The sequence below is a fragment of the Ursus arctos genome, unplaced genomic scaffold (assembly GCF_023065955.2).
Source record: "Ursus arctos isolate Adak ecotype North America unplaced genomic scaffold, UrsArc2.0 scaffold_9, whole genome shotgun sequence".
In the NCBI taxonomy this organism is placed as follows: domain Eukaryota; kingdom Metazoa; phylum Chordata; class Mammalia; order Carnivora; family Ursidae; genus Ursus; species Ursus arctos.
In genome coordinates this window covers 68,557,025-68,701,203 of record NW_026623111.1, presented here as the reverse complement: position 1 = coordinate 68,701,203, position 144,179 = coordinate 68,557,025, and the positions used below count along the sequence as shown (strand labels likewise).

At 37.5% G+C, this 144,179-nt stretch overlaps 1 long non-coding RNA gene across 6 annotated transcripts; it reads left to right on the top strand.

Moving 5' to 3' along the window:
- The first annotated feature begins 30,168 nt into the window (after positions 1-30,168).
- On the top strand, positions 30,169-136,954 carry LOC123001631 (uncharacterized). Of its 6 annotated transcripts, XR_008958500.1 has the most exons (7): positions 30,169-30,258; positions 31,022-31,180; positions 63,374-63,658; positions 64,414-64,453; positions 104,078-104,194; positions 105,621-105,735; positions 120,475-136,954. It is a non-coding gene; the product is annotated as an uncharacterized LOC123001631 (long non-coding RNA). The 6 variants fall into 6 exon arrangements; XR_008958499.1 differs by having other exon boundaries at positions 63,374-64,453; XR_008958495.1 differs by lacking the exon at positions 104,078-104,194 and having other exon boundaries at positions 30,170-30,258; positions 63,374-63,439.
- Positions 136,955-144,179: the final 7,225 nt, after the last annotated feature.

Below are 144,179 nucleotides of genomic sequence, written 5' to 3'. Positions count from 1 at the left end.
GGACTCCTATGATATGAATATTATTATGCCTTATAGAGTTGCTGAATTCCCTAAGTCTATATTTGTGACCCAATATTTTTCTTTCAGCTTCATTATTTTCCATAGTTTTATTTTCTATCTCACTAATTTGTTCCTCTGCTTCTTCCATCCTTGTGGTCTTTACATCCAGTTGGTTTTGCATCTTGGTTATAGCATTTTTCTTTCAGCCTGACTAGTTTTAGGCCTTTTATCTCTGTGGTGAGGGAGTCCCTGGTGTCTTCAATGCTTTTCTCAAGCCCAGGTAGTATCCTTATGATTGTTGTTTTAAATTCTGGTTCAGGCATATTACTTATATCTGTTTTGATTAGATCCTTGGCCGTGATCTCTTCTTGCTCTTTCTTTTGGGATGAATTCCTCTATCTTGGCAATCTTGGCATTTTATCTAGGTCTCTGTCTTCTGTGTGTTATGAAAGCCTGTTATGTTTCCTGCTCCTGAGAGTAATGGTTATATAAAGAAGAGGTCCTATATGGTCCAGGGCCCGGTGCCTCAGGAAGTGTTTCTGGTGTATGCTGTGAACACTCTGCTATTGTGTTCTGGCTGCTCTTTCCCTCAGATCAGTCCTCTGCAGCGTTTCTCCTTGTCTGCAGTGGGGAGCGTTTGGGCCTTGTCAGCAGTGTGTGGCAAGTTTTAACTAGGTGCATTTTGGTCTGCTTATTAAAAGAGGCTAGATCCTCTTTCATAGAGCTTAAGCTTTGCAGCACTCTATGTCAGTAGACTTGGTGCATATGGGGGGAAGGGGGGGATGTTTGTGCTCGTCTTCTGAGGGAGGGGCCCACTGCTGCTGACTCTCAGGCACATTTGCCCTAGTTCAGAAGCACCTGCAGAGCACATAGGGGTGAGGCTTGATCTAAGTGGCTCAAGCCTCCACTGTGGGGTGCTGTGCTGCTCATTGGAGTCAGAAGGTGCTGATGGGTGGAAGGTGGGGAATGGCATCAGCCTGCTTTCTCATCCCTAGGGAGGGGAGTTCATGCCCACCAATTCTGGAAGCCCTCACAGAAGAGTGAATAATTTCCCCTCATTTGTCCCAGACATCCCTTAGATCCCCGCCTTCACCCTGTCTATGTCCGACACACAGTGTTATAGTGTTCCTGTGTTTTATCTCAGGTGTGCCAGCTGGGTTTCCAAACCCAAATTTTAGGAACCTGGCATGGTGTGGACCCACACTGATCCTTTGGGGGAAGGTCTCGCTGCATTGTGCCAGGTGCCGGTTTTTCACAGAAGGGCAGTTGCATGAATGTGCAGGGCTTGGTTTATGGTAAAGCACAGCATAAAGCAGGTGTCCAGGTTAGCTGCCCTCTGCAGGAGTCTCTGCTCATATGCTAATGAATGGGACAGCTTAATGGTGTCCACTGGCTCTTTTGTCCCTGGAGAGGCAGTGCCACCTCTCCTAAATCCATGCCAAGATGGAGAGCTGTCTCTCCAAGGGTGATTCAGGGGATCCTTAGACAATACTGTCTGCTCCTGGACCTCTGCCCTTTTTCTCCACAGAAGCACCTCTATGCCCACCAAGTTCCACCTGGCAATGGTGTGGACTTCTAAAACTTCAGACTTTCAGATCTACTCCTTGAAAAACTTACCATAATCAGCCCCTCTTATTTTTCCCATCAATTGTCTTGGGGAAGTGTTTGTTTGTTTGTTTGGTTTGTTTGGTTTTTTGTGCAATGCCCTGTGCTGTGTTTTCTCTCTCTCTCTTTCCTCTCTCCCTGATTAGGGCTCTCTTCCCTCTGCAGCCTGGTGGTTCTCTTCTCCCTCAATTCACATCTCTATATCTTCTGCCTTCCACAACGTGGCTTCTTTTCTTCCTCTGATTGTGCAGTCTGTTTTCTCAGTCCTCAGATCAATTTCCTAGGTGTCCAGATTGATTTGGTATTGATCTAGCTGTCTTAGAGGGATGAGGCAAGCATAAGATCCTCCTACTACTCTGCCATCTTAACTCCTCTCCTCAAGTTAATTTCAGAAATTCTGGATACCAAGTGCTATAATTATTCATTGCTTGCACTGAACATTTTATAAGAAATAGTAGAGTTAGATAACATGTTAAACTCCATGTGACAATTTTTTTTTAAAGATTTTATTTATTTATTCGACAGAGAGAGAGACAGCCAGTGAGAGAGGGAACACAAGCAAGGGGAGTGGAAGAGGAAGAAGCAGGCTCATAGCGGAAGAGCTATGATCCATAACGCTGGGATCCATAACGCTGGGATCACACCCTGAGCCGAATGCAGACACTTAACCGCTGTGCCACCCAGGCGCCCCGCCATGTGACAATTTTTATGCCTCAAGCAGTTTGGATAAAAGAAGTTACTTTCTGAACAAAATGTTTTCCTGTGAATAGTTCTTCCTGTAATTATTATCCCAAGTATAAGAGTAGGCTGGCCTAGAAATATTAGTTAAATACCCTTTTCATTGGCTTGGTTCTTTAACAGAACTTCCATAAGGAAAGTTCAACAGAGCAAGGAAAACTATTTCCTGAACATTTATCAGTTAGTGTGAAAAGTCTAGTTTCTCCATATTTCCACTTATTTTTAGGTTGTATGATCATAGAAGTAAAAAATATGTATAATAGTGTCCACAGCAAATAAAGTTAAGGGGAAACCATAGCTAATTCCAATGCTCAGGAAACGGAGGCTTTTGAAAAATGATTTTGTCATTTTGAATACTTCTGTAATTATCAATACACCTGCCTATAGTTGAAGAAAGTAATGACATTGAGGGGATTAATTAATAATACATAATATTTCTGCACTGGATTTTATTAAAACAAAACAGAATAAATATATTCTGGGGAAGACTTCTGGGGAAGATGGCAGAATAGGAGAATCCTAAACTCACCTCATCTCATGGATATGCATAGATAGCACCCACATCATATAAACACCCACCACTGTAAATAACCCAGAAAATGACCCCAAGATTGGCAGAACAGACTCCACAGCTACATGTAGAGAAGAGGTCACATTGAAGAGAGTAGGAAGGGCGGAGACACAGTGGAAACCAAAGTGACCCTTGAGACTGTCCACTGGAAGGAGGGACACCATAAGCACCAAGAAGGGAAAGGAGCAGACCCCACACCAGGCACTCCAGGCATGGGGGACCTGCACTGGGAAGACGGATCCCCATACCATTTGGCTTTGAAAACCATAGGGCTTAACTTTGTGAGGTTTTTGAAATTAGTGGGACTTAATACCTGGAACTGTAAAAATCAGTGGCTCAGCTCTGTGATAGAAAACTGAGTCCCTAATCTTTTTTTTTTAATGTTTTTTTATTATATTATGTTAGTCACCATACAGTACATCCCTGGTTTCTGATGTAAAGTTCAATGATTCATTAGTTGTGTATAACACCCAGTGCACCATGCAATACGTGCCCTCCTTACTACCCATCACCAGTCTATCCCATTCCCCCACCCCCCTCCCCTCTGAAGCCCTCAGTTTGTTTCTCAGAGTCCATAGTCTCTCATGCTTCATTCCCCCTTCTGATTATCCCCCCTTTCTGAGTCCCTAATCTTAAAGAGACAGCATGGCAAACAACCCCACTGAGATACAACATAGAAACAGGAGTTTGAAAAATGTCTGGGGTATGAGGCAAGATTTACTTACTAATCTCAGAATGTGTACTGAAGGGGCAGGGATGTTTGGGAGACTTCTCCAAAAGAGCTGGTGGGCAGCATTTCCCGCCCCCACACCCCAAACTAGATATGCAGACACCTGCAGGAAACAGTGCAGCATGAACACTCTCCACCTAGTTTGCTAACAGTGTACTCCACCTCCACATTCTCCTGCAGACCTGTCCCCTCCAACTCGGCTTCTACAGAAGTCCATCAAAAGTGACACCACACTCATGGCAGTGTGCAAGCAGTCCCAATAGGGGTCAGTAACAATGTAACAAAAAGACAACCTACTGAATGGGAGAAGATGTTTGCAAATGATAAATCAAGTAAGGGGTTACTATCCAACATATATAAAGAACTTATACAAATCAACACTATAAAAACAAATAATCCAATTGAAAATGGGCAGTACATGAACAGGCATTTCTCCAAAGAAGACATACAGATGGCCAACAGACACATAAAATGATGCTCCACATCACTCATCATCAGGGAAATGCAAAGCAAAACCTCACACCTGCCAGAACGGTTAAAATAAAAAAATACAAGAAATAACAAGTGTTGGCGAGGATATGGAGAAAAAAGAACCCTCATGCACTGTTGGTGGGAATGCAAACTCGTGCTGCCACTATGGAAAACCATATGGAGGTTCCTCAAAAAGTTAGAATTACCATATGGTCCAGTAATTCCACTACTGGGTATTTACCCAAAGAGTGGGAAAACATTAGTTAGAAAAGATATATGCATCCCTATGTTTACTGCAGCATTATTTACAATAGTCAAGATATGGAAGCAACCCAAGTATCCATCAATAGATGAATGGATAAAGAAGATGGGAGATATATATATATATATATCTCCTCAAAGAAGTGTTGTTGTTCTGTGTTGCAGATTGTATTTTCCGGAGATGGCAACAATATTTCATATCCTGTGTGTTCTTTTTACAGTGTGACCTTGATATGCCTCCCATCAGAAGGGGGGGGGGTCTAAGTTGCCTTTCCTCAAAGCTGGAGGACCTCTACAACTACTTTGATCAAGAGAGTATGAGAGAAGTGATGCTATTTGACCAATGAGACTAGGTCATAGAAATGCCTCATACTTCTGTCATATTCTCTTGGCAGATTTGCTCTGAAGGAAGTCAGCTGCCATATAAACAATCCCTCTGGCCTGAGGCACCATACTGTAAAGAAGCCCAAACTAGCTCAGGTAAAGAAAACAAAGAGACCTTGAAGCCAAATGAAGAGAGAGAAAGAGTGAGAAAGAGAGGGAGGAATGGAGAGAGGGAGGAAGGGTCATAGAAGGAGAGAGAGATGCTTGACCATCATCCAGCTGCTCTATTTCCCATTAATCATACCAGCTGCAGTCACTGTTTGCCTGCTACTACTTAAAAGCCCCCAAGGCAGAGCTACTCAATTGAGCCCTTCTGAATTCATTACACAGAAGTTCTAGTTTTAATAGTAATTATTTTTCTAGTAATTATTTTTCAGTAATTATTTTTATTTAATAGTAATTATTTGTTTTTCAGTAATAGTAATGAAACATTCTGCTTTTATCACTTGAGCCTTCCTAATGGGAGAGAGGTGTTCTCTCATACTGAACAAATCTTAAGTTTACTTGCAGAAAAAAAACACTAAAATGTGAAATGTTCTTAGTTTTGGAAGGAGTTAGGGGTCTCAAAAGCATGGGCCTTCCACTGAACGCCCCTATCACCTATATATCAAAGTACAGTTACTCATGGTTTGATACTGTTCTTCAGCTAACTTTTCTCTTCGGAAGGGAACAATTATTATATTTCTATTATATGGAGAAGTTTGAAGTCTATGGGCTAATTACTACTGAACACTTAAAAGTCTTCAAAAATTAATAACTGTTACACTAAAGGAGAATTTATTTTTAAAGATTTATGTATTTGAGAGAGAGTGTGCACACACGCACACACTTGAAAGTGTGAGTGGGGGGAGCGGCAGAGGGCGAGAATCTCAAGCACACTCTCAGCTGAGTGCAGTGGATGTAGGGCTGGATGCAATGACCCATGAGATCATGACGTGAGCTGAAATCACCAACCAGGTGCTTAATCAACTGAGCCACCCAGGTGCCCCACTAAATCGGAATTTAAAATGTAGGTCTGAGCGTGTCACCACCTGGCTCAACATCCTTCTAAGTCTTTCCATACAATTTACCACTTAAATTTATAGTTGGATGAGTGTTATATGTCCTCTTTCTCATAGCTTCCCTCCCTAGTAGTATATTGGGAATGTTCAGAAAAATTCTGCCACATGTATAAACAATTATTCGCAAACAGGTGTAAAAGCAGTTATTTAATCTCATTTAGTTTTTAGACTTTTGTCACATCACAAGATTCACTTTAAGGCAGCCATGTTACTATTCCAATGTAGGATGAGCCAAACTACTAATAGGATCAAGCAACAGATTCCTTGTTAGGTTTCTGTGTGTGTATGTGTGCCCATGGCAGTGGGAAGGGTTGGGGAGACACAGGACCTTATGGAACTCCAGGTCAAAAGCCCTGCCTTGTAAATCTCATATGTCTTGGGCTTGCCAGATTTTTATACTTTTTTCAAGCAAGGACAATAGTGCTTATACAGATTTTCTGGTTAAATACATTTATTAAATATTACCAATCATGAGATGAACAGCATCCTTAATGCTGTTTTAGAACACTTTTAGTAGAGATTCAGATAATGATATTTGAAGCACTTGCTGAAACAACTCTGGAATGTGGACTCCTGATTATGGTCTTCCAAACACTTAAAGCATCTGAGTGTGAATTACGGCGCAGAGTATTATAAATATTAATTAACTGCCCCCGGAGTGTGGATTAAAGTTCACACATGCGCGCGCACACACACACACACACACACACACACACACAATTTAGGTGAAGTATCTTAAAGTGTATTCCTGACAACTGAATGGCATCATATGCACAATGTAATACTATTCCTTGACCTGTAGGTCCTTATATTATCTACCTTATGTTATCTTGTTTATATTCTCCTCTTGCTCACTCCACTCCAGGCGTACTCACCTCTGTGCCATTTCTCCAACATGCTCTGACTAATTTTGCACAGCACCTTTGCATCTGTAGTTTGTTTGCCTGGAATGTTTCCTCCAATATTCATATGGCTAGCTCCTTCACTTCACTCAAGTACCTTGAACAGATGTTACTTCCTCAAGAGAGCTTTGCTGATCACCCTAGCACTTCTCACTCTTTATCATCTTCCCCCTTTTTCTTTTTCGTAGAACTTACCCTCACTTGAAATCTTGTTCTACATTAATTAATTAATTTGTTTGTTGTCTGTCTCCTTCACCTGAAATAAGGTCTATAAGAGTAGGAAATTTCCCCTTTTGTTCACTATTTTATCAATAGTGCTTGGAAGATGGTAGTGCTTAAGAAAATCTTTGCCAAATGAATAAATGACTCTGTATTCATTCAAACTGTAGTATCTTTACTTATATTCTCTCATGCTATTGTAGATTCTTAATTCATTGAAAATCTGTTAGATGATGCTTAACTGATTCTTTGAAATGGGATCCAAATCACAGGGTAGGCTAGTGGCAGCTGGTGCTGAAAGTGGCCCAGCGTGGTACTTGTGGCATTCATTTCTCCATTTTGTTTCTTTTTTTTTCTTCTCTATTTTGTTTCTTTATACAATACATATTTCTAGAGCATTATGTGGCAGGCACCATGATAGCTCATCAGCAAGTCAGGAGTCTGTCTTTATCAGGTAAAAAGTCTATGAGGGAAGACAGACAATTAAACAAGCAATTAAAATCAACAATGGTAGGTGCTATTATAAGACAAATTCAGGATGCTGTGTACAGTGGTATGTTGTCACTAGTTCTTATCTGTTCAGGAGAGCTGATTATTAAATTTCTAGGGACTTTGCAAGCTGTTATTAAATATAGCCGTTATTAAAAATTGAAATATGTAAACTTGCAATCAGATAATTTATATTAATAGCAAAGGTAATAAATGCTCAAAATTTGTCATTTCTTAATTATCTGGCTCTTGAAGTTATTTACATCTATTGTATCTGTTTGGTGGAATCATTGTATAATGATGTGTTACTGTGCATCTTTCCCCAACTCTGAATTCAGTGATTTCACATTAGTAGTTTGAAATTAACTATGGTGTATCTATACCAATGAAATTGCTGCAAGTCCAATTTTTCCCCTCAGAGAGCCAGCTAAAAACATTTATCAGCACACTATTGCTATAAAAGCACATAGGAAGGGCAGCTAACCTTGCTTGGTGACATCAGGCAAGGGACCTGAAAGGGGAAGCAGGAGTTAACCAGTTCAAAGTTGCATGAATGGTGGAGAGCATTCCTACCAATATCAAGGCCAAATAGGTGAGATAGCGCTTATCCTCATTAATATACACCATGCCGTTCTAGAATCATAACCTTCTCCTAACTCAAAAACCAGGTATACAATGCATGGTCTTGGGAAGTTCACTGTGTGGTTACAGAAAGAGGACTATCTCTTGCATTCTTGCTCCCTTTCTCTGTCCTCTGACTCTGTTTGTGTCTGTCTTTGTTATTGGACAATCTTCTGAAATGGTTGCTTCCTGTAATGGCATCATAATCTGCTACCTGATTAACATTGCCTGGTGTTTAATAAGAGCTAGTTTGCAGAATTCTCATGTGCTTGGCTTAGCCTGGGAGAGGAGACGAGGAGGAGACGAGGAGTCAAGGCTTAGGAACTGTGCAGTCAAGTAAGGTCCTATGCTTGGAAGGGCACTGCCACATTTGGTTTAATATTCTGTTGTTACATTGAAATTCTTAATACTCTTTCAGCAGGGGACCCCCACATAATTATTCTGTACCGAACGCTGCAAATTATATGGCCAGTCCCACTGGAGTTCAAATAGGGATGGCACATGGGTTTCTAATAAAAATAAAATCCTTATGAGCAACTTGGTATGTCAGGCATGGACTGACAAAATATAATCCTTTAAAAAAATTTTTTTTAAAGATTTTATTTATTTATTCTACAGAGATAGAGACAGCTAGCGAGAGAGGGAACACAAGCCGGGGGAGTGGGAGAGGAAGAAGCAGGCTCATAGCGGAGGAGCCTGATGTGGGGCTCGATCCCATAATGCCGGGATCACGCCCTGAGCTGAAGGCAGACGCTTAACCGCTGTGCCACCCAGGCGCCCCAATCCTTTAAAAATTTTAATGAATGTACAATTTAGTCATGAACTACAATAAAATTGATATGATAAAAGAACACTTTTTAGAAAAGATTTATTTATTTGACAGAGAGAGCAAGAGAGAGAGAGAGAGAGCACAAGCAGAGGGAGCAGCAGGCAGAAGGAGAAGAAAAAGACGCTCCCTGCTGAGCAGGGAGCCCCATGCGGGACTCCATCCCAGGACCCTGGGATCATGACCAGAGCTGAAGGCAGACACTTAACTGACTGAGCCACCCAGGCGCCCAGATAAAGAACACTTAAAACAAATCAGGTTTAAAGTTTTAAATGGGAATTTTTGTTTCATAAGATTAACAAGACTGCCCATTTCAACATATTTCATGAATTTGTCATGATGTGAAATGTGTTTCTTTTGACAAGAAAAGTTTTGGCAATATTAGGTTGATCAAAAACATCATCAAAAGAGAAACCACAAAGCTTTTTCAAGCACAAAATGCCTTAGGCTACAAAAACTAAATTCATAGATGATGCAACACCAGTAAATGTCATTAAGATAAATGTCAAAGGAGCCATGTGCAATGTTACTACATGATCTAGTAGCATCTAGTAATTTTCAAAACTTTGTATTAACTAAGTTCTTATTCCTTTAGAATTGCATTATATATTTTTCATTGATTTCATCTTTTTTCTAAACTTGTTTTTATTTTTTATTTTTATTTTATTTTATTTATTTTTTAAATTAACATATGTATTATTTGTTTCAGGGGTACAGATCTGTGATTCATCAGTCTTACACAACACCCAGCGCTCACCACAACACATTACCCGCAATGTCCATCACCCAGTCGTCCCCCTCTCCTTCACCCCCCTCTCCTTCAGCAAACTTCAGTTTGTTTCCTAAGATTAAGAGTCTCTTACGGTTTGTCTTCCTCTCTGGTTTCATCTTGTTTCATTTTTTCCTCTCTTCCCCTATGATCCTTGGCCTTATTTATTAAATTCTGCATATCAGTGAGATCATATGATAATTGTCTTTCTCTGGTTGACTTATTTTGCTTAGCATAATACCCTCTTCTTTGATTTCAGATTCTTGAAACAAATCCAAAGCAATAACTAACATGACTGAAAAATTTTTAACAATCTGAAAATTATTTTACTTGTTTTGCTATTAAGCCCTCCTCTGGGAGAACTTCTGGTAGTACTGGGGACTAAGCTGAGGAGAAGAGTCCCCTCTCACTATAGACACAGAAATGTTGGATAAAACCTAACAACAAAACAAACAAAAAAACAGAGCTAGACTTGAGATCAGGAAAGGAAAATCCTGTGATAACTAGAAACCAAGAAGGAACTCAAACACAGAGTGGTAAACAGTAGATAAGGCAAATACCTCCTCAGGCCTTTCTGAGGCGAACTGTGGAAGACTAGCTTACAAGAAAAATTTGCAAATCCTGTCAGGAAATGATAAACATAGAATGAAAACATTCAATAGTTAAGAGAATTAACCCTTCAAACCTGAGAAAATAAAATAACGAGATAACAAAATGAATGATAACAAAACTACAGAGATGATAAATTATATGATTTACCTGAGTGAAGAGATCAAAGGAAGGCTAGAAATCTGTAGTGAATGCAACATTGTGCTGCCCAGAATCCCCCTCCTACCCCTCCTCATGCCCCCTTTGGAAGTGAAGTGCTCAATCCCCTCCAGCTGGAAGTGTTGGCAATTGATAGCTCTCAGCTGGGCCCTTCTCTGAGCACGGGCAGTGACTGGGGAGAGCTCCAACATCCAAGGTCATTTCCCCTTCCTGGGGGCAGCCCACATCCAATAACTGGCTCTACGTGACATTTTAAAGGCCCAACTCTATTAGTCCAATTCAGGACAGTTCTGAGGGGGCATCCCAGCCAGACTTCCCAGTAGGATTGAAGTGAAATGTTGGGGTCTGGGAGCAAACGGTCAAGAAAGAATTCTTGTGATGTCTTTGGTGCAAAATGGTGGATTTATTAAAGCACAAGGACAGGACCCGTGGGCAGAAAGAGCTGCACTGGGGTTGTAAGGAGTGACTGATTATATACTTTCAAGTTGGGAGGGATTTAGCGATAGCATAAGTCTCTAAGGAATTTGGAAGCAAGCTTTCCAAGACCTTGAGGGGCTAGCTGCCGTTAGGATAAGGTCATTTACTACTGTCTAGTAAAATGTTAGTCATGAGACCCTTCAGATATGTATCAGTGGGCAGTATGCTTGGGGGATGATTGCCAACATATATCTTGGGAGGCAGAGATAAAGGAAGTTTCCAAAGGGATTTTCATATGTTAAAGAAGACAGAGGAGGTCGGGCTAATGTCACGAGAAGGTAGCCTCTTGCCTTTAGCGAAGTATTAAGATTGAGGCAGTTGAGTTCCTGGAGAAAAGTTACCCTGTCTTAAGTACTTGTCAATGGGCTGTAAGTTATAAGGAAGTTTAATTTTTTTTCCCTTTGTCATTGTTCTCCGCATTGGGATCAGTCCGGTCTTTGTTGTCACTTCACTATAGATCAACTTCTCTGTCTGCCCAATCCTGCTTCCTTCCCTCCCCTCACAGATGCTGAGCCATGAGAACTTTTCCAACAACTTCCTGCATGAACATCTTCATCTCTGGGTTTGATCCTCTGATTTTCTTATCTTTTCTTCATATTGTCCATTACTCGCCTTTTCTTATTAATCCCAATACCTTCACTAATTCCTCTAACAATTTAATTATAGTTTCTTTGACCTTTTCTTCTTTGAGCTATCTCTGTTTATTCCACATTCTCTTTTTAAAAAGTATTTTTTGGTCTTAGTCTTTCAAATTGGAGGACTCACTGAGACTGCGAGGTGATTTTTGGCCATTGATTCTTATTTAGGAGTGAGGTATCAAAAGGATATTAGACAGCACTTACTATATATCAAACATAGTAAGCCCTTTGCATAATTAACATATTTAATCTTGTTATGGGCTGAATTGTGTCCTCTCAAAATTTGTTTGTTGAAGTTCTATTTCTCAGTACCTCAGAATGTGAATATATTTGGAGCTAGGATTTTTAAAAGGGTAATTAAATTAAAATGAGGGAATATGGGTGGGCCCTATTCCAATATGACTGATGTAAGAAGAGGAGATTAGGACATGGACATATACAGAAGGAAGACCATGTGAAGATACAGAGTGAAGGCAGCCATCTACAAGCCAAGGAGCTAGGCCTCAAAGGGAATAAATCCTGCTGATTGCTTGACTTTGGACTTCAAGTCTCCAGAACTGAGAGATAATAAATTTCTGGTGTTTAAGCCATCCAGTGTATGGTACTTTGTTATGGTAGCCCTAGCAAAATAATACATATCCCAACAATAGCCATGAAGAAGAAACTGTTATTATCCCCATTTCATACATGAATAAAAATGAAGTATTAGCCCAAGGCCAAACAGAGGCATGGGTAAAGCCTGGATTTGAATCTAGATAGTTGTGTCCAGAGTCTGAGCTCTTAACCAACACCTCCCCTGTCTCTCTGATTGAACACTCTCAGTCTTTGGGGGAGTCTTATTTTCTAATGGATATTCTCACTGTAAATTGGCCCAGGGTTGAGCTTCCTTTTTTTCTTTAGGACACTCCTCAGGGTCTGTGTCTCCACCTCTTCTCTTTACGGCCAGTTAATGTCTCCAGAGAGGAGTCCTCCAGTCTCTTACATGATGGTAAGGGGAGGAGGCAATGAAGTCCTACAATTCACTATACAAACTTCACTTAATCTCATTTTCAGCCTCAAGTTTCTCCATACTCGTTCCAGCCAATGTTTCCAGATCTGGAGCTTTTCTGATTGAGTGCCTTCAGGAACTATGTCTGTGGTCCATACGGTGGCCACATAGGTGGTGAGGAGAATGAGGGTTAGTTGCCATGATTAACAAAGTGGAGGAAACTACCTGGTTTCTTCAATATAGGCTTTCAAATAATCTGTTGGATTCAGACTCACACCTTGAGCCCACCATAAAAATTACCTAATGCTTCAAATCCTCAGCCCTTCTAATCTTCTGTAGGAGTATCACATTTCCTCCTCTGTGCCCTGGGGTTGCTACTCCCTGTATCAGCCATCTCAATTACTATCACTCCTACTTCCCATCTTCCAATGTGCTGACATCTTTTGGTCCACTGTTGTTTCCTTTTCTGCTTTCTCTCTCTGATTTATAAGCTTTGGTATTGTTCTATGGCCATGTTACTGAGTTTGGGAAGAGAAAGAAGCTAAGCTTTTAATCTGAACTATTTTCCCAGATCTTCTCATACCACCTGTTCCATGAAGTTGCTCAAGTACTGGTCTTTGTACTTCCTTCTGCTATTGGCTTGATTAAAATGGTTATATTAGATGGGAAGAACACAGTAAGAGGACATGTTTTGATTTAATTTAGACTTGCTTTGCCAATATTGAAAGTAGGATGGGTCATATGTGTCTGTTCTTAGAACCACACAGACATGATTCTAAGAGAGTAACAGAGCTCTTTCTCAAAAGAGTGCTGCTCTAGTTGAAGTAGATTGCCTACACACACCAGGCTTCCCCAAAACATAATATTATCTGACTTTGGAAAAATATTTTATTTTCCTTTTGGTAAGTCTTTTATAGTAAACCAAACAATCCAACCAATCAACCAACCAACTGACACTTGTCAGGTTGCCTATAGACTGGTAGGAAGAAGCACATCCTCCACTTTTACCCTCCCTTCCCCCACCAGACAGACATACTGTTGAGTTTGATTACAGTTCTTTCTTAACAGGAATGAGAAACTTAACGAGAGTGATGTGGCTAGAGATGAAGAATGGAAGTGAGCAAGTTAGCATTCCTTAGGACAGTAACAGCTGGTTTGTATAATCCCTTTTGTGGAGGGATTGCAGGGATCAGGGATTGCAGGCTCTTGTCAGTGATACTGACAAGACCACAACCAAGGAGAATGGTTGTGCTGACATTGAGAAACTGAAATTTTGTGTCTGCTTTTTTTTTCCTCTTAAATTTCACAGCATTACATCACCCATTCAGAAAAAATAAAATAAAATTTGTATGATTTCATTTAAATCATAAAATATTTGCTAACTTGGGGTTATTTGTGGGTCTTACATCAACTTGAATCAACATTATTATTCATGGAGAGAAAACAGAAAACTCCCTAAAACACTAATCAACTACTACCATCATCACTAAAATCTTTTTCCTTTGCAAAGACACTGTTTAAAAACCTGCAACGTACTATATTTACTAAAAAGAGTACTACAGAGAAGATAAATATTTAAAAGAAAGAAGTAGCCTGTATCCATCTGCCAAAGGTACATTTTATATTGTTAGCACCAAAGTAAACTTTGATGATCTCATTTTTTGGCTAACAAGCCAGGGGTGATGATGCATCAGGTGTTGGTTCTAATACATTTCACTAATTTAAGTTGATTTAGGTTGATTTTTAATTAAAAAAAATCATAGAAGAGCCATAACAGGTCATATTTTACCTGTTTACTCAGTTCCCTTATTGGTAGTAGATTCAAAAGCTCCTCTACCAATGATTTCCATTGTGCTATTTTTAGTGGTAATTTTTCTTTTATAAGACTTAAGGGCTATAAAATCCTTCAAATTCTGGCTGAAAAAAAATTTTAAACACTGACTTTGGGTCCTAGGAGAAATAATGCATGGACCTGCTTATGTGCAGCTCTGATGCACTGGTGTCCTGGATGAGACAACTTGGCTATTTATTGAGTGCTTATAAAACCTGTAAATGTATTAAAAGACAAACCCCTCTTAGAGGTATCAAGGACTGGACCTCTCGCATTTTTGGAAAACATCCTAGAAAACGCTATTTCTAGGTGTTTTGAACATTTAAGATCTACAGAAGTCACCAGAGTATAATATTCTAAGAGTTTAAATTTTTTTCTTAATTTTTGAAAATCGCAAACCTTGGAAAAACCTGTCATTTTGATGAATGATGTATCCAGAGTCTATTACATCATTATTAGGCCACAAGTGGAAAAGTGAAAACAAATGGGAGTAAATGAAAGAAACTGTGTTTACAAAAGTTATTTTGGCATTTCCACTCTCTCCTTTTTCCTTTAAACCTCTGAACCTCCCAGCATGTGCCATGTAATGACATTGATGCCAGATTTTCGGATGTTTGTGAAAGGCATGGCTCTTGAATAGTTTGTGGCCATGGCTTAAATGTCCTTGGATTCCCATGAATATCTTGCAGTATGACTTTAAAAATACTTTTTATAGAATTGTTTTTTGGGAAGTTCTGCATTTTTTAATATGCTTGTGCTAAGTGTTCATTGGCCTAGAGCAAGAAAAATTCTCCAGGGATTTGTATCATTTCAACTCAGACAAGAGTGTGGACAGGCAAATGGACTTCCGGTGTTAACATTTATTGAGTTAAATAGGGTGCCATTTCAAGGTTATCATTCAGATTTGAAGGAGAGATAAAGAGTTTCCCAGATTAACAAAAGATAAAGGAGTCTATCATCACTAAATCAGCCTTATAAGAAATGTTAAAAAGGAAATCTTTAAGTGGAAAAGATACGGCCATAATCAGACATAAGAAAAATATGAATTAAAAAATTTAAAATATAACAACATATACATAAAATGTGGAGAAGGGAGCAAAAAAGGGAAGAGGTGAGGGAAAAGAAGGTGAAAGATTTTTTTTTCTTTTTTCTTTTCTATTTTTAGAATGAGTTTGAACTTCACTGACCATCAAATTAATATGGACTGCTATTTATGTAGGGTGTTATATATGAGCTTCATGGTAACCACAAACCCAAAGTCTATGATAGAGCCACAAAAAATAAAGTGAAATAAAGCCAAACAAAACACTGTAGATACTCATCAATCACAAAGAAAGAGAACAAGAGAAGAAGGAGCAAAAGAAAAACTACAAAAACAACCAGAAAACAAATTTTAAAAATGGCAATAAATACAAAGCTATAATTATTGCATTAAATGTAAATGGCCTAAATGGTCCAATCAAAAGAGATGGAGTGGCAGAATGGATAAACAAGACCCATCCATATGCTGTGTATAACAAACTCACCTCAGACATATGGACTGAAAGTGAAAGAATGGGAAAATATTCAATAAGTGAATGGAAGTGAAAAAGAAGCCAGGAGAGCAATACTTATATCAGACAAAATAGACTTTAAAACAAAGATTGTAACAAGAGACAAAGAAGGGTATTACAATGATAAAGGGATCAATCCAACAAGATAATATAACAATTGTAAATATTTACTTACCCAACACTGTAGCATTTAAATACATAAAGCAAATATTAATAGACATAAAGAGAGAACTTGATGGCAATACAACAACAAGAGACTTTGACACTCCAATTACATCAATAGATAGATCATTCAAACAGAAAATCAATAAGGAATTAATGTCTTTGAATGACACATTGGACCAGATGAACATAACAGATATATACAGAACATTGCATCCAAAAACAACAGAATACACATTCTTTTCAAGCGCACATGGAACATTCTCCAGAACAGATCACTTATTAGGCCATAAAACAAACCTCAATAAATTCAAGAAGATTGAAATCATACCATGCATCTTTCCAACCACATGGTATGAAACTAGAAATAAATTACAAGAAAAAAACTGGAAAAAACTCCACAAACATGTGGAAACTAAACAACATGATACTAAACAACTAAAAGGTTAGTTAAGCAATCAAAGAAGAAATGAAAAAATACATGGAGACAAATGAATATGAAAACACAATGGTCCAAAACCTCTGGGACACAATGAAAGCAGTTCTAAGAGGGAAGTATATATACCAATACAGGCCTGTCTCAAAAACAAAAAATTCAAATAAACAATCTAACTTTATGCTTGAAGGAACTAGAGAAAGAAGAACAAAGCACAAGATGAGTAGAAGAAAGGAAGTAATAAATATCAGAGCAGAAATAAATGACATAGAAAAAGAAGAAGGAGAAGAAGAAGAAGAAGGAGAAGAGGGAGAAGAAGAAGAAAGGGAAGGGGAAGAGGAAGAAGAAGGGGAAGGGGAAGAAGGAAAAGAAGAAGAAGAGGAAGAAGAAGAAGAGGAAGAAGCAGCAGCAGCAGCAGTGGAGGAGGAAGAAGAAGGGGAGGAGGAGGAAGAGTAGGGGAAGGAAGAAGGGAAAAAAAGAAAAAAATCAATGAAACCAAGAGCTGGTTCTTTGAAAAGTTAAACAAAATCGACAAATCCTTAGCCAGATTCATCAAGAAAAAAAGAGAAAAGACCCAAATAAATAGAATTAGAAATGAGAGAGAAGTAACGACTGATACCACAAAAATACAAAGGATTATAAGAGAATACAATGAAAAATTATATCCGAACAAACTGGACAACCTAGAAGAAATGGACAAATTCCTAAAACATGCAATCTTCCAAAACTGAACCAGGAAGAAATAGGAAATATGAATAGACTTATTATAAGTAAACAGATTGAACTGGTAATAAAAAAAACTACCAAAAAATAAAAGGTCTGGATCAGATAGATTCACAAATGAATTCTACCAGTCATTTAAAGAAGAGTTGGGGTGCTTGGGTGGCTCACTCAGTTAAGCATCTGACTCTTGATTCTGATTCAGGTCATGATCTTAGGGTCATAAGATTGAGCCCCATGTCAGGCTCCATGATAGGCATGAAGCCTGCTCGAGATTCTTTCTCTCCCTCTTCCTCTGCCCCTTCCTCTCTGTTCTCTCTCTCTCTCTCAAAAAAAAAAAAAAAGAGTTAATATGTATTTTCCTCAAACTATTAAAAAAAACTTGAAGAAGGAAGGCCTCTGAGTACATTCTACAAGGCCAGCATTACCCTGATACCAAAACCAGACAAAGACACCACAAAGGAAAGAAAACCACAGGCCAAGATCCCTGATGAACATAGATACAAAAATTATTAATGAAATGTTAGCAAACTTTATACAACAATACATTAAAAAGATCATTCACCATAATCAGGTGGGATTTATTGCTGGGATGCAAGGATGGTTCAATATTCACAAATCAGTCAAGGTCATATACCACATCAACAAAACAAATGATGAAAATAAATGATCATCTCAATAGATGCAGAAAAAGCATTTGACAAGATTCTGTATTCATGATAAAAACTCTCAACAAAATGGGGTTACAGAGAACATACCTCAACATAGTAAAGGCCACATATGAAAAACCCATAGCTAACATCATCCTCAATGGTGAAAAACTGAGAACTTTCCCTCTAGGGTCAGGAACAAGACAAAGATGTCCATTCTCACCAGTTTTATTCAACATAGTACTAGAAGTCCTAGTCACAACAATCAGACAAGAAAAAGAAATAAGAGGCATCCAAATTGGTAAAGAAGTTAAACTGTCACCAATCACAGATGACATTATACTATGCATGGAAAATCCTGAAGATTCCACCAAAAAGCTATTAGAAGTAATAAAGGAATTCAGTGAAGTGGCAGGATACAAAATTAATACCCAGAAATCAGTAGCATTTCTTTTTTTTTTTTTTTTTTTTTTTATATTTTATTTATTTATTCGTCAGAGATAGAGACAGCCAGTGAGAGAGGGAACACAAGCAGGGGGAGTGGGAGAGGAAGAAGCAGGCTCACAGCGGAGGAGCCTGATGTGGGGCTCGATCCCGTAACGCCGGGATCACGCCCTGAGCCGAAGGCAGACGCTTAACCGCTATGCCACCCAGGCGCCCCATCAGTAGCATTTCTATACACTAACCATGAAGTTGCAGAAAGAGAAATTTAAAAAAATACACCATTTACAATTGCATCAAAAATAATAAAATCCCTAGGAATAAACTTAACCGAAGAGGTGAAAGAACTGTGCTTTGAAAACTATAAAGCACTAATGAAAGAAATTGAAGATGACACAAACAAATGGAAAATATGCTATCCATGCTCATAGATTAGAATAATTAATAGTGTCAGAATGTCCATATTATCCAAGCAATCTACAGATTCAATGCAATCCCTATCAAAACACAAACATTTTTGGTAAAACTAGAACAAATGATATGAAAATTTGTTCACAAAAGACCGGAAGTGGCCAAAGTGATCCTGAGAAAGAACAAAGCTAGAGGTATCACAATTCCAGATTTCAAGATATATTACAAAGCTGTAGTAATCAAAACTGCATGATACAGGCACAAAAATAGGCACATAGATCAGTGGAACAGAATAGAGACCTCACATTTCTATGGTCAATTAATCTATGACAAAGGAGGCAAGAATATACAATGGGGGGAATGCCTGGGTGGCTCAGTCAGTTAAGCGTCTGCCTTTGGCTCAGGTCCTGATCCCAGGGTCCTGGGATCAAGTCTTGCATCAGGCTCCTTGCTCAGCAGGGAGCCTGCTTCTCCCTCTGCCTGCCACTCCCTTGTGCGCTCTCTCTCTCTCTCTCTGACAAATAAATAAATAAAATCTTGGAAAAAAAAAGAATATACAATGGGGCAAAGCAGTCTTTTCAATAAATGATGCTAGGAACACTGAACAGCTACAGGTAGAAGAATGAAACTGGACTACTTTCTAACACCATATACAAAAACAACTCAAAATGGATTAAAGACCTAAATGTGAGACCTGAAGCCATAAAAATCTCAGAAGAGAACACAGGCAGTGATTTCTCTGACATCAGCCATTGCAACATTTTTCTAGGTAGTATGTCTCCTAAGGCAGGGGCAACAAAAACAAAAATAAACTATTGGGACTACATCAAAATAAAAAGCTTTTGCATAGCAAAAGGAAACCATCAACAAACGAAAGACAACATGCTGAATGGGAGATATTTGCAAATGATATATCCAATAAGGGATTAATATCCAAAATACATAAAGAACTCACACAACTTAACACCAAAAGAGACCAAACAATATGATTTAAAAAATCTGTTTAAAACGATACTCAGATCAGAGGCTTGGAACAGACATTTTCCCAAAGAAGACATACAGGTGGCCAAGAGACACATGAAAAGATGCTCAACATCACTAATCATTATGAAAATGCAAATCAAAACCACAATGAGCTATCAACTCACACCTATTAGATTGGATCAAATCAAGAAGACAAGAAACAAGTGTTAGCAAGGATGTGGAGCAAAAGGAACCTTTGTACACTGTTGACGGGAATGTAAATTGGTACAGCCATTGTGGAAAACAATATGAAATTTACTCAAAACGTTAAAAACAGAAATACCATATGATCCAATAATTCTATTATTGGGTATTCACCAAGGCAAAATGAAAATACTGACTCGAAAAGATAAATGCGTCCCTATGTTTATGCAGCATTCCTTACAATAGCCAAGACATGGAAGCAACCTAAATGTCCATCAGGGAATGAATGGATAAGGAAAATGTGGTGTATATACATAATGGAATATTACACAGCCATAAAAAAGGATGAGGTTGTTCCCATTTGAGAAAACATGCAATCACTTAGAGGGTATTATGCTGAGTGAAATAAGTCAGACAGAAATACAAATACCATATGATTCTACTCATTTATGGAATCTAAACAAATGAATAAACAAAAAGCAGAATCAAACCTATAAATCCAGGGAACAAACAGATGGTTGCCAGAGGGGCAGGGGTGGGGTGGAGTGTGGCTGGGCAAAATGGGTGAAGGGGAGAGGGAAATTCAGGCTTCTAGTTATGGACTGAGTAAGTCATGGGACTAAGAAGCCGAGCATAAGGAGTACAGTCAGTGATATTATAATAGGGATGTAATGGGACAGATGGTAGCTATACTTGTAGTGAGCATAGCATAATGTCTAAACTTATCAAATCACTAAGTTGTACACCTGAAACTAATGTAACATTGTATGTCAACTACAGTCAAATTTAAAAATAAAAAAAATTATATAAGGTGCCATTGATTTTGCTAATTAGAGAAAAACTATTGACTTCGTTAAAAATACATAATGCTTAGGTGTTTTAAAGTTTGTTTTAAAAATTCAGTGAAACATAACTTCCAACTTCAGGCTGAAGACAATTTTCTTTATAGTTTTTTTAGCGATTATGCAACTGGGAAAGGCAAGCAGAGAATGCTTTCTTTGTGTCATGCTAGAATAATGGAGAAAGCCACAGACCTTGGGCAAATTACTCCTGTAAGTGTGTTGAGAAGTCTGCATTTAATTAAGAGTTGATGGAATGAGCAGCATTTTTCGCATAGCAAGGATGATTTTAAAAATTGTCTTGTGAGAACATTTCATGGAAGAAAAATCTTCATTTCAGTTTTTGTTAAAGTAAAATTTTGTTGACTTTCTTTCAGAAGGATGCAAGAAAGCAGGGCAGCAAATTCTCCTTTGAATAGTCTTCCAATAGTGATGCCTTTTTAACAATATTTAAAACTTGGTATGTTGACATACTGTTAAGACTACTATAAAAACACTTGTGAGGAAGCAGCACGAAAGCAAGAGCGACAGACTTACACAGAGGGAAGTGAAGTGTAGTCCCTTATTAGAAGCTCATTTCTGCATTAGCCTCAACAGACTTGCATCATTGTTAGAACATGGTTAGGCTGCTGCTTTCTGTGTACTTTTACACCCAGGCTTCAGTGGGCTTTATAAATATACACACCGGAACAAAAGTACCTTTAAGAATCTAGCTAAATAAATGTAATTTGTCTTACCTGCCTGAATAATGGGACATCCAAATCCAATAATTTCTCATGGACTTTTCTTTCTTCTTTCCTAGGATTGTGCAAGAACTGGCTTCTGGCTCGGGTCCACCCTCGTCGCCATGGAAGTGCTAACTGTGCAAGCTCTTAAGAACATTTTCAGGCGGGTAACTGCACTGGCTCCTTTGTGCCAAACTTGGCCATCAGCACCTTCACTGTGTGAGGTAAGGGTACTTAGTGGCTCTATCCCAGATCCATGCTGCTACTCCATTCAGAGGCCTGGCAATTTCCAAGGGTGCTGCCCTGGATAGGCCACTGAACCCTGCTTCTTATGGGAACTGCTACCTATTCATCCTTCTAAACAGAGTTTAAATTTAATTTTAAATGAAGTTTAATTTAAATTTAATTAAATTTCAAAGGAATCCAAATCTCTCCTGGTGTAAGACCACACCTCCCTCTGACCTCAAATCTCAACATTTCCCCACCAACCACAAATAGGACAATTTACTTTATTCCTATTGTAGCCCCGAAATCCAAAAACTATTAACACTTCATTGGGCAAGAGAACCCGGCATTCAGGAAAGAGAGGCCAGGTATTATTTCTATTTGAGGAGATGAATTTTTCATTCTTTTGCTAATGAATCCACTTAGCAGTGGAAGAAATTCATTAAGATTTATTTATTTGTTTTTTTGTTACTATTTATCAAGGGCAGATTTTCACAGACGTAAAAAGATGGTAACGGTTGTAGTTGCAGATCTGGATGTGACATCTTCACCAAAGCAGCAAATAAACATAGCCCCCAGCCTGGTGTATACCTCTTCATCTGGTAAATGTTTTTTGACACCTCTATCAGCTAAATAACGAGATGCAGTTTGCTTTCAAGTTAGGAATAGCGGAAGACTGACCCGCCTGCTATCTATGTCAACTCATTTCATCTCTGTTTAATGTGGTTGAGAGGGAACTCGGTCATCTTGATGCTCTACAGCACATTGTTCGACTGCATTACTTTAACGAAATTATACTAACGGACCTAGTCAGCAGGAACTATCTAGGAACTACGTGGCTTCCTAAGACATGCATGTGCCAAAGGGTAAGAGATTTCAAGGATCTGTCACTAGGTGAAGTGTCTAGGTAGCCAGGCTTCTTAGGTATATTGGGAATATCCCTTCTAAACTGAGAAATAAGTTTCTGCATCTTACACACCTGCCGCAAAGAATGAGCACAACATTTTGTGAGTCTCTTTGGAGGTGGGAGGCTGCATGTATAACATACAGGGATACTGGTGCTACCATTTGTTTGAAGACCTATAAGGGTGCCAGTTTTGGAGCTTGGAGCAAAAAAACCCAACAAAGGCTAAAGGCTCTTTGGCAAGTCTACACTGTTCACACTAATGACCTATTAGATCCAATGGTGTTAGGCGTTTGTTTCAGAGATATTGTACAGAACTGCTGGCAAGCTCACAGTGTAGGCCCTTAGGTGTTTGGAAACCTTCTGACAGCTATTCTCCACTTGAAAAACACCTTTTAGCTTACGATTTAGCCTGGCAAAAACTGCACATCCAACCTTTGAATATAAGTGAATATGTGACCCAAACTGCTCATTATGAACTGGATATTATATAATTGCTTGCATCATAAATTTAGACATTTGCACACCATTCCAGTATAAAATGAAAATGGTATATATGAGACAGGGTCTAGGAGAGTCAGAAGGCAAAATAAACCACATAAACAAGTGGCTGAGTCCATGCACAGACTCCCATGGCAGCTGCGCTTACTGCTTTCCTGCATTTTCCACAGACTATACCTGCAGTCTCATGGGAGACTTCTCTATGATCAGCTGATGAAAGAGGAAAAGGAATGGGACTGGTTTATGAACAGATAGCATGTGGGCATTAAAAAGAAATGGATAGCTTTAACGTATCACTTAGGGGTAGCACTGAGAGACAATGATGAGAGAAAATTTTCTCAGTGGGCAAAACTTTGAGCAGTCATCTGGTTATCTACTTAAGGTAGAAGAAGAGATAGTCTGAAGAATTAATTTACATAAACTGCATAGGCCAGCAGTTAAGGCTTTGGAATGGAAAAATAGGAAGATTGATGGCAAGGTCTGGGGGAGAGGTATGTGGATGGGCCTCGCAGAATGGGCACAGGGTGAAAAGATATGTGTGTTCCATGTAGATGTCCACTAGACGGTATCCCAATGGTGAAGAAATGCTTTCAATAATTAAATGGATAAGATTATTCCTTCTAGGGATGTCTATCAGCCTCTTCTCCTAGCCATTCATATGGTTGGTCAATGGAGGTATATAAAGTGGGCATGGTGGCAGGAATGGAGGCTATGCATGGACTCACCAACACGGCACACTCTCATCAAGGCTAATTCATCTACACTATCACTGTGGATGCAGTCTGCCTATAGCCATTGCTGAGCTCTCAATACGACACCATTCACGATATTCAGGTCAGTCTCCTAGAACTATGGAATGGCATCTGAAGGCTCACTTTTGGATTTATCTCCACCAGGAGATAAATCCTATGAGGACAGAGTGTTATCTACAGGATGGAGGGCCAGTATAAGGAACCATCTTCTCTAGTACTGGAAACCACTTATGCAGGAGCCAAGGGCTAGAAGTGAGAATGGACTTTCCAACTATTATACCAAGTATGTATTTGGGGGATTTTTTTTTCCATCCATGCAACCTTGGTCTCAGTGAATCTATAGTACTGGAGGGTGGAAACCATCCATTAGGGAATTCAATAAAAGTTCTATTGCATTAGAAACAGAAACTGCCCACTGGCAGTTTTAGGCTAATGAAGCAGTAGACAGAGAAGAGCTTATTGTACTGGCTGGAATGATGATCTTGATTACCCAGGGGAAATGGAGTTACTGCTGTACAGAACACAAGTGGGACTCAGCTACTGAGGACTTTATTATTCCAATGGAAAACGCTGGCAACACAGTAAAGATAGGGCCATCAAAGGACTCAGCTCCTACAAGACTACAAGTTTGACTCAGGTAACTAGGTTGAGAAGTTATGCAGCTAATGTGCTTTGGGAGAACAAGGAAAATATGGAATGAGAATTGGAAGAAAGTCACTATGGTGACAACTTAGGCCTATTAACCACCTACAGAAGCAGAGATTATAGCAGCTTTGTCTTATGACAATTGCTTCTTTTCCCCATGTCTCCTCCCACTCCTTTTATGAAGAACACTGCTGGTGGTTAACGCTTTAGGTTGCAAATGGTGATATGACCAAACTGACTGCGATGATATGGTAGCTGATTGGGACAGAAATTTTTTACCTAGGCAAAGAATGAGAGTGGATGCTGAGAGGCAAAATTTAAGTGTGCTGGATCCTTTCTGCTGCTCCTCTGTCTCCCTTCTCCGCTCTTCCTATTATTCTCTGTGCAGATCTTCATCAATGGACTTCTTTCCTCCTGATTGGGTTCAGCCAATGGGGTTGCAGAGGAGAATGACTTGTGCCTCCTCCCCTTCATAGGGCTGCAGGTTGTCTGTATCAATTTCCTGAATTTCAGTAGGCATTCTCCACATAATTACTTTCTCTGAGTTTGGATAGCTACTCCCTTCAGGTTTAGACTGTATAGCGTTCCCTTTTTTGGTAGCCCATGGGTACTAAACTTTTTCTGGTTTGTTTCCTAAAACCTACTTTTGGCAAATAGTTTCTTTAAAAAATTCTCAAATTTCCTGGTCTGAGTGCGGTCTGATTCATATACAACACTTCCTTTAATCTTTACAACTATTCTGTGATATAAATTGGGTAGATCTTGTTGCTTCCATGTTTGGAATGTTCCAGTGGCTTTTTATTATACTTGTAATAAAACCCACATAGTATGGTTCACAAAGCCCTACTTGATCTGGTTTCTGCCTCTTTCTCCAAGCTGATCTCTTATCTCTACCCTGAATCCCCACCCGTTGCACTCAGCCACTTTAAGACCCCTCTCTGTTCTTTCTCCTGAGATCTCATCCCAAAGATCTGCCTGCCTATAATTCCATTTTCAGTTTAAATGTCACCTTTTCAGAGAATCTCTCCCTAGTCTTTCCCATTCGATAAAAGTAGTCATCCAAATACTATCACATCATCCTATATTAACTCTTCTCATAGAACTTATCACTTACTGGTATTTTCTTGTTTATTTTTATACTTATAAAATCTTTCTCTCCCTACCTCCCTCTGTTCTTCCCTCCCTCCTTCCTAGAATGTAAATTTTCTGAGAACTGGCTTTTAATATTTGTTGATATTGAGTAAAAAGCAGGATTAACTCCACTGTATCAATAACGTAACAGAAGCTCAGATTTTAAATTCCTCAAGGTCTCACAGAAATTATGGACAGAATCACCATCTGTGACTTCTGATATTTATATACCAGGGTCCGTTCTCCATCTGGTTTACTGAATATTAATGGGGCACATGGCTGGCTCAGTAAGTAGAGCATGTGACTCAATCTCGAGGTTGTAAGTTTGAGCTCCCTGTTGGGTATAGAGATAACTTAAAAATAAAATCTAAAAAAAAACAACAACAACACAAATAACAAATAAAATGTCATGGGAGATAGAATGGCATGGGGACGGGTAGTAAGTACAGCTTGAATTTATGTCAGACCCAAAGCTCCTGGAAAAATAATGCTGGGCCTACTAACTTCTTAACCCATTTCTGGTTTGGAAATTAATTATTTCCTCTTATTACATTACCATTTCCTCCCCCAAATTCCACTGGACAATTCAGTAAGATGTTGGAAGTGTTTCATGATTTAGTGGCCAAAATAACTTTGTTAAATGCTGAGTTGAGCATGTCTCTTTACTGTGGGAGTTCCCAGAGCACTTGATATATACATTGTGAGTTTCCAGGAGGCAGATGTACTATGTGAAGCTACCTAACCTGATTAGGATAGAATTCTATTAACATCTCATAGAACATGTATTTCCTGGTACACAGTGGGTAAATATTTAATTAAGTCTTTTGTAATAGGCATCATGTTAACAGAACAATTTTATTACAATGATAAATTTATTAATGGATTATTTTGTGTGTGGGAAAGGAAGAGTAAGTGTGTTGGTATTGGCATCTTCTGAATTTGTTCTTATGTATGGCTTATTCAGTTTTGTGAAAGTCTTATTCTTTTTTTCAAGTATGAGGCTGCCGATTTTTTATTTCTCTGGTCAAACCATGTAGTATTTCTGACAGTCTCACTATTCTGGCAGAAGTGTTGAAACAATTTAAGCCTATTACAGTGTCTTCTGTCCAGGTCCAGACAATTTTTAAAGGAATCTGATAGTCGTAACTTCCCCTACAGTGCACTGCTGTAGTGTGTAGCCCATTCTGCTATAATAAGAGTAATATAAAAAATTGAGTAATACAGATGTTTCAATGAGAAAAAGGAACTTAGCACTAGGATATAGAAGAGTAGCAATAATAAAGTTATTTTTTCCACAGAAATTTTAATAATAAAGTGTTTTCCAAACTATAACACGATTTTATTATATGCTAAAATAAGTTAGCTTATCAAAACTGACAGAAACAGACTTAGCAACATCTTCCTTATCTTTTCATTAATATAGTTAGCAGCCGCTCAGGTTCCCCTCTTACCTCTAGCTTTGCCTTGTTCTCGTGCTTGTGCTTGCAGCACAGTTTACAGTCACCACCAACTCTAAACAAAAAAAAAACAAAAAAAAAAATCCATGAGTAAAGAACAGGTGAGGAACTGAGTAGCCTGACACTTGCATAGTTCTTTGTATTTGAACCCCATTGCCTTCCAGAGGTCCCTGTTGCCTTCAATACTTAAGAAAGACTGCCCTGAGAACACTTGCTGTGATGAGCACTGAGTAATGTATAGAATTGGATCATTATATTGTACGCCTGAAACTCATACAACACTCCATGTTAATTATACTTCAATTGAAGAAAAGCTTTCTAAAAACCTGCCCTGAGGATATGCAAAACGCTCCCGAAGATCTCTGTGAGTTCTCAGGGCCTCTGCTGTTTCTGCATGCTCTGCACCACAATGACGCATCCTTTTGTCAACGTATACTACTGTCCTCCATATACACCCACATCATCCATGAGGATAGCAGATTTTACTACCAAAATGCAGGAGAGAGGAATCACATAATCTTCAAACCATGTAACTTAAACTGCATATTAGGTATTTCTATCTATAACTATATAATCTATATCTGTATCTATATTTATATCTATTTATCTAATCCAAGAAACTTCTACTTCTGGAAATGGCAGAATAATTCATTTGGATCAATTCGTCCACTGAGAACAAATAGGTTATCTGAACAAAATCTTAAAAAAAAAATAGCAGCTTGCAGGCATCAGATAGCTATAATAGCAGTGAAGAACTAAAATACTGTTTAGAGATTCTTCTTCTAGGGAGAGTTGTTGATTCCTTAAGAGGCAATTGAGAAGCAAAGATTCTGAACAGCACTTTTGGCACCATTACAAAGCTAAGGGGTACAAAATTAAAGCTAGCTCCTGCTAAATGAGAGGAGGGGACATTACTAAAACTCATGCTTTTTTGATGAGATTCAGTTAGAATCTACTCAACTGTTTTGTAATTAAGAAACTAACTTTGAAAGTACTTATGAGCAGAGAAGGAATCACAATTGAAATTAGAGACCATTTTGACTGAATGACAATAAAAAAACTATGCATGAGAACTTGCGAGATGCCTAAACCTAAACCTAAGACCTAAAACTATAAAACTCCTAGAAGAAACCATAGAAGAAAAGCTTTATAGCATTGGTCTTGGCAATGATTTCTTGGCTATGGCACCAAAAGCACAGGCGACAAAAGCAAAAGCAGATAATGAGACTACATCAAACTGAAAAGCTACTGCACAGAGAAAGAAATGATCAGCAGATTGAAAGGCAAGCTGTGGAATGGGAGAAAGTATTTGCAAACCATATATCTGATGAAGAGTTAATATTGAGAATATGTAAAGAACTCCTAAACTCAACAACAAAAAAATCAAATGACCTGATTAAAAATGCATATAAGACTTGAGTGGACATTTCCCCAAAGCAGATATACAAATGGGCATTTGAGCATGAAAAGATGCTCAATATCACTAATTACTAGGGAAGTGCAAACTAAAACCACAATGAGACATCACCTTATACCCATTAGGAAGGCCACTATTAAAACACACACACACACACACACACACACACACACACACACACACACACCAAAAAATAAGTGCTGGTAAGGATGAGGAGAGATTGGAACCCATGTGCACGGATGATAAGACCGTAAAATGGACAGCTGCTATGGAAAACAATATAGAGGTGCTGAAAAAATAAAATAGAATTACCATATGATCCAGCAATCTTACTTCTAGGTGTATATATAAAAGAATTAAAAAACAGGATCTCAAGATAATTTCACATTTGTGTTCATTGCAGCATTATTCGCAATAGCCAAGAGGTAGAAGCAACTTAAATGGCCATTAATGGATGAATGGATAAAGAAAATGTGGTACATACACACACACTGAAATATTATGCAGCCTTAAAAAAGGAAATCCTGTCACACATTACAACATGGATGGACCTTGAGGACATTATGCTAACTAAAATAAACCAGTCACAAAAACTCAAATACTTTATGATTCTACTTTAGGGGTATCTAAGGTAGTCAAACTCATAGAAATAAAAAGTAGACAGTGGTTATCATTTCACAATACATACATACAACAAATCATTATATTGTATACCTTAAATTTATACAGTGTTATATGTCAGTTATATCTCAATAGAACTGGGGAAAAAAGAAATTTTACTCTTAAAAAAGAGATTATGGTTACCAGAGGCAAGAGGGGGAAAAGGTGAGTTGTTGTTTAATAGGTACAGATTTTCAGTTTTGCAAGATGAAAAGTTTCTAGAAATCTGTTGCACAACAAAATGCATATAGCTAACACTACTGTGCTGTACACATAAACATGGTTAGCATGGTAAATTCAGTGTTATGTGCTTTTTACCAAAGTTGAAAAAAAATCCTGTGGGATGCAGCTAAAGCTATGGTTTAAATAGAAATTTACAGCATGAAATGCATACATTAAAAAAGAATAAAGACTGAAATTTAATAACCTAAGCATCCATCTCAAGAAATTAGAAAAGAGACAGTAAAAACAAAACAAAAACAGTATAAAATCCCAAGTAAAATAAAAGAAAATAATGATAAGAGCATGAATTAATGAAATTATTTAGAAAACCATAAAGAGGTGTCACAAAGGCCAACATTTTGGAGAAGGCTAATAAAATTAATGAAACGTAAGAAAGACTGGCTAAAAAAAGATAATATAAATAACCAATATAGGAACAAAAAAGAATAAAATAGGAATAAAAAAGAATAAAAATGTGAATAAAATACACAAACTTGCAAAAACGCACGTATAAAAACAAATACAAGAGACAGAAAATATGAATAGTTTTGTAACTATCAAAGTTATTAACGTAACTATTAAAATTATGTATTAAATCCATAAATAGAAATTATTGGGAGACAATTCTTCAGGGAATTTGTGTACCATGGTTATATTTTCAAGGATGTTTGTGCAACAAATAACTTTGGAATCTAGGGGTAGTCTTTCTTTCTCGGTCAGAGGGCAGGTTTATTTACTCATTAGAAAAATAAAGATAATACCTCCCTGCAGAGCAAAGGTTGGTCAGGTTCACTGGCAGCCCCTTTAAAAGACTGGGGGAAAAAAAAAAGACTGGGAGCTCTCAAAGCTCAGCTGTGACAGGAAGCATTGTGTGTGCGTGGTGGCAACTTGGTAAGTTGTTTCAAAGACCCTATAACAAACATCAAACTATCTCTAAAGGATATACTCTTTAAACATAACCACAATAGCATGTTCTTACCTAGAAAATGAACAATGTTTCTTTATATCATCAAATATCCTACCAGTATTCAAATTTCTCAAATGTTTCATGAACTATTTTCTTTGTTTATTAGTTAACATGCAGTGTTATATTAGTTTCGGGTGTACAATATAGTGATTCAATAATTCCATACATCACCTGGTGCTCATCACAAGTGCAGTCCTTACTCCCCACCACCTATTTAATTCATGCCCTGTTCCCTCTTCCTTCTGGTAACCATCAGTTCATTCTTTATAATTGAGTCTGTTTCTTGATTTCTCTCTCTTTTTTCTCCCTTTGTTTGTTTTGTTTCTTAAATTCCATGGAAGTGAAATCAAATGGTATTTGTCTTTCTCTGACTTATTTCACTTAACATTATACTCTCTAGCTCCATCCATGTCATCGAAAATGGTAAGATTTCATTCTTTTTAATTAGTGAATAATATTCTAGTTTTATATATATATATCTTCTTATCCATATATCAATCAGTGGGCACTAGGGCTGCTTCCAAATCTTGGCTGTTGCAAATAATTCTGCTATAAACATAGGGGTGCATGTATCCCCTTTGAATTACTGTTTTTGTATTCTTTGGGTAAATACCCAGTAGTGCAATTGCTGGATCATAGGGTAGTTCTATTTTTAACTTTTTGCGGAACCTCCATACTGTTTTCCAGAGTGACTAGACCAGCTTGCATTCCCACCAACAGTGCAAGAGGGTTCTTTTTTCTCCATGTCCTCGCCAACAACTGCTGTTTCTTGTGTTGCTGATTTTAGCCATTCTGACAGATATGAGGTGATGTCTCATTGAAGTTTTGATTTGAATTTCCCTGATGGTAAGTGATGATGAACATCTTTTCATGTATCTGTTGGCCACCTGTATGTCTTCTTTAGAAGTGTCTGTTCATGTCTTCTGCCCATTTTTAAGTTAGATTATTTGTTCTTTGGGTGTTGAGTTGTGTAAGTTTATTGCTTATTATATATTTTGGATACTAATCCTTTATCGGATATGTCATTTGCAAATATCTTCTGCCATTCCGAAGGCTGGCTTTTAGTTTTGTTATTTCCTTCACTGTGCAGCTTTTTATTTTGATGTAGTCCCAATAATTTATTTTTGCTTTTGTTTCCCTTGCCTCAGGAAACATACCTGGAAAAAAGTTACTTTGGCTGATATCAAGGAAGTTACTGCCTATGTTCTCTTCTAGGATTTTTGTAGTTTCAGGTCTCACATTTAGGTCTTTCATCCATTTTGAATTTATTCTTGTTAAGAAAGTGGTTCGGTTTCATTCTTTTGCATGTTGTTGTCCAGTTTTCCCAGCACCATTTGTGAAGAGACTTCTTTCCATTGGATATTCTTTCTTGCTTTGTTGAAGATTAGTTGACCATGTAGTTGTGGGTTTATTTCTGGGTTTTCTATTCTGTTCCATTGCACTATGTGTCAGTTTTTGTGCCAGTACCATACTGTTCTGATTACTACAGCTTTGTAATATAATTTGAAGTCCAGAATTGTGATGCCTCCAGCTTTGCTTTTCTTTCTCAAGATTGCTTGGGCTATTCCGGGTCTTTTGTGGTTCCATACAAATTTTAGGATTGTTCGTTCTTATTCTGTGAAAAATGCTATTGGTATTTTTATAGGGCTTGCATGAAATGTGTAGCTTGCTTTGGGTAGTATGGACATTTTAACAATATTTGGTCATCCAATCCATGTGCATGAATTGTCTTTCCATTTCTTTGTGTCATCTTCAATTCTCTCAGCAGTGTTTTATAGTTTTCAGAGTCCAGGTCTTTCACCTCCTTGGTTAGATTTATTCCTAGATATCTTATGGTTCTTGGTGCAATTTATAAATGGGATTATTTTCTTAATTTCTCTTTCTGCTGCTTCTTTATTAGTGTATAGAAATGCAATAGATTTCTGTACATTGATTTTGTGTTGTGTGAGTTTACTGAATTCATGTGTCAGTTCTAACAGGTTTTTGGTGGAGTCTTTTGGATTTTCTGTATATGGTATCATGTCACCTGAAAATAATGAAAGTTTAACTTTTTCCTTACTGATTTGGATGCCTTTTACTTCTTTTGTTGTCTGATTGCTGAGGCTAGGACTTCCAGTACTATGTTGAATAAAAGTGGTGAGAGTGTACATCCTTGTCTTGTTCCTGACCTTAGGGGGAAAGCTCTCAGGTTTTCCTCATTAAGGGTAATGTTATCTGTGGGTTTTTCATATATGGCCTTTATTATATTGAGGTATGTTCCTTCTAAGCCTCCTCTGTTAAGGGCTTTTACAGTGAACAGATGTCAAAATTTGTTAAATGCTTTTTCTGTGTCTATTGAATGATCATATGATTTTTATCTTTCATTTTGTTAATGTGGTGTATTATGTTGATTGATTTGTGAATACAGTATTATGTTGATTGTTTTGTGAATACTCCTTGCAGCCCAGGAGTATATCCCACTTGATCGTGATGAATGATTTTTTTCTTTTTTGATGTATCATTGAATACAGTTTGCTAGTATTTTGTTCAGGATTTTTGCATCTCTGTTCATCAGGAATATTGGCCTATAGTTCTCTTTTTTTAGTGGTGTCTTTACCTGATTTTGGTATCAGGCTAATGCTGGCCTCATAGAATGAATTTGGACATGTTCATTCTTCTATTTTTGGGAATAGTTTGAGAAAGATAGGTGTTAATTCTTCCTTAAATGTTTAGTAGAATTCACCTGTGAAGCCATCTGGCCCTGTTTCATTTGTTGGGAGTTTTTAGGTTACGAATTTAATTTTGTTACTAGGAATTGGTCTCTTCAAATTTTCTATTTCTTCCTGATTCAGTTTTAGAAGTTTGTATATTCCTAGGAATTTATCCTTTTTTCCAGGTTGTCCAATTTATTGGCATATAATTTTTCTTAGTATTCTCTTATAAACCTTTGTATTTCTATGCAGTTCGTTGTTACTTCTCTTTCATTTTTGATTTTACTTATTTGGGTCTTCTATCTTTTTCCTTGATGAGTCTACCTAAAGGTTTACCAATTTTGTTTATCTTCTGAAAGAACCAGCTCTCACTTTCATTGATCTTTTCTAATTTTTTTCACCTCCATTTCATTTATTTTAAGTATCTTTTGATATATAGGTTCTCCTAACTCTTTTGCCCCTCCCCATGCACCCCTGGTAACCCTAGCCCTGCAACTTATTTGTTGAAAAAACTGGTCCAATAGGTTGTTAACAACCTGGATTTTGCTAATTGAATCCCTGTGGTGTCTTTTATTAGTCCTCCGCCTCTGAATTTCCTATAGATTGAAAGTTAAAGCCTTGATCAGTTTCTGTTGTTTAAGGCACCCAGTGTGTGGTATTTTGTTACAGCAAACCTACGAAACTAGTACAGTGGGTATATGAGTGCTCTATAGGAAATGTTAGGGGGATTAGTGCTTTCAGCCTCAAGTGAAGAGTGTAAGACCAAAATGACTTAAAAATTAGGACTGGATATAAGTAGTTCCAAGGTTGTTTCAGGGTCTTGATGATGTCATGAAGGATCCAGCCTCTTTTCCTGCTTTCTTTAACTGTCTGCCGTGTGATAGCAATGAGTCTCTTCATGGTTATAAAATGGCAGCAGTTGCTCCAAGTGTTATATCCTTATGTGACAAAGTGCAGAAGTAGAAAAGGATGGCATGGTGTTCTACTTAGGGCTATCTCGGCAAAGTCTTCCTTTAGTTATTTGTTAGAACCAGGTCACGGGGCCATTGTCAGCTGCAAGGAAGGCTGGGAGAGTGCGTACAGTTTGTTCTCTACAACACCCATTTCCAGGAAATGAAATAGTGCATACACATTGGTAAGTAGGAGAATAATGTCAGTACAATGTGGAAGTTGTGATGGTATAGCAAAGGAGTAGTATATAGCAACATAGCAGGAGAAAGTTAATAACCTTCAACAGGAAAGGTAAAGGTCTTTAGTTGTGTAGACAGGAACCCTTTCAACTTTTTAAAAAGAAAATTGAAAATAAGTGCCTGCACTGAGGGATTACTCCCCCAGAGAGGCATCCCCTCCCCTCCAGCTTTATACAGCTCTAAGCTTGTGGCAGTTTCCAATGCTACCTTCATTTTATCAGCAGTCTCACTGGCTCAGAACTCCACAATGTTTCTCATATTGTTTTTTCTTTTTTATAGTAATTTTTTATTGCAGTATAACATACATAGAGAAAATGCATGAACCATAAGTGAGTAGTACATGTTGTTCTAATGCATTTTTATTATATCCTGAGTAGCCCCAGTTATGCTGAGCACCCTGTTACTAGGGTCTAATCTTGCAGAAAACGAGGATTTCTGGTAATGATGTTATAGCAAAAATAACTGAATCTGACATTTCCGGCCTCTGTCACAGAAACAGGGCTCTGCCAGCTGAAAGAAAGGGGAGGCAGTGATTTTTGGGTAGGAGACAGCAATATCTGTTCCATAGCACATAGGAACCTAATTAACTTTGCTGCCACAGGTTTAATGTTTAACATGATGAGAACAATTTAGAAAAAAGTATAAATTACTACACCAAAATGTGGAGACAATAAAAGTTAATTGGTATGAGATTGTCTTTCAGGTGCAATTTGTATTGTGACTAATAGGTTCATATAAGAGGCTTGTGGAGGCTTTGTGTTTCCTCCTTGACATCATGTGGGTATGTGAGAGAGGAATGAGTGGCTGGTCAACCAGGATGGCAAAGCATTTTTGCACATAGATGCAGATCTTTGAGCAGCCCCAGATTACAGAAGCTGTTTGGAAGTGTGGACGTGGGTATCCATTGGCCAATGATAATACATTCTAGGGCAATTTTTAGAGTGGGGGATTACTGCTAATATCCAGGCAGGCTACAAAATTCCAGAAGTAGTTGTCTTTGCAACATATTGATGAACTGGGCCAGCCTGGGAAACATGCATCACACAGTCCCCTTCATCTGACCTGCTCCTATGCACTAGTATCCACACTGCTGGGACCATGGAGGAATAATTGTTAAGTTCATCACAGAGCACTTCTCCACATACAGCCTACTGGGAGGATGATAGAAAGATGGTCAATCATCTTTCAAACAGCAAAATACCTTTCACATCTTCCTAATTAGGAGTCACCTAGATTCTTCTTATATATCACCAATGACAGGTAATGCACTCTCTATAGAATCTATAGCATGTAGTTAAGAGAATCGATTCTGGAGTCAGACTGCCTGGGTCCAAATCTCAGTTATTCTACTCAACCAAATATCTGAACTTGACCAGATTATTCAGTTCCTTCATTAGTAAAATGGATGTAATAGTAATACACAGCATAAGGTTATTGAGAAGAAGATATCTATCTGTATCTATCTATTGATCGATCGATCGATCGATCTATCATCTATCACCACACAAGTGTTAGGCATATATTGTTATTACTATTACTGTAATTATTATTGTTATTAAGAGCTGGATTCTTACCTTCCTAGTCTCTCTTGTCCTAGGATATGTGTGTTCTTTAGCTCTGTCAATCGGACCCACTCTTGCCAGACTTTTATTCAGAAGCCAGTGAGGCAAGGAAAAGGACTCCGTTCTTAGAAGGCACTGGTAACTTTATCCTATCTGTAGAAGCACCAGTGGCAGTGGTTCTAGCAAGAGTTCCCAGTGCTTGAGATTAGAACTCTTGCATCCTGTTGTGCTGGCAGGGGTGTCTCCAGTGGGCTGAGTCTTAATATGATTTGGGGCTGTGTTTCTGACTACAAGTCTCCAAATCTGGTTCTCAAGTCTTTCTGAAAATGTGGTGAACTAGCTAAAATCCCTTAATAAATTAATGTTTCTGCTTAAACTAGCCACAGTTGGTTTCTGTTGTTTGCAATTGAAGACTTTGAGTGATAGAATTAAAAATGAAGAAGAGCAAATTTAGGAGTTGGAAAGAGACTGGGTGTTTGTGATATCATGCAGACTCTTAGATCTAGCTACAATCGGAATCCAAAACTCCCCTTGATTTTTCAGTTGTATGAACCAATGAATTCTCCTTTTCTTTAAGCCAATTTGGGCTGAGTTTTTGAAATCCCAACTGTTACACAATTGTATTCTTTTTCTCTATTCTGATGTGCTTTATCTTATTATGCGTTCGTGACAAAACTTAAAATAAATAATACTTTTATTTATTAAAATAAATAATACTTAAAAAAAAAAAAACCCTGATCCATATAATCCTCATGGACACTGTTCATTACTGTGATCCAAAGTTCTACTAACAGGGCCAGGCACCTGTTTTCTCTTTAATATCAGTTGAAGTTAGAACAGAATTTGACACTGTTACTTCCATTTTTCTTTCCTATAAATTTTTCAGTTGTTTTAGATTTTCATTTTCTTTGTAAAATTAACTCATGGGAAGTGAAATAAAATGTATGATTTTTCTATCTGATTTCTAAGTTCTATTAACTTAAAAACACTCTTGACACGTTGATGTTTAAACATTAAAAAACTCACACAGCTGCACACGCTTTTATAATAATCTGCCTACATTGCATTGTAAAAACAGAAAGTACACATCCACTCAAATTGATGGTCTCCTCCCAGTGAAAGTGTTTCTAGAGTACAGAGTATAATTTGCTGAAATGTTTGACATCAGGCTTCTTTTTTTGTCATTATAACTTCTGGCACATGCATTTTACACAAATGTTGGTCAAGGGATGTTGCTCCCCTTTTCCCAAAGTTATTGCTTCTCAAATGTTTGTGAAACACAAATACACAAATTTAAAAAGCTTTTACGGAACAGGATCATGTGGGACAATGAGTTTACTCACTGGCATGTGATTTGGATTTTCATCAAACCAGTCAATCAAGATGAAACCAAAATGAAAATGTCAACTTATTTGAGTGGATACAACTGTGTTATTTAGAAAAATTTAAGAGCATGTGGACATTACATACAAACACAAACATAATATTAGACTTCTTTTTATTCTTTAGGTTTAAAAATTGTAGTCGATTCTTATGATTACAAAAAAGTAAATATATGAACTTTGTTAAACTTCAGGCTAACAACTTCAGGAAAACTTAAAAGGAAAAAAGTATCCATAATGTCACCATCAGATATAACTAATATTTTGGAGTAGGGTCTTTAAATCTTCTAACTGGGTATATATATTTTTTTAAATATATCTTTTTCTTTTTTTTGAGATAATTACTTTCATATAATTTGGTATAATGTTTTTTTATTAACTTCATTACAAAATAATTTAAAAACATTGATTTTGCATCATCTGCAATTTTGATAAAATTATTGCTTTGCCTGACACTGTTACTTTGCTTTCAAATATGGGAATGTACAAAATTATGGAACTATAATCCTCATTTACAATCATTACAGATACAGAATAAAGTCTTAGTTTTTATAGTCTTATTATGTTTTTGGAATTGTCAGGTTTAAAAAATATAAATAATCTTATATAATCCTCTAAATTACCTTGAATGGTATATAAAAGAAGTAGCATTAGCTTAATCGAGGTGGGGAGCTGGGGCCAAGGGGGTAGGATTGAATATGTACTATAGGAAGTCAGGAGACCTGACTAGCCAAATGAATCAATTCTGTGACTGTGATAATTATTTTTTTGTGTCAACTTTGCTAGACTGTGGTGCCTAGTTGTTTGGTCAAATGCCAGTCTAGATGTTGCTGTAAAGGTATTTTTTTAGATGTAATTAACATTTACAGGGTGCCTAGGTGGCTCAGTCAGTTAAGCATCTGCCTTTGGCTCAGGCCATGATCCCAGGACTGGGATTGAGCCCTGCATGGGCTTCTGCTCAGTGGGGAGCCCGTTTTCCCCTCTCCCTCTGCCTGCCAATCCCCCTGCTTGTGCAGTCTCTGTCTCTCTCTCTCTCTCTGTGTCAAATAAATAAAATTAAAATTAAAATCTTAAAAAAAACATTTACAATCAGTTGACTGTAAGTAAATCAGATTATCCTCTGCTTGTATATGGGTGGACTTTATTCAATCAGTTGAAGGCTTTAAGAGCAAAGGCTAATATTTCCTGAAGAAGGAGAAATTCTTTTTTTATAATAATTTTTTATTATATTATGTTAGTCACCATACAGTATATCCTTAGTTTTTGATGTAATGTCCCATGATTCATTATTTGCATATAACACCCAGTGCACCATGCAATATGTCCCCTTCTTTTTTTAATAATAATTTTTTATTATATTATGTTAGTCCCCATACAGTACATGCCTAGTTTTTGATGTAAAGTTCCATGATTCATTACTTGCATATAACACCCAGTGCACCATGCAATACGTGCCCTCCTTACTACCCATCACCAGCCTATCCCATTCCCCCAACCGCCTCCCCTCTGAAGCCCTCAGTTTGTTTCCCTGAGTCCATTCTCTCATGGTTCATTCCCCCTTCTGTTTACCCCCCTTCCTTCTTCCCTTTCTTCTCCCACCGCTCTTCCTACTTCTTATGTTCCATAAATGAGTGAAACCATATGATAATTGTCTTTCTCTGCTTGACTTATTTCACTTAGCATTATCTCCTCCACTGCCGTCCATGTTGCAGCAAATGTTGAGAACTCGTTCTTTCTGATAGCTGAGTAATATTCCGTTGTATATATGGACCACAACTTCTTAATCCAGTCATCTGTTGAAGGGCATCTCGGCTCCTTCCACGATTTAGCTTTTGTGGACAATGCTGCTATGAACATTGGGGTGCATATGGCCCTTCTCTTCACTACATCTGTATCTTTGGGGTAAATACCCAGTAGTGCAATTGCTGAATCATAGGGTAGCTCAATTTTTAACTTTTTAAGGGACCTCCACACTGTTTTCCAGAGTGGCTGTACCAACTTGCATTCCTACCAACAATGTAGGAGGGAACCCCTTTCTCCACATCCTCTCCAACAATTGTTGTTTCTTGCCTTGTCAATTTTTGCCATTCTAACTGGTGTAAGGTGGTATCTTAGTGTGGTTTTGATTTGAATTTCCCTGATGGCTAATGATTTTGAACATTTTTTCATGTGTCTGTTAGCCATTTGTATGTCATCATTGGAAAAGTGTCTGTTCATATCTTCTGCCCATTTTATGATTTATTTGTTTCTTACATATTGAGTTTGAGAAGTTCTTTGTAGATCTTCGATACCAGTCTTTCATCTGTAGCATCATTTGCAAATATATTCTCCCATTCCGTGGGCTGCCTCCTTGTTGACTGTTTCCTTGGCTGTGCAGAAGCTTTTTATCTTGATGAAGTCCCACAAGTTCATTTTTTCTTTTGTTTCTCTTGCCTTTGGAGATGTGTCATGAAAAAATTGCTGTGGCCGATGTCAAAGAGGTTGCAGCCTATGTTCTCCTCTATGATTTTGATAGATTCCTGTCTCACATTGAGGTCTTTCATCCATTGGGAGTTTATCTTTGTGTATGGTGTGAGAGAGTGGTCAAGTTTCATTCTTTTGCATATAGCTGTCCAATTTTCCCAGCACCATTTATTGAAGAGACTGTCTTTTTTCCACTGGATGTTTTTTCCTGCTTTGTCAAAGATTAGTTGCCCAAAGAGCCAAGGGTCCATTTCTGGGTTCTCTATTCTGTTCCATTGGTCTATGTGTCTGTTTTTGTGCCAGTACCATGCTGTCTTTGTGATCACAGCTTTGTAGTACAGCTTAAAATCCGACAACGTGATGCCCCCAGCTTTGTTTTTGCTTTTCAACAATTCCTTGGCGATTCGGGGCCTTTTCTGGTTCCACACAAATTTAAGGGCTGTTTGTTTCAGTTCTTTGAAAAATGTCATTGGTATTTTGATCGGAATGGCATTGAAAGTGTAGATTGCTCTGGGTAGCATGGACATTTTAACTATGTTAATTCTTCCGATCCATGAGCATGGAATATTTTTCCATCTTTTTGTGTCTTCTTCAATGTCTTTCAAGAGTGATTTGTAGTTTCTAGAATATAGATCCTTTATATCTCTGGTTAAGTTAATTCCGAGATAACGTATGATTTTTGGTGCTATTGTAAATGGAATGGATTCCTTAATTTCTCTTTCTTCAGTCTCATTGTTCATGTATAGAAATGCACCTGATTTCTGAGCATTGATTTTGTATTCCGCCACATTACTGAATTGCTCTATAACTTCTAGTAGTTTTGGGGTGGAGTCTTCTGGGTTTTCCATATAGAGTATCATGTCATCTGCAAAGAGAGACAGTTTGACTTCTTCTTTGCCGATTTGGATACCTTTTATCCCTTTTTGTTTCTGTTGCAAGGACTTCTAGTACTATGTTGAATAATAATGGCAGAGTGGGCATCCTTGTCGTGTTCCTGATCTTAAGCGAAAGGCTTTCAGCTTTTCCCTGTTGAGAATGATATTTGCTGTAGGCTTTTCATAGATGGTTTTTATGAAATTGAGGAATGTATCCTCTATACCTATACTTTGAAGGGTTTTAATCAGGAAAGGATGCTGTATCAAATGCTTTTTCTGCATCAATTGAGAGGATCATATGGTTCTTGATCTTTTCTTGTCGATTTGATCTATCACACTGATCGATTTGCAAATGTTGAACCACCCTCACATTCCGGGGATGAATCCCACTTGGTCATGATGCATAATCCTTTTCATGTACTGTTGGATTCTATTAGCTAGGATCTTTTGAGAATTTTGGCGCCCGTATTCATCAGAGATATCAGTCTGTAATTCTCCTTTTTGATGGGGTCTTTGCCTTGTTTGGGGATTAAGGTAATACTGGCCTCATAGAATGAGTGTGGTAGTTTTCCTTCTGATTCTATTTTTTGAAACAGCTTCAGGAGAATAGGTATTATTTCTTCTTTGAATGTTTGTTAGAATTCCCTGGGGAATCCATCAAGCCCTGGAGTCTTGTTTTTCGGGAGGTTTTGATCACTGCTTCAATCTCTTCATAATTAATCGGCCTGTTTAAAAAATCAATTTCTTCCTGTTTCAGTCTTGGTAGTTTATAGGTTTCCAGGAAGGCATCCATTTCTTCCAGGTTGTTTAATTTATTGGCATAAAGCTGTTGATAAAAGTTTCTAATGATCCTTCCTATTTCATTGGTGTTGGTCGTGATCTCTCCCCTTTCATTTATAATTTTATTAATTTGGGTCCTTTCTCTATTCTTTTGAATAAGTCTAGCCAGAGGCTTATCGATCTTATTTATTCTTTCAAAGAACCAGCTTCTAGTTCTGTTGATCTGCTCTACTGTGCTCCTGGTTTCTAATGCATTGATCTCTACTCTAATCTTGATCACCTGCCTTCTCATGTGTGGGTTAGGCCTGTTCTTCTGTTCCAGCTTCAGCTTCTTGAGGTGAGAATATAAAAACTGCATTTTAGACTTTTCTATTCTTTTGAGTGAGGCTTGAATGGCTATGTATTTTCCCCTTAGGACTGCCTTTGCAGTGTCCCATAGGTTTTAGACCGATGTGTTTTCATTTTCATTGGTCTCCAAAAATTGTTTAATCTCCTTCTTAATTACCTAGTTTACGCAGTCAATCTTGAGCAGGATGGTTCTTAGTTTCCAAGGGTTTGAGTTTCTTCCAAATTTTTCCTTGTGATTGAGTTCCAGTTTCAAGGCGTTGTGGTCTGAGAATATGCAGGGAATAATCTCAGTATCAGTTGAGACCTGTTTTGTGACCCAGTATATGGTCTATTCTGGAGAAAGTTCCATGTGCATTCAAAAAGAATGAGTATTCTGTTGTTCTGGGGTGTAGTGTTCTGTATATATCTATGAGGTCCATCTGGTCCAGTATGTCATTCAAAGCTCTTCTTTGTTGATTTTCTGCTTAGGTGATCTGTCTATTGCTGATAGTGGAGTGTTGCGGTCCCCTACTATTAACATATTATTATCTATATGTCTCTTTATTCTGGTTAAGAGTTGGCTTGTGTATCTAGCGGCTCCCCTGTTGGGGGCATAGATATTTATAATTATCATATCCACTTGTTGGATACATTCTTTAAGAATAATATAGTATCAAGAAGGAGAAAATTCTGCCTCAAGACTGCTACATGGAAATTTCACCTGAGTTTTATTTATTTTATTATGTTCAGTTAGCCAGTGTATAGTACATCATTAGTTTTTGATGGAGTGTTCAATGATTCATTAGTTGCGTATACCACCCAGTGCTTTTACCTGAGTGTTAAACCTTTGACTCAAATCTGCTGGCCTATCCTATAGATTTTGGATTTGCCATTCCCTACAATCATATGAGCCAATTTCTTAAATCTCTCTCTGTGTCTCAGTTTATACACACACACACACACACACACACACACACACACACAGAGTAGTTGTTTGTTCTGTCTTGTTTTTTAGTGTATCAGACAAATATAAAGTTGGCACTTTATTTATTTATTTATTTATTTATTTATTTATTTATTTTTTAAAGATTGCTATTTATTTGCCAGAGAGAGAGAAAGCACAAGCAGGGAGAGTGGTAGGCAGAGGGAGAAGCAGGCTCCCAGCTGAGCAAGGAGCCCGATGTGGGACTCAATCCCAGGACCCTGGGATCATGACCTAAGCCAAAGGCAGATGCTTAACCGACTGTGCCACCCAGGCATCCCTAAAGTTGGCAACTTTAAACCAGTTATCCAATTTGGGAAATTTTTACTAGTGACCATAATTTAAAAATCAGAGGGCCATCACCTTAGATGATCCCTTCCAGTTCTAAAATCCTAAAGCTCTAAGATAAGATATTAGGGATTCACCAAGTTAGAAAGAAATCAAAACAATAAAAAGAGAGCACAAAACATTATAAAGACAAGGAAAGAAATTATTTGTTGATTTTTAACCATTTCGGATTCTCTATGTCACCCCATATTCTGTACATGGTAGAGGCCAGTGACCGTGAATTCATAAAATGCAGCTTCCCTGTCTACTGGTGAACATTGCAGCCTCAATTCCTGGTAGAAGTTAATATTTACTGTGACCTTAGTTGAGCTTTCCAATTTTTTCATGGTTAGATAAAAGAGATTATCTGAACCAGCTTCACTAATGTCAATTTTTTATTTTAGTCTGATGGAGCAAGGTCACCAGGAAGCCAGGCCCTATGAAAAGGAAAGAAGAGACGTGTCCTTTTCCTTTCCAGTAAATGTCCTCATATATGGACAGCACAAACAGCTAAGAAAAGCTGGTTTTCTCTATATAACTGGTTTTAAATTCAGGCGTTGCAGCTCACTAGGTAGTGAAAACCAATCAGTAGTCCTTTGACAGGCGACTCTTCAGTGGGTGTAAAGGTGAAATTATAAGTAGAGTAATTTACTTGTAAGCGAGTAATGGGTGTGCCTAAAGAGCTATGCCGCCAGGATTCAAATTGGGACTACAGTGGCTGCATTTGGGTAGATCAGTCATTTGTTCACTCTAACTCTTACGGATTATCCCTGTTCAGGGAGAATTCAAATTAATCCATTTAGACATAATATTCTTCAGGAAAATCATTAAAATCCCCCCATAATACATTAAAGAAAAGATTTGTAAACCTTAAATAGAGTTTAAGATATTTTTTAAACTAAAATATATCTAATTATAACTACAGTGTTATATTTTGGGGTCTTCCAAATATTTCCCTCTAATTGCATTTGTGCTGAATTCTTCAATTTTGTTGATTTGATTCAATTCTATATAAAAGGCATTGATTATCATTATAGATCTAGATATATATTGAAAAAATAGAGTTGATTTTCATTTAAAAGTTCCAAGTTTCATTTTCTTTCTTGTGTTTTTTTTTTAAGATTTTATTTCTTTATTTGGCAGAGAAAGACAGCAAGAGAGGGAACACAAGCAAGGTTAGTGTGAGAGGGAGAAGCAGGCTTCCCACTGAGCAGGGAGCCCGATGTGAGGTTCAATCCCAGGACCCTGGATCATGACCTGAGCCAAGGCAGATGCTTAACGGCTGAGCCACCCAGGTGCCCCGAAGTTTCATTTTCTCATTCATCAGGAATACCTCATCTTCCTACACAGCTTCTGTTTTTGCATGTGTGCTACATAAATAGGTTGTGATTTTCTACTTTCTTTTTAAAAAATATGGGCAATTGGGGGCACCTAGGTGGTGCAGTTGGTTAAGCATCTGACACTTAGTTTCAGCTCAGGTCATGATCTCAGGGTCATGGGATCAAGCCCCGCATTGGGCTCCATGCTAAGTAAGGGAGTCTGCTTGAGGATTCTCTCCCTCTTCCTCTGCACCTCCTGCTCATGCTCTCTCCCTCTCCCCCACCCCTCACTAAAATAAATACATCTTAAAAAAATATATGGGATATTGAATATGGGTTTTTAATTCTTTCTTGTCCCCATTTCCTTACTCTGTCCAGGGTTTCCAGCTATATTGTTGTTCACAAGCATTTAGACATATTTAGTGTCAGGGTATAAATGTATTCACTACTCAGCAACGGAAATGACTTCTCTTTCAACAGGGACAGTAGAATCAATGGCTCTGGCTAAATGATGTCTTTGTCTGAATCTTCCTTTTAAATGTTTATGTCAGTTACATATCCATTAACTCTAGCTAAGTTGCAGGGCACCTTTTACCAAGAGCACTTAAGTAGAGGTAAACAAAGTTGGCTGGAGGTAACTAAGAGAAGTGATATCGTAGTGAGTCACATGTCTGGTGCTCCAACTGCTGTGACATTCATGATGTAAATTCCCGGAATGGTTCAGTTTTATCAGCATTTGAGAGAGTAAAGAAATGTTTTAAGATGCACAGAAAATCTGTCTTCAGTCTGCTTTGTTTATGGCAAGGGGCATTCAAGAAACAGGCAAGACAAGCAAGCGGTGAAGCAATTAGCTATAAATAGTAGAGCCTGTGTTTGTTTGAAGACAGTACGTTCTGTAAAGAACTGTGGATATTTGGATTCTTGCAGAGTTAACCTAAAATTTGCAAGTGCAGATGCGAAAAGAAAAGAAAAAAATTCCCGAGAGAACATAGCGCATCATCCTGGTGTTTAGGGTTCTGTTTTGGTTTTGTTCTAGTCACAAGATGGAAAATTCCTGTTTTGCCTCCATTGTCTGCTTTTGCAGGGCAGCTCTACAAACTCCATTAATATCCATTCATTTATGGAGTAGTGGAAAGTGTAAAGAAGCCCTCCACCTCCAGGCTTACTGAGTACAACAAACTCCTTTTATTTCTTCTATGAGCGGAAAAGGTGGCTTGGGATAAGCATGATGAGAGGATTAGAAAGCAGGCATATGTGCACATGCATTTTCCCCCCATCAAGGTTGAGTGAGCTCACCAAAGAAGAGAAGGAGATGACTGAGTGCCACTGATGTTGTAAAACCTCTAGTCCTGGGTCCTGCCCGGGGGCTTCCATAGATGTCACAGCATTCTGAGGCATCTGCCTATTCAGCATTCTGGTCAGCAGTCTGCTTTCATAGACTGGACAGTGTGTTCATTTCCATGCCGGGCCAGCAGCAACAGCACTTGTAGTCCTGCCCTGTGGGAGAGCACAGGTGAGTACCTCAGAGCCTACAGGCCTAGTGCGATGTAGTGGATGCATCTGTTTCTATGACCTTATTGAAGCCCTCACATGTGGTCCAGTCTCAGAGTTGCATTCTATTCAAGAAGCAGAGTTCTCACCCAAACATTTTTTAAAGGTATTTGATGTATTAATTGCGTATCTTGAAAAGCATGGAAGTGCATACAACATATGGTCTGTTTAGGGTATTTCTTGGATCCCCATTCTTTCACATCTCATACTCTTTGACACTCTAGATTCTCACTTGCCCACTCCAATTTCCTCTCTTGCTAGGTCTTTCCTGTCCTCTTGCCTCTTGGGTTCTGTAGTAAGTCTCCATTTTCCAATTCCGCATTCCCCAAAACTCGAAGAGTTTGCGAGAGATAGACTGACTTCAGAGGAAGTGGATTGAAATTGGCCTGATAAATTAGGAGTCAGTTAAGAATCTGAATACTCCCATATAAATATCTGTAATCATATTTAGTTTATAATGCTAATACTTCCTATCACTAGTTCTAGTGTTTGTGCTGCTTTCCCTGTGTTGTTTGATATTTCTATCCATTTTCCATTTCCCACACTATCCTAGTCATCCATCCATTGCCAGAGTATTTTTTGGTTGTGGTGGTTGTTAAGATAACCTTTTTTTAGTTCTCCCATATCTCTGACTTCTCTCTATTTCACTTCACTGTCTTCTTGCTCATTTAGAATACCTCCTCAGATTCAGGCCATGTATCCTCTCCCCCTATCCTAAATTTCCTGAACCCTAGGGAAGGAACTAATGGGTAAGGCAAGACAGAACAGAGGCTAGGGACAGAATAAGGGAAGGTGTACCAGTGTGGGCAGGAAAAATTCAGCATGCAAGGTGAGGCACATGTAGATGCAGAGAGCAGGAGGAAGAGTAGAGGGTTTGCCTCTGGAAAAGAAGATCATTTAAAAACTTCGTCACAGGCTCCTGGAACAATTCAAAGAGAAGGGTTCTAAAAATGACTTGAAGAATGGAAGCATCATTGGAATAATCACACAGCCTTTCAAGGGCATTACTTTGAAGGTGACAAAACCATCTGAAGTTTTACCTTATACTGTGTTTAGAAAAGAATCAGTCCCTTGACTTCATAGCCATGTCTCCTACATTCTGTGCTATTGTCCTTAGCATCTCTGAACTATCTCTGAAATAAAGATGGGCCATCACCACTAATCAGGCAGATGTGGCCACCTTTCTTTTCTTTCTTTTTTTTTCTTTTTTAAACAGAGTGCACCTGAAAGACTAGACAAGGGAGTAAGGCACTAATACACTTCCAAAATGTACATCATCTAGTAACTATCTGGGAAGACTAAATGCTCTGTCATTTTGCTTTCTCATGTAGGCCACTGAGAGCTGTTTGTTGCCCTAAGGAAAAACTATGGGGATCCACCAGCAAGAGTAAAAAGGTTAGATGTAATGAGCACTGAATGTTATATACAACTGATGAATCACTGAACTCTATCTCTGAAACAAATAATACACTATATGTTAATTAATTGAATTTAAATAAATTTTTTAAAAAGAAAAAAGTAAAGAGGTTAAAATGGGCAGCAAAAGGGCTTTCAGAGAAGGTTCTCAAGAATCTGAACAAAGGAGCCTTCATCTCTTCAGCCTTGCCTCTTACTGTTTTTCTGATACAATAAGTCTATTTCTTGCCCTTTGCTTTCACATCTGGAGCTAATGTCTTTCAGCTTCCATTTAGCCATCCCTACCCCTCCATTGTTTAAGGATGAGATCGAGTCCAGACTCTCCCAAGACTCTGTTTGCCCCCGGATCACATTAATATTTATGTTCTCCAATTCTTATTGAAAATTTTGGTTCTTGCATCGTTTAGAACTCACTAGTCTTGTAATGTTGCTACAGATGTTAGTTTTATCTCTGTACCATACAACAAAGCTTTCTGAAGACTAGAATTATTATGCATCTTTTGTTTTTCCTACTGATCTAAACATACACAATGCATACTCAATCTTCGGTAAATATTAACTTAGTTAATCAACAAGTAAATACCCAAAAGTTCAGGATAAAAGACTGTTCTCTGGTAATAAAGAGTTAATAAAGGTCAAAGTCTTGGGAGAACTGTTTAAAATCTGGACTAGAGAAAGTTAAATATTTTGTGGAATCCACTCAAAGTATACATAGGTCAGGATATATTAATTATGGTTATTTTTTACAAAGATGTTTTTCACACAAGCTACATGCTGAGAAATTGTTATACCAAATTATTGGTTAACTTGTTGTTCAACAAGAAAGCAAATTTGATACCTGCAGAGAATGTGTGTGGTCGACCTCCCATAACATGACTGAATTTTTCTCTAAATTTAAGTGGCAACTTCTTCCTAAGTTTTAGATCCAACCATAGCTACCCCCATTTCTTAAGCTCTTAAGACATTGCATTTACTCATAAAAATGATCAAATGGAACATTAATCAACTTAATGAGTTAAACACAAATCTGGCAAAGATCTAGAATGCAACAATAACCACAGCAGGGCAAGGAGACAACAAAACAAAGGTTGAGACAACTCCAGACTTAAATAGATATATAAAAACTACAGAGTTTGCATATATAAAGGGTTGAAAATGTTTCTTAGATCATTGGTTAAAAACGTATCTGTATGGGAGAGCAGGCAAAAAGATTTGCTCCCCTTTTTCTTTCTTTAAATGTTAAAGCTGAAGGGGAGCTTCTGAAGCACTGTGTTCATTTTTGTTTTGGTAGGTGGAGTTCACTAACCAAAATGACAACAAACACTCGGAAATGGGGACTTACTCTATGGCATCTGTTCAAACCTCTTAAAACCAGAGATGTTTTCCTGTCTGATGTATAAGCCAACCAAGCACAAATTAAAAGCAGATGCTCCGTAGTTCTCTGAGAATATTTATAGCTTGGAGTCCATACTTCCTGGTCACCTCTCTACAGCAGAACATCCTGAAGAGGCAGTGAACATTTTGCAATAATGAATGTCCCATTATAGCAGAGTTCAACTTCTCTGTTTTGAAATTAGGTTACACATTTTCTTTCCTCAGTGGAAAAAATATCTTTGCAAAAGGAACTTGAAGGATTTTCCATACTACATATGTCCTAATTATAAATTCGCAGAATTTGATGTGTTAACCAAAAATAAGAAGGGCAATTTTACTTTTATGTACAGAACTCCTTCCCTTGGTAAATTTCATTTCAGTATAGCTGGTTTTTCAGAACAATAGGTTGAAATACGAGGAACAGCAACATTCATAAAAATAGAATGTAAAACATTAGGGTTTCCATTGAAAGATACAAATACACCATTTGGATTTGTAAATCTATGTTACTGTATTTATTATGTGCAATGTGCATAGAGCAGATGTTATGGGGATTCAACAAAGAAGCACAGTTGTTGCTCTTTGGCTTCGTTGAACTTGACATCATTGGGATGGGAGTGTTTGAGTGCATAAAAATGGAAGTTAACAACAGGAAATAATACAGCAGGTGTTGCCTGTATGTATACAGAAAATGGTAATTCAAGAGAGAGATTTTAACTTAGCCTGAAATTGTCATTCTTTAATACGAAATACAGTAAGAGCAGTCTCACTCAGGAACAGAGTATGGAATAATGGAAAATGGAAATGTATTCATTTACTCAGAAAATGCCAATATCCTAAAAGAGGTAAAGCCCTGGAGTAGGAGCAGTGAATACAAGAGGAATTAGAGCCCCCAGAGATGTGATGTGCCCACATAAAACGTGCCCAACCCCTTTGCTTCCTGAAGCAATCTCAGAGTTCCCATTCTACAAAATAATTATTGTCCTTTGTCTTCTTGAAACTTTATTGTAAGTGACCCTTTATTCCTTGGATGGCTTTCTTCTGACTCTTCTTTTCCTTCCTTAAACTCCACCTCCCTCCATGAAGTACTTCCTACTGAATAAAGGAGAGGGAGTGATGGGGCCTTCTCCACCAGAAGTAACTGATTGAAATAAGCATGTCCTCAACTTGCTTCACTCACCACCACACAAAACGCTCGTACCACTTGCCTTAAATACAGTATAAATGGGAGGGTATTTAGTTCATGTGGTGCTTCTGTTTAGTTGTCTTTCTCCTTTTTCTGTCAGTGTTAGTGTTTCTATCCAAGACAACCATGAGCTCCAAAAAATATTTAACACAGTTCTATTAAGCCAATTAGTGCTTCAGGTGACGATTCAGGTTAAGAATAAATATAGTGCCTTAGACATTTAAAAAGGAAGTTTTATTATTTTTATTTTTATTTTTTTAAAGATTTTATTTATTTGACAGAGAGTTAGAGAGCACAAGTAGGCAGAGCAACAGGCAGAGGGAGAGGGAGAAGCAGGCTCCCCACTGAGCAGGGAGCCTGATGTGGGGCTCAATCCCAGGACCCTGGGATCATGACCTGAGCCGAAGGCAGCCACTTAACCACTGAGCCACCCAGGTGCCTTTAAAAAGGAAGTTTTATTTTAACATTTGTAAGTCATAGCAGGGCTTATGGAGAAAATTTCCAGCCCTTAAGTAGAATACACAGATGTCACCCTTTTAAAAAATGAGACATTTCGAATCTTTTCTCTCTACCAACTCATAATTGTTGAGGTGTTAAAAATGATTCAGCAGAAGAGAAAAATTTGGTAAGGTAGGGACACAGAAGGAGTAATGGAACCTAGAAGGATTCTAAGAGCATAAATGTGACAGTAGGACCATAAAACTACCTACAAATTACCTACGATTTCTAGGGAATTAACTTGTTCTTGCCTCAGTTTACTTATCTGTGAGATGGCAATAAAATAATACAAAGTGGAATCATTATACTAACAATCGACACTAAACTCTAGCCCTTCTCTTATTAACTTGTAACTTGCCTTCAGAAAATATAGATTACTCTGGGATACCTTGGAACGCTGCTCATAGGGAGCATTATTTTCCTGAGATGATCAAGTTCTAAAGATAAAGTTGATAATGGGTCTCAAGACACACAGATGGCATCAGTGTGAATTGCTAGGTATCACGTTCTGCCCTTTGCACAATGGGCAGCCCCACTTGTCAGGGAGAAACAAGTACTCTCAGAGATGCCTATTCTGAATCATGAGTTCACCTTGGACACTGGTAACTCTGTTTTGTGGGACCCCTGAAACTGTTGGCATGTTTCACTGGCTATACTCTGTTCAAACCACTGGTTCTTCTGGGTCCACTATTCTGCCTCTACAGAATTTTTTTCTCTCATTTGGAAGGATTCTTCTCAAAAAATATCACTAGGCTAATTTCCTTTAATACTTTCCTTGTCTCTCAAGACTTCAAATCCCCAAGAATACTAGTGTTCTGTTAATGAGGTTAGTAACAGTAGTTGTTGATATATGATACTAGCAGTATTGTAAGTAGCTGAGTTGTACATATCACTTACTAGGTGCCAGATACAGTGCTTTACATATATTAATTCTTTGAATCCTCCCAACAGCCCTCTGAAGAAGGTACTATGCTAATCACCATTTTACTGAGGAGGAAGCTGTGGCACAGTTTGGTTAGCAACGTGCCCAAGTCTTACAGCTAGAAAGTGGCAGAGCTGGGATTTGAACGCAGGTAATCTGGTTCCCAAGTTCTTACTCTTAGCCTCCATGTTGTACAGCTTCTTTATTAATTATAAATTAGAAAGTTACAGAATCAGTATTCCTCAAACCCCCTACCTGAATCTGTGTACAAAATTGTCCCAGGTGTATGCTCCTAGCTTCTTCCAAACTGGATGGAAAATTCCATTTAAGTTTTTGTTAATTTTATAACCTTTCCATAACATCAGGAAGATGTCTTTAAAATAATCTGAGGCAAACAGTTTTTAAAAATTCAAATATTTATTCTTAATTTATAATTGATAAGAAAATACTTTCTGGATAGGGAGGGATTGGTATATTCAAGAACATAAGTTCGGGGTGTGTGTGGAAAACAGTGAGCTATGTGTTTTGATTGGAGACTATGGGAGGGTAATAAATCCTGAAGTTTGACAGGAAATAAGCCTGTGGAGGTAGAATGTGGCCAAATCTTGGAGGTCCTTGAAAGCCTGGTTGGAGTTGTAACAAACTCTATAGACAGCGGGGATCCTCTGAAAGCTCTGTGGGGAGCCAGGGTCCAAGTTGACTTAGGGAGATTCCTGGAATGGTAGCAACTGAGATAGAGAAGCAGAAGTAGGAAGATTAGGTAAAAGGCCTTTGAATACTTCAATTATATCTACCAGAAGACATGCAGGAATGTTTATAGCACTGCATTCATAATAGCAGCTTTATTCATAAAATCTATAAAGTGGAATAATAAATAGTAATTAAAAGAGCCTGCTACTGTACAGAATATGAATGAATCTCATAGACATAATGCTGAATGAAAGAAGCCAGACAGAAAAGAATATATTCTACGTGGCATGACATGACTTGTCCAATGACAAGAAGTTCCAGAGCAAGGAAAACAAATCTGTGGTAACAGAAGTCAGAATACTTACCTCTGTGGAAGCAGATGGTGTTTATTGACTGAGAAGGGGCATGGGTCTTCTTGGGGTGTTGGAAGTATTTTATATTTTGATCTGTATGGGGTTACATGGTTTACATGCAAACACCCTGCATTCATATGCGAAAATTCATTACATTGTACACTGTGATTTGTGCACTTTACAGTATAAATGTTATGCCTCAGTAAGAAGATTTTTAAAAAGATTCTCACAATCAACTCTACTAATAATTACGGAAATCTCCCAATGAAGCGTTCCTTGCTTTTTCTCCAATTAAAAAAAAAAAACCAGCATATTTCTTCTTCTTCTACTTTAGATTTTCTTCCTGGTTGGTTGGGTGATCTCTCTGTGATTCACTGAGTCAGTGGTGAGGGTGGAGGGGTTCAGGGAGAAGTAGAGAAAGGAGAAAAGGCTTTCGAATGGATGGAGGGGAGGTGAAGGAAATGAATCAACCTCTTCGGGCGTGATGCAGGACAGGCTGCCCCACTCGGAGGAGACAGCTTCTCTTCCTCTTACAATGATTTCAACATAGCTTCCCTGTTTTCCCTCCACCAATGCCACTGTCTCATGTGAATGACCAATGCCACTGTCTCATATGAATGAAACAAGGCAGGTCACTGTGATTAACCCATTTTCACATAAAACAACCAGGGACTATTTTTTTTTTAACTGAAAGCTAATGGGTAATTTGTTTGTAGAGCATACAAAGGGTTTGTAGTAATTGGACTATATGAATACCTACAAATGAGTAAATGGAAGGTAAGCTGATTTTCTTGCAGGTTTACCTATATGGAAATTTGCAGTTCTGAGATGATCACATGGTTTTGTAAATAAGCTGATACAAACCAGATTCAGATGTATTTCTATTTTTTACAACCAGTGAATTTGAAAATTCTTTCAACAAATATTTGCTGAGCAGATTCTATGTGTAAGACAAGGCACTGGTGTTGTGCAGAAACCAAAAAAATGAGGTGTAGTTCTTGTCCCCAAGGAGGCTACAGTCTAGCAAGGAAGATCAGATTGGTGCCAAATAGCTGGTTGGCAGGAAGTTACATGGTAACTACCAAGAGAAAAGTACAGAGTTCTTGGGAGTTCCGAGACAGATGGGTGGGATATCAACAGAAAAAAAGAATAAAATTCTTTGGAGAGAGAAGGGAACGATGGTATCCGTAGCTACTATTATTATGCTACACTGTACAAGATGCTATCACATACATTCTCAATGGGTCCTTAGGAGAACTCTGTAAATTAGCTATTATTTGCTTCATGTTCCTGATCAGTAAATTGAAGCATGGGAAGATAGTGATGTTCCCAAATTAGAAGACCTAGGACCTACACCCAAGTCTCTCTGACTCCATGGCTCTTTTTTATAAAAGCAGACAATATACCCTAAAGTTAAGAATGTGGACTCTTGATAGACTTGAGTTAAAATCCTAATCTCCTTACTTCCTGGTTTGGGGACTTTCTGCAAGTTATTTCATTTTTGTGTGTGTCCATTCCTTCATTTGTGAACCAGGGTTAAAAATAAAAATTTACTTAAGTAAGATTAAATGAGTTTACCTACATGAAACATTTAGAATAGTTCCTGTACGTACTGGGGGCCTGGGTGGCTCAGTCAGTTAAGCATCTGCCTTTGGCTCACGTCATGATCCCAGGGTCCTGGAATCAAGCCCGATATTGGGCTCCCCACTCAGCGAGGAGCCCGCTTCTCCCTTTCCCTCTCCCTCTCCTTGCTGCTCCCCCTACTTGAACTCTCTCTCTCTGTCAAATAAATAAATAAAATCTTAAAAAAAAAAACAGTTCCTGTATGAATTAATAGTATGCAAATATTTGCTACTATTATTTTTTGAAAAAAAATTATTTTAAAAATAATATACACTCTGTAGGAAATTGCTGAAAGACCTTATAAGAGTTTGGCAAACTTGTTAGAGGTAAGACTGACACATAAAAATCAATAATGTTCTTTTATCCAGGAGTGATCTATTTGAAAATCTATAAGGAAAAAAAGGTGGCAACAAAATTTATCAAGTATTAAGGAATAAACTAATAAAAATGTTCAAAATATTTATGGAGAAGATTTGGAAAATACAGAAAAAAGGTCAATGGAGATGCCTTTCCATTGGGATGGGGAATGAAGACATTGTAGATAAAGGGAATACCATGAATAAATACAGTGAATGGGTGTTTGAGGGAATAGTTTAGTACAGGGTGGGATACACATTACAGGGAGTGTGATTAGGCAGAAATATTCATTTTGAGTAAGGTCATAGATGGCTTTGAATATCGGACTAAAGATTTTGCAATTAATTTAGTGGGAGGCATGAACCATTGCAGACTAATGAATAAGGAGTAGGATTGACCTCAGAAAAGGAAGATTCTCTAGGAGAAAAGAATTTAAACAACAGGCTTGGCTTCGCCTGGGACCTGGGGGAAGATGAAAATGTGTGGATTTTATGATGGCTAAAAAGGAAAATGAGCCTTTTAAAAATAATCCTAAATAATAAATCAATTTTCTTGACAGTATTTTTTTAATCTGTGAATTACTTAGTGATTATTAAAAATGTATTGAATGTGAATAAATTGCTTCTTGGTTTACCATCTGAATATCTATTCTGACAATAAGGAAATAGTAAACTTCAGGGTTTCATTTATCTTGGTGTATTTTGGGAATATGACAATACAGTAGATACATACTGCCATGCTCTATATGAGAATATGGGCAGTCCTACTTACAAAAATTTCTTGGCAAAAGTTGATAAGCCTTTAGAAGATAGCAATACCAAGGAATAACATTAATAATTTGTTATTTAATGGGATGGAATGTGAAACACAGGGGTTATGTAAAGGCAAAAAGGGAAAGAAAATGAAAATGTATTGAATGACTACTGTATGCTCCTTGTTATGGGATTTGCTAATTTAATCCTGACAATAATACTGAAAGGTAGGAATTATTATCCCTATTTCACTTGGCATCAAATTTCCTCTTCGTTACTTATTAATAATCAATCCCAGGTAAGTTACTTAACCTTTTTAAACCTTAGCTTCCTCATTAATTAAAATGGCGGAATAGTAATGCCCAAGTCCCAGGGTTGTCTGGATTAAATACAATAATATACATTAACTCCTTAGGCCAGTGACTGGCTCATAAGAGCTAACACTTACTGACTTACATGCACCAGACACCGGGCTAAGAAATTTAAATTCATCATCTCATTAAATCTTTACACACTTTATTGTAACTCAATTGTTGTTGTTGTTCTTCTAAGTAATACAAAGTTTAATTATTATTTTTTGTAGCTCAGAGACCTATGTGTCCAAGATCAAGAAATTAATAAGTGGCAAAACCGGTATTCAAATTTAGCTTTGTCTGATGGCAAAACCCAGAAACTTTTAAGAATACCCCACATCACAAAATGATAAGATTGCTAATAAATTACCTGAATTTTTTTTTCTCTATAGAGCTTCTGATTTGGACTTTGATGTGAGAATAAGACATTTCTTAAGTACAGGATCACATTTTTGTACTTTAAAATGGACTTAAATGAAAACGTGATGCAGATTGAAAGAATGTATGTGTGAAAAATAATCAGTGTTGCAGTTAGACGAGATATACTATACAAGCAATGGCTCTTGAGTATCTCCAATTGTGCTCACCCATTCAGTAGTGGTATTAGTACAGAGTAGTGAGTGTTTATGGCCCAGCAGGAAGGATCTATGTGACATTAGGTAGGAGATAAAGTCAGGCAGGTGAGAAGATATAATCACTGTGCTAATTTTAAATTCCACATCTAAGTTATAAACCCAGATCCCCAACCATGTGCTCATAACACAATTGTAAATAGGCAGCATCTAATTTACGTTTAATAAAAGTGGATAAATCCATGACTGTTTGAGGTGAATGTATTTTGCAATCTATTTGGAGTGGAGGAATGGGGAAGAAATCTCTGAGACCATGGTGAAAGAACAAAAGATTCTTGCTCAATTACCACTGGGCTCATTTTAGGATTTAGGATTTCACATTTCTGATTAGGTTTGCAAGTTTAGGGACAGAGCCGAACCTCTAGAGGAGGTTTTAAAGACTGTCTAGTGGAAGGATTGGGGTGGGGGAAACACCTGAACTTGGCATCTGACAAAGAATTTATACGAAAATAGAAATGTTTGGTGCGGATTTCCATTATGCTGTTCTGCTGTATGGTGTATGATACCAACTTCTGAATATCTTCCATTAAATCTTTGGTAAAATTTGTATTTTGGGGGCTGTTACTTAAAAGAATTTTGTCTGTTTGCTTTTGTTTTTGTGTGATGGGAGGATTAGGATCTGGGACTTACTTTAAGGTGAGGAGAACATACTTGCCAACACTATGATTTTTTTCTAGCCTACAGAAATGATAACCTTGAATTTAATTTATCTATAACACTCTCAGCTTGTGTTTCTTTTTCTTAAATAATTTTCTGTTTATACAATATCTTGCTATCTTTGAGAAGGTGATACAAGTTCCCTGGGTTAGTTGGGGCAGGTTGGGCAAAATGCTGGGTCAGAATATCAAGGGACTGACACAACGAAATGTGGTACTATAATGAACTAAACAGACCCTGATTGGGTCTGGTATCCATGGCCTCTTCAGTGGATTCTGTCTTTGTTAGGTAATAGACCGAGAGTTTGGGGGTGCCTTTGTGGTTTTTGTTTTGTTTTGTTTTTTTAAAGATTTTATTTATTTATTTGACAGAGAGAGAGACACCCAGTGAGAGAGGGAACACAAGCAGGGGGAGTGGGAGAGGAAGAAGCAATCTCCCAGCAGAGGAGCCTGATGCGGGGCTCGATCCCAGGACTCTGGGATCATGCCCAGGGCCAAAGGCAGACGCTTAACGACTGAGCCACCCAGGCACCCCTGGGGGTGTCTTTGAACCTCACATGTGTCATTAACTGAGAATCCCTGAGCTGGGAGCTAGGAACAAGCTTCTTTTAGGAGATCCATTTACTTGTCAGAGAGTCAGACATCCGAAAGTCTATGCTGATACATTGTCACATATGTGATACAGATATATGTAAATTCCCTAGATCAGCAAGAGTAGGTCTTTTTGGGGAATTGTTCTCACATAACATCAGGACTAATTTGCTTAGTTAAAGCAAGGGAAGAATCCCTACCCTCTACGTTCCTTGCACTGTCCACTCAGGCCTCAGGGTGGCCACTAAATGTCCTGTTGTCCTCTGCTGAAAAAATCAGCAGCTGGTGAATTTGTGACATATTCTCTAAGCTGGATTAGGTCCCAGTGGTCTTCCTTGGCTGACTTGGCCTTACCTTGACTCTTGCTGACATTATAAGTCCCTTGAATCTCTGCCATTTCATCTGTGCAGTCCTTATCTTGGATACATCCTATAGTCTTTATCTCTTGGATATATACATATAGGGGATGTAGGATATAGAGGAGATATATCTATATCTACATATATAGATATAGATATATCTCCTCATTCACTATGGCTGTCCTTTGGCAAGATTTCCAGCCCTCTGATTAACTATTTCTTCTGTCCCTACTCTGGGGCACGTTGGGGTTTTTGGATTCCTCTGATACACTTGAGAGCCAGGGGAGGAGCACAAGTGCTAACTGGTCTGCCCAACAATAGCATACCACTGCATTTCTGTCACTTCTGAGGGGACATCTTTGTGGACATTGTGTTTCCCTGTGAGTATGTCTTCTTTGTTTGTTCCCTGGAAAGCCAGGCAATTGTTTATTCCGCTCTAGGAGGTCTCCGTCTCTTCATGAAACTTCTCTGAGTCTTCTAGCTCTTTGCTTCCTGGGCTCAGGGAAGTCTGGACCATACATCTCTGACTTCCTGTATCCTTGTTCCTCTCATCAGGGTCTTCCTCCTTGCTTCCTTCCTCTGCCTGTCACTTGCAACTGCACATTTCTCTTTTCATCTAATCTTTCCTATTCCAGCCTTATTTTTTGGTTTTAAAAGTATGTGGTATATGCGGGAGAGGGGAGGAAACCTAGCTTACTAATAAAAGAACACACATTAGATGTAACTACTTTACTAAATGAATAGTATATGTAAACCTCCTAGAGGTATTTGCATTTGGAAGAGGCGTTGGAAGGATTGTTGGTGTCTGTGTATGTGTTTCTGAACATGCGTGTAGAGGTGGAGGGGTTGGAGACAGAAATCTGTTTTGGACATTTCTGGGTGTTTTTTTGGGGGAGAAAAAGCACCACTCTCCCCTGAACAAACCCTTGACTCTGGGTAGACTGATGTATTCCCACTCCCATTCATTGTCCTCTTTGGGTGTTTTTCCCACCTGCTGGTCTGTTCTCCATCTGCCTACCTAAATCCTGTCTATGGGTGCCTGCTTTTGCTTTTGTAAATATAAGGGTTTGTGTGGTATTTATAAACTTGTCTGGAGGCCCATTTGGCACTACATTATACTATTAATTAGCCTCTTCTGTATATATGCATTTTAAGCAAGAGTGAAAACATTACAAGAGCAGGAATTCTCTCTTTCTCTCTCTCTCAGATAAAAAAGAACATACATTAGAAAGAATTTAAAATATAGTGTTCATGTTCTAAGCACATGAGGGAACATATGGAAGAGAAAAGACAGATTCATCATTCTCAGACTTTTCTACAGTCTAGTAGGGAACATGACCCCAGCTAACATTCAGAAGGAAGAATGAGGATAAGTGATATTAGAAATATAAAATACTTTAGAAGAATTGGACAGAGAGAGCTGTCCTTTGTGATTGAAGGAGGGTGAGTGGGAAATTTCTCGGAGAAGGAAGGAAAAGACATAGAAAGCAGGATGAGGGAGGAAAGCAAGGCAGAAGGAAAGACATGGTGACAGCAAAGTAGAGCAGAATGGCAAAGTGTGGCATTCTGTGGTGTGCACTGTGGGGTAGGGAACAAGTCTGGGAGCCCGATTTGATGCCAGGCTCTCTGGGCTCCGTACTGCGTTTTCACTGGAAGAGGAAAAGTTGGCAAATCATTACCAACCCAAGTATACTTTCTCTGCAGATCTTTTATCTCTTTCAAATAAGCTCTGTTTACTTCTCTAATTAATAATTTCTACCCCAAACTTGCACAGTTGGATAGTTAGAAACTTTCCCTTCTGACTCAGGAGGGAGTGAAAAATCATAATTTAGTTGACTTTTACAGAACTATTTGTGCGACTGTCTGGTTTGACTGAAATAATGGCTCTTTTCTTTCTTTGTTTCTCACCAGCCAGTGTGGTTTGTGATTTAATAACTAGGCTGAGCACTGAAATTAATACTGGTAATATTTTAAGCTTGAATGAGGAAAAGGGAGGTAAGAATTTTAAATTGTTAGTTTTTTTTAATGTGGGCAGCTTTCTGTCTTCTTTGGAAAGAGTTTAGGCCAAGCAAGATCTCACCATTAGTTTAAAAAACTGAGCATGAGAAAGAAAATGCCCCTGCTCCTACTTTATTTTGCCTTTAATACAGTTCAATTCCTAGATGAGAAGGTAGCTTTTGCCATTCTGTATCCCTTAAGAAATATTCAAAAGGAAGTGAAGATTGGTGGAGATTGATTTGCTTAAAAAATAAAACAAAACAAAGCAAAAAACCCAACTATGATTCCAGGTTTTTTCGGTAAGTGATCTAAGGTATTTTGTTTTTCCCTGAAATTATATCAGTGAAGGATAGATACATTCCTTAGGTGGTGTTGGGAAGCTCAGATAGAGGTAAGTGTGAAAGGTAAGACTTAGATAAGCTATCTAAGCAGGTATGCTTGATCAAAATAAGATTCACAGCCACCTTATTTCCCCCTTTTCCCTAATACCTTTGAAGAGAAGCTATTTTTTTTTTTCCCCTGAAAGAGAACAATTCTTCGCCTTGCACTGGTAGAACCAAGACAAGGAACACTTGACTCCTATTTATTTATTTATTTATTTATTTATTTATTTATTTATTTTTATTTATTTATTTGACAGAGAGACAGCCAGCGAGAGAGGGAACACAAGCAGGGGGAGTGGGAGAGGAAGAAACAGGCTCCCAGTGGAGGAGCCTGATGTGGGGCTCGATCCCAGATCACCGGGATCACGCCCTGAGCCGAAGGCAGACGCTTAACAACTGCACCACCCAGGCGCTCCGACTCTTATTTATTTTTGGCAGGACTGTCCTTTATTTCCTGGTGTTTATGAGGAAATATTCATAGGATAGAAAATATGCATTTTGGAAAAATGAGGGACTGTGCCGAACAGTCAGTATTAAGGAAAATGGAGGTTTTCCCACTATTGTTTTCGGTGATATATGGTGTATATCATGTTAATGGACTTATCAGAGAACTGAATGAATGATTGTAAAGATTCCCTCAGTTAATGCCTCCCTTTTAAAATCCTTTTTTTTTTTTTTTTTTGGTTAGTGTGAAAATTAAATATCCGTGTAAGGAACTTGGCATAATGCCTGACAGAGAGTAAGCCCTCAAATGTTAGCTCCTGAGCTAAAATATCCAATTGTTTGCTGTGTAACCTTGAGCAAGTTACTTAATTCCTCAGTTTTCTTGTTTGTTAATTGACTGTACTAATAATAGCTGCCTCATAGAATTGTTGTAAGGATTAAATGGAATGATAGGTATAAGGTCTTCATCCAGTGCTGGCACACAGATGCTCACTCAGTGTTAATTATGATTATTAATATTAGTAATACTAGGAGTAGTTGCACCTGATAGGGGCCACTAGTTGTTCACTCTCAAGAAGAATGTACCTGCTGGGGGACCAAAGGATATCCCACCCAGCAGAGCTAGTATTTTGAGTCTCTGGAGTCAGAAAACCTGGCTTCAAATCTGCATTCTGCAGGCTCTGTGACTTTAGGCAAAATGCCCAGCCTCTCTAAGCCTCAGTTTCCTTGTCTGCAAAATGATGATAATGGCACCTATCTCTGGGTGTTGTGAAAATTAAATATCCATGTAAGGAACTTGGCATAATGCCTGACAGAGAGTAAGCCCTCAAATGTTAGCTCCTTCTCTGTTCGTTTTCTTTATTTTATCTTTCTTATGTTGTTATTCTTATTACCTGAACTTTATTCCTGTGAATAGTGTCAACATCCTGAAAGGATTGCCTCCTCCAGGGTGCACAGAGGCATCTCAAAATGTGAGGGCTGAGAAACACTTGCAGGTCAAGAAGTCAAGGAAAGGGTATCTAGTTAAAATTCTCAGAAAGGTATTTTGCTTCAACCAAAAATGACAAGTTTAGGCCAAAGAAAAATTCCTGAGGAAGGTAGTAGGGGAACTCTTCTAAATGCTCACACAAATAGTCAAGGATGTGGCTTATTGCCTCACCTGAAGGGTGGGTTTCCCTGCCCTCCAGGCTCCAGTCAGTTCTGAGTCATAGCTGTGTCACCCCCTCTTCCCTGCCCAATGCCACTTCCTGAGGCTGGTGAGGATTTTCCTCCAACTCCTTAGGCTGTGATGACCTTGTTGTTTTATAGGGACACCAGAGGGAGTCCGATCTTGTGAAACATACCTCTAGCCTGGAACATCAGGGATTTGGCCTTGACCCTGATTTCAGCCTCAATTTGTCAGTTGACCTTAGGCCAGTCATTAACTTTTTGCCATTTTAGTTTCATTAGGTGTAAAGTAGAAAGACTAACGTCTGCCCTTCTGAACTCATAGGATCATTTCAAAGATTCCATAACACAACATATGCAGAAGCCATTTAAAATTTTCAAATATCTTTACACATTTAAAATATTATTATTTGCCTGTGTACTATGGTTTGGTGGGATGAAGGATGCAGGGACTTGGAGAGGGGAAGATCTAATTTCAGCTCCATACTGCTAGTTTTATAACTTGAGATAAATCCCTTATTTTCTTCAAGTCTCAATTTCCTCATGAACCCACTTTTTCATGTTTTTTTTTTATTGTTTATATATTCTAATATTTTGTTAAAGATTTTTATATCTCTATTCATGAGGGATTATGACCTGTAGTTTTCCTTTTTTGTACTATCTTTGTCTGGTTTTGGTATCAGGATAAGACCGGTTTTGTACAATGAATTAGGAAATGTTTTCTCTTCTTCTGATTTCTGGAAGAGATTGTATAGAATTAGTGTTAGTTTTTCTTAAATGTTGGGTAGAAACCTTCAGTGAAACCATAATTTTTGCTTCGATCATTAAACATTACTTAGAAATTATGAGGGGAGCATAAGTCAATTATATTTACCCATATTTTTGTTTACTGCACTCATTATTCCTTCTTGACATCTCAAGATTTCTTCTTTTACTGTTCCCTTTTTGTTTGGAGATCTTTCTTTAACCATTATTTTAGGGTATGTCTTCTGGTAACAAATCCTCTTAGTTTTCCTTCATGTGAGAGTATCTTCATTTCTTCTTTACTCCTCAAGGATCTTTTCACTGGATATTGGAATCTGTCACTTGAATTCTTTCAAGACTTGAAAAATATTGTGCCCATAAATTCTGATGAGAAATCATCTGCCATTAGAGCTGTTTTTCCCATACAAAGAAATGGTGTGTTTTCTCACTGGATGCTTTTAATATTTTCTCTTTGTCCTTTCTTTAGTTTCTAGAAGTTTTTTTAAGCTTTTATTTTAATTCCAGTTGGTTAACATATAGTGTAATATTAGAATCTGGTGTAGTGTAGTCAGCACTTCCATACAACACCTGGTGCTTCATTCCCTTCAACTGTTTCACCCATCCCTCACCCACCTCCCCTCTGGGAATGTGTTCTCTATAGTTCTCTGGTTTTTTTTTTTTTTCTTTTCTCAAGTAAGTGATGAATCACTAAATTCTACACCTGAAACTAATACTGCACTATATGATAACTGGTGAACTCTACATATACTAAATGAAATAGCGAAGTTGAGGGAGTCATATGATGATCAAATGGAAGTTAAGGGCACATTTGAAGGTCACCCAGTGTTGAGTTTCAGTTGAAAAATAAACCAAGAAACTGTGAAAACAAGGTTACTACTAGTAACCTTAAAGAGGCACTGTTTTCAGCCTTCTGATAAACTAGTCAGTCTAGGATTTGACTGCTTTAAGACTTCATTAATAAGACTGGTCAGAAGCAATACAATGTATTAGGTATTTAAAAAGTGATTTCTTGCAGGGATATGTTTGAATAGCTAGGCAAAAAAAATAATATGTTTACTTTCCTTTGGTACAGGTTGGAGGGGGATGGAGAATGCATAGAGTGGAAGAGGAAAAAGAGGACCCCCTGAGGAAGGATGTGGTGAGATGGTGCAACTGAAAAAATTCCATGTGAAGGAGATGACAAATTCTACATTGTCATTGTCTACAAGAGCACCCATTTGTCTGGGCCAAAGATTACACGTTTGTGTTGGAGTGCTATACATGCCCCTTTCTGAGTTCAAAAACATTTTTAAAGCTAAAGAGGACTGTTGGTTCCTTCCCTAAAATTATAGCTTTCATTTGGCTCATGAACCCACTTGTAAGTATGTTTTCCATACCATCTGGCTCCTGTTCTTGCTCTTGTCTAAAATCACAGGCAGAAAGCTTGGAAGCGAGCCTCTGGGTGTTCAGTGAGCTTGTGGCCATTATGTAGGAGCCTTTGAATTTCCTAAAGCTATTCTCTGTAAAGGGATATTAGTAGTTACAAAGGAACGTTTCAAAACACCCTTAATGCAAACCTTTTTAATTTTTGAATGTTTGATTGTGGAGAATTTCAAACATAGACAATACACAGGGTAATGCAATGAACCTCCATGTACATCTCAACAGGCTTCAACAATTAACAAATTTTAGCAAATCTTATTTTTTCTATACCTCAGTCCACTTCTCTTACCATGCAGGGTATTTTGAAGCATATCGCAAGCCTCATATAATTTCATTTTTTAAATATTTCCTTGTGTATTTCTAAAAAAAACTTTAAAAAATAACCACAATACAGTTATAATACCTGAAAATAACAATATTTTATTAATTTCATGAATCATCCAGTCAATATTAGGGTGCCTGGGTGGCTTAGCCGGTTAAGTGTCCAACTCTTGATTTCAGCTCAGGTTATGATCTCAGGATGGTGAGATCAAGTCCTGCATCTCTTGGGAGATTTTCCCTTGGGATTCTCTCCCGCTGCCCCTCCCCCCGCTTGAGTGCTCTCCTCTCTCTCTAAAATAAACAAAATCTTTAAAAAATCATCTAGTCAATATTAAATTTTCCCCATTATCTTATATTTTATTTTTACAGTTTGCTTGACTCAGGACCCAAACGCTGCCCATACATCTCTGTAAGTCTCTTTTAATATGTATGTTCTTTCTTTCTCTCTTCTCTCCCTCTATGTAGTTTGTTTTAAAAAATGGGTCATGTTTCTGATTTTTGATAATTGTATCTTTTTGTTATTGTCTAATATGTTTCTGTGTTTTCTGTGAATTGGTGATTAGATCTAGACTTTATATCTTGGTCAGATGCAGATTCGACTTTTTGGTTAAGAGTATGTCATAGGTGGTTTTGTGTATTTTTATCAAGAGATTCATGCTATCTGAGTGTCTTTTTTGAAGTTAACAGGGATTGATAAACATTGTTTAGATCTATTAATTCTTTAGGGTTGCAGGATGGTAATATTATATTTATTTCATTGACTTTTAATCTCCCTTTGACAATAGAAAGACTTACATCCTGTTCTTCCTTCTCCGAACAAGAACCAAGCCCTATTTAAATTTCCTTAGTTACTAAGAAATTCTCAGTTTTTTCGCAAATCTTCAAATACAACTTCAAATTAATGTTTATAGACTTTTACCAACAAGTTCCTTGACACCTCTACATGGATTTAGAATTAATGTCATGTATTCCTAGACTCTAAGAACCAAAGTAATATCTTTCTTCTTAATAATGTGGTGCATTAAAAAATGTGGTGCATTAATATTTTTAAGTCATAAGGAAAGCTTATGAATTAGTCATTTCATCTAGTAAGTACCAAAACAACTTATAAGTTATCGGTTGTGGAGTTAGCATTGTTTTCAAAGTTTAATTTGGCAAGATCTCTCTAAATTAAAAATGCAGAAAACCCTATGAGCCAGTAATTCCACTTCTAGGAAATTTATTCCAGAGATAATTTCCATAAATTTCCAAGGATATATGAACAAACTGCTCATTAAAGTACTACTTATAATTTTAAAAAGCTGGGGAAAAACCCCTATATTTCCTTTAGCAGAAGATTGATCAAATAGTTTTATAATCATATGATGAACTACTATGCAATTTTTACAAAGTATTAAGTAATTCTCTATGTATTGATATAGAGACCTCATAATCTGTGAACTCAGCTTTTGTGGCTAGGGAGGGAATGGGATTCTAGTATAATGAACTATATACAATTTTACAATTAAAAAAAATTAGAATGCATTATTTTTAAAATAGAAATAAAATCTAATAAAGTAATCTATAGCTTTAGATAAGATGGGAAAAAGAATTTGATGCAAATTCAGTATTTCTGTGAGGACATTTTATTTACATGCAGGATATTATGGTTGGCAATTGTTAAATCATGAGGGATACTTTCACTTTTAACCCTGAACATAATTAACCAATGATAGTGGACAGCAATTAAGAACTTCAGCTCTTTAGATCAATGATCCATGTCAGTTGGAAGGAGCTCAGGATCCTGGGTTAGGGCATTACATATAAGTGATAGAGGGACCGCTGAATTCTAGTTGGAGAATAATCGGAGATGAGATGGAGAAATTTGAGCCAGACTTTGTACATTGGGATAGACGGGACAGATGAGATTGGCATTCGAGACAAAGATGACGAAGATGTAAAGGTGTGCAGATTACTTTGGTTGAAGTAAAGGATTAACGTAGGGGAGAAATGCAGGTATGGCTGGAAAGATATATCTGGACCTTGAAGTCTGGTTTCCGGGTGTGGGCTTTATGCTGTAGGCAACAAGAAGGCCCTGAAAATTTGCAGAGTTGATCTGTGGATGTGAGACTCAATGAACTTCATTAATAGAGTCAGGGAAGAGTGATAGCTAATGATATTTTACAAGGCTACAGGCATGAAATCATCCTTGAGGCCAGATTTGAGCAAGAGAAGACCATCCCCTTTCGAACTCTCAACTAGAGCTTTTAACACCTGCCTGATAAGGGAAAACAGTGGGAGGAAGGCTGTCACCTTTTGCTTTTTGCTTATTGCACTAATTGGCCATTTTAATGAAACTCTATTCTTCTCAGCACCTCTAGTCATTGTAAATTTTTCCACTGGAGCAAGGAGAGATATCAGCTGACTGTTTTATTCATCAGAGTGACAGTGTTAGCTTTCCACCTTCCTAATGAAATTCTCCAGTCGGCTGTGAAAATAGCAGGAAGCCAGCTATATTTAGCAAAGGAAAGCAACAAGTCTATGCAGTGTGCAGAGAAGGGGAAAAATAGAAGCATTGAGTCTTATGATTAGCGTAACCAACAGTGCTGCTTACAATTTTCCATATTTTGAAACTGGCAAAAGCAGAGTGTTTTGTTTTTTAAACCAAAGTGCAGCCTACAGGTTCCTTCACGGTTGTGTCTAAATAAGAGATTTTATTAATTCAAGGGGCAGGGTGCTTTTAGACTTCAAAAGAATGACAGAATAATGTACTATTTGAAATAAACCAACCAGTAAGTATAATCATGCTCATATTCAGCACTTTCTTTTTGATTAGAAACATTTCAAATCCAAGAACTGGCAGAAAAAAAATATTTTCATTTTCCTATAAGACTTCGACTCTCCCATAATCCTGTATTAAATTTTGTCCAGTTCTGTGAATTCCAGCAACTTCATTTGAGTTAGAAGTTTTAGACTGTGTTCATAGGATTTAATGAGACTTGGAAAATAAAATTTTTTCATGCTTACAATTTCAGATCCTTAGCACTTCTGATGTAATTTTCTATCAGCACTCTGGTATTTCCTGAAAGGCATGCATTTTAGCTTAAACCTATAGAGTTGTGTTGGAGTTCACTATTACGAGATAATTTCTACTCTAATTAAGAAGTTCTTCTCTCTGTTGAGTTAAAATCTTTCTTCTAATTTCCACTTATGAGGGCTGCCCTCTACATAAAATAGACAATATCTACTCCTAATACATATTAGCTCTTAAAATTTTTGAAGCTGCTGTCATTATTCCTAAGATGATCTTCTCTTTTACAAAGAGAGCAACCACATCGCTTTCATTCTTCTTCATGCAGTTGGCTTTCCAGCCCATCAAGATACAAGTATTATCTGAATAGAGTATATATTTAATGGACTAAGATAATTCCTAGCCTTTTAACACATGTCCAACCTTTGGTTCATGTTGGGTTTACAGTCAACTCATCTTCCAAGGTTTTAAATTAAAGAGCATAGTTCTGATACCTATGTGTTCAATTAGAGGAAAATATTCCTGCTATCTTTCTGGGGCATCTGCTGTGTGAATACAAGACCTGTTGCCGAGAGCACCTAGTTGATTCTCTCATGTGGACTCACATTGGGCACACAAAGAAAGTGTTTGCTTGAACCTTCAAAGGGTTGATGTTTCTTCTTCATCTGTGGTTGTACTTCGAGTCTCCAAAGTAAATAACTAAATTAAAAAGAAAATTGAAAGGCTCTTTATTCCAACAAATTTGTTAGTTGATTAGTTGATAGTTTGTCTAGCTATTAATATTTTTAAGTATGTTTCAGAGTAATTTTAGATATATACATACTATATTTAACTGCAAATTATCCTCCCAAGCACTGGGTTTGTTATTTTTCCAAATCATTTCCACTTTGGTGGGCTGCTGTGGTTGTCAACTTCAGGAAGTCCCCTGAGAACCCGATCAAAGGAGGATAAATTGAAAAATCAATATAAAAATGCTTAGTCACTAGTCCCATTGTCCTCATTACTCTTGTCAAGGCTCCAGATGTCACCAGGGGACAATTATTAATAGAAATCACCTTCTTGGATAATATAAAACACAAATCTTTCTTGAAGACATTTCTACTCTTAAAAAAATTCTAGCACAAAGTGAGAGCAAAATTTGGCAGAAATGATTGGAATAAATCTTGAGCTTTTACTTAGAATAGATTTAAATTATATTTGCGTACCATTGGTAATGCTAGTGTTCATTTTAATATGTAAACCTCTCACTTCCTCTGTAACATTTTTTCAGTGTTTACATAATTATAACTGGGTGTTCTGAGCTATCCAGCAGGAAAGACTGTGTCATATTTTAACATGTGTCTAACCTCAAATCCTAAATACACAACTACTATATTTAAAAAGGGAGGGAATTGTGTGGATCCTAAAGGGTTGCCAGAGTGGCATCCACTGACTATAAAATATATAATTCTTCTCCAGTTTGTAAACAACGGAAGTCATCAGAATTTTCAAACATTTCATTGCCCTATTATGTCCTAGGTCTAGTCAAGGGTTGAGTTCATAGTGAACCTAACATACTCAATAACCTTTTAACTAAGTCCTCTCAGCAGGGGTTTAGACAGATGGTACTAGTCCTTTTCCACAAGGACAGTTGTGCAGAGCAGTTGGCGTCAAGTCTTAAATCTCACTCTTCCCTAGCATCTTCACCCACAGCAATATTTCCTCTTTTGTTCAATCAGCCATACGTTCGTCTGTGATGTCTCTCATGTTGTCTCAGCATATTATTTAACTCAATTTGATAATGAGGTTTACATGTATTCATCTTAGTTGCCCAAGCAAATGTTAATTTCTTGAGCACCTAACTCTTTAATCTTCCATGGTTTTTAGTTGAGATGTTTAATGAATAATTATTGATTTTACTCTTTCTGGCATTATTTAGATTAGCTTTATTTTACTGTTTTATTATTATTTGTATAAAATGCCTTCATAAAAATGCATTTTTGGTGTGATACAGTATCATAATCTTCCCTTAGGGAGTAATCTTATTATACCCTTGAGCATAGCAATAAAGGGTTTTGTAATCTTCACAAACTGGTTTTCACTGTTTTCCTACATCAGTTTGGAATACCGCTTCCTGATTTATGAGGGCAAAGCAAGCGGAGAGTACTTGTTTTCATAAGACATTTTCATTCTAAGTGGCACTTCACAAAAATACCATGATTCTATGATTTTGGGTTCTCATATTTATTTTAAGTTACTGTTTGGGAAAAGTTCCATATTACAGTAATGAAAACTATCTTCTTTTAAGATAAATTTCAGCCATTGTTGGAGGCATTAATGCAAAGTTGCAAGTAATTTACCCTTTCCCTACTCCCTAATCTATTTTACATTATCACTTTCCTTTACATGTTATAAAAATCATTTGTAAAAAAAAGCAGCTAGATGAGAACTTTAATAGTACTTGAATCTCAGCTCTGGGCTAATGCTACATGTAGTAGAAGAAAAACTTCATGAGGAGTGCCAGCATAGTTATCGCTGAGAAGACAAGATTTATAGGCACATGAAATTATTGAATGAAATTAAAGGCATAAAATTATAGAACCTGGGTGTAACAGTCAGTTGAGCATCTGACTCTTGGTTTCAGCTCAAGTCATAATCTCAGTGTCCTGGGATTAAGCCCCAAACTGGGCTCCTTGCTCAGCAGGGGGTCTGCTTGAGGATTCTCTCCCCCTTCCTCTGTCCTCCCCATTCATGTGCTCTTTCTCTAAAAGAAATAAATAAATCTTTTAAAAAATTGTAGAACATAGTTAAGCACATAGTGAGTGAAATAGAAGTATTATATTTTACATTTACATAACTTCTTTTTCCAAGTTTCTCTAAAGAATTCAAAGAGTGAATAATAAGAGCTAACAATTATTAACATTTTCTGTATGTCTTATGCTGAACAAAGGGCCTTGGATGCATTATTTAATTTCCCACAACAGTCTTTCTAGGTAAGTACTATTGTTACTTCTGTCTTAAAGGAGAGAACACGAAAGCCTATAGAGGCTAAATCATTTGTTCAATGTCAAATTGTCCAAGTTTGGACCCATTTCAGATTCAGATGATTTAGTGGATCGCAACTATGATGTTAAGAAATAAAATAGAATTTAGCAGGGTACATCACACATGACATTGTTTTGTGAAACCTCTATGTGTGTGTAAGTGAATTGGGTCATCATGTGAAATGTAAGGCTTACTACATTTTGGAGGCAAAAATAAGTTTGAAAAGTACAGCCAACACACTGTTGTCCCTCATAGGAAACTTAATTAGACATATGGAGAAGATAGAAATAGGGATTATTTTTTTTAGCTGAGGGATGAAGAGATTGAGACTAGAAGTCAGGCAGGGCAGGACTACTTCTTAAAATGAGAAATATATGGAATTGGGAATTCAGTTTGACTTCACTGAGTGACAGCAATATGCAGTGTATTGCACTAGGTGGTAATAGTGACTAAAGAGGTATTAACGATGCTCTCCCTTCCCTTACAAGCTTCCAGTCTAGAACAGGTGATATTATTGGGGAGAGTGGTGATGGGTAAGAGAGTCATCCTGAGTATTGTGAAGAGGCAGAGTAGGGGACAGCTCAGTGATTTATTCTTTTATGATTTTAGGGATATTTAGAGAAGAGTTTTATTCCAGGTCATCTCCCTACCTGCTTTCTATGGTATCTGAACTACCAGCAAAACTTAATGTCTGTGGGAGAGATAGTTTCCTTTTTGAGGGAAATGCAAATGATTTCCAGAAGAGTAGTATACCAACCTTGTGGGATTAGTCTATAACATGCAAAAATTACCCCAGAGATAGCTAGGAGGTGAGATTCCAAATGCTTAGGCATTTACCGGGTGCAGGAATAAGAATGATTTTTGAATGAAGTGTTGCAGGGTACTAGCTATCCAGGGAAAATAAGAGAAGACAGAAACAAAGAAGGGAGGCCAGATTACACAGTTTTGCTTAGGACAGGCATGGGCTAGAGTGGTACACCCAAATGACTAAGACATAGGCAGAAAAGGAGTAGCTTTGGGATTCTCACAAAGGAATTTGCAGTCTGCTGGCACTCCTTGCCTGTCAGTTCCTACTCCCCTTTGCTGTCCCACCTATGTTGTAGACCATGCCTTCTCAGCTGAGATGATATTGATATTGCTCCCAAGGGGGAGGACTGGTTCTTGGAGGGGTGATAAAAAATCATGCTTTGTACATAAAGCCTCCCCTATAGACATTTATTTTATATATATGTATGTGGATCATATGTATACATACACACACATGTATATATGTATATATATAAAATAAAGTACAGATATTTTATATACATATATAACATGTAAGCAAATATATGGTATATCTGTAACTTTAAAATTTCATGGGAGGGAATTAGGAAAAAGGATGTCTAAAAAGTCTCCTTGGGGGAAGCAATACTAAAAAGAAGGTTGAGAAACACTGATGTAGACCAAGGTAATTGGTAAGGCAAAAAATGGGAGAAAGTATGGATGAGGAGAGTTTGTGAATTGAAAATTCAGATTTACTATGTATAGAAGAAAATGAGAAGAAATAGAAGAAAAGGGTCCAGTAAGTCAGTGGGCTTCAGGGAAAACATTCAGGGGAGTGGGGCAAGAAAGATGGTGGCGGGGTGGGGGGATGTTTGGGTGGCTCAGTCAGTTAAGCGTCTGCCTTCGGCTCTAGTCATGATCCCAGGTCCTGGGATCGAGCCCTGCATTGGGCTCCCTGCTCAGCAGGGAGCCTGCCTCTCCCTCTGCCTCTACCGCTCCCCCTGTTTGGCTCGGGCTCTCTGTCTCTCTCAAATGAATAAAAAATCTTAAAAAAAAAGAAAGAAAGAAAGAAAGGAAGGAAGAAAGATGGGGGGAGCTGTGAGAGAGAAGAAACGAATGAAAGAGAAATGGGGGGGGCACCTGGGTGGCTCAGCTGTTAAGCGTCTGCCTTCCACTCGGGTCACGATCCCAGGGTCCTGGGATCGAGCCCCACATTGGGCTCCCTGCTAGGCGGGAAGCCTGCTTCTCCCTCTCCCACTCCCCCTGCTGGTGTTCCCTCTCTGGCTGTCTCTCTCTGTCAAATAAATAAATAAAATCTTAAAAAAAAAAGAGAGAGAGAAATGGGAAAAGGGAATTTTAAACATAATGTGGATTATGAATTGGATTCCCTTTGATGCTGGACTAAAGAAGAAAGTAAGGATTAAAATTACACCTACCTACTTTTGACTTTTGAACTTCAGTGGTGTCATCAAGAAAGTCAGTTCTCTGAGATAAATAATCTGCTCTTTTTCAATCTTGTGTAAAATGCTACAGAAATGTGGCTATCATAGGCTCTCTAACACCCTTTCAATAATATAATTCCTTGAGCCCATATTATTTAGAAGCCATGACAATTGATTGTGTTTTTTTGAAAGCAGCACCTGAAAAGACTGGGCCTCATGAACCCTGGACTTTGTTTGGGTTATGGAGTTCATTTAATTATCCCAGAAGTACTTTAGGCTACATGGTCTGGAGGGAGTGTGTTCCTTCCAGCTGCCTCAAAGGCATTAAATTGTGTTTTGTGCAACTTTAACCACCTATCTACATGAATTCCACCAGTCCAGGAAAGTCCAAAGAACTGGTATCTACAAAGGAACCAGGCATCCTAAGTGTTTTTTTGGTCTTAGGAAGAAGCTATGTCTTCTAATGGTAGAGAAAGATTCTTCAGATATCTTGCTGCAAATCAATGTCATTCTTGGGAAATGAGTAGAAGTCCACCTTGTTCCATTTACTATCTTAAAACAGTAGAATCCTCCCTCAATGAACAGTAATACAGGCCATTTCCCACTGTCACTGATGGATTCAAAATCATTCATTGTATTGTGAATAAAGTCTTTTGGTTGTCAGGGAAGGTTTACTGCACTGAACTATAGCGTGAGGATGTGTGTTAATCAGTTACAGTACAAGTACCCAGTTGGACTTCTCAAAAATAATTCCAGGCCCCAAAGATCAGAAAGTCATGTGGGTTTTGCATTAAATTAGGAGCACAGATGTTCCAGTTCACTTAATAGGGAATGCCTTACCAATGATGAATATCTGAATCACCTGAATCAATTATAACAGTTAAAGGAGCAAAATATGGCTAGAATTAAATGCAACTGAGTGCCTCCTTACTACCTTTAAAATGATTGTAGTAAGAGCATTTAATATGAGATCTACCCTTTAAAACAAATTTTAAGTGTACCATATAGTGTTGATAACTATAGGCACAATGTTGCATAGCAGATCTCTAGAACTTACCTTGCATCACTAAAACATTATAGCCATGAAAGAGCAACTCCCCTGTCCCCCTGGCCTCTGGCAAACCACCATTCTACTCTGTTTCTATGAGTCTTTACTATGTTAGGTACCTCATGTCAGTGAACTCCTTACTACCCTTAAGGTGGCTTGAGTGTGGTAACTGAGATATAAGAGGGAAAATTGAGCAATATAATGGTCAAGGGCAGGCAGGCATTTCCCAGATGTAGCTTGGAAACCTTCCAAATTTGTAGTTAAAGATAAATAATGTTTTTTGTAAATCCCTTGTTCCCAGTTGTGAGCTGTCTGATGTGATCATGACCTTGTCAGCAAATTCTATTTTCATTGTGACTGGAAAATCTTTTACCTCATGCTCACTTTGGGGAAATTTTAGTCCTTACTGTTCTAATTTCTTCCTTCACTAATTTGCCTTCTTCTCTTTTGTCTGAGAAGCTTCATGGAAAGTTCAGCTCATTGGTCTAAGAGTTTCTTTCTCAAGGTCATTCTAAAATGTTCTTGTATTGTACAAATTTTGTTTTAGTAATTGTTATTTCCCTTGCATAAAAATATATTGTTCTTTATTGCTTAGACTAAGTTGTGAGGCAATATAGCTGGCACAACTTCAATTCAATATTAGTATTAATATGAGGGAAGTAGTGACAGAAGAATTCTATGGAAGTAGAAAGAATACCTGATATTTAAAAAATGGATTTTATGATATCCTCACTTTCTTACTATTACATGATTAATATCGGCTAAGATAAAGTTTGTTTTGTTTTGAAAGTCTTTCAAGAATTTCAGAAAATAATTCCAAATGATTTAAGTAAATCTGTGATGTATCATAAATTGGCCAGGAAATTGGTGAATTATATAGTATATATATAGAAATAGAGTAACCTCACTCTAATACTCTAACCCTTGGCATATACCAGATTTGAGTAACACTGTAAATTATCCTGTACAGTAGTAGTTAGGAAAGTACATCAAGGTTAATATTTACATTTATTTATTTATTTATTTATTTATTTATTTATTTATTTGAAAAAGAGCAAGGGGTGTCTGGGAGGGAGGGGCAGAGGGAGAGGCAGAGAGAGGGTCTTAATGGCTCAATGCCCATCTCAGAGCCCAATGTGGGGCTCAATCTCACAACCCTGAGATCATGACCTGAGCCAAAATCAAGAGTCGGATGCTTGACTGACTGATCCACTCCGGGCACCCCAAAATTTACATTTAAATTGGCTGTGGGAAGCCGGCATGGTTCAATCAGTTAAGCTGCTGCCTTGGCTCAGGTCATGATTCCAGGGTCCTGGGATCGAGGATCCAGCCCTCAGCCCTGCATCCGACTCCCTGCTAGTCAGGGAGCCTGCTTCTCTCTCTCCCTCTGCCGCTCCCCTGCTTGTGTTCACTCTCTGTCAAATAAATAAATAAATAAATAAAATCTTTTAAAAAAATACTGGTCAGAGGGTAAACTTACATGCCTTCTGTTTAAAATAAAATAAGATAAGATAAAATAAAATAGGCTGCATTTGAAGAGAAGGGGAGAAGTGAACATTTATATATAGTTTCTACACATTTTTCTCCAGTTATGATATATAGCTAAACTCTATTCAGTATGTAATTAGTCCCATGCTTAGTGCTTATAATAAAGAATATAGGAGATACAAAAGAACTAAGTGTTCCTCCCTGCCCCACAGGGAGAAAATTATCATTGAAAAGATAAGACAATACTCACAGGAAACTGCGCTGTATCAGGGAATTAAAGAAACTTAAGTTCAGAGCTGGTATACCCCTTTGAAGCACTCATGTGTGTTTTAGCAGAAACCTAGAACATGATGAGAATATAAATTAACCGTAAGTTGTTTAATAGCCCATATTTTTGTGGTTGTCTTGAATTAGACATGGCAGCCACAGGAAGCCTAGGAAATGAGGTCGGACAAACAGAGAGTGGGTAGGGATGATGCTAGTTTTGTCCCACTGTGTTTCCATGAAATTTTGTATTAAGTGGCCTTTAGGATGTTTGCTGAAACTCACCCACAGGGGAAGTGTTGCTGTTTTATTGGAACTTGAGGTAAAATAAACTTCCGTGTCCTGCACTTCCTGGCCTGCCTCAGTAAGCCAGCCTGGAGGGTGCTATCTCCAGGTAGTTCCCTGCCTCTCACCCCACTGTAGAGGTCTTGCTTTTGTCGTCCTAACTAGTACACCTCTTCTTGACATCCTGAATCTTCTTATTCTTTTACTACAAGGAAACAAAGATTAAAAATACAAGAAGTTTTATATCTAAGAGAGGAGGTTAAAAACAAAGTCTGTAACTTTCATACGCATCAGTGGAGACTGGTAGTGTGTGAATAGTAGTGATCTCTGCAGGGCTGGCTCCGCGGGCAGGTTGGCTCCATGGGTGAGTGGCCTGAGCTGCCACATAGACTCCATACTCAGAAGGGACCCACACTTGGGCTAATGCTCTGCTGATGCCATCTTTAAATTAATGAATATCTTTGGACTTGTGCTCTGTAAGGGAAGTCTGGTGAGACAGGGAGCATGTGCTTGAGCCGCTTTATGATTCAGTACTTTTAACAACACCTTTCCCCTGCTCTCTGAATAAGAGGCCCTGCATTTGTACTGGGCTTTGCAAATTACATGATTGCTCTCGTCTCTTTGGGGAACACTATCGTTTTTTTATTCTATTAATAACACCATGCCATTTGAGAGTTTTCTTCTGTAAGTGGCTATGTTTGTCTATTAAACTTACAACACTTTGTTGCAAACCTTCTTGAGGCTACTCTGTAGAGTCAGTTTATGATGATCATTGAGCTAGTCTGTTTAGGCTGCTATAACAAAAGTACCATAGAGTGAATGGCTAAACAACAAGTATTTATTTATCACAGTTCTGGAGGGTGGGAAGTCCAAGGTCAAGGCACCAGCAGATTCAGTGTCTGGTGACAGGCTGCTTCTTGGTTTGTAGATAGCCCTCTTTCTATAACTTCACTTGGGGGAAGAGGCAAGGTAGTTCTCTGGGCTCTCATATATAAAGACACAAATTCCTATTCATGTGGGCTCCATCCTCATGACCAAATCACCTCCCAAAGGCCCCATCTCCAAATGCCATCTTATTGGGGTTGGGTTTCAACATATGAATCTGGGGGTACACATTCAGTTTTCAGGAAATCATGAAAAGGTGTTAACTATCATTAGTATCAGTATAAGTAATTCTAAAATCAAGTACTTAAAAAAATGAAGATATGCTTGTCAAATGTGGTTGTCATAGATACTGAGGGTATTTCTAAAGATTTTCAGAAATGTAGCATATGGCTTCCTAAGAGGACTATTTCAAAGAGATTTCACTTGGGTGTATAAATACTGATAATTTAAAAAACCAGTCTTATTAGTATAATTATTAGTCGTGATTGCAAAAAAATTATCTGTAGAATTAAGGTAAGATGAAACCTAGCTATCTGATCTGATTTCACATCTTAAAAAGAAGCAAGTTTTCTATAGACCTGTTTTGGGTAAATGATCTAGTTCAAGACTGTGAAAAACCTAATTGTCAACTCAGGGTGACCTCAACTACAGAGAGAAAATCCATATTTAGTTAACTCAAAATCGTATGTAGATATAACCTCCAATTACAAGGACACAATATGCTTAAGTATCAGGATAAGCTTTTGAGAAGTTAATTTAAATGTCCACCTATAATGTTGGGAACTTACCAAGAAAGAATAAAAGCTTATCTGTGCCATGCTAGCTACACCACAACTCCCTCCCCCACCCCCCCAAAAAAGAGAAGAGAAGAGTTTCCTTTTTTTTTTTTTTTTAAGATTTTTATTTATTCATTTGAGAGAGAGAGAGAGGTGAAGGGCAGAGGGAGAAGCAGACTCCCCACTGAGCAGGGAGTCCAATGAGGAGCTTGATGAGGGGCTTGATCTTGGGACTCCAGGATCATGACCTGAGCCGAAGGCAGATGCTTAACTGACTGAGCCACAGAGGTACCCCTGAGAAGATAGGATTTTCTAAGGTTCAGTATTTCTTTTTTTTTTTTTTTAATATTTTTTTATTATATTATGTTAGTCACCATACAGTACATCCCTGGTTTTTGATGTAAAGTTCGATGATTCATTAGTTGCATATTTCTTGACTCTTATTGTGCTTAAGGAATATCTGATAAGGCCTCAAAAATGCAAGCTTCCTGTGTGAACTGACAGAGACTCTGGTTCTTTTGACCTGCAGTGAGACCCAGGAATCAGTACTATTAATTCCTGGAAATATTTTCATCATTTGCCTAAGTTTCTTCTGACCTCCCTGGCTGCTGCTTCTTGGCATTTTTTGCTGGTTCCTCCTCAGTTCTCCTACCTCTAAACTTTAGTGTGACCAAAGGTTCCAACCCATTCTTCGACTGTTTTTCCTTCTATTTTTACTCACTCTTAATGATCTCATCCACTCTTATGACTTCCAAACTATCCATATGCCGGTGACTTCCAAATTTATATCCCTTACCTGATTTTTCTGTAAGTTTTAGAGATTGGGTGTCCATCTGCTACCACGACATTGCCTTTCGAGGGTCTAATAGGTATTGTCTTCATTTCAGCTGTACCAGAAAGGATTCAAGTACTAGCAGATTTTTTTCTGTTGTTATGTTTTTTGTTGTTACGTTTTATTTTGGAGTAGGGGAGATAAAGGTAAGGAAATGGGGAAATGAGACAAAGAAATGAAGAAATCCAATAAGGGATTCATTATCAAACCAGCAACCCTCTGGGCAAATGGAGTGCTGGGAGAATTCTGGGGACCAGTGTAAAACACAAGCCTCACTTATTCTAGCTGAAGGGGGAGGGAACTGGGGTATTTATACCCCAAATCCTGTCAGTTACTGGTTGACAGCTGCTTCTGGAAGACACTAATTCCCCAGACATCCAGCCACTTTTGGTGGAAAGCAGACTCCTGTGGCAAAAGAGCATTCTCAGGCAAAGATGTGAATTTCTGGAAATGGAAGTAGGGGAGGTGTACAGTGGAGTGGACAAGAGGACAGATGAGGGACATAAACCACTTCTGCCACAGAAACTTCACACTTAACCCACGTCTTCTGATAGTCACTACTTCCAAACCTGCTCTTCCAACAGAATTGCCCATATCAGAAGTGCAGTTCCTATTTTCCGTTGCTCCAGCTGAAGACCTTGGAGTCACTGTTGAGTCTTTTCTGTTTTTCATCTTCCAGGTCCAATCAACCAGCAAATACTGTCCTCTCTATTTTCAAAATACACTCTGAATCCAAATCCTTCACTGCTACTCCAAGCCACAATCACCTCTTGTTTAGATTGTCCCAATAGCCTCCTAAGCTGTCACACTGCTTCTGCCTTGTCAGCAGTCTCTACCGGACAGCCAAGAGGTCCTTCAAAATGTAGGTCTGAATGATGGAGCTTCCCTGCTCAAACACTTGGATGGCTTTCCTTTCTACTCAGTGAAAGCCAAAGTTCTTCCTGTGACCTATGCAAGGTTATATATTGGCATTTTCCTGCCCCAAATCCATTATGTCTCTGACTTCCTCTCTTACTCTTCTCACCAGCCATATAAGCCATACTTGATGTTCCTCAAACATGCTAGACAGGCACAATCCTGCCTTTGTATTTGCTGTTCCCTCTGCCAGCTGTGTTCTTTCACCTGATATCATCTTGGCTTGCTTCCTGACTTCCTTCATCTTTTTAGTCAAAATTTACTTTTTCATTGAGAATTTTCCTTGCTACCCTATGTAAAATGTTAGCTCTTCCCACACTTTCCTAACCTTCCTTCCCAACTCAGATTTTTTCCTTAGTATTTGGCACTATATAGTGTACTATGTATTTTAAGTTATTTATAGCCTGTATCAACCCTATATCTTAAGCTCCTAAAGGCAGGATTTTTTGCTTACCCTCAAGGCTTGGTATCTTTTTGGCTCTCAGTAGATATTTGTTGAATAAATGAATGAATTTCATACTACTCTACTTTTTTTAATTTAAAAAATTGTTAAAGTATAATAACATACAGTTTTATAATAGTTTCAGTTGTAAAATATAAGGATCCAACATTTCTATACATGACTCAGTGCTCAACACAGTTAAGTATACTCTTAATCCTTTTTATCTATTTTACTTATCCCCTCACCCACTTCCTGTCTCGTAACCACTAGTTTGTTCTCTGTATGTAAGAGTCTGTTTTTTTTATCTCTTTTTTCTTTGTTTGTTCATTTGTTTTGTTTCTAAAATTCCACATATGAGTAAAATTATATGGTATTTGTTTTTCTTTGTCTGACTTATTTCACATAGCATAATGCTCTCTACGTCCATCCATGTTCACAAATGGCAAGATCTCATTCCGTTTTGTGGCTGAGTAACATTCCATATACCACATCCTCTTTTTCCGTATATCTATCAATGAACGCTTGGGTTGCTCCCATATCTTGGTTATTGTTAATGCTGCAATAAACACAGGGTGCATATATCTTTTCAAACTGGTGTTTTCATTTCCTTTGGGTAAATACCCAGTAGTGGAATTACTGGATCATATGGTAATTCTATTTTTAATATTTTGAGGAACCTCCATACTATTTTCCATAGTCACTGCACCAATTTGCATTCCCATCAACAGTGTGTAAGGGTTCTTTTTTTCCCACATCCTCACCAACACTTGTTACTTCTTGTCTTTTTGATTCTAGCCATTCTGATAAGTATAAAGTGATATCTCATTGTGGTTTTGATTTGCATTTCCCTGATGATTACTGATGTTGAGCATCCTTTCATGTGTCTTTTGGCTATCTGTCTGCCTTCTTTAGAAAAATGTCTCCTCAAGATCTCTGCCTGTTTTTAATTAGATTACTTGGGTGGGTTCTTTTCATATTGAATTAAATGAGTTTTTATATATTTTGGATATTAACCCAAATATACTAATCAGATATATCACTTGCAAATATCTTTTCCCATTCAGTAGGTTATCTCTTTGTTTTGTTGATGGTTTCCTTTGCTATGCAAAAGCTTTTTATTTTGATGTAGTCCCAGTAGTCTATTTTTGCTTTTGTACCCCTTGCCTTAGAAAACTTATCTAGAAAAATGTTGCAAAGGCTAATGTCAAAGAAATTATTGCCTATATTCTCTTCCAGCAGTTTTATGGTTTCAGGTCTCGCATGTAGGCCTTTAATCCATCTTGAGTTTATTTTTGTGTATGGTGTAAGAAAATGGTCCAGATTCATTCTTTTATGTGTAGTTGTGCAGTTTTCTCAGGACCATTTGTTGAAGAGACTGTCTTTTCCCCATTGTATATTCTTGCCTCCTTTGGCATAAATTAATGGACCATATAAGTGTGGGTTCATTTCTGGGCTCTCTATTCTGTTCCATTGATCTAGGTGTCTGTTTTTGTGTTGGTATGATACTGTTTTGATTATTATAGCTTTGTAGTATGTCTTGAAATCTGAAATAGTGATACCTCCAGCTTTGTTCTTTCTCAAGATTGCTTTATGGTTCCATACAAATTTTAGGATTACTTGGGTCCACTTCTGGGTTTTCTGTTCTGTTGCATTAATCTGTATGTCTCCTTTTGTGCCAGTATCATACTGTCTTGATCACTACAGCTTTGTAATATAGCTTGAAGTCTGAAATTTTGATGCCTCCAGCTTTGCTTTTCTTTTTCAGTATTGCTTTGGCTATTCAGGGTCTTTTGTGGTTCCATACAAATTTTAGGGTTCCTTGTTCTAGTTCTGTGAAAAATGCTGTTGGTATTTTAATAAAGATTCCATTATCTGTAGAAAGTTTTGGGTAGTATGGACATTTTAACAATATTAATTCTTCTAATCCATGAGCATGGAATATCTTTCCATTTGCTTGTGTCATCTTCAATTTCTTTCATCAGTGTTTTATATTTTCTAGAGTACAGGTCTTTCACCTCCTTGGTTAAGTTATTCCTAGGGATTTTATTCTTTTTGTTGCAATTGCAAGTGGGATTATTTTCTTAATTTCTTTTTCTGCCACTTCATTATTAGTGTATGGAAATGCAACATGTTTCTGTGTTTTGCATCTTTCAACCTTATTGATTTCATTTGTCAGTTCTGATAGTTTTTTGGTGAAGTCCTAAGGGTTTTTGATATATAGTATCATGTCATCTGTAAATAGTGAAAGTTTTACTTGTTCCTTACCAATTTGGATGTCTTTAATTTCTTTTGCTTGTCTGATTGCTGTGGCTAGGACTTCCAGTACAACATTGGATAAAAGTGGTCAGAATGGGGGCACTTGGGTGGCTCAGTCATTAAGTGTCTGCCTTTGGTTCAGGTCATGATCCCAGGATCCTGGGATCGAGCCCTGCATTGGGCCCCCTGCTCGGTGGGAAGCTTGCCTCTCCTTCTCCCACTCCTGCTTGTGTTTCCTCTCTCGCTGTGTCTCTCTCTGTCAAATAAATAAAATCTTAAAAAAAAAAAAAGTGGTCCGAATGGACATCCTTGTATTTTTAATGTTTTTTAAGATTTATTTATTTACTTGAGAGAGTGAGAGAGAGCATGCAAACAAGGGGAAGGGCAATGGGAGAGGGAGAGGGAGAACCCCAAGCAGACTCCCCACTGAGCATGGAGCCTGATGCAGGGCTTGATCCCTGGACTCTGAGATCATGACCTGAGCCTAAATCAAGAGTATGATGCCCAACAAACTAAGTCACCCACATGCCCCATGGACATCTTTGTCTTGTTCCTGATCTTAGAAGATTCTCAGTTTTCACCACTGAGTATGGTATTAGCAGTGGGCTTTTCACACATGGCCTTTATTATGTTGAAGTTATGTTCTCTCTAATCCTACTTTGTTTAGAGTTTTTTAAATCATGAATAGATGTTGTACTTTGTCAAATGCTTTTTCTGCATCTACTGAGATGATCATATGGTTTTTATCCTTTTATTCAAATCCGAATCATAAAGCCTTTCAAAATTAATTCATATGCCTTGTCAGACTATGAGAAGAGAATGCCATTTCTTCATGGCAAGAAAATTATTTACCGAGACAGGAGACAGAGATTAACATTACTTGGTATGATATGCACAGTGGTACAAGTTGGCACACTCTTTTCAAGGGTGATGAAAAATGGCTATAATATTTCCCTTTCTTTAACCACAACCTTACTTAGTTAGGTAGTTGTTACTTGAGAAGTTATGTGTTTCAGGGCTTGACTTTGTGATTTGTTTTTCCCAATGGGTTATTAGCAACCATGAGGCAAGCAAGGCATTGGAAAGGGCTTACATGTAAGACTATCAGGAGAATGAGCCAGAGGTAGCCTGCAGGAGGATGTAGGGTGATGAGGAAGAGAACTAAGCAATAATGCCTGCCAAACACTGGACAGGTGAGTGAAGCTGTACCAGATCATCCAACACTCAGCTAACAAGCCAGCTTACCACAGTGGCCTGAGAGAACCCAGGAGAGAGCAGTTGAGCAGTCTGGTCTGAAAGAGCCACCTAGCCAAGCCAAAGGTCTATGAGCTAATTAAAGTTGTTGTTATTTTGAGCCCATACATTTTAAGGTGGCTAGTGATATTTATTGATATATCTTCTTTAATCAAATCTACATTTGTTTTCACATTTTTCTATTTTCCTTTCATTCCTATCATTATTTATTTCACATTCCTAGAGGGGTCTCTACTGAAGTGTATATGTCTCTAATTACTATCCAAATATTTAAGAATTAAGTCCTACTCTTAGTATTTGATATATATATATATTCTGTCCCCTCCCCCATCTAAACCACATGATTTGACCTTCTTATTTAAAGATTTGCTGACAGTGATATATTATCATTAAATAAAGAAGGTTAGCTTAATATGTTCCAAGTATATAACCTATAGAAAATAGCCTAATTATTTAGGCTACTTCCTATAACAGGTGTGCTTGGTACCATGTTGTGAATGACCTACGTCAATTCAGCTACTCACAATTGTCAAGTTTTTCTAAGTATTGATAGCCTCCAATAACTAGGAGTGTCTGGGAGTTACAGGGCTCCTTCTCCAGAAACTTGCTACCATAGTACTATATTATAAGTGAAAACAATCTCAGATAGAATTCTGCCACTTATTTAAGCATTGATTAGCAAACAGACAAAAACAACCAAGGCACAAGAAGACCTCACTGTCTGTCCTTTCAGGCTTTCCAAAAAATATCTTGCCTGAAAGATTCACTCTTAGGCAAATGCAATGACATTTTGATGACAGGTTCAGCCTACCTTCTATTTGGGTTAGGAAACAGAATCCTCCATTAATTGGGAGGTCTCGAAGAACTAGACTATTGGATACATCAGATTCTTTCACTATGTTCACTTAGAAAAGAGGTACTTGTACAATCTTTCTAGCTTGCTGTATGTTTTTGTGGGTTTATCCTGTTGGGAGTTTACTCAGCTTTTTGAATCTGTAGGGTTTGCCTTTTGCTAAATTTGAAGTTTTCAGCCATTATTTCTTCAAGTACTTTTCCAGCCCTGCCTTCTTTTTCCTCTGCTTTTTCGACTTCCATGACACAAATGTTAGATCTTTTATTATAGTCCCACTGGTCCCTGAGGGTCTTTCCCCCGCCCCCCAGTCTTTTTTCTCTTTGCATTGAGATTGGGTAATTTCTATTGTCCTATCTTCCAATTCATGGATTCTGTTCCCTTCCATTCTATTGAACTCATCTACTGAGTTTTTTTTTTTATTTCAGCTACTATGTTTTTCCATTCTAAAATTTCTGTTTGTTTCTTTATATTTGTTTTCTGAATCTTTCTTTCATTTGTTTGGAATATGTTTATAAATTGCTCATTGAAGCATTTTATGATGGCTGCTTTAAGGTTATTTGTTAGATAATGCTAACATCTTTGTTATTTCAATGCTGGCATCTATTGATTATCTTTTTTCATTCAATTCAAGATCTTCCTGTTTCTTTGTATGATGAGTGATTTTCAGTTGAGTCCTGGATATTTTTATAGTAATTTATGAGACTCTGGATCTCATTTAACTTCTGTTTTAGTTGACTTTCTATGACTTCACTCCAACAGAGGAGGGGTATGCTCTGCCTCATCAGGGTCAGGTGGGGGTAGAAGCCCAGGCTTCCCACAATGGTTCGGATAACATCGAGTGCTCGTGTGTCTGTGGCTCCACATTACTCCAAACAGTGAGATATCTGGTTTCCCATGTGGCCTCCACTGGCACCATAGGTGGCTGGCATCATTAGCACTAGGTTGTGGTGAAAGTCCTAGTTTTCCACTAGATGTTCTCTGACATCACTTCAGTAGAGAGGTGCTGGATGGGAGTGGATCTATATTCCCCTCCTGGTTTCCAGTGATAGGAGAAGCTTCTCACAGGCTGACTGAAATGAAAGTCTCAGTTTCCTTCTTAGCCTTTTCTAACAGCACCCCAGTGGGAGGGTGAGGGTATGGGGCACCTTCTTATAGCCTCTCCAGCGTGGAAATCTAGACTCCCCACTCAGCCTTGGCTTGCATCTGAGGAAAGAGGGGCCACAGATTTTTCTATTTGGCATAAGTAGAGTAATTATTATCTTAAATGTTCAGTCTTGCTAGGTTGGCCTATTCCTGTTCCCTTGACTAGAGAGTGCAGGCTTTGGGGGGGCTTATTTTTAATTTTTTGTCTACTATGGTTGGTACTTCTGGGTTGCCAGTATCTCCAGCTCCAACTCTGAGATATATGAGGCAAAAATAAAACCAAGGGAACTTAAAACCTTGTCATTCCTTGGATCCTGTGGTCCTTGGCCAGTGTACTTAATTCTCTCCATTGTTCAGAGTTTTGTTTGGTTTGTTTTACATATATGTCCAGGGATTTTAGTTGTAATAAATGAGAGGAATAGGGGAAAGTGCCTGTACTCCATTTTCTCAGAAGTGAAAGTCATCTATTATTATTTTTAAGAGCAGTTTTAGGCTCACAACACAGTTGAGAGGAAGGTACAGAGATTTTCCATGTACCCTTTTCCTTCACACATGTATTGCCTCCCTCATTATCAACATCATTCACCAAAATGGTACATTTGTTATCAAGGATGAATTTACATCGACACATGACTATCACTCAAAGTCCATAGTTTACTTTTGCGTTTACCTTTGGTGTTATACATTTCTATGGGTTTGGACAAATGCATGATGACATATATCCATAATTATAACATCATACAGAGTATTTTCACTGCCCTAAAAATCCTATCTGTTCTACATATCCCCCCCTCCCCCCTATCTTTTTATTGTTTCCATAGTTTTGCCTTTTCTAGAATGTCATGCAACTGGGATCATACAGTTGGGTAACCTTTTCAGATTGGCCTCTTTCACTTAGTAATATGAACTTAAGCTTCCTACATATCTTTTCATGGCTTGATTGCTCATTTCTTTTTAGTGATAAATAATATTCCATTGTCTGGATGTAACACCATTTATTTATTCATTCTCCTACTGAAGGACATTTTGGTTGCTTCCGAGTTTTGGCAGTTATGAGTAAAGCTGCTATAAACATCCCTGTGCTGGTTTTTGTGCGGATGTGTCTTCAACTACTTTGGGCAAACAGCAAGGAAAGTGATTGCTGGTTAATATAATGAGTATATTTAGTTTTGTAAGATACTGCCTAACTGTCCTTCAAAGTGGCTGTACCATTTTGCATTTCTATCAGCAATGTATGAGAGTTCCTGTTGCTCCACATCCTGGCCAGCATTTGGTATTATTAGTGTTCCAAATTTTGGCCATTCTAATAAATGCGTAGTGGTATCTCATTGTTTTAATTTGCATTTCTTGATGCCATATGGTGTGGAACGTCTTTTCATATGCTTGTTTGTCACTTGTATATCTTCCTTGGTGAAGTATCTATTAAGATCTTTGATCCATTTTTTAATTATGTCATTTGTTCTTTTATGTTGAATTTTAAGAGTTCCATATTTATTTTGGATAACAGTCCTTTATTAGGTGTGTCTTTTTGTAAACTTTTTCCCCAGTCTGTGTCTTGTCTTTTAATTCTCTTGACAGCTTTTGTAGAGACAAGTTTTTAATTTTAATGAAGTCCAGCCTATCAATTATTTCTTTCATGTATCATGTTTTTGCTGTTGTATCTAAAAAGTAATGATCCTACCCAAGGTCATCTGGGTTTTCTCTTATGTTATCTTCCAGGAGTTTTATAGTTTTGCATTTTACATGTAGGTCTCTGATTTATTTTGAGTTCATTTTTGTCGAAAGGTGTAAACCCTGTGTCTAGATTCAATTTTTTTTATATGGGTATCTAGGTTTTCCAGCCTCATCTGTTGAGGAGACTATCTTTGCTCCATTGTATTGTCTTTATTCCTTTTCAAAGCTCACTTGACTATGTTTATGTGGGTCTATTTCTGGGCTCTCTATTCTGTTCCACTGACCTGTTTTCTTATTTTTTATTTTTTTTGCCATACCACACTGTCTTGATTACTGTAGCTTTACAGTAAATTTTGAAGTCAGGTGGTGTCAGTCCTCCACTTTGTTCTTCTCCTTCAATATTGTGTTTGATTTTCTGGGTCTTTTGCCTCCCCATATAAATTTTAGGATTGGTTTTTTGATACCCGTAAAAGAACTGACTGGTATTTTGATTGATATTGCATTGACTCTATAGATCAAGTTGTGAAGAACTGACATCTTGACAAGATTAAGTCTTCCTATTTATGAACATGGAATATTTCTCCATTTATTTAGTTATTCTTTGATTTTGTTCATCAGAGTTTTGTAGTTTTCCTCATATAGATCTGTACGTATTTTGTTAGGTTTATACCTAAGTATTTAATTTGGGGGGGTACTAATGTAAATGGTATTAGGATTTTTAATTTCAAATTCCATTTGTTTATTGTTACTATGTAAGAAAGCAGTTGATTTCTTGTATACTAACTTGTGTCCTCCAACCTTGCTATCATTGCTTATCAGTTTCAGCAGTTTGTTTTTGTTTTGATTCATTGGGGTTTCTGTATAGATGATCATAGCATCTATGAACAAAAAGTTTTATTTCTTTCTTCAGTTTCTATCACAATAGATGACTACATCATGTTATGAACTAGGCATGGCAGACACCTGTTTGATCAAAGTCCTCTATGTCCCATTGTTTCTTAGTGGCCCAGCAAATATTTGTTTACCAAACATTTACTCTTTTTCATCTTCCTGCGAATTGCATTCCTTCTCTTTGAAGTCCCAGATCCCTTCCCCATACTTTATGTTACCTGACTGTCTTTGGAATTTCCATGTCTGTGTGGATTCCCCATACATACGAAATTAAATTTGACTTTCTGCTGCCAGTATGATTCTTAGTCCAGCTAGGAGGACCTTTGAAGGGGACGGGAAGTTCTTGATCCTTGACATTTGCATTTCAAAGAAACTGGCAGCCATAGTTATTATATAGGGATCATAAAACCAAGATTCAAAAAACCTTGATAAAACAATATCATAAATATTACACTATGCATTTTGATTCAGAATTTAAATTATAAAATATAGTATAAAGAGCAGTGCTGGTCTAGTATTGGTTCTTATGGAGCAAGCAACAAGCAAACAACAAAGGGAAGGAGGATAGTGCTTCTGCGATTAGAAATTAAAGAAACAAAGAAAACTGGTATTAATTCAGCTTGCATTTTGGACCAAGCACTGGCATAGCATCTTGTAGATGCTACAGAATCTATATTAACAGGAGGGAATGGCCAGAATAAGGGAGGTAATTATCACATTTTCCGCTAAGATGTGTGGATGACATGTGGGCATTGTGCCCAACTAATTGGAGGTGACAAGCATGGTGATGGGTCACATGAAAGGTCTTTGAAAAGTGTTTAATTTGATGAGGAAAAAGGGTAGAGACCATGAAAGATGCCATGTGGAAAAAGAATAAATCATTCTGCCTAGAACCAGAAGTGCAAGATAGTGAGTTCCCTGTTACTGTAAGTATTTAAGCAATGGCAAAATGACCAGTTATCAGGGATAAAAGAAAGTGATCCTGCTTTAGGTGAGCACTGGACTAGATGACCTGTGAGGCCATTCCTTCCAAGAATCCATGCGCCTTTATAGGCTGAGTTAGGAAGAGAATGGCAAAATGTTAATCAAGGGCTTTAGCCTCACAAAACAGAGCACAGCTGGTCTTTGTCTTTAATGAGATCCAGACATTAGTAAGAAAGAAAAGAGATATTTTTCATTAAGATAAACTCCAGCTATTATCTTAGGAAGCCGGAAATTCAGGGTTTTATAGGAGAGACGTGTGCAAATGAAAGCTGGATTAAAAATTTCCAGCGGGATTATTATTCAAACAAAAGAGGCCTTGTGTTTTGATTATGGAATTCAAAAGTAATGGGATATGAGCCTTATAAAAGAGAGGCATCTGCTTGTATATTTTTAAAAACAACTTCCTATAGGGAGATGTCTGCATATTTAAACATGAATAAGAAGAAAAAAGACTCTCTCAAGTGTTCTGCTTAGTTTTGCCTCAGTACATTTCAAAAAAAAAAAAAAGTGAGCGAGGTTGCCATCTAGTGACTGTTTCCTGGTTTTCAACTCTAGAGGTTCTTGGTTCTCAAACCTGGCTGGACATTAGTATCGCCTAGAAGTTTTCCTCAACTATGGATTCCTGACACCCACCTGAGACTGGAATCAGAATCTTTGGAGGTGGCTCTCCAGAGGTTCTGCTTTATTTTAAAGATCTTCAGATGATCACTCTGGACCTAGTCTACCATCAGTGTTTGGAATTGACTGCTCTGGGAGCATATTGTGTATGGGACGAAGTGTTACAGAGGCAAATTTATGTAAAGTGTAGTATTTACCTACTTGCTCTAAAAACTGGGTTTTAGGCATATACAACTTGGTGTTGCATATGGGTATCTCTGATACTAAAATAGGCTTAGCACTGCTAGAATTTATCCTCCTGCTATACCCAAAGATTCAGTCAAAGATGTTTACAGTAACACTGGTTTTAATAATGATTGACTAAAAACTACACACATGTTCATCAATAGGGTTTGGCTAAAAAAAAAAAATGACAGTAAATACAAGCATTGAAATGACCATTTAAAAAGAATGAGGTAGTTCTATATATGCTGATACCTGAGATGTATTATGTGAGAAAAGCAGCTGTATTTTTAGCAGAGAGGTGATTCTGAGTCAGTGGTCTGGAGTCAATCTTAGAAACACTGCATTAGTGAGTAGATACACTAATATTTGTGATATAAGGCCATGGATAGAACCTAAGGATTTGCATTTTTAACATATTCCTCAAGTGATTCTAATACAACCAAAGTTTGAAATCACCAGCATGGGCCTCTTCCCAGTGACCCTCAAACCAGCTTTCTAGGTCTCCTCTAGGTTTGTGGCCAGTCCAGATCTTCCTTGTATTAATCTGGCATTGTGGGAATGCTTTGAGTCTATACTGAAGAGATAGCAGGCCCATGAAAATATGATTTAAAGTCAACTTACAAGACACTCTTCAGAACTTGTTCCCAGTGTGTAGGCGTGGCTTCCCTCACTCACCACCATGTGGAAAGTAATCTGGTGGCTTTAGAGCTATGGCAAGCCATCAGGTCACGTACAAATCAGTCATGCTGACAGGAAATGACTGCAACTTATGTCTCTGTAAAAGAGAACAGAAAGTGCACTAAGGAAACAAAGAATGAACCAAAGAAGCAAAAGTTAAAAGTGCAAAAGGAGCAAAAGGTCACAATGGGCTGATCTGAGATGTTTGCCTCCTTATGTTTCCCAAAAGTTTGGGTTCTAGGAGACTATCCCCTGTTAATAGAATTTTCAGTTAGCAGAATTTATAAGCAATAATCTATGAGTCTGTAGTGTTCTCCTACAGAGTTGGCTTTCATGACCTGTTTAGTGCTGGCGTTCTCTCTTCACAGAGACCCAGATTGTTGAAAGGAATGAGCCCCTTCTAGGGAAGGCCCTTCAATTGGGCAAACATATTTTAGGTGGGAGATTGAGGAATCATTGAAGATAGAGAAATCTGGGCGTGAAAGCCCCCCTCAGACCTCCCTAAGCCTCCCTATATGGAAATGAGTCTCTACTTTGACTCTCCAAGTTATGGTCTTACAGGGATGATGTAGTTTTGAGTAGATGAGATTTTATTATTTCAGTTTACTTGTGCTTGTTCAACTATCACTAAAAGCATGTGAGGGTAAGCCTTAAATCAGTTTGCATGTGTTTCTTTGTCAAAATAATGTTTATAGTTTTTCTAATCATAAAATAAAAATTTGGGGCACCTGGATGGCTCAGTTGGTTAAGTGTCTGACTCTTGATTTCAGCTCAGGTCATGCTCTCGGGGTCATTGGATCGAGCTCTGCGTCTGGCTCTGCGCTCGGCACGGAGTCTGCTTGAGATTCTCTCCCTCTCCCTCTGCCCCTCTCCCTGCTTGCACAGGCACACGCACGCTCTCTCTCTCTCAAATAAATAAAGTCTCTAAAAAAAAAGAAAAAAATTTAATACATAAGTTTACAAAGAATATAGAAAAATGTAAAGGAAAAATCATGGCTGCATCAACACATTTTCCCTCCAGTCCTTTTTGCAGGCATACATTTATATACATTTTAAGAAAAACTGGTATCAGACTTTATATTCTGTTTGGTATCTTGTTCTGTTAACTTAATGTGTGCTTTTACCACAGTATTAAATATTTTAAACCATTAAAATTTTTCATTATATAACTCTACCACAATTTGTTTAATTTACTTATGAAAGATATTTAGTGTTTTCTGAATTTTTCTCCCTTATAATTTTTTTTTTTGTTTTTAAAATTAAATCTGAATGCCACTGGTATTTCACTGTTATTCATAAAATAATGTGTTTTTAAAATACACATTCTTTACCATACTTACGAGTGTACCACTTCCTGGTATTCTTTGTTTACTAATAACTTGAAAATCAGAAATTGGTGTTGAGTATTTGGGAGTGGCATTTTGCGTTTTCCAGTTTCTCAGTCCAAAAATTTAAAGTTGCTTGTGCCCTTTTTCTTTCTTTTAAAACCTCCTATCCAGTCATCAGTGAGTTGTGTCTGCTTCATCACACACACAGAATCTGACCACTTCACACCACCTCCCTCATCTAGATTATTAGAACAGCCTTCAGACTTTACCCTGCTTCTGTCTTTACCAGACTACATTCTGTTGTCCACCACAGTAGCCAGTAGACTTATCTTTTAAGATAAGTCTGGCCATCCACTTTTTGTCCACAATCTCTAACTAGATTTCTATCTCATTCCTTAGTCTACAAGGCTCTGTCTCTTATGCTCCCATTGCTTTGGCTTGCTCTCCTACCACTGCCCATTTGCACATCCACTCAAACTGTGTTTGCTTTCCTTAGTACACCAGGCAGGATATTGCCTCAGGGCCTTATACTTGCTGTTAATTCTGCCTTGTATCTTTTGTACGCCTTTCTCCTTGACTAAATTATAGTCTCGATAAGGGCCAGGAGCATCTCTTCTCTCCTTTTGATCCCCATGAAATTTTGTAAAATGTAGTCATTCAGTAAACATTTTACAACAGAGCTGAATGTTATGTCAGGCAGAATCAGATATATCGTCCTGACTAGCTAGATTGCTAAGAACAGATGAACTCTAGCTGCAAAATCAAGGTAGATATTTATAAGTAGAGAAATCTAGCAGGGTGAGGTTGGAGGGCGTAGCCAGCGTTGAAATAAATGTCTGAGCCTGAAGTGATTTTTTCTTTTTGGGCACAAGGTGGCAGAATAGGCCCATTTCATTCTTTGCATAAAAGGCAGCTTTGTGAAGCTGAAATTTTCTGCCCTGTTTTGGAAATCTATGTTTGTCTAAAAAAAAAAAAAAGCGAAGCAGTGCAACTTGGTGGCTGAAATCTGTGTTTGGACACAGCACAGACCCACGGCCTGACTGCAGGTTGTGCTTCCGGATCTCTGGTCCTGCAGTTTTGGACTCAGCCCTCTATGGCTAGATCCCTTGGCAAGGCCTCAAAGATGTTCAAACACTCCAGTTTCCCTTAAATGGATGAAAATCTGAACACTGTCAGTGTTTTAAATGAATGTGCATGCATACTCAAACTTGGTGAGAGAAAAGAAAATCTAGCCAGAGAATTAAAATGTACAATTTCTCCACTGGATAGCAGACTAAGACTGATGGCCTTTGGAAGCTCCTGCCTGCGATTACCCAAAGAAAACATTTGTTTTCTCTGTCAGTTTATTTTTTTTCTTTACAATGCCAAGTGTTTTTCATGTGATCAGACCATTTACATGTAAAAGTCTGATATAATTTGGTATATAAATAGCGGGTGGATTTCAACTCATTTTTCTGCAATTTAAATTCTGATACAGTTTTCTTCATTTCATTAATTGCCTCAAGCTGTGTGTGTGAGTGTGTGTGTAGGTGTGCACCAAAATTGTCTTTTATCTTTAAAAAAGCAAAGTACTAGAAAAAGTTTATTCTGGAATTCTGATGGTGACTAATTTATTAGGTGATATCTTAACTCTTTTCATTGACACTTATTACTGTTATACCTAGAAAATGGAAAATAAATGAGGGAAAGAAGGTATTCCTTGTTTTCAGGTTCTACTTTCAGTTTCTCTCTTTCTTGTCGTGTGTGTGTGTGTGTGTGTGTGTGTGTGTAGCCGCGTATGTGTGTATATGGATATACACACACACGCCCCGTGTATATGTGTCTACATATACATCCATCCGTATCTGTCATGTCTATTCTGTATTATGTACATCTCTCTATGTGATGTATGGCAGGACAGTGAGTGCTGCAGAGCAAAGAGCCTGGCTGCCTGGATCAAATCCTAGACACTTACTACCAGTTCTGTGGCCCAGTTTCCTCAGCAGTAAAATGGGGATAGTGATGATAATCGTATAATTGGACGGTGTGCAGATTAAAGGTTGTAACAGAGCACGGCACATGTTAGCTGTTATAATTTGGGTGTACGTGGAGAATCTGATTTTTTTCCATAGCTTATATTGCAACTTTCATTTAGCAAAAAAAGTACGTTCTATCAACCTAATGTACAGTTTAGATTTTTTGAAGGCACCATGATGTTGTATTGACAATGTTTATCATTTGTGTTACATAGATTATTCCACTCAGTAATCTAGGTGCTGTCCTGAATGTACCAGTCATGATTTCTGCTGTTTGGAAACTTGTATCTTGGAGAGACAAGAGAAGGATAGGCACTTTTCTCTACCTTCTACCTCTTTCTTCTTCTCTTGACCCTTCTCATTTAGAAGAATGTAAGAAATAGAGAGGTATACAAACTAGTAATTCAATTCAGCGATTAAAAAAAACAGTTGCTTAACACATCGAGAATTATTTTATTCACAGAACAAGCATTCTGGGGGCAGGGGGTTGATGGAGCTGGTTTAGTGGTACCCTCTGTGATTATTTTGTCTTTTTGTGTTAGAAAACCTACATTTCTCCTGTGTGTCTCTTTTACTCTCACACTTCTGCCGCACTCACAATACCTCTGACACAAGATATGTGGGTTTTCCCCTCACACTAAGCACTTTTGTGACACCAGCTGCGTGACCTACAATTTATCTCAATTTTGACACTATCTACCCAGAGATAGCATCAGATCCCACGGGTTAAGGCCTCAGTCCCATAAGACTGTCCCTCGCCCCAATTCGGATGCCAATTGTATGTCCAGGTTGTCACCTATGATTCTGACCTATTGGCTGGAAAACAGAGTTTCCCACACACCCCTCCTTGGGTTCGGTTAATTTGCTAGAGCAGCTCACAGCATTCAAGAAAACAGTTTACTTCCTGTTTGCCAGCTTATTGTAAAAGGATATGATAAAGGATACTGATGAACATCCGGATGGACGAGATGTGAAGGGTAAGGTGTGTGGGAAGAGGTGCAGAGCTTCCATGCCCTCTCCAGGTAGCACATCTCTGTCACCTCCACGTGTTTGCCAACCTGAGAGCTCTCTGAACACCATACTTTTGAGGTGTTTGTGGAGGCTTCCTCACATACGCATAACTATTAACTCCACTTCCAGCCCCTCCTCCCTCTCTGGAGAATGGGGGGATAGGACTAAAAATTTCGAGTTTTTAATCTGGCCTCTGACCAGCTCCCAGATTAGGAGCCCGCCAAGAGTCACCTCATTAGAACAAAAGACCCAGGAAATTCCAAGGGATTTAGGAGCTCTGCATCAGGAACCAGGGTCAAAGATCAAACTTTAGGACAAAAGATGATCCTAGTGCTCTTATCACTTAGGAAATTCTAAGGGTTTTCAGAGTTCATGCCAGGAACCAGGGGCAGAGACCAATATGTATATTTTCCGTTATCTTACACTTTTTCTTCATGGTCACAAAATGGCTGCTGCACCCCCATGTTAAGCATCATGTTAATGTCAAGCAAAGAAGAAAGGAGGGTAAGAAAGGAGGAAGCATGACACTAGCTGTAAAAGCTTTTCTTATCAGGAAGAGCAAAAGCCTTCCAGAATTTCACTCCCCTCCCTTGCCAGGCAGCTTGGGTCTAATTTCCAGAAGAGTGTCATAAGGCCACTAGCTGGAAAAACATCTATATGAAAGATTGGGGAAAAGAAATAAACTGGAAGTGATTTGGGATTAGCCAATGAATACTATCTGCCAAAGTAAGTTTTGGTCTTGTCTTTGCCAAAACTTGTGCTTCTCCTTCTCAAATTATCCCTGTTCCTCCCATTCCATTCTTCCCTATTCACCCCATTCCCTTCTTTGTCTGGAAAAAAAAGATAACATGGAAATTTGTTTCAGGAAATGAAGCTTGCCTTATAAGAAGTTATAAATGTGCAACACAGAAAAGTTGTGTAGAAAGCTAGGAAGCAGGATATCTCCATTAGAGCACAGGGAGGTCGGAAGAAGAAGGAAATGCGGGTTTAGGCACAGCGGGATGAGGGAATGCAGTTAAGCTTTATTCAACAGATTAACTTCATAACACTGCCTTTGCCAGAAACAGAACTAATCTTATTGTCCCTGAAATAAAGCACCACGGACAACAGACTTTCTAATAGATTATTTAATTACAGATGATCATATGAGAGATATTGTTGCTTTTCATATCTATAAAGCAAACAACAAAGGAAGGCTTTTGTGACATTTACAAACTAGTTTTAAATGACATCTATTCAAACATTACCTATTTCACGTATCCTTAATAAATTTTTCTTTTTGAAAAAAATTACTCAAAAAAATCGGATTCTCCACATACACCCATACCTTTGAATAGAATCTCATACTGTGACCACTACAATGGCAACAAAACTCCCCAGGAGGCCAGGTTTCTTGGCTTGCTCAATTCTCTGCTCTGCCCTTTCTCATCTGGTCTGCTCTCAGGTGGCTCTCTTTTACTGTCAGGTTACAGATGACTAGATATTTGAACCTTTATCCTGCTGGGAATTTCTAGTGGGCTAGTCACCATCACTCTCACTGGAACTGCCGCTGTCAGATGATTCACTACTGTCATGCTTTCTAGGGGGGCTAAACCTTCTCCTGGAATGGGGTTTTCTGTAACCCCAGGAGCCTTTCCTTTGTGGCACACCCTTATTCCGTGTAGAATTTTGTCTGTGGGGTATATAATGATTTTTTCTGCTCTGTGTTATTATAGTCTCCTCATTATTGAGGCCATTATGGGAATCTATTTCATTTTTAATTTCATTATCAAGATCATAAGAAGGAGCGAGCTGGCCCCGACTTTTGCCCTTACTAGGAAATCTCTGTTTTTCTGATGAGATTACTTGATTCCTATTCGAATGCTCCATATCTTTTCTGCTACTACCTTTGCCATTTTTTGGAATTTCATTATAATTAATACTTTCAGCGACATCACTACTGCCTTCTTTCTTTTTCTCTTTTGAGGGTGGACGAGGGTAATGAAACTCTACTTTCCCTTGGTGAGCATTTTGGCTGTTGGTATCTACTCTTTTTCCTTCTTTTCCAGGGAGTTCCTTGAAGTTGGTGCTACCTATGATATCGTTGCTGCCCTCCACTAGACTTACATCAGCACTGCTTGCCTCTTTTCTTGTTTCACCCCTCGTTCGAATGGTACTTCTGCCACCTTCTTCTCTTTCTGGGATCTCATTATAACCTGGCCCTCTTGCATCAGGACTGATAGTATCAGCTTCACTTGGGCCAGAAAACTCTGTTTGAATATCTGCACCTTTTAGGTCAGGACCAATAGGTTCTCCTTTACCAGAAATGTCCTTAAAAGGTTGACCATCTCCACTGAAAGGAGAGATATCATTGTCGCCCCTTTCTGGAAGATCTGGGTAACCACTGCCTTCAAAATCACTGGGGATTTTTTTGACTTTTGGGAGCTGTTTTGGATAGCCAATGCTATGTTGGGTATGGTAGGTGCTTTTGCTTTTAACTGGAATATTCTGGGCTTGGGGATCTCTTTGATAATTCTTCTTATCTTTTGAGGGGACTTTAACATAGTTCACACTTGCTGGAATTTTGCTTAGAACATTCCTGGGTTTGTTCTCTTTGTTTTCTTCTGCCAAGAGTTCAGTCACAGTCCTTGGCTCCATTATGTATTGCATATTATTTCTGATGAGAGCTGTACCATATTCTTCTTGGTCACGTAGTTTGTTGATAGCATTGTCTCCATCCTCAGCCCCATTATTCCCAGTGGATTCAGGATAAATGGACATCTTTAGGTCACTGTGAGCATTTCCTTTGTTATTAATACTATCAGCTTCATTTGTTGTCTGTCTGTTTTCAAAAAGAGTTTGGGTTTTGCTACTTTGCTTATTTTCATTGGCTCCAGGAATGGACAAGTTTTTCTCTCTTTCCTGGGCAATGTTTTCTTTAGGTGCTGGCTCTTGATTTCTTCTCTTACCAGAATTTTGAAGAGCAATATTGTCGTTGTTTTTTTCTTCCTGCTAAAGTGTAATTTTCAACATAAAGTATTATTTTATGTTAAATTTTTAAAAAATTAATAATTCCTAAGCAATTTAGAAAGAATTACCCACCAGACACTTAAGAGAAAGACTATTAACTCAATAGAGGTTTGTTGGTAGAGATAATTTTGGAATGGTCAAAACAAGTTTCATGGATAAAGAATGAGCAAGGTTTAAAGGATGGGTAGGATCCAGATATGTGATAGAAAAGTAGTGAGAATATTTTAAGAATAAGTATCATACTCAAATGTCTGGAAACAGAAAACATTTGAAAGATAATATGAATAAAACTCTGTGGTTTGAATAGAGAAATCCTAACGAAGCGAATAAGAAATAAATTTGGAAATGTAGATTAGCCTGATTTTGAAGGAGGATCTGATTTTAAGGAGCATGTGATTCAAGAGTGGTCCTCCCTAAACATAGAGACATAATTGCTAAAATAAATTGAAATCATGGTTAAAATCTCAATGAGAATATTATTTGTTCTTGAGCCAAAGACAAATATTTGGACTAAAAGTGGAAAGTTCATTATTAAAATTTTTGTGAGTATTGCACCAAACAATAAGATGTTTAAATGCAAATTGATAATAGTAATATTTTTAGCAAAAAAAAAAATGCTGTCCTCATCTTGTGACTAGTAAGTCATTACAAGTGAAATGCAGTTCATATTTAAAAAAAATAATTATTCTCTTTCTCTCTCCCTTTCTGTGTGTGTGTGTGTGTGTGTGTGTGTGTGTGTGTGTGTGTTCTTGCCCTGTCTTCAGAGGTATTCATCTGCCTAGAGGAAAATTTTCTCTTTCTTTTCATTTTTTCTTTTTTCCCCCTGTTTTCAGAAAATAGACAAATAGATGAATCTAGGTAATACTCAGCTTCTGACATTCAAACAAAGGATTTGCAGCAAGTGTTGCAAACCCAGCTATTGTCAAAAAAAAGATCCACTGATTTTCTTTTCTTCCCTGTTTGTCACGTAATAAACCAAATTTGATAGTTTAGATCAATAGTTCTCAAATTTAGCATTTATCAGAACCCTGTGGAAGGCTTGATCAAACAAAAATTGTTGGAACCAATGGTCCGAGTTTCTGATCCAGCAGATCTGGGGTGGGGCTCTAGCATTTGCATTTAATAACATTGCCCAGCTGATGTTGATAGCTGCTGGTCTGTAGACTATATTTGAGAACTACAGTTCTAGATCATAAAGTTTAAGTAATGGAGATCTAGACAAGGAAAATCCCCGAGTGATAATGGCATGAAATAGAGAACGTGAAGAAGGAAAGTAAAGTGTTTATACATGTATCTCAATTTGTCCTTTTTGGGGGGAGTCTGTACAGATGGTGCTTCATAGGCTGTACTTTACCAACTTGAGGTGCAGCCAAGCTTCAGTAAGCTTGGCAGAACAACGTAGTCAAAAAGAGAAAGGGGCTGACAGCAACTTGGCCCATGCCGCTCCCAATATTTCTGTGGTATAGGCTAGGTATGTAAGTGTCTGAGAGTCTGGTCAGGAACTTTCCAGAGGGTATCACTGTGGAGGAGGCGAGGTGGCTCTAAAAGGAGCCACAGAGATGGGACATATACACTATGGACAAATGTGATTCATACTCAAACACAGAGGTATCTAAATTGTCTGTGAGAGCCAAGAGAGGCTGAAGCACCACTGGGCCCCAGCCAAGACTGTGCTGTGCTGATCCTAGGCTATGGTAGTCGGAGACTTCATCTTAGGATACAAGCAGGGTGGCTAGCACCCAAGTGGTCCAGCAACATTGCCCACGCATGTCTGAGGACTCCACATCTTCCCCTTCACTGTGGTGGAAGCCATGTTTGTACGTATGGTATATTGTATGTAGTGGATGGTATAAGCCATACCCTATTGCCTCATATGCCTGTATGCCATCTTAGAGAGAGAGGAGAGAGAGGATCTGAGTGCTTTTACCCAAAAGAGACTAAAGGACGTACTTAAAGAACTATTACAATGATTTGATAACCTTATGTTTAAACAGGCTGAATTTAAATTAATTTCTGCACACTCCCTCCTCCCTCCCATTAACCTGTGGGTAGGAGCTCTTGAGCAACAGAACAATTATAAACAGAATAAATAACATATTTTCTCTCCACCGCCACATTGTAGGGTGAGATATAATTGACAACACCATGACATCGGCCTTTGAACTAGTGAGTAATATGAAATAAAAATAAGAGGTATTAAATGAGGGGCGGGGACATGTAGGAAACTGGGCTGGGTGCCACATGTACTAAGCTATCCTGATGACCCACGGAATGGCAGAGACAGTAGTCCCGCAGGGGCAAAGAAGAGGGTGTGGAGCGGTGGGGCAGGGACCTCATATCCATTTGGGTTCTCACAGACATACAGAGTGCTGGAGAGCTGTAGAACCTGAGACTCGAGGGTAAAGAATTTGGTTTTATTTTGCAATGAATGAAGAGCTAGTGAAGGTTTATGAGCAAGGGATTAACAAAAATAAAAATCAACAGTTTAGGAAGAGCAGCAATAAGAAAAACCAGGAGGATGTTGCAGTGTTCAAGACTGAGATGTAATTGCTTGGATTTGGATTATGCCAGAGAAAATATTACAAAGAAAAAGCCCTTCTATTGGTGCCCAAATAGAAGATGAGTTAATAACTAAAATGGACTGGAATATTGATCTACAAAAATGAAGACAAGAGAAATAGAGAATGACTTTAATATTGGACATACTGATGCTGTGAGGATTTAGCCCCTGAGCTCAAAAAGCAATACCCAGTTAGAAACAGGGTCAGGTATCACAGCCTCACGGGGTCACCAAGGACAACTCCTTCCCAGTCATGACCTATGGTCAGCTGTTCCCTCCTTGAACACTTTCCGGGCAAGTTGCTTGTTACGTTTTATGTGAGATCTTTTCATTTATATTCTAATTTTCATTATGTTCTATTTTTTCAAGTTTTTTTTTTTTAACCTGCACCTAGTAACTGATGCAACAATTATTAAGGTTATTTCCTCTTTCATTTGCAGGCTTTCTAATATCTGGAAAAGTAAGATTTCCTCTAAACTCCCTGGATGCTTTCTGTTCTCCAAGTTGACACTTGCAGTGCTTTTTTATTAGGTCACTGTGTTTGAGGGTGTCATCTGACTACGGATCTCCTTTAGGCCCATGGGGTCCCAAATGGCCCCAGACTCTGTTGTGGCCTTGGCAGCCCTGAACACACAGCAACTAGTAGCTTCCTTGCCCTGGCCACAATCCTATTTTTACTAATACAGCTTAATTTTGTCCTGTCTTTTTGGACTACCACTTCAGTCTGTTGACTCCTATTGAGCATGTGGACATTTTCTTGGATGTATTAATTAAATATGTGCAAATGCATGAGAGTTCCCAGATGCAGGGAAAAAAGTGTAGTCAGCTGGAAGCCTGCACTCACAGGGCAAGTGTGTCGGGAAGGTAAAGGAGATGGAAAGCCCACATTCAGGGAAGCCAGGATAGTGGAGAACCACATTTAGCGGAACAGCAGGCAGGAGGTGCCAGATGATCTTTCTTGATCCCTCAGCCAAGTGCTCATTGAAAGTAGATGTACTACGGAAAGAGCACAGGTATTAGAGTCAGTTGCCCAACTCTGCTGTTTATGAGCTGTGTGATCTTAGAAACCTTATTGTACTTCTTTGAGGCTCAGTGTTCTTAATCGTAAAATAAAAATGATAGCTACATTTCAGGATTGTTGGAAGAATTAAATGGTTTTATGAAATGTTGTAATATGTGTAAAGTGTCTAGAACAATGTCCATGTGTAAGATGAATTGTATATAAATGATGGTAACTATCATTTCATACAGAACCATATATAGCCCTTTATCAAATGGTTCTTTGCCTTCCTACCTATTCTGAGTGTAGGAGTGATAGTCATTTGATTATTGGATGCACAGCTATTTCCCCAGGCTCTGTCCCTCTCTAACTGTTGTGGTGGCAGATGGAGATGGACTAATTCTGGACCCTTCTATCCATGTACTACCTGAATGTCACCCTTCGGGAAGATTCTGTGAGCTTGTGGTCCCTGAGACTGTGCTATCCGAAATGTATTTTGCTTGGATTTCCGTTTTCTCTCTTTCTTTTGTCTGCAAATAAGAATAACATTTTCCTTGGAGGACTGCTTGCTTTGATACATGTATCTTGCTGTTGGAAGCAGTGGGGAAATTGTTCAATCAGCTCATACTTGCATCTCAAGGTTAAAAATAGCTTATGGAAATGCCTTCTACTCTTAGAAAACTGACTAATATACAGCATGCAAAAGTTAGAACTTGCAGTGTCTTTAAGATATAATTTGAAATTATTTATTTACGGGAGTTATGATATTCCCTGATCTTTTATATCGGCAGGAATATTCTGAAAATAGGTAGGATTTTTCTGTGGGGGAAAAATATATAACAGAAACAAACTTTACAGTGAATTATTTCTGAATAAAAAGTATTTTGAACATTTGACTTATTTTAAGTCATTGAGTCTTGGAAAGTTTTACATGAACATTTATATTTTCCTTTGATATCAAATTCATTTGCTCGTTGTGAATATAGCCTTTTGAGTTAAACAGATGCGTTAGCAAATCAGTAACTTGTGATAATCCCTTTTAATTTTGTTTCTCTCCCTATTCTGCAGTGGGAAATTTTGTTTTCTTTCTGGTGCTTCAACTGCTTTAAAAACAGTAGCATGTATACTAATGAATTGCATGCATTTCATTAAAGACTGAATAGAGTTCTTTTATAGATGAAAACATGAAACAACTTTTAAACTGTGGAATGTGATGGTCAGTCATTTTTGTATTTGTTATTTTAAATGATTTCTGGTTGCATCGCTGCCTGCATGGTGGTCCTTGTATCAGTTGGCGGGTCTGACTTCCTGTGCTCTGCCTTTCTGTCTCCATGCCCTAGTTCGTATTATTCTTTTTGTGGAGAAGGGCCTCTCTCATCCACTTGTTTGCTCAAAGTTCTCTCATCCACTTGTTTGCTCAAAGTTCTCTCATCCACTTGTTTGCTCAAACCATACTCATCCTCCAAGGCCCAGCTCAATTATTTCCATTACTAAGTAGCTTTCTGTAAACACCAGACTAAGAACTAATCTTTTTCTACTCTAAGCCCCTAAAATCATATTTTTTGGGTACTACTCCCACAGCACTTTGCACATTCTGTCTTGAGTTTTATAATGACTTTTATAAGTGAATTTTTTTTTCTTTTTCTAACTCTAAGTTCCTGGAGAGAAAGAATTTTCTCAATTATTTTATCTCACATAGTATCTTGCACAATACAAAAAGCTCAGCATATATTTATTACGACAAATACATTTTAACTTACTCGAGGTGACAAATTAGCTTAACAGGCGGTTAGTCTTAGAGATGCCATTTAAAGAATAATGAGCAGAACAAAATAACATTCTGAAGAGAAGCTACCACTTTCATGGGAAATGAAGCCAGATTTGGAAAAAGTAAATAGTCCTTTTGCTGATGGCATTTTAAGCTGTTTCCAGCTCTTTGGCCAATGAATCTGCAAAAAGGGGCTGAATGAAAAGAATTATTGTCCTATTCCAGGGACAAGGCCTTTATTCTTTCTCTTCCAGGCATTCTGACCAAGATGGAGTCAGCAGGGGAATGAACTTAAGGAAAAATGACTTTTCCTATTAGCCTTCTAATCCTTACCATTAGAACATATGATAGAATATGTTAGCCTTCTAATCCTTACCATTAGAACATATGATAGAATATGTTAGCCTTCTAATCCTTACCATTAGAACATATGATAGAATATGTTAGCCTTCTAATCCTTACCATTAGAACATATGATAGAATATGTTAGCCTTCTAATCCTTACCATTAGAACATATGATAGAATATGTTCAGAAACCATCCTTATAAAAGATCAAACATTACTCAGAAGCAATAAGAAGAAGGCATAGGCATCAGGGGTCTACCAGGATCACACCTGCTGGGACAGGTCCTGACGTGGGGCAGGATTTGGGCCAGGCTTCAGAGTTCTATAGCAGAGATGTTTAAGGAGCCAGGGACTATGGGAAAAGGACAAAGGTACCCACCACAGACAGAAATCCAGAGTAATCAAAAGTAAAGTTGTCTCCTCTACAGTTTCCCCTACGGTTAGTCCAGAGTTTGGCTCATAATAAGGATCTTCACCCAGAGATTCAGCTTACCTTTAAGTCAGTTTGATTTTTCCTCCCAGATGATGTGTAAACATACTTAAAAATATAATACCCATGTTTCTCATGGTGGCCTTTGTACGTTATCTACAAAAACATAACATTGTATTAAGATGTGTTTATATCTTATTACGTTGTCTGGCTGTCTTTTTGATTGTACGATATAGTCTTCACCTTAAGCGAAGTCAAATTCTGCCTCTGACAAATGGTAGTGCTTCTTATTACCACAGGAGAGCGCCTGTCAGCCAGCTCCCAAAGATAAACCTTGTCCCTTTCTTTTCTACATGTCTGTAAATCTGTTCTCTCTCCCACGGTGTAATTAATTTTATTACCAAATTTCAATGGAAATGGAGCATGTGGAAATATTTTCAGATGGGAGGAGCCATAAGGATTAGGAGAAATTCAGGTTCTACAGTATTTGTGTCTGACGTCAAATTGGAAAGACTCACAGCATGAACATTCAGACTCTAACGTTTGCAGTTTTTGCCTTTATAATTTTCAGCTGAGATAAAGAACAGAAGATTGTTAGGTTCTAAAACAGAATTTTCTGAGACTGCCAGGAGAAACCATGGTAGGCTGCAATTTGGTGACATGAAAAGCTGAGGATACTTGGTTAACTTTCTGCATGCATATGGAGAACTAACTCCATGTAAACAGAATTCCACATTAAGATTTGTTAACTCCTTTCCCTTTGTCTCCTCCCTCATTTGTTGTTTTGTTCTCATGTTCATGTGTGGGAAAATAGTTGGTTAATAATACACCAGGATTTTTACTCACTTCTCCCTCTGAAGAAAGAAATCACAGCGAAGAGGAACAAATCCTCATTCAGAACATTTCTCTTTTCTATCAAACATTGTCTGAAGTGCCAAAATTATGTTGTGTAATTTTGCATTTCCATTCTAAGTGCACAGGACTATCTTGACAATTAAAAATTTCCTCTCATGAGTTTTTCTTTTCTTTACAGAGTTGAAATAGATTTATTTGAGAAGAATAATTCTGTTTACCCTCTGTTCTTCCGCACAGTCTTCCTTAGTTTTCTCAGTCTGTGGCTGAAATGTCTGGAAGGAAACAAGAAACAAAACTTCACCAAACATTCATTCTTTTGTCCATTTCTGCCAATAATAAATGTCTCATTTGTTTTTCTCTTACTGGGTTGTATTATTCAATGTGGAAAATCACCCCAACCAAAGAAGATGGATACATTACATTACTATTTGTTTTAGTCTTACAAAAGAGGGTGCCAGCATTCCTCCACCAGAGGGAGACAATGCCATCTCCATTAGAACCATACTCAAGCACAGGAGAATTGCCAAGTTGGGGAGGGGTGTGACTCCAAATGTGGAAGCTTGGATGTTGCTGATATCTACTGAAAAATAAGTTTTCACTGTCACACTGAGAGTTGTTTAGTATCAGTGACCCAAAATCAGAGTCCTGTGATGTGGATTATACATGTGCACGGATTGCGTAATATATGAGCAAGGAGCTGACGCGGCTGGTGGTCCAGCAAACGTAAAACCACAGCCCTGTACATAAGGGGTAGGAACCACTTCCAGGGATGGGATTTCATTGTTGCCGGTCACCTGAGCAGAGATTTCTGTCAGGGAAAGGAAAATGGAGTGGCCTGTGGATCGGGACACATACTTTCTCGTGATCTGACATAGACTTGTCCAAAGATCTTGAGAGTACCTGGGGTGAGAGGTAGCTATTGAGGTGGAGAAAGTCCAGAAACTAGGAAGTAATAGATCCAGGCAGCATGTTCCAGGCTTTTGGGCTAAAATTTAGGTGTCACGGGAGAGCATGCAGAAGAGGACCTGAGAATTTTGAAGCAAGCTTGCTATAGACAAACAGACATTACAATTCTTTTATTTCCAGTATTTTAATTTTCTTATTGATTTTTGAAACTCCTAGGTTATCTCAGATTTGGGGAAAGGAACCAGTGGGTGGGACTGGTGTGTGTTTAAATGCATGTGCTACGTATTGCATGGTGCACTGGGTGTTATACGCAACTAATGAATCATCGGACTTTATATGGGAAACCGGGGATGTGCTGTATGGTGACTAACATAATATAATAGAAATCATTTAAAAAAAAAATGCATGTGCTAAAGTGGAACCAGGCATCATGGTGGTATCAGTTGTAGAGAGAGAACCCCTCAAGGGAAAGATGAAATAAAAAGGTCTTATCAGCCTAGAGAGTATTCTTCCTGAATAAACCTTAACATTCTATATTTTTCTGCAATAAGATATAGGCAATTATGCTTTCAGATATTGTACTTCTGCTCTCTCAGGAATGACCGCTACAATCAACATTTCCCGAACAACTTTGCCATCTGGCTTCAGTCTGGGTTTGGTTGATGGGAGGCCCACCCAGAGATTGGAGCATAGAAGGAGAGAGCGGCCAAGGTATGTCTTTTCCTGCTCCCTCTGTTTGGGGCTGCATCTCTGGGATTGGACACATCTCTCTTGTGGTCCTCTGCTGGGGCCCTCTCCCCTCTCAGGGCACTGAGAACACCATCTCCTTCCTTTTTTCTTCAGCCCAAGTGTGGTAGTAGCTTTAATCTTTGGGTAGCCTCACCATCCATGATTTGCTCTTTCTGTTTGCCCTATACTTTGTAAGTATTCTCCAAATAAAATCCCTCTCCTGAACTCCCTGTCATGGGAGTTTTCTTTTCTTTTTATTTTATTTTCCTGACTGGACCCTGGCCGATTAAATTATCTTAGAAATAAACTCAGAACTTTAGTAAAAGTGTCTTATTGGCTTGGCTCCAAGGCAGACCTGCCTAACAGTCCATTATGTCCTAGGAACAAAAATGGTTTGTTAATAACACCTTATATTTCCGTTGCACTTTACAGTTTGTAAACTGCTTTTGTATACCTAATCTCATCTGATTCCCATCATAACCCCTATGAGATAGATAGTAGAAGAAACAAAATTACCTACACTTAGACAGATGGTAGTAGTTGTAGAAGTAAAGGAGATTTTTTAACCAAATCCTTTGTCTCAAAGTCCCGGGGTTAAAATAAATTTTTAAATGGCCTGCTATCTGCCAAAAAACCATATTTAATAGTAAGAGGAAATGTTTCTGACGTTTACAGTAAGTACCTTCAAGGCATATTTTACAATTCCATCCATTATTGACTTTTTTGTTTTGCTGGTTTTTTAATTCTCTTGCTCATGTAAATTTAGATCACTGCATCACTTCTCAAAAATACCGAAACAGTGAAAATAATTCTGAATATGGGCTATAGGAGAGAGAAAACATAAAATTGAGATGGGTAGATACTAAGAGAAGAAAATAATGGTTTGGGGTATTCAGCATCTTCGAATAGAACACACACACACGAATTAAAAACATACTTGGTAATATAGAGTACCTTAATAAATTTGCAATAAGTCATGAACTTACAACAAAGTAACTTATAACAAAGTGTTTGTAGTGTAACTGCATGTTGGTGAATATTAATTGAATTCTGTATGGCCCAATATCCATCTTTCGTTTTCTTCCACTTTCAAATTTTGTTTTTGAAGGAAACCAGAATGTCACCCCCAAAATATGCTTCTTTGACATAAAAATTATTTTGAACTGAAGGCAATTAAGTCGTAAATGCAGAGAAAGTTCCCCCTTTTCTGCCTAAAGGCAGGAAACAAAGTCTACAGTTACTGGGGACCAGCTCTCATCAGTTCAGAGATGACACCGGAGGAATCCACAAATTTTGTTGAACTAATCTTAATCTTCCTCATTAAGGAATTTAAGGACTACCTAGACCTAGTTGGATTACCCTCAGCCCAAATCCCTTTTTCTTATCAATTTTTCACAAATTTATTGTTGCTTTGTCTAAAAGGTATAAAAGCTTCCTGCTTTGGTCACCATTTTGGGTCTTCATTCTCTTGTGACAGCTCCCATGAGCATTTAGAAATTTAATACCATTTGTATGCTTTTCTCCTGTTAATCTGTCTTGTCAGTTTAATTTTCTTTTTTTTTTTTTTAAAGATTTTATTTATTTATTTGACAGAGATAGAGACAGCCAGCGAGAGAGGGAACACAAGCAAGGGGAGTGGGAGAGGAAGAAGCAGGCTCATAGCAGAGGAGCCTGATGTGGGGCTCGATCCCATAACGCCGGGATCACGCCCTGAGCCGAAGGCAGACGCTTAACCGCTGTGCCACCCAGGCGCCCCGTCAGTTTAATTTTCTGACAGAGCCATGAACCCAACGAGGGTTGAGGAAAACTTTTTCTCCTACCGTTTGAATTTGGATTTTAATTCCAAAACAGATAAAAGTGACTCAATATATTCTAATTTCTGATACCACAATCTGTTAATAAATAATTTAGGTAGTTGCTCAAATGGAATCTATCTGGGAGAAAACATCACATTTAGCCATTCATAATTCCAAATTTTGTCTCTATGTCTTTGCTGAGCCTTTTTCATCTGAAATATGCATCCCTCTCTTCTCCCCCCACACCCACTTTGCAGTTCTCCCATGCTTGAGTGTGGCCCTGTAATGGAGAAGGCATTGTCTTCCTCTGGGGAAGAATGTTGGCACCTTCTCTTGACCAGTGGTCACTGGATTGATATTGACATAGCATTTACTGGAAAATGGTCAGAAGGTGCCACTCAAGCTATTCTTTGGAATGTGTTGCTCAAAATAGATTTGTCCTCAACTGGTGGGATTGAGCTGGGTCAGCAAGACCCACTCAACCCTTGTCATGCCTAAGCACATGCCTCTGTGGTCGTGATTGAGCTGAGTTGTGTGAATTGGACCTGGCAGATGTCTATTTTAAGCAGTATGGCCCACCACAGGACTGTCAAAGGATACATGCTAAGAGGGGCCATGCTTTCCTCAACTTCTGCTGTCCTCACTGGATGGCACGGTTCATGCTCATCACTGGTCGCTCGCTGGCTCAGGACCTATATTTAAGTACTTCTGGCAACAGAATGACTACTTGTTTCCATGCTCTCCAACTGAAATGGTTGCTCTGAAAAGCTAGGATGCTTTTCAGACATTATCTAATTAGCACTGTGTCTGCACTGCAGAAAATATCAGTAACACTCAGCATTTTCACAAGATAATTTAGTCACATCCTGAGTACTCATCTGGATGAATCAGAGTGAAGAAAAGACACAAAAAGAAATTGCAGCTCAATTTATGTTAAGCTTAGGGGTCCTTCTTCCCATCTTTAGCCTTGCCAATGAGGAGAAAATCATTAACAGGATTTCAGTGTTGGGGGGTTACAAGAATTACAGAAAAGGTCTGCTTTCTTTCCATTGTCAATGTATGTACAAAATCTAGTTGGTCAGCCTTAAAACAGTCAAGTAAATTTTTTTTCAGTTTTTAGTAAAATATTGAGAAGACGTGTTATAATTTGGGTCTCTGAGCATTTACTCATTAACATTAGCTGATTTGAAACACTGTGGCTGGCTATTAGTTTTCTCAAAGATACTCTTTTTTGCATTTCTTAAAAGGCCACACGTTGACATCTTATAATTCAGTACATGTTTATTGAGGTACTCCTTGATGATAGACGTTTGTGTCAAGTTTTGGATGCTTTTTGTTTGTTTGTTTGTTTGTTTGGTACTTCATTGCAACTGAACTAGGTAAGGGTTACTAATTAAAAAAACAACAACATTGCTTAGAAAAATAAAGAGATCAGAAGATAATATGATGCATAACTGAATTCGTAAATGCTTACTGGTGCTGCCCAGGTCACGCTGAAAAGAAGCAGTCCCAAACAGACAATTTGCATCTTTGAGACTCTCTGCAAGAAGATAATAATATTTTACCCTAAAGCATTGCCAGTTATGAGCTTTAGTCCTAAGGATAAATAAAACACAAAAGTATATACAAGCATCCTTCTCCCAGTAGTCCATTTCCTTGTTTAAAAAAAAATCATGTATAATTTATATCCAAGTGTAGATACTTTAACCTAAGAGCCTTCATATGTCTAATTATTCTAATGTGAAAGTGAAAATTGTCTAATATTATTAAAACAATGAAGTCAGTTGATAGAAATGAATTTTATAGATATATTTACTTGCTCTATTGTCAGCCCAAACTTCTCCCTTTTGTTTTTAGAGATCATTTAATTTGTCTATTTGTATAGTTCATAATAATATTATTAATATTAAGTTGGTGTAACAACTCATAACAGACTCTTTACATGGTTGCCAGCAAAGCAGGCTTCACCATGAGGAATAAAATCTTGTCTGCTACAAGGATAGTCCCCCAATATATGTCCTTATATTCATTAGCAATTTATCTGAGCTAATAGCCACCCATGGGCTGGAGAGTGAAACAATTTATGTAATCCTTATATTAATAACTAAAATTTATTGAATACTAAAATATTAAAACACCACTGTTCTAAAAATTTTGCATATATTCAATTACTGAGCCTCACAACAACACTGTGAGTTAGATGGTATTACTATTCCTGTTTTAGAATAGGAAATAGACAGAAAGTCAAATAACTTGCCCTAGAATTCCCACATATTGAGAGGAAGAACTGGGATTCGTATCCAAGCAATGTAACTACAGAGCCAGTAGTCTTAAATGAAGAACCTATGCCACCTTGAATAAGTTTTTATTCTTTCATCTTATTACAGGAAAATCTACATGTAGTTGACTTAAAGGCAAATAATATTTTATATTGAGCTCAAGAAAATTATGTTTAAACATTAACATTTAGCTATGGTTAAAGGTACATGTTTATACTTTGGTGAATATACGAAGAGGATATTCATTAGTGAGCTCATTTAAGTCAAGTAGCCATTGTTGAAAGAAAAGGTCAATATAACTGTGAATTACTAATCTGTTGGTTTTGATGAATATTAAGTATTTACCACACAGACATTGAGCAACCAATATGAGAATAAAAAAATTTATACCAGTCTTTGAGATTATTTGGGGAAAACGCTAAATACTATTGCAATCCTTAAACATTTCAAGGTAAAAATTTTTATTTGAAGAAATGATGTAACTATTAAATATATTCTAAAACTCTAGGCTATTCTCTTCTAAACAATATAATTTTCAGGATCTTAATTCTAACTATAATTTAGCCATCCAAGTATTTTAGAGAATAAGACAATACAAATCATTTATCAAATGACTTAATACTGATCAGTAGAAATATCTGCATAGATGAGGTTTGAAACTATGAATATGATCACATTATCCTTATTCTGGTTTATAAGTGAAGGTACAGAGTAAAATTAGAGTCTTTGAATTATGGTGGATCTTGATAATGCTAACACTTAAATCAAAGAGGAATTTGCTACCAAGCTATCAATTTTAGTTGATAATTTCCAGAACTTGGTAACACATTTTATATTTTATAAAACAAAGCACTAAATATTACACAGTCGTGCTGAGTAGAGAATACTTTCAATATACATTTATTTTCAAAAGCAATCTCCCTACCTGGATGGCATATAACTTGAAGATATAAACTACATTATAAAGCTATTTGCTATCAAGAATATCAAGAGAACCAAATTACCTGATATCTTTTACCTTCAGAATACCTGGCTTCTTCCACAGGATTAGCAGTCTCTGGGCCAATTTTGCTGAAATTTAAAGTTTGTTAGAGTTCCCAATGACCAATCAGCATAGACTCACTTAGCACTAGCAAACAATTTGTTACCAGTGCCCACAGATAACCATAGGGGGCAAAGTAATTTTAATCTAAAAATGTTTTTGTGGTGAAAAGCTGCTATCAAATGTTCCAGAAAGTGGGATAAACAGAATATATAAATACCTCAGTTTGGCGGATGATGTTGTCAGATAATTAAAATTGATTTCAGAACTATTAATTAGGACTCTCTGAATAACTAACAAGTTTGTAAGTGGAAAACATTTTAGCTATCTTTTTGTGTAAAAAGTTTCTAATTTCAATTTTGTCTGTATTAAATTCAGCAACATTTAACAAAAATGTATTGGGTACCTATTATGTGACAGACACTGGGGAAATAGCTGTAAGCAAAGCAGACAGAAAAAAAAAAATCCCTGTATTCATGGAGTTTATAATCTGGTGGGGAGACTGACAATAAACAAAATAAATAAGTAAAATATATTGTGTAGATAGTGACACAGACTAAGTCTGAGAAGAAAAGGTATTGCAAGGAGAGGGGATGACAAGCACTGCGGGTGGGGGCATGGGGACACTGAGTTGAAATACTAGATAGGGAATCCTGGGACGGCCTCACCAAGAAGGTGACTTTTGAGCCCTGTAAACACGTGGCATCTAGGGGAAGAGCATTCTAGGTAGAAGGAAGAGGCAGAGGAGAGCCCCAGAGACAAGAAGGGCCTGCTGACTTGTTCCAGAAACAAAGAGGGCATTTTGGCTGGAAAAAATGAATGAAGTGAATAGCAGAAAATGAGGACAAAAGTGTAGTAGATGGCAGATGACACAGGGCCTGTAGATCATTGCAAGGCTCTTGACTTTACCCCGAGTGAGAAGGAACCCTTGGAGGTTTTGGGCAGAGCAGTAACTGCAGAGTAACTGAGGTAAGAGAAGGCAGAGATGGCCTAGGAAGCTCTCAAGGTAATCGAGGCAGATGATGATTAGGAATCAGAGTGATGCCAGAAGGTATTAGGGGAACTGCTCAAGTTCAGATGTGTTTTAAAAGTAATGCCAAGAGCATTCGCTGACATAGCAGATGTGGAATGTGAGAGAAAATCAAGAATCAAGGGTGACTCCAAAGTGTTTTGCTCTGAGCAACCAGAAGAATGAAGTTGCTTTTTACTGATATGGGGGAAACTGCAGAAGAAGTGGTTTTGGGAGGAGCACTGAGAGTTTGGGTTTGGATATGAATGTTGCAGAATGGTCAATTTAGGACATTGACTTTCACAGTGAAATAAGTTGTACACCTATATTAGAATAAGACTTTCTGGGGCAATTGCCTGCTCTCTCCTCTTTTGCCCAGTCTGTCTGCCAAAATAATGACTGCAATAGTTCAGGTTAAAAATATTACAATGCCTGGAGGGATAATTTATATTAGAACTATATGTGAGGCACCAATGTACAATAATATAAGAATTATTTAATCGATACCAAATGATAAGAATTGGTTAAACACAATTTTAACAAACTCTAAATGATATATAATGATATTTAAATGTAAACTCCCAATTTCTCCTAACTTCTCAAACAGACAAAAACCAAAATAAAACAAACAAAACAGCCCTTGGACAGCTTTAGCTGAGAAAATGGTGTCTTTTCTAGTTCAGGTTGAATCGCTATTTTTGCTTTGTCCAAATTCTGCAGATCCTTTTTGAGTCTCTGGAGCTGGTTTTTAAAACAGGTGCCAGGACTAGAGTTTGAGCTGTTGGGCTGGAGCTACTGTCGATTCACCATTCAACCCTGGATTTTAGAATATTTGAGTGTTGTCATTGACGGTGGAGACATTTAAATCTAGTAGCTTTGAGGTCAAACAGACCTGAGTTCAAATACTGACTCTATCACTTGCTTGCTGTGGTCAGTTGCCTAAGCAACTAAATGGCATCTCTTTGAGCCTCCATTTCTTCATCTGGAAAATGAGGAGCATAGTAATAAGCATTGAATGATTACTTTGCTGTAAACATTTTCCTCAAAAACATTTTCACCACATAAAGAATTGGCTGTTAGGCAATTTTTGTAATAAAAGATAAAAAAATAACTGGTTGACAGTTTGGCTTAACAGTTTGGTTTGATTTCTCCACTGACACAGTACTCCCATTTTTATATTATATAAACCTTAACCTCATAATGGCCTATACAATGATGCAGAGTTTTGAACCTACATTTCCCATAGAACTTAGGGACATCTACCAGTGGACGTGTGACAATATGCCAAGAACAAGCAGCAGTGTAGAAGGCTTTCACAAGGGGACAAAAAGCTCAGTTACAAATATGCATCCTAGTATTTGGAAACTGATACCCCTCTGTGGTGTTGTTTTTTTTTTTAAGATTTATATATTTATTTGAAAGAGAGAGAGAGTGGGAGTGCGTGCACATAGGCAAGCACAGGGGGAGGGGGTGGAGGGAGAGAGAGAGAGAATATCAGCCAGATTCCCTCCTGAGCTTGGAGCTGGTGGTGGGGGTGGGGGTGCTCCATCTCACAGCCTGAAATCCTGACCTGAGCCAAAACCAAGACTTGGATGCTTCATATGATATGGAACAGCTGCATTGAAGTGCTGGTTTTCAAATCACTAGTTTCTGAGGTGAAAAGAAGTCTTGAGTATCTTATGAAAAAAATTTTTTTGTGAATACCATTTTCTCATTTAGGAAAATAAAAAGTTAAAAAAAATCTTTAAGGGAACACAATTATCAGTATTGAGATTACACTTATGATTTACTTAAATCAAATTTTTTACAATTGATTGGGTGCGCTTGTTGAGTGTTCTATGTTTAGTATTACAAACATGTGTCTATCAGTTTTGTTAGAGCAGTGCTTCATAATAAAACACTCCAGACTCAAACTCAAAATCAAAATAAAAACAAACAAACAAACAAAAAAAAAAAAAACACTGGGATGCTTAACTGATTGAGCCACCCAGGTCCCCCTTATACTTCTCTTAATAAGAAATTTTAGTGTAAAAAGAAAAAGTGTAATGCCAATGAGGAGATGAATTATCAAGGAAAAAAAAAAAGTAGAATACCATGAATGAAAGACTTTGAAGGCAAGGGTTTAGATATAATCTACAAAATAAAATCAGTTATTTGTGCAGTGTTACCCCGAATCTGCACTATACATTTTGAATGTACTCAATATTTTGTATTTCGCAACAGTGTTTTTAATTTTGTTATTCATTTTTCATGTTTCATTATGCCCCCTCTAATGAATGCCCCTTTTATTTTTCGTGATCGTATCTTTTACGGCAAAGTTGCTTTACGGTCATTTAGTTATGCGAGGGAAATGCTTGCGGTGGATATGCTTCCCGCGGAGATGTTCGGGGTGAAACTGCCTAGAACCTGTAAGGTATTTCTCCTTTATGTTACTGACGGGAAAATGTTTACTTCTATCTAGATGTATCTGTGTTTAATAAGAGAAAATTCATTGAATTTCAAGAGAAAAAATTTGCTTAGCTACTAGCCCTAGCAAGGAGTAAACTGGCAGTAGCTAAATATATATGCTCCCGAAGTTAAAATGAATTCAGAGCTTAAAAAAAAAAAAAAAATCAGCTTGGGCCTTAAATTTAGAACCTACAATTGACAAAAGAAAGAAAAAAAAGCCTGTTCTGGTTTTAAGGTTGCAGAGAAGAAACTGCGGCGGGGGTGGGGAGGGTGGGGACGACCGAGAGCGATCGTTTGCTAAAGTTCTCTGAGTTAGAGGTGTTACTTCTACCCTCTTGACTTGGCCCCCGGATTAAACTTGAACTACAAAAACTCAATATAAATTTTCTAAATGTTTTTGTGTCATAAACAGTTTTGCCATACATTTGTTAGGAATGAACAATCGAAGATAAAGAACAGTGTTCTGTAAAAAAAAAAAAAACACAACATATATATATTCCTCACACCATCCCTATTTAACTGGAAAACAAAACAAAACTAGGAAGCAATAGAGTAGCCAAGAAATGGACACTTGAACTTTCTTCGGGTTTTTGGCTGACAGTTTAAGAATGGACACCTCCACAGGTTATGTACCTAGCCTGGCTTTCCTGGGTCAAACCGACCCAGAGTTGCCCTTCAAAGAGATTTTAAGATGACAGTAGTCCATGGAACATGTTGCATTTTGTGGAGGCTTTTTCATTTCTTACCCTTCACTTGAGTGAGAGCAATCATATGAAATGGTAGTTAACTAGGAACCTACCCTATCAGTTCCAGCTATTGGACCGGCATCCAGGAGTAAGGTTTTAGTTGTTTTGTTTTGTGTTCTCATCTATTTCTGGAATGTTACACCCATCTTCCCTGTATTTGTGCTCCAGGCCCAATTGCTTTGATAGGTATTTTTTAAAAAGTATTATAGGAAATGATTTTATCTTCTGGGATCTTGGTCCCCAACTTATTTTTGACACTATTCTGCAACACATTTCTCTGTATCATCTTAGGCAGTTAGAGGTAAACATATTATATGGAGAGAGAGAAATATATATAGTATATAATATATATAGTAATTCTTTTTTTTCTTAATGTATGTACATAGCACATGTACATTTCCCCTCCAGAATCAATGGGGAGTCATTACAGTGTTGTGATTAGAAAAGAGGGGCCCTTGTTGAGTAATTTCCTTTATACCATATAGATAGACCCTTAAAGATTTGTCAAGGCTTTAGGCTTTTCATAGAAGTATTTATTCCCCCTTGATCTTCAGAATGGAGTCCAGAATGGGTGTGCTGGGAGTCTTACCCTGTGTTTAGCAGAAGAAAATGTTTCTGTTTTAAATATGTTCATTCATGTGTATATCAATATTCATCCTAAATTTTAAAAAAAGGTCACTTTTTCTAAAACATCACTTGCAACCAACTTTCTCATCTACCCTAGAATTATTTTTATTTTTAGTTTTTATTTTTTCTCTCTCAGTATTTGAGAATTTCAACAGAAGTACATAAAAATTTCCGCCAGATATGGAACCATGGAAGGTCACAGAACAGCATGAAGCTAGCTGTGTTCATTTCTCTAGGCAATTTGTTTACTCATTCAGCTATTACTAGCAAAGAGAAGACATGTCAATATAATTTACTTTTATTTTTATATTAGAAAGATGTCCTATTACACCTTAAAATGTAACGCAGAGGATGTATTTAAAATATAATTATAATGATACCAGCCCTTTCCTTAAGGACATGGTGACATCGCTGGAAGTGGCTGTAAAACTTTGTTGTGTTACCTCAAGGGGGAAATATCTCTCATTCTCAAAATAGTGTTTTTCAGAGGTTGCCGTTTTGTTTTTCAGGACTAAGAATCTTCTCCTTAGGAACCGGAATATGACCACATTTACCAGCTAGTTATTCATTGCATTGGGCACATACTAATATTTTCTTACCAAATTAGAGCATATGTAGTCTTCTCAGTTTTTAGTTTTTAACTTTGTGTTTATCTGCATTGTGTTAGTATTTTATTTTAGCTCTTCTCTCATGATTTTCTTAATTCTCATGAACCCAGATTTTCTCTAAGCCTGTCAGCTCCTGTTCTAGTTATCTGTTGCTATGAAACAAACCATCTCAAAATTTAATGGTTTAAAACACCAATATATTATTTTCTCTCAAAGTTCTGTAGCATGATTTGGCTTAGCTATGAGGTCCTCGCTTGGGATCTCTCATTTGGAACATTCAGAGAGGTGAAAGTGCAAAGTCTTATCCAAAGTTATCCAAAGACTTGACTGAACTGTCCATCCAAGATGGTGCCTTGGTGCTTCTCCATATGATCTCTCTCTCTGGTAGAATAGTCTAGACTTCTTACATGGTGGCTCAGTACTTTAAAATACTTGTTGGGCTAAAAGCTCATTAACTGGATTTGTTGGCTTAAGAATAAAAATTCCCATGCAAATTACATGCTGTTATATTCTGTTCTTTCTCAGGAGGTCTCTGTCTTATATTTCATGAGTTCCAGGGTCTTTAGCAAACAGCAAAAGTTGTTAGGCCAGTTTTGTGAGCTAAGCCTGGAATTGTTATGGAGTCATTGTCATTATATTGGTCAAAGCCATCAGATGCAAAGGAGTGCAGAAGTAGCTTCCAGGCCTTGATGTAGAAAAGTGACAATGTCATATTGCGGAAGAACTTGTGGGATGGGGTATAGCATTGGAACCATTTTTGGAGAATATAATGTGGCTGAGTTAATCTTTGATAACAGTGCAGGTATTGAGCATTCAAAATGCCTTCAATTCAAAATGTTTGATATATCTGTATTAGTGAGGGTTCTCCAGAGAAACAGGACTCTCTCTCTCTCTCTCTCTCTCTCTCTATATATATATATATATATATATCATAGGCTTACATGATTATGGAGGCTGAGAAGTCCCATAGTTTGCCTTCTGCAACCTGGAGACCTAGGAAAGCCAGTGATGTAAATCAAGGCCGAGTTAGAAGGCCGGAAAACTGGGGGAACAGATGACATAAAATCCATTCTAAGAACAGGAGAAGACAGATGTCCTCGTTCAAGCATCCAGGTAGGAAGCAAAAGATGCAAATTCCTTCTTCTGCCTTTTGTTCTATTCTGGCCCTTAATGGGTTGGATGATGCCTACCCATTCAGGAGGACAGTCTACTGAGTCCACATATTCAAGTGCTAATCTCGAGTGTTACCTAGAAATAAAGTTTCATTAGGACACCTCTGCTGACTCAATTAACCATCACTGTACTGGATTTGATGATAACCCATTCTGTACAGCATAAGTAATGGTTTATGTTGTGCTGTTGATTTTACATTACCATACTATCTTACAACTGGAATCAAGATCCAGCTTTTCCTAGCTGCCTAAGCAGTCAGACATAGCTGATAATCTCTGTCACAAAATTTCAAAAGGTCATGTGAAAATAGTGAAAAAAATCATCTTTAAATATTATTTATCAAAGCTAATACTTCTTGATGTATTTAGATCCAGGACATGTCAGAAGCATTTTATTAAGTAGCTGCACAAAGGAGACAACTCACAGATTGCTGTATCAAACACCATTAATTTTACTGAATTTTTAGAGTAGAGTTTGAAATAAAGGGCCAAACTTCAAGTTAAAAAAAAAAAGATCGTGAATTCACTAATTGTTTATATCCTAAGTGATTGACAGTAGCTAAAATTTAAAATTAAATAGTTCTTCATGGTTATGACTTTATATAATCATCTAAAATAGGAGTCAGCAATCTATGCGCTGTGGACCAAATCTGTTTCATCACTATAAATAAAGTTTTATTGGAACACAGCCATGTCTGTTTGTTCACATACATCTATGGCTGTTATTGCTGCAATGACAGATTTGAGTAGTTTGACAGAAACCAGATGGGCTGCAAAGCCAAAAATACTTACTAACTGGTCCTCTAAAGAAAAAGTTTACTGACTTAACGCTTTACGGAAAAGTTTGGTGACCCCTGACTAAAATAGTGAAGGTTGAATTTATATTTTAAAAGGAGATAAGACAGTTCTATACACACTGATGCAGGTCTTATCTTTTTGGGACTCTAGGAGTCATAAAATTCAAGGGGAGATACCTGATAAAGAGCAGAGTAATTTGCATGGGAACTTTTATTCTTAAACCAGCAAATCCAATTAATGAGTTCCTAACCCACTGAATAGTTTAAAGATACAAGGGCAGAAAATATTTACAAATATTTGCACTTGGATAAACAAAAGTCTGAGTGGTTGCTTCATGGTTTCCCTTTAACTAGTATTGATTCTTTTTTAAATATTTTTTATTTAAAAAATTTTTTTAAAAGATTTTATTTATTTATTTGACAGAGAGATAGAGAGCACAAGTAGGCAGAGCGGCAGACAGAGGGAGAGGGAGAAGCAGGCTCTCCGCTGAGCAGGGAGCCCGACGTGGGGCTCAATCCCAGGACCCTGGGATCATGGCCCAAGCCGAAGGCAGCCGCTTAACCGACTGAGCCACCCAGGTGCCCCTGATTCTTTTTTTTAAAGGGAGACTCATATTTCCTGACATTAGATTATCCTTTTCAAAAAAGTGTTTTTTAACATTTTTCTGCTTTTCCTCCACTTTCATTATTTCTTCTATTGGTCATTCAGAGGGATTCACTTTGCCTAGAGAGAGACTGGGTTTGTTTTTTTAATGAAAGGAATCCAAATGGAAAGAAAGTTAAAGTTTGGTTTTTCAGTTCAGAAATAGGCTCTTGAAGGTCCTAGAAACAGTCATGTTGAAAGCAGAGCTTTAGTTTTGTAAGGTGAAAATTTTGCTAAGAAAAGAAGGGTAGTAGAAAATCAACAGGGTTAGCCATGAAAGAAGCAAGGTGAAGATAAGTCAACAATAGTAAATTGAAAAGGGGGTTAGGGTGATAGTGTTCCCCACTGATTATGGGTTACCTGCCTGTCAGCTAGGGTTATTGATTGAGGCATCATGTTGAAGGAGGTAAGAAGGGCTTGAAATGAGGAGATAGGACCTAGAATGACCATAGGGAGAGGGACAGATTCATCTCTAAGAAGCAGTTGCCCTGTGGCCACAATAGTAATAACCACAGACCATCCACCCCCACAGTATGGCCTGGGCTGGAAAGACTTTTAGTGTACCACTGCCTGGTGAGGGCCCGTGTGTCTGCTGGGGATCATCTTGTGGAATTAATCCTCCTCTTGCCCTAAGACCTTTCTTAGTTTATCCAAACTCCCCCGTGTGGCCAGCCTTCTTTAAATGATCCAAGAAACTCATCAGCCTCCCAAACTTTGGGTTCTGGAAGAGGTGTGTAGGGGAAGAACTCTGCCTCCACTTCCTGACAACCTGGCATGTCTCCGTATGGACCACATGGGCAAAGGTTGACAGCAGTCTGACCTGAGGCTTGGCCAAGTACCCTGGAGCAAGGAGTGATACGCAGCCTGGTGCAGAAATTCCAGAGGCAGCACCTCTCCCACTTCTTCATCTTCTGGGAGTTGGTCACAAGGCTATTTCTCATCCATCTCCCTGGTTTCAGTTGAGCACAGGACTTTCATCCTCTCCCCCTTTAGGGCTTAACTACAGAAATCCTTTGTAAGTCTCTTTACTTAGCCATAGGTGAGAGCTGACTCCTCAACAGCAGAATGACCTACTTACCTATGCTGTTTGTCATCTGGCCCCTTTGGCTCAGTGTCATCCTGTGGTACAAGGAATACAGAGAGCTGACACCATGCTGATCCTGCTTTTGCTCTCTGTGAAAGTAATAAACTGTTTGACTCCATTTGAGCTCGTTGTCTCCCTACTAGCTGAATCAGTGGGGTTGTGGTATGCAGACCTTGCAGTTGAGATCGTCATGGCCCTGTTACAAATCACACTGCCTTTTGGAGAATGCTTGACAAAGTTTTGTTCTATTTTGACAACAGCACGAAAGGGTATTTTCCTTGTTTACTAACAGTCTCTGTTCTCAAAGAGATTCTTCTTTGATCACCTGATTGTGACATGAAACCTGTAAAATTATATCTTCTTATTAATACCAAAGGGCAAAGAAGTAAAAACGTAGTTAGGCTTGCTATATGTGCTCTTATCCAAAACTTCCTCTTCTGATTCCCAGTTAAACTCACTTATCTTAACAGGGTGACTTCTCTATAAAGAAAGAAGCTGTGAGAGATAAATGGGGCGTGGACTTTGGAGCAGATTTCTTTCCTCCGCTTAGCAGCTGCATCATCTCAGGCAAGTTACTAAATGTCTCCGTAACTCAGTTTCCTTACTTGTAAAACGTAGTAGACTTTTAGTAATTGTTGAGAATGAGGTAATATATGTAAAATGCTTAGAACAGAACTGGCACTGATGCTGCTTTGCTGATTTGATGGCTACACTTTGAGAACTACTGAGTTGGGATATAATTTGCATGTAAATAACAGAGATCCACAATCACAGTGGCTAAAAGAAAACAGAAGTCTATTTGTAGAGGTAGGAGTCCAAGGCTGGTGTGGTGCAGACTTTTTCTATCTTGTCACCTTGCCATCCATAGATTATTGCTTCATGCACAGTGTCATAGATGGGTCACCATCGTTGTTGAATTCCAGCCAGTAGGAGAGAGAAATTGGAGAAAGGGGAAGAAGATAATACTTCTCTTTAGGGAGACAACCAAGAAATGGTACACATCCAGGGTACACATGGCAGAACTTAAATTGAATGACCACATCTAGTTCCAATGAAAGTGAAAGAAATTAGAATTTACTCTGTAGGCACAGACCCAGCTTAAAAACCAGGATTCTGTTACTCAAAAAGAGAAAGAAGAATAGATATTATGGGCATCTATGAGCTCTGCCACAGCTACAGACTGGTTTCTGCATGTTAACAATAGCAAAAGAATTTTCTGTAGATAGAAGAATATAAAGATACAACTTGATTTCCCCCCCAAATATGAACATAACTTATTTAACTTTTTATTTTTTCTCTATTTGGAGGAGTCATTTGATTGGTTCTCAGGAGAAAGAGTATCTTTCCCTGGGAGGAATAAAAATTATTTTTTCTAATAATTTGGATTCTCATCATCTGCCAGATGGACCATCAGTAGGTACTAGCAAGGAATATAGAAAACAGAGCTTTTGGTGGAAAGGTGAAAAGAACTTGAAGCAAGAGACCAGGGAGTCTAGCTAGCTAGGGTGGCAGAAGGAGGCTGGAACTCTTAACGTGATCCTAAGTAGGAAACATTATTTGCGGAGGGGTCTTCCATGAAGAAGATTTTGTATGATATGACTGAGAGAATTACTATAAGGGTCATTGTTGGGATGTCCAGGAGCTGTGTTAAATCACAGCCTTTACCAGTCCACTCCCAAGTCTGCATTCAAGAACATCATATTGCTTTGATCTAGACCCTGGGTAGTTGGTTGTCTATAGGCCTCACCATATGACTGCCCACTCATTTGGTATCTTGGCTAGGCTGTGAATCTTTCCTCTGCAGCCATGGCCTACTCTGAGCGAATGTCTTGCCATAGTTCTCTGAAAAATCCCCCACTAGTCTAAAGGAAACTCCTGGATGCTTGGGGCAATGGTGAAATTAAAGTGAGCTAGCTCAAAACCCTGAGGTGGAAGAGTACAGAGCAGACACCCTCATTCCATAAGTCAAAGGCAAAGGGATCGGCTGGTGATGGGTAGTAAGGAGGGCACGTATTGCATGGTGCACTGGGTGTTATACGCAACTAATGAATCATCGAACTTTACATCAAAAACCAGGGATGTACTGTATGGTGACTAACATAATATAATAAAAAATATTATTATAATAAAAAAAAACAAAGGAAGAAACCATAGAGGAAAAGATGAACCAATTTTGCTATTAAAAAATGAATAAGTTTGGAATATTAATAAGTGAACTTCACAGATTTCAAAGATCCTTTCCAAATCTAAGATTTGAGGATTCTATGATATACTGAGATAGTTTGTGACAATACGTCACAAATAAATAGTAAAGATTACCTATATTGTCTAATAAAGAGTATTGATTACACTGTTCCCAAGGCCTCAATCTCATCAAAAGCTTTTGTTTACAAAGATGCATTAGGGCAAGAAAACAATGTTCCATGAGTTCCCAAAGGACCAGGTAATTATATAACAGTCGGATGCATCCAAGTGTTAAGACGGAGAAAGGAAGGGGAGCGGAGAGGAGAGAGATGATCCTGATCACCTCATTAACATGTTGGGCTCTGAACAGCAACTACTGAGTACATTTCACATGTAGGAAATGAGGTGATGAGAACTAGAGAAGGATATTAATTCACTCTCAATAATACCATTATTCAGACCCATCTGACTCCAGAGTTCCTGCACTTTGCACAATATGTAAAAACATATGCCAAAATATGAGAAGACCCTTGCTTTGAAAATATTCTTTAGGGCTCAAGTCATAAAACCTGGCTGGTTCTAAGAAAATTGTAATATAGGACAAAGCTTATTTTTCAGCAGTGTTCTCATCATTAGAGATTTCCTGCTCAGTTATGGCTCAACATCTATTGCTGATAAATATACACTAATGAATATACCATAAATGGTAGAGAGCGCAGGTGCTAAAACCAGCCTGCCTTTGTTTTACGCTCAGCTTTGTCAGTTGTGACCTTGTGCAAGCTGTGGATCTCTTTGTGCCTGACTCAGTTCCTTCATCAGTAAGATGGGGGCGATAAAAATACCTACCTGACAGAGTTTTGTGAGGATTAAATGAGTTAGTAATCAATGGTATTATTAGAATAATTGGGAAAATGTGAATATGATCTGTAAATTACAAAATACTATCATTGCTGTGTTTAATTTCTTTATAATGAGAATGAGAATGGTATTGTGGCTATGTAGGAGAATTTCTTGCTTTTATACTAAATACTGAAATATGTAGGAGTGAAGCATCATGATGTCATGATGTCTGCAACCACTCTTTAATGGTGTGCATGTGTGTGATTATGTAAGAGTTTTCTACTCCATCCTACTCCCTACCCCACCTAAAACCAAATCAAATAGGAGTAGGGTTGCCAGATACAAAATAGGATATTCCATTAAATTTGAATTTTAGATAAGTAATGAATGATTTATTTAGTGTAAGTATGTCCCAGATAATTCACAGAGGCCAAATAATTCATGAAGCATACTTATACTAAGAAGTTTTTCATTGTTTATCTGAAATTTAAATTTAACTAAGCATCCTATATTTTTGTTAAATCTGGCAACTATAATTAAAGCCATTTATTCTCCTGATGTATATGGTTGACTGTGCCCACAAGCATGTCAAAATCTTAGTTATGTTGATTTATCCATGACAAAATACTTACAGTTCTTCTGAGTTTTAAACCATAGTTTTAAACAATATGGAAATAAGCTTTTATCCTTTAGTTCAGTTGTCCCCCCCCCCCCGGATTCATCTTTTTCAATTCTGCATCTCTCTCTCTCTCTTTTTTAAATTATAACATATTTGAAAGATTGCATTTTTATTTGTGATAAAACCCATAGATAGAATATACATAAAGGTCACATAAAAATACATGAAGAAGATAATTAAACATAATATACAGTGTTGGATAAGCAGCGTGATTAAAGAACACATATTTTGTATATAGTATCATTAATGTTAATTCTTAGAAGCACATCTTGTATGAAGAGTAGTTTTAGCAGTTAATAGTAGTACAAACATGTTAAAAATACTATTTATAGAACTACAACCTCAAAACATTTAATTGAACTCAATCTCATGGATTGGCTTAAATGGCCCTGATTTGCAGTAGCCTTTCAATAATATACCAGGGAAAAGCAACAAGAAGCACATTACTTGCAGAAGCAATTACAGAAAATTACTTTGGAACAGTAGCACCATTCCCCATTATAATATGCACATTTGTTATATTGCACCTTCCTGAGTTGAACTTTGAAAATGGTAGCCACATGAAATGCCAGAATGGAGGAATTCATCCCAGGCTGCGTCTTCACTGATGGCGATAGTAGTAATCTTGACCATCATAGCCATCGTAGCTGCGCCCTTTATAGTAGCTGTACTCATCCTCATAGGCTCGGTAATTATCCCCACGAGGTTCCCCATTCTCATTTTCATAGACTTCATATCCATTGTCGTATTCATTAGTGCCTGTTTGTTCATACTCTCCCTCATATCCGGTGGGGGTGGCTTCCCCAGATGGCCGGGTGGTAGTCCCATAGAGCTCTGGTGCTGGAGTCGTACGTTCATACCCACCATCTGGAGAGGTTGTTGTCTTAGAGCCACCATTGTCCTGCTTTCCAGCCACTGTGGTTCCTTCTGCATGGGCTTCAGTGACACTTTCTTCTTCACCTTCTCCATTGTCTCCGTCACTGCTGCCATTGCCATTTTCTGCCTCTGTGCTGTTGCTGCTGGTGCCGTTTATGCCTTGCCCATTTTCATCCACTTCTGCTTCATTTTCTTCATTTTCTTCATCTTCCTCTTCTTCTTCATCACTTTCCTCCTCTTTTGTAGCCTTGTGTCCTATATCCCCAGACTGTAAGGAAAAGTTTGAAAGAATCCAGATTTAGGTGTGAAAATGTAAAAACTTAAGACCATTCCTTCATGCAACACAGCTGTACCTAAGGCCTTGCTCTAGATGTATTTTTGAACTGAAGCCAGGTTAACTTACAAAAGAATTGGTGGGTGTTTTAAAAATCAGAATTAGTACCTTTGGTGGGTGTTTTAAGAATTCAAGATTCGTAACTTTGTCATTGGGTTTAGATGGAGAAAAAGTACTTGATAAATAAGCCTTCTCTGTGGGAGATGCTTCCTATAGCTTTGCTATTCTCTTTGTCTGTCTTAGAGTCCTCTTCCCTGAAATACAGTGGCATCTTTCAGGACCTTTTATCCATTGCTAAGATGCTTGTCCTTAGTCTTCTGCTATAATGTAGGAAGTCAGTGTAATAACATGGGAAGAGAACTTGCCTGGGAAAAGATCTTTCCTTACATGTAAACAGGGAAATTGAACCTGCTCTTGTTTTTTCAATGAGTTAATGAAGGTAAAGTAATATAAAACACTGTGTGTTTGGTGTCAAGATAACCTTAGATTTCAGTAAAGAAATGAAATCAGATTTAACATTTTTGAGGAATTATTACCTTCTTGGGAAGTTGGATTGCAGCTAGACCTATATAACCTGTTCCAGGTGTGGTCTCCTCTCCATAGCCAGGTGTGGCAGTAAGGGTGGTGTTCTCAGCCTCAGACTCTTCATCTTCATTTTCATCAGAATTTGCATTCTCTTCATTGTTTTCTTCTTCATTTGAAGTCTCCTGGTGAAAATATCCAGAGCAAGAAAAGTCATTTTAGCTGGAAGAGAACTCAAAATTTGTTGGAGTCATGAGCCACTATTGAGAAAAACGTATTCTTCAGCCAGCTCATCACTTAATGCTAACAGTTTTGCTTCCTCTTATGCCATTTGCACTTCTCACGTCTTAGAACTCAACTCAAAGTTATCTTATTCTATTTATCTCACCAAAGTCAGTTTTAGACATTTCCATATTGTATTTAATCAATAAAACACACTTTTGTAATAATTTCAGCATATCTAACTATGTGATATTATATTCTAGATGCCTTAGGCTCTTAGTCTTATCAATACTATTACAACATAGTAGTAAATGGATTCTTACATTTGCTGAAAAATCAGCTGAGAACTTATACTTTTTTTTTTTAAATTTCTTATAATAGTCTTGTAAGGTAGCATTATTATTCTCTTTAGAAAGGGAAGGTGAGCTCGGAAAAGGTAAATAACTTGCTTAAGGTCTTATATGTGATGTAGCTGTCATCTTTCTAATTTAAAAAGCTGAGCCCTTTGTAATGCAGTATGATGTTTTTGATGAGGGGGAGGATTTATATGAATGTTCACACTATGCCTAGGATATTTTTTTCTGAAAGGAATTTTTATAGAAATGCCTGTCTTCAAACAAATTGATCGAATGTCTTATTTACTGGCAAAAAGAAGTGACTATTTTTCATATGCTTTCAAGTATATTTAGACAAAAAATGTATTTAATTTAAAAGTCACCTGCCAGTATATAAGCCAGTTCTGTATTAGATGCAGTATTCAGAAAACTTCAGATATTTGACACAATTTTACCATGCAATAAAGAAACTAAACACTCCAAGAAATTTTTAGTGGTATATAATGTTATTGCATGAAGGTGTTTTAAAAAAATTAACACTCCTCAAATGAATGCTTATTATAATCTTGTTAATATTACTATAATTTATTTAACATTTTATTCTTGGCCTTTATGTTGTTAGGCAGTTGTTTGTTAATGGAGTTAGTCTGTTGTAATTCATAGCTAATATTAAAAGTCAAAACTTTACATCATGCATGGATAAAGAAGATGTGATACATATACATACACACACACACACACACACACACACACACTGGAATATTATTCAGCCATGAAAAAGAATGAAATCTTGCCATTTGCAATGATGTGGATGGAGCTAGAGAGTATTATGCTAAGTGAAATAAGTCAGAGAAAGACAAATACTGTACGATTTCACTCATATGTGGAATTTAAGAAATAAAACAGACAAGCAAAGGGGAAAAAAAGAGAGAGAGGCAAACCAAGAAACAAACTGTTAACTATAGAGAACAAACTGATGGTTACCAGAGGGGAGGTGAGTGGGAAGATGGGTTATATAGGTGATGAGGATTAAGGAGGGCAATTGTAATGAGCACTGGGTGTTGTATGGAAACGTTGAATCACTATATTTTACACTTGAAACTAGTATTACCTTGTATATTAGCTAACTGGAATTTCAATAAAAACTTAAGATAATCCACAGATTCCAAAATAAAATATTGAAGAAAAAAACAAGTTTATATAAAGAATAAAAATAAAAAAAATAAAACAGACACAACCTGGATTTAGCCTGCCTTATTACTAAAACAAAGTGACTAAAGAAGAATGTGTTTATTTCATCAAATTTGTAAATTCCACTGTTTCAATAAACTCTTGGGACTACTAGAATCCACCCCAAAACAGTCCCTAAGCTAATTGTGTCAAATAACCCACAAACACCATGCTGTTTATTTTTTTCTCACTTATGCTTTATTCCAACAGACTAAACCTTTCAGGGGAGAAGGAGGAAAGATTCTTAGAATAGAACATACAATTTGGGTTCTGTACTGTCATATTACACATGACAAACCTGAGGTCCAATAAGATAAATAACTTTCATGAGGTCAAATAGATGGTAGTTCATTAGTGGCAAGGTCATGATTAAAGATCCAAATTCTCAACTATGAACTTCTGTATTTTCTCCTACAAAGCCCTTTATTTATTAGATACTTTATTTAAGGCTAGCCTATTGCAGTGAATTAAAAAGGAAAACAGGTCAGTCTGTTGATGGGTATTAAGCTTCAAATATCTTTCTGAATAGAAAAATTAGCAATAATTTTTAAAAAAGTATTATTAACCCATTAGAATGGCTAAAATGACGAAAGAAACAAATATTGGTGAGAATGTGGAACAACTGATAACACTGATAGAAGGAGACCACAGTTTATCTGCTTTGGTTGTATCTGCTCAGATTGAACATATGCATACCTTTTGACTTAGAAGTTTTACTTCTGAGTAAAATGGCCTTCAGAAATAAATGCATATGTTCACCAGAAGGCATACTAAAATATTCGCAATAGCACTCTTCATTATAGCCCAAACTTGGAAACTACCCAAATGGCCATCAACAGAAGAGTAATACATTGTGGTACATTCACATCATGAGATACTGACAATGAGAATGAATGACATACAATTGTAGAATGGTACAGATCAACCTTTGAAGTTGAGAGTGGAAGAGGCCACATACAAAAGAATATACGATGTGTGATTTCATTTATATAACACACAAAAATAGGCAAAACCAGTATCTGTTAGGACTTAAAATTTAGCAGTTGCTCTTGGTGGCTTTGGTTAATGAATGAAATGGAGCACAATGTATGTGCTGCTTTTTGATATTGGTGCTGGTTACACTTATGAGTTCAGTTTCTGAAATTTCAATGACCTCTATACATATGATAATGTATAGTGAGGCTGAATAGTTTAGGAGTGGAAAAAAATGTTTGATCACCAAATAGTAAACATTCTTAAGCACCCTCTCATATGAATACAATTCTTGGGGACTCCGTATATTTAACCTGAATTGCCAATGAAATTTTAGGGAAGAAATGGGGAAAAAGGAAGTTCTAGAATCTCTTCAGGATAGAAGCCTCCAGGTTTATTTATCCACTTTGCTATGATCACTTTTAATGAGTGTTGTTTGGAGTATTTATTCTCGGAAGTTTTCAAAACCAAGCCACCAGATATTTGTTGGGTACCATATATTGTATAAGAAACGTGCTAGGCAATGCGAGGACTTATAAGGAGGATACAGCAGTTTCTCCCCAAACCAGAGATGAAACCTATGGTCTGTAGTCCTTTGGGTCATGAGAAGTTTACAGATAAGTTTTGGGACAATGATAAATGTTCAGAGATTGTTGGCAACATTTTGAGTGTATATGATTTCATCACAGTTTTAAGGGAGTCCTAATCTTCCTCCATTCCCAACCACCATCATAACAAATGAAGAACCATTGCCAAAGGGTATGCAGTCTAATTGAGAAATCCAGCTGGCAAGGCAATTTTTCGATCACTGTACAGCAAACAGTTGTAGTTAAATGGATTACCTCAGCTTAGTTGTTGTGTAAGATTACTAAGTGGAACTCCAGGCAAAATTCTGTGGGATTTAGTAGGTGGCGTTTTTCCTGGTACTGGCTTGATATTCTTGTAAGGTCTTCCTTAAGCTATTAGGGTAAATTATAGTACTGGAAATGATACTTTTATGGTTAAAAAAAAATCAAACTAATTATTTGTCACTTTTAAAGTTCCCATACAGTTTTATTTGCAAGATAGCAGATGTTCATACATGATCCATTTTTTACTCTTACTGCCCATTCATAAATAGCACTTAGGAATACCTGAATTTAGAAGGTCCCCAAAGCAGTGGATAGCTACAATTGACTACCCAGAAAATGTATGTAATTAGTATATTGAGCAAGAGTGTCAGTTATAAACGTGTTAGCACAGTTTCCAAGATATACAGATGAATTTTAGCTATGAACTACAGTAATTTGTAGTACTATAGAAGACTATGTAGTACTATGTGTAGAATCTGTAGTACTGTATAGTGCTATATATATATTTATACATCTTGAGTATTTGCATTTCTGTAAGAACATAAATTTTATTATTAGACAAAAAGACATATGAAATTCCCATTTAAAAGAACAACCCTATTTTGCGGGTCAAGAAAGACCAATGGGTCACAATAACATTGTAGAGGATATAAGATTAGCTTTTCATATACTACCCACTTAGTAAATTGAGTTTAAATTCAGTCCTTAAAACAAGTATTGCACTGAGTTTAGGTACTTGTATTTTACCATCTTGTTCTGTCTACCTAAGTACAAATAATGCTTTCTTTTCTTTTTATCAGAATTTACACTTCTTCCACTTATACTGGAGCCAGTTTTGGTTTTTGTGTACCACTTACGGGTAACTTTAACGTCAAACTGCAGTAGTATTTTAAACAGGTCATCTTAGTTGATTCTAATTTCAATAACATTCTCCTTGTCCAAAATAGAAGACTGTGGGTAGTTGGTAAACTGGCACCGGCTGTTTGCGAAGTCCAGGCTACAGTAGAATAGTTTCCTATTTGTTTTTATGCTGCCTGGTTTGTTATGAAAAATCCTGCAGAAATTCCTTACCTCTTCTTCTTCCTCCTCTTCTGAGCTGTCACCATTTCCATCTTCTTCAGATGAGTCACTACTGCTCTAAAAAAAAGTATATATATGTGAATTCATACATATATGAATATCTGTGTACATGTATATGTATACATACTTTCAACACCAAAGGAAATTTCCTGCTGATTAAATTAAGATAAAATATGTACAAATAATTACCCTAATTAGTATTACCATCTTGACTGATTTATTTTCTTAGAACAGTTCTCATATGATTCTGAGAAAAAGATACAAGGAGATTGGGAATATATAAAATGAGGTTAGAGAGAGAAAGGCATTTTGTAGTGATAAAGATATGAAATGAGATACTCCATTTTCAACACCAGAAGAATTAGAAATATGTTGAAACATTTTGTATGTAAAAACTAGAGCAATGAATCGCAGAATTGCCTAACTCTGCAAGAACAAGAGGATTATCTAGTTAAATCTATTTTACAGCTGAATAATATTCCATTGTATATATGGACCACAACTTCTTAATCCAGTCATCTGTTGAAGGGCATCTTGGCTCCTTCCACGATTTAGCTATTGTGGACAGAGCTGCTATGAACATTGGGGTGCATATGGCCCTTCTCTTCACTACGTCTGTATCTTTGGGGTAAAAACCCAGTAGTGCAATGGCTGGATCATAAGGTAGCTCAATTTTTAACTTTTTAAGGGACCTCCACACTGTTTTCCAGAGTGGCTGTACCAACTTGCATTCCCACCAACAATGTAGGAGGGATCCCCTTTCTCCACATCCTCTCTAACAATTGTTGTTTCTTGCCTTGTCAGTTTTTGCCATTCTAACTGGCATAAGGTGGTATCTCAGTGTGGTTTTGATTTGAATTTCCCTGATGGCTAATGATTTTGAAAATTTTTTCATGTGTCTGTTAGCCATTTGTATGTCTTCATTGGAAAAGTGTCTGTTCATATCTTCTGCCTATTTTATGATAAGAAAGGGGGGTAATCAGAAGGGGGAATGAAGCATGAGAGACTAGGGAGTCTGAGAAACAAACTGCGGGCTTCAGAGGGGCGGGGGTGGGGGAATGGAATAGGCTGGTGATGGGTAGTAAGGAGGGCACGTATTGCATGGTGCACTGGGTGTTATACGCAACTAATGAATCATGGAACTTTACATCAAAAACCAGGGATGTACTGTATGGTGACTAACATAATATAATAAAAAAATATTTAAAAAAACACATGACTTAAATATAAAATTTAAAAAAATACAAAAAAAGAAATCTATTTTACAGAGAAAGAATCAAGCCCAGAGCAGTTGTGCCTTCTCCAGCCAGTTCAAGGCAAATGAACTAACACATGGATCATGTTATTTTATTTTCATTATAAAATATAAATGAAATGATGATTAGGCTTATTGTGAAATAAAAGTTGTTACTGAATGATTATTTTAAATAATGAGCTCCTGGTGAATTTAAATTAGAATTTGACTTGAAATTAGAGATACATATAAGTTTTGGTATCTTTCAGTCTAATTAAAGCTACTTCATAAAATAAGCCTTTCTGTATATATAAATAAAATTTTATACATATGAGATAAAAAATTAAGAGCAAAATTAATTCACTTACTCATTTAGGAGAGTTATAGAGTACCATCCCTCTAAAGAGCTCAATATTGAATGAGAATATTTTAAACCAAGGAGTCTGTATATAAAAATACAATTATAAGTTAACAAGCTTTGCTACTTTTTAAAAGGAAATATAAGTCTAAACACCTGTTATCAGAGACTTTAAAACAGTAGAGGAGATGTTTTTCATCTTCCTCCCGGTGTTAAATTGAATTTTCCTTCTCTTCTGCAACCACCCCTAATGGCACCAGATGGATAAATGGATACCCAACTTAAGATGCTGTTATTTTCTGCCCTACAAATCTTAGCTTTGATTCTGATGACCTAGTTAAGTACTGTGGGTCTTAGAAAATATAGCTGCAGAAGAACCTCAGGGTTAGAGATCAGATATGAGGAAATACTCATGATCCAGTCCTGCTCAGGGCTGTCCCTGTAGAGCTCATTCTTCAGTGGCCATGCCATCCACCCAAGAAAAGGGAACGCTTGTCCCTTTGAGCCAAGAATAACCTTGGGTGGAAAACAGAATAATTAGACCTGTTCTTCCCCTGCCATGACCTTAATGGTTGTGCTTTCCCTAGCGCAGAGGGTGAATAAAGCATAGTATTACATGTAAACTGTTTCTATTGGTTAGTTAATAGGTGCATATTTATGCAACATATTTGTCTCAGTGGGCCTGTTTGAATCTTTTTACAAGCTTCCTCACCCGTAGCCTTCTTGCTGTCCCAACCACTTCACTCTTCAATTAGTATCTACAGTGAGAACAATTTTAAACTTCATGAAATGCCCTGAAGCCTTGATATTTTCTTTTTTCCTTTCTTTCATTTATGCCAACTTGTAGCTAAGACATATTGTTCTTCCGGAAGTCAAATACACCCATACACACACATATATACACACACATATATGTATGTATATATATTTTACCATTACTCCTTTCAACTTCTATCATTCCCATTTATTCAATCCCAAAATATATGTTTTAGGCATTGTTAGAATGAGGGTGTAGCAAGAGATGAAGTTGGAAACATGGACAGTTTCTCTGTGTCAAGCACTGTGATAGCTGAGATCAGTCCAATAAAAGAAATATAAAGTTTCTGCCCTCAAAGACTTCACATATAATTCAAATAACATATGATTCCTAATAGAAACAATTTCCTCAATTAAAAATGCTTAGGTTGTTAAGCTTATCTATGCTTACATTTCTATAGCCAAGCAGATAGATAAGCTATAGGTAGACTGTTGATAGCTTTATAATTAATATGACATATTTCATGGAAGTTGGTATTTTAGAAATGATTATATGTAGGGGTGCCTGGGTGGCTCTGTTGGTTAGGTGGCCGACTCTTGATTTCTCCTTGGGTCATGATCTCAGGGTCATGGAATCAAGCCCCACGTCAGGCTCATTGTTCAGCAGGAGTCTGCTTGAGGATTCTTTCTCCCTCTCCCTCTACCCCTCCCCTCACTTGTGCAAACTCTCTCTAAAATAGATAAATCTTAAAAAAAAAGAAATGATTATATGTAAACACAGATTTGTTTGAATAAAACATAAATTTCAAAGCCAATACAGCTTAATACATTTTGGGTTGACAATCTGGGCACCAAATACTTGGTAGACTTAAGAGAATAATACAGAGCTATGGAAAATATACAAGTAGACATGTAATGGAAAAAATTCGAGAAATGAAACTTTGTAAAGTAGAAGAATAGATCATCAATACTAGATCAGATGGTTGGATTGGGGCATACATTTCATTGGACGTTTTTTAAATACAACTGTCTTACTAACAAATTCTGTATTAGTTGAAATGAATTTGTCTGCATGTAATTTCTCTAAATTTTGTATATTAAAAATCTACTTGAAGAGTTTTGAACTTTGAATTTATCAGTAATGAAAAAATATAACCTCTCCTAGTATCTTTTCACTATGGATATTTTCATTAGATCACACTTATATATCTGTAAAAATTTATAGATGGGAATATCTCTATGTGATATTTTAGAAAAATTGAGGAGCTAGTCAGAAATTTAAATTTATTATCATTTCCATTTAGTTTAAGAAGGAGAATGAAGCAAACATTCAAATGAGCACTGTTTATTCGTGGGTCTGAGGTGTACCAAAGAATGGAAGACAATTCTGAAAACCCACAACTCTTGTATTATCTGTGCTCATATTTCTGTGGCCACACACATTCCCCATAATTATTATGGTGCTATAAATACTTTAAGATGATCATTTCCTAACATTGTATGAGTTAGAAATGGGTTGGCTCAACACATGGTAGGATGCTCTGCCAAGCCACTGTGCTGAGGCATCGTTTTCAGCATCTTGACTGCTTTTAGTGTCTCAGGAGTCCTGGGTCAAGTGGTGCATAATTGGTGCCTTGAACCCAAACTGTATAGTAATAAAAATAGCACAATTCTGGTTCGTTGAATATTTTAAATCAACACCACACCCTCAAGTTTTCAAAGACTTTCTTCACTGGTAACCCAGTAAAAGTAGAAATTCTTATTTTTAGTGTTTGTTATTTTCCTTTTTGTTTACGAATTTTAAGGATGTTTTGTTTTTCTCACAAGCTTTTAGTTCACTTCATGAATTTCTCTTGTTCCTCTACCATTCTTGAGCCACACTTCACACAGGTCATAGGTTCAGAAAATCATCAGCAGTCACCATTGATTATCAGGAATGTTTTTAAAAATGGTCTCTGCTATTTATGAAGTCAGCTTTCCCCTTACCAATTACAGGACTCTAAATTATTGGATGTTAACAGCTGTATGACAGTAGTGACTCAACTATAACATGACAGTGGCCTTATCACTGACTTAACTGTCAACAACAGATAAAGTTGTCCATTTTGTCAATGCGTTAGCCAAAATACCTGAACTCTCTACCAAGGTGTTTGCTTTTATTATATCATTCTAGGCTGGGCCCAAATGATGTAGATATCTCTGCTTTAAAAGAGAACTTAGGAGTAAATTTTATTGTATTGTATTAAAAGCAAAGTTTTTGTAGTAAGTCAGTCTTTCTGGCTGACTTTCAGTGAGAATTGAATTTTGGTGTTTTGTAGTTAAATTTGATTCCCTTTAAATTATAATGGGTGGGAAAGAAAATTAATTTTTATACTTACCTGAACTGGAAATCGTTTTAGAGGAGGATAAAAGTAGGCATGCTTGTAAAGAGAATATCGTGGCCGGTACTTAAAGACCTGCATAAGCAAAATAAATGATATATTCATGTTTAATGTGCAATAAATCTAGAAGTATAGTCAGGACAAGAATGTATTCTAAACATAATTACCCCATTTTCTTCAGAATCCTCTAATTTGGCTCTTCGATGCAAGTTTTTCATCTGTTTAAAAGAACATTTAATTATTACATACTCTCTCTTTTACATAAAAAGACCAAAAAAGGAAATAACTATAGGTTTTTAATATAGAACTTACTGAGAAAGCACAGGCCATTCCCAAAATGCTGAGCAAAATTAAAGCAGTCTTCATTTTGGTGATTGCTTCTGGAATTAATGAAGTGGTAAAGTTAATAAATATTAAAACTAGGAGTGTAACTTTTTTACTCATACTAGAAAATGAAGTATTTGTTTTTGTTTCTGTCCAGTTATAGTTTTGACTAATTAAGACCGATTTTCTGGCTTTTATTTTAAAATTGTTCCTTTTTTTTAAGTGGTAGAAAACTAACTTTACCTGTCTGTTTAAGTAATTTTGAGTTCCATATTTGGTTTTACCCTACCTGCTGCCATTTGTCAGTGGCAGACCATTTCATTACTGTAAGGGGCTTGAATGCTTAGTGTACTTCACACTGGGGCAAGCAGGCTTCCTAATATCATTGACATGGGAATATCAACTAAGGAAATTGAATTGTTAGTGTAGTTATGTGGCCTGGTTTTTTTATAATTAAAAATAAGCAAAAATTGAATACATTTAAATGATTGCTTTTATACCAGTGATTTTTATAGATATTTATTCCATATATTGGTTCTATATGGGTTTCGAACTAAAAGTTTATTTGTAAGATGGGAAATGGGAGCCATTTTTCCTATGAATACCTTAGAATACTTTGTATTTTTTTTCTGTATATGAAATGATCCGTAATATGTGAAATACTATTTTCATAGCATATAGCACCAAATAGCCATGTCTAAGGATAACTCTATGAGAAGAGTTCATCAGAGTTTCACCTTGGGATATCAGGGGAAGATTTTCTCAAATTAGGTTATTCTCCAGCTCCATTTCAGCTTTCCATCACTAGTGGGGAGACTGTCACAGGACGGATCAAGAGCTTTTCAGGGTCAGGTCAATAGTCATCATGGAGACTTCAATTCTATGGAAGAATTGAAGATGCAACTCTCAGAATGGGAGTAGTTCCCAAACAGTCCTGGGGTTTGTGGCCATGCAAAGATCTCACTTCCACAAAGATTCCTCATAAATATAAAGAGAGAGATAGTAAAATCCTATCCTGCTTTAATTTCATTCTATTTGATAAAATCCTGTTTTAATAAAGGTTGAATAAACTTAGCTACAAGCCTACTAACACCCACCCATTTCACTGACATATATGTTTAACTGAAAGTGTTTAACTGAGAGTGACAGCTTTGGCAACATTTTAGAAGCAATATGTAATGATGATGGCAATTTCCCCGTAAACACACTTGGAAAAGTAGTATTTAAAATGTATGTATGAAACCCATGTCACATACTATATTCTGAAGTTTGATTTTACATTTTGTCATTAGCCATAATTTATTGTATCCTTATTGAGTATCTAACACTGAAACATTACACAGAGTAAAATTTAAGGCTTGGAGAAGGTGTCTTGGGTCCTAAGTCACACTCTATTTGTGGCAGACTGGGTCTTTTGATTTTGATGCCTACACACTTGCTAACAGTTCTGTCTACTTCAGTAAAAGTTCTGAATGGCCGCACGACGATAAAGAGGCTTTGCCCCTAAAGGGGGCCCATCTGTCTAAGAAGTTTTTATTGCTATTGGGGTGCTTAAAGTATTACTTTAAACTTTGTTACCCATGGTCAAGCTTGCCAGCAAATAGGAAGATTATTTGCTCTGCAGCTTTATGAAAAGAGTTGGAATATTTATAATGTCTTAAGGAATATTTATAATGTCTTAAAGAGCTAAAAACTTAAATACATGGAACTGTAGAAAGGGTTTTGATTACATAAATTTCTCATAGCAAACCCTAAAAACAACTAGATGAAAACATAGCAGGAATAATATAAAAAGAACCAAGTGATTCATGTAGGCAGCAATTGGCTGCCTACATAAATCTCATTTTATTTACTTTGTGATTCATAAAAAACAGACATCTATATTGACTACTACTAACCCAGACAACAATTCAAACATTCTTAAAGGATAGTTTTGAAAATCTAATTACAAGTTTTCATTGGAAAAAGTATGATAAACTACTGACATTATTTATTTCTTTAGTACTATATATTTTTCCATACTGATTTTAGAGATACAGGATATGAACACTTTGAAACCGAACATATTGAAAAGACATTGTATATAATTGAAGTATAGATTAGGCATAATATATGGTGAAATCTGCATTCATTGAGGCATATTTACAAGTGAAAAATAGTTTTCAGTCGGGTTATCTTGAATACATCAGAACGAGGAAACAAATAGTTATTTGTGAGGTGGAGAGACAGAAAGTAGGACACAAAATTTTCTAGTTTATGTGCACAATATTAAGAACTTATTTACGTGTGTAGGTTAATAAGCTTAACCTTTTGGAAAGAATCTAAACTCTGAAGTACTAGTTTAATGATACGCAAGTGTTAAATTACATAGCCATTCTATACAATTCAATAACATCAACATTAAAATAAAAAATTCAAAGCCAGGTCCGGAGATGTAAAATGTGGAGTGTTCAATTTTAAGAAAATGAAGTCGTCATAGTAAATCTTACCCTTTTGCAGTTCTGGAGTGAGGAGACAGTCTCACAGGAGTGAGCGACACAGATTGAATATTTCCTCTGCTCTCTCACTCACTCATTTGCTTGCTGTGACTGGCTATAAACTCTTCTTTGCCTTCCAACAGCCAATCGCTGTCATGGGCAAGGTGATGTCAGAACGTGGATTCTCACCAGAAAACCCCCAAACTTCAACACTTTTTCAAGACACAGTCTCAGTTGAATAAACATGAAATGTAGTTCTAGTGCCAAGAGGTTTGCATTGTGGAATTTAATTGAAGGTTTAGATGAAGATGAATAGTTTGAGTTCTGAATATATATAATAATATACTGGATTTGAATTAAAATAAGTAGCAAAAGATTTAACCATTTAAAAATTTTATAATTATACAGTTTTCACTGTTGAAAGGAAAGGAAACTTATTGTCATCAGATACAATCCTACATTATTAATTTAGTAAAAAAAAAGAAATAATAAAGGAAAGGAGCTGATGAACAGTTAATATTTCAATATCAACTATTTTATATTTTTCCTAAAATATGGTTCAGTGACTCATAAATTAAAATTGATATAATTAAAGTCAACACCATCAATTTTGTTGTTTACCAAACTTGAATTATTGAGCTTTCCACTGAACCAGGACAGTGAATTGCCTGTGTTCCAGGACATGAAGAGCCAAATATAAGAAAGATCTGGTCTCTGTCTAAAATTTTCACAGTTGTGTAGAGAGACAGACTTACAGCCATAGGGCACAGCAATGCAAATATCTGTAAGGTTTAGAGATCAGAATCAGAATTTTCTAGGTTATTAATAAGGGAGAGGTTATCAAGAAAGAAGAGGACAACGTTCTTGGGAGTAGATTTAAAGGATACAGAAATGAATGAACAACATAATGACACCGATACTATCCAATATTTGCTGAGTGCTCTCATGCTAGTTTTTTACTTGTGCTATTTCAGTCATCCTTCACACACACAGAAAATAATTCAGTGAGATTTTCCCATTCTACAGGTGAGGTAAGTGGTGCACAGAGATGGTAAGTATGTTCTGGGTTGCATGGATGGTAAATGGGGGAATATATGGATCAAAGTCAAGTCTAATTCTAGAGTCTACTTTTAATCACTATATATCCTTGCTGGCACATTGAGAAAGCTTCAAAGAGTCAATAAACTGGAATATAGTGAGTGGAAGTAATGAAGATGCGGGTGGTTGGATAGACAAAGGTCAGATGAAGGAGGAGACTATAGGTTGCATTAACGAATATGGACTCCACCATGGAAATGAGAGACTATCAAAGGGTTAAAGCAGAAAAATCATATATTTTAGACTTGTAACTTAGAAAAATCTTTTGTTGACAAGGTAGGTCTGGGTTGAAAAAGGCAAGATAGTTATGGAGGAGGGGGGCTTCAGGAAGCTATTTTAGTGATTCAGGAAAGCAATGAGAAAGGTCTGAACTAAAGGAGTAGGTGTGGGGGTGGAAAGGATGGAACAAATGAGAGAGATGTTAAACAGATAAAATTAATGGACTTGGTGAAAGTAAGAGAAGTGAAGAAACCTAGAATGTCTTCTGGATTTATGGCATGGGTAATAAGTGGTGAGTGGTGGGACCATATCTCATATAATGCATAGCAGAGTAATTGGTGTATTATAATCACTCAGCAAGATGTTAACAATATACAATGAAAGGAGTAGAAAACAGAGAATGAAAAGGCTGGGGTTTTGTTCTTGATTTTATCACTATGTGAACTACTTGACAATGCTGAGGCTTCAATTTAATCCGTATTAAAAAAAAAAAAAGGTTTTGGGGACCTTGGTGGCTTAGTCGGTTAAGTGTCTGCGTTCAGCTCAGGTCCTGGGATCAAGTCCTGGGTTGGGCTCCGTCCTCAGCAAGGAGTCTGCTTCTCCCTCTGCTCCTCCCCCTGCTCATACTCACTTGTGTGTGCTGTTTCTCTCTCTGTCAAATAAATAAAATCTTGAAAATAAAAATAAAAATAAGGGGGGTTTTGGGCCAGCCATTGTGTGCCTCTATTGCCTGTGAAGCATTCTTGCCAGATAATTGGACTTGAATCTGATGAAGCCTATATATACCAGGTTAGAGAAAATACAAGGTACAGAAGAATACGTAAAATGACACCATTGGGATGCATTTAGCAAAATCTAGAATGTGGGAAACTTTATAGGGCATATTACCTCGCTTCTGTTTTCTTAGCAAGAAAAATTTAAAAAGAAGGAAGGGGAAACTATAGATGAAAAAGACTTCAGAGACATATATAGAGAAATTATGAAACAATTGGAGAAATGTTGAATGCTGACCAAATATTTTATGGTATTAAGAAATTATTGTTAATTTTGGGGGGTATGATGGTATTTTTTTAGAAAAAAATCTGCTCATTTCTATTGAATTCATATTCTTTTTTAATTGAAGTATAGTTGACTCACAGTGTTACGTTAGTTTCAGGTGTACAGCATAGTGATTCAACAAGTCTACCTTATGCTATGTTCCCCACAAGTGTAGCTACCACCTGTCAGCGTACAATTCTATTATAGAACCATTGACTATTTTCTGTGCTGTACTTTTCATCCCTGTGACTTGTTCATTCTGTAACTGGAAGCCTGTATTTCCCATTGCCCTTCACCCATTTTATTAATCCTTCTACTCTTCTCCCCTCTGACAACCATCAATTAGTTCTATTTATGGTTCTGTTTCTGCTTTTTGTGTTGTTTGTTAGTTGTTTTGTTATTTAGTTTTCACATATACATAAGATCATATGACACATGTCTTTCTCTGTTGGACGTATTTCACTTAGTGTAGTATCCTCTAGGTCCATCCATGTTGTCACAAATGGCAAGATCTCATTCTGTCTTATGGCTGAGTAATATTCCATTGTGTGTATATATCACATCTTCTTTATCCATTCATTTATCAATGGACACAAGTTGTTTCTATATCCTGGCTTTGTAAATAATGCTGCAATGAACGTAAGTGTGCATATGTCTTTTCGGATTAGTGTTTTTGTTTTCTGTGGGTAAAGAGCTAGTAGTGGAATTATTGGATTAAATGGCATTTCTTAATATTTTTAGGAACCTCTGTACTCTTTTCTATAGTGGCTGTACCATTACATTCCTACCAACAGTGCAGTAGGGTTCCATTTTCTCCACATCCTTGCCAACACTTACTATTTCTTGTCTTTCTGATACTAGCCATTCTGACAGGTGTAGAGTGAGATCTCATTGTGGTTTTGATTTGTATTTCCCTGATAATTAGTGATGTTGAGATCTTCTTACGTGACTGTTGACTATTTATATGTCTTTGGGAAAATGTTCAGTTCCTCTCCCCATTTTTAATTGGATTATTTGGTTTTTTGGGTGTTGAGTTGTAGAAGTTCTTTATATATTTTAGTGATTAACACTTTATTAGATATAGCATTTGCTAATATCTTCTGACATTATTATGTGTTAAAAAATCTTGTATTTTAGAGATTTCATAATAAAATATTTATATAATTTTATAGTTATCTGGGGGTGTGGATAAAGCTGAAACAAGTTTTCTATAAATTGGTGATTATTAAATTGGTGATATGTTACCCTAGGGATTCATTATACTGTTCTTTTCACTATATGTATGTTTGAAATGGTCTATAAACAGTTTTTTTTTAATGGAAATAATTGAACTAAGTGATCTCTAACACTTTTCAATTTCTAATATTCTGTAATCTCTTAGTTTCAATAAGTTATTTAAGCCTGATATATCCTTTCCAACAACCCTCTAGTCCAGTCAAACTCTACCTCTCAATTGACTAGATACATTCATACATGCTCACTGGAGCATTTTTTCTAAGGAGTGGTGTTGGAGAAAAAAATCACAGATCCTTATTAATTCTGCTTTTTCTATAATCAGGGCTGTCTCAACAATACTTTTTGTTGCAGTCTTATTGTCATGATCTCTATTTAAGCAGGTTGTTATGAATTGATAGATGACGTATGGACACACATTCATCTCATTGGCATGCCACAACCAAGTTGCACTGTGTGGTGAGTCATTTCTGGGGAAACCCCATACTCATTATGATGTATCCCTCTTTCTTACCTACCCCATGTACTCAGTTGTCAAAATCCTGTTAACACCACCTCCACAGTTTCTTTGGAATCCAGACTTCTCTCTCCTTTCTTGTCCCTATTTGTTCAAATCCTCATTACTTCTTGCCAGGTTATAGTAGTAATATTCTAATTGTGGGCATGTTGCTTATTTCCCCCTTCCAAAATATTCTGTGACCACAAGATTTAGAATCAAAGACTGAAGTGGAGTTCTGGTGCTGTCTCTTGCTAGTTTTTGGCTTGGATACAATTCTCTCAACATAAAAAGTCTGACCCCAGATTTCTCTTCCAATATCATTTATACTTCTTGCCTGCTGAAATACATTGCAAGATGTTCTATATAAGACTTATGAATAGCCAAGCCAAAAAGTAGATAAATACTTTTAAAACATACTTTCATGTGAGGTCTCTGCAGCTCTTAACTGAAATCTTAATAACCCAGAATTTTCTAGAATGAATGATAAAATTTCTTCCCCTCTGTCAGGAAAACACTAAAATCTTGGCTAGGCCAGTATTCTGTTTATTAGTAAATACTTCTGTTATTTCTTCCACATCCATGCTTTCTCCCTGAAACCAAAAGGTAGTAGTATCTAGTTTGGGTACCAGCACTCATCTCTACAGTGTTCTCCTGAACTGTCTCATCATCAGCCTGATTGCTCTTTGATATTCCATCCCTGGAAATCTTTTCTCCCAGTCTAAGGTTTCATACCCCTTTAATCCTTTGATTTCCAGAATGCATTCTGTCTTCTATCCAAGCTTACCTGTTCAACCTTAGTTGAATCTAGTTGAAAAACCTATTTTTTCCATTAATGAGTCTCTGGATCTAGGACTTTATATAATCAGTCAAATGTTGTCATTTACTGAGCCCTTGGAAGCCCGGTGGTAGGGGATACAACAGGTTTTTTTCCTCAGGATTTATAATCCAGTCAAGTTCTCCCACCCTGCTTATTTCCCAGGCCTCCTCTGTTTTTGCGGAAGTCCAATAATACTTTTCCTAACCCCACCCAATATTCTAATAAAACTTTCATGTAATCCATAGCCAGAAATAACAAATACCAAACTCGTACCTAGTATAAATTCCTGTTTAAGAAGTGTCATGTTCTCTTACTGTAATATTGTGACCTCATGTGGTGGTGGTGGTGGTAGACGTGTCTCCCTGTCATCTGTTTTTTATTGTGAGCTTCTTGAGGGCAAGGACTGTATCTGTTTAAATTACTGTATATGGAATCAGGGAAACCACATCTAGGTTATTTACATAAGACCGGACATTCTCATAGAAACTGACATCAGGTGAACATTAGTGAGGTCCATCAGTTGATTCCTTGCCCTTTCTAAAAGACAAGGCAAAGGTTAAAACACAATGCTGTTAGCAGATGGTAGATCTAAGGACAGATTAGTAATACACTGTTCTCTTAATGTGGTTCCTGTCTTCAAGGGAAAGCTCCTGAATTTGTTTTTCTCTCTCTCTAGATCTTCTCTATTCAAGATTTGGGAGGAATGAATAACAGTTAAGTCTTGTTGGCTCTTTCTATAGCTTTCCGAGGTGTCTTTCTCTCTTTACTTTATCATCTACTGTCTTTCTCCGCTGGCTCTTTTTCATTGGTACTTACCTTTCAGATCTCTTTCAAAACACAGAGAAACAAAAATCCTCCTTTGTCCATACACATTCCCTTCCAGCTACTCACATACTTCTCTTTTCCTCTTCACAACTAAGTTTCTTGAGAGTTGTCAACTTTTAATGAGCAATTTCTTTACCTTCTGTTCATTTCTCAACCTGCCACAGTATGGCTTTTTGCCCCTTCAACTTTGTGGAAACTTATCTCATAAAGGTTACCAGTGACTTCATTCTGGTTAATCAGTGAGTGCTTGCTAGTTAACTGGAATGAACACTGTCAGTCATTTTCTCTGCTAGCATTGATAGCAGTTGATGCCACTGACTGTTTTCTCCTTTTTCAAAAGCTCTACCTACCTGCTACATGCATGTTACTGTATTGTCTGGTTTTCTCCTCAATTGCTCTTATGTGCTACTCTTTCTCTAACATATTTTAGGTGTTTTTGTTTTTAAGGTTTTGTCCTTGTCCATCTCCTTTTTCTTATTCTCCAGTGCCTCTCTTGAACTCTTTCATTCCCATGGCTTCATTTACTCATTTGGTTTTTAATATGGATTTTCCTCCTGCGCTTCAGGGTAAATATCTTACTTATAATGGAAATCTCTACCTGGAAGTTCCAGAATTACCTCAAATTCCCAACTGCTCTTCCTTCTGTTTCTGTTCCAGTTGCTCAAGCTAGAAGTCTAGATGTCATTCTTATCACCTTTTTGTCCTTTACCTCTCTCACCTCACTGTAGTCTTACCAATTCCTGTCAGTTCTACAGGCCTCAAATCTTACTTTCATCCACACCCCCCCACCA